Here is a 144,179-nt window from a genome sequence, read left to right as displayed (position 1 = left end):
TTCGCAGAACACAAAATCAAGCGTTCGGCACAGAAGCAGGAGGCCCTGACTGAAAGTGGAGGGAGCTGACGCTGTTACGTAATGCAGGTAGAAAGAGGACTAAAACTATTGTAGATTTTGCGGACATATGATCCGTTTTAGATGGCTATCTTAAAATGGCGGTCAATCTGTACATTTTTCGTAAGGTAGACATTTTTCATTTTTACTTCTCAAGTTTTGGACTTTATTGTCAGTGAATAAAACATCACAAAACTAACATGGAATTACAGAGAACACCAAAAAGTTAAACTATCCAAAGTAATGTTCACCTCAAGACAATCCAGCCAGTGAATTCGTCTTAATATAACATGGGCTCTACATATGAAATATACAGGAGCATTTAGGATAACCGTACGTTGGCCTGCATTGAATGGGAAACGTGTATACATCAGCTATGTTTGGTGCCCGTCATAGCCCTCAAAGACTCTTAGCTATACTGTTTCATAACAATGCTTTTTAACAGTATTCTTTCCATATTTCTTTTGCCTTCAGTAGTGCCCTCGGGCAACGCAGGCTCTTATTGGCTAACATTAGTCTGGCTCCAATTGGCTGCAGTCCTGGCAGAGACCAAGTCAATAATCAGACAGGGATTGAGTAGTAAGCTAAACTCAATGGACACGAGCTGGCAAAAAGTTAAAACGAGGGCCAGCTGGCCCTGGAAAAGGCCCCCTTTGCTGTTGGTTTTATGTTTACAGAGGGGGCTGGTGGGGAGGAGGTACTGAACATGCACCCACAGTGTAAGAGGAACAGGTAAAGTAAAAAGAAATTCCCCTACAGAAGAGATAAACAGGACTTAGCGTAATTATACAGTAGTTGGTACTGCTCCCAAAGTGAAAAAGGCAGAACAAAAAAGGCAGAACTGACCACTAGCAAGCAAGAATTTATAAAGGACACTGCAACCAACAAATGAAATAGCTTTAAACCACAGTATAAGTATACTTGAAAGTATACAACACTTCAAACGTTTACGCCCGACCTAAAAAGGGTGAAAAATGAAAGACTACTACTGAACTAAATGTTATCATGCACTGCATTTTATATGATGCTTTGGGGCAAATTCAGTGCTGGGATGTGAGGCAATGTGCTCCCTCCCTACTTCTGTTTGAAAAGGCTTTCTTGAGCTACTGAGCTGACGAGCTTGTGTTGATGCACCTGCACCCACTGAGTGGTACAAAGATCTGGGAAGACTTTAGACAGCATTTCCAGCACCCGCAAAATGGCTTATTGCTCTCTACTGATGAAGGAATTAATCCAGAAACACATGTCTAGAGTTACACCACACAGGCTGAACCAACAAGGCTGGAAAATTAATGATTACTACTGAAGTAAGTGTTATGATGCACTGCATTTACCATGATGCATTGGGGCAGATTGAGTCATGGGATATGAGACAGTGAGCTCCCACCCTCCTTCTTCCCCTACAGACATGTTCCTTCCCACTCCTTTTGTCTTGCCTCAATAATATCTTAGTTTGGTTTTGACTTTCTTGATAGGGACCTTAGTTTTGCACTTGCCATAACTTCAGCAAGATGAGTCAGCGAACTACATGAGCTGATTCTCCCCTTCCATTCACTTGCTTTTTCCCCAGCCTGTTGGTATGGGTAAAAACTTAAGACCTGGCTTTATGCTCTGGTTAATCATTCATAGATGATCTCCTTTTTCTTGTTTTGGTTTATTTATTAGCAGCAGACTACGCTTTCTTAAGGTAAATGTTCACACTGTGCAACTACCTATTCAATCCTAGCCATTTCTGTGACCCAGAGCTACTTTCTTGCCTAAACGTGTAATTCCTTTCTATCTGGGTCAATCTATCACCCTTCCTTCTTTTTACTCCACCCCACATTCCACCAAGAAGGAGGGAAAGTTACAAAGGCTGGATTAAAAAAGGGTTGCCACTTTGTACATTGACTTCACAAAGGAATTCAGAACAGATAACAAGTTTTTCGTAGGGTGTGTCAGCAATGAGAAGAGAAAAACTGCACAGAGAAGAATGTTATCTAGATGAATCATTCTGAGCATTAAGATGTGCTAAGCTCTAGCCTATACGGCATTAGCCAGGGAGGTTTCTGTGGATGAAATCTGCATAGCAGCTCCATGGATTTCCCTTTATACCTTTGCTAAGCGCTACAGCTTGGATTTGGAAGTGCAAGAAAACATTTTGCTCGCTCTGTCCTCGAAGACTTCCTTGTCTGATCATTCCTTCATATCCCTCCTACAAATGGTCATTGCTTGAAAATCTATTCGCAGGGTAAGAAAACTGCAGGTAGAAATATCTACCAGAGGAAAAAGTTACCTAGCCTTGATAACAATATTTCTCATGGATAATTCTATCTACCTGCAGATTTCTCACGGATCCCACCCTCCCCCCATCTTGAAGAATACATATAGGCCTTTTAATAAGGTTGGATGTTTTCTTTTATTACATACAGCCAACTTAATAGGTTGGAGCAGAGATTAAACAAAGCACAGAGTACAATTATAGTAAAGATTGCATTACATGCACAGCACATAAAGAGTTCATGCATAGCATACTTAAATTAGAGTGATTGAAGTGTGTAGGGCCTTATTCACAATAGTTACACTATTGAGTAGTTTACACTTTTGAGTAAGTTTACTATTTTAAACTAGTCACAAAAAACAAAAGTAAGTTACTACTAAAAAAGCAGCAATAAGTCCTGCACCACACATAGCCAACCACTGGTACTGCAACACGTGCCCATAAAAAATAAGGGATTTAGGGCCATATGTACAAACACTTTTTCCCATAGACATAGAATGGGTAAAAACCTTTGCTACATCTGGCCCTTAGGGACTTAAAAGTATACCACAGGAAAACAAAATGTTAAATGAAATTATTTAGAGTACTGAATAAATATAAATAATATTAAATGTTACAAATATATCTAAAAAATAAAGTATAGTTATCATTTTAATTATTCAGTATGTTAACCTTTTTAAATATACACTAATGCAGCATATTATTTAAAATATGATTTAATTCTATACATCTAATAATTGTTAATGCATAATAAATATACATTTTTTACTTTAGGTGGGATATTTTTTTAATTTAAACTTCAGAAAAATAGTTTATTTAATTTAGTACATTTAACTTTATAAAATATTTAACACAGAATTAGGCTCATAGTGCTTTAACATGTTTTATGTTGTTCTACATTTAAGAAAATATAGAAAATGTTTAATAAACTTTTTTAAAAGTCTTCCAATAGTTGAACGCGTAGAAGGTAAAGAGAACATTTATAAAAAATTGAAACATTTAGTGTACTGCAAAAATGATAATAATAATAATAAATATATATATATATATATATAATATATACATATCACCCACCACCATATTGCAAGTTCTAATATATCCTTAGGAACTAGTAAAACGGCCGGCGGGATATCCGTCACGTTTATGACGGAGTATCACATCCGCCAAGTTCGTAATCAGGCCCTAAGTGTAGACCAAAAGTGTGAGTTTAGACCAATTGTCTAACTTTACTTGTTGTAAAGCAGCACACATAGAAGGTGCAAAAAATGAGGTGAAATAAAGGTATTTCTCCTCGTTGCGCCACTTTTACGAGTAGGAATCTGATGTACTCCCAGGTTTACGAAACCTTATAAATCTGTGAACGCGCCAGATTCCATGGGTGTTGCATGAGAACACCCACAGCTTGCAAGGTGGCTTTACGTGGCCTTGCAAATATGTGCGGGCACTCTGCGCTGCCAGAGCGTCAGAAAAGTGGTGCCACTGGGGCCTTGTAAATATGCCCCAGGAGGTGGCAGACCTTTCCTGAGAGCAAATGCAGCCTCTGCTGCATTATTAATCATGGATTGGAGAAGATTAAAATCCACCCCACCACGCTCCATAGGCCCAGAATTTGTTGCAGACCGTTCATTCTCATCTGAGCTCAGCTCAGACACATTCTTGCATTTGGCCACTCGCTTTCCCACCATCACGCCCTGCTTAGCAAAGAACCATCATGACAGGGAAAGCCAGTGAATATATACAGACAGGCTGCCTGTACTTATCGTGCTCCCCTGTTGCTTATCAAAGGAGACACAAGTCAAACTCCAAGTGCGAAACTGCCACCATCCTAAATTCAGGTTGGGCGGCCCTGCAATTGAGAAAACAAAGTCAGCAAAAGCCTTCAAGGCTAGAAATCACACAGCTCAACAATGTAAAGATGGCAACCGCTACCTCCTAGTCAGAGGATGAGGTAACATGCCAATTAAACGATCGATCGAGTGTGACCATCATGAGTAACAAACTACAATGCCAGTCACTAGAGCAGGCCAGCATTGATTACTACAACTTTAGAGGCACACAAAAAAGTATTTCCTGTGGGGGCCATCTTGAGTGGGGATACATAAATTTTATTTATATGGGTAAATTCTGTGGATAACTGTTAGAAATGGGGTCTCTGGTTGGCAGTGGTTTGCACCCTGTCAAGTAGAGACCCTCACTCTAGTCAGGGTAAGGGAGTCACACAGCTAAAATAACCCCCGCTCACCCCCTTGGTAGCTTGGCACAAGCAGCCAGGCTTATCTCAGAGGCAATGTGTAAAGTATTTGTACACACACACACACACACACACACAGTAACACAGTGAAAACACAAGGACTCCACACCAAAGAGACAATATTTATCTGAACAAAAAAAGACCAAAATGACACAAATCCAACATACACAAGTAAAGACATAACTTTTTAAAGGTTTAAAAGAGACAATCCATAGAAATCAATGGTTATATCCTTTAACACACAGTACCTGGAATGTGTCAAAAAACAAAGATAATGCAGGCTACAAAGAGGTGATGTGCCTGAAAAGCAAGCAATACATCGATTCTTTACTGAGGAGGGAAGGCGATGCGCCAATTCTTTCCACGCAGGTGAGGTGATGCATTGATTCTTTCCTCACAGGTGAGGCGATGCATCAGTTCCTTACTGCGGTGCAGGGCTGATGAGAAAACAACTCCCAGGGATGATACATGGAAAATCCAGATGTGCTGTGTTGATGGATCCATGCTGAAACAGCTGCTGCATCAATTCTTCTGCTGCAAGATTGGCATTGCATCAATTTTTCAGCCACAGGGCAGGCACTGTGTCGATATTTCTGCTACAGCGTGCCAATGCGTAGATTTTCTTCTTTAGGTCACCAGCTTCCACTTTTAAGGGCCCAGGGGCTGAATTTGGCACCACTTGGCAAGTCAGGACTCAGCAGAAGAGTACAGGCACTCGTAGGTGAAGTCTTTGATGTCCCTGAGACCCCTTAATAGGAGACAAGTTCCGTTCAAGCCCTTAGAGCACTGTGGAAAGCAGGGTGTAAAAAGCAGAGTCCAGTCCTTTCACTCTCAGGTCAGAAGCAGCAAGCAGCAGGCCAGCACAGCAAAGCAACAGGCAGATTGGCAGTCCCTCCTACAGCATCCAGCCCTTCTTCCTGGCAAAATGTCCTCAGTCCAGAAGGATTCTAAGGTTGTGGTCTCAAAGGTCCAGCACTTATACTCATCTCTGCCTTTGAAGTAGGCAAGCTCCAAAGGAGAGCCTTGTAGTGCACAAGACCCTGCCCTTTCCTGCCCTGGCCCCAGACCCACTATAGGGGGTTGGAGACTGCTTTGTGTAAGATCAGGCACAGCCTCATTCAGGTGCAAGCGTCAGCTTCACCCACCACTCTAGCCCAGGAAGACCCTTCAGAATATGCAGGGCACACCTCAGCTCCCTTTGTGTGACTGTCTAGAGTGAATTCACAAACAGTCAGACTGTCATCCTGACACAGATGTGTATTCCACTGCCAGGTACCCAATGGGCATGGGGAAAAGCAAGTCCCTGATTGGCTGACCCACTCCTAAAAGGAAAGCTGCGGCCACTATTTTTTTTCTCGGTCAGCCTGTGGTAGGGGATAAAACAGAAGGGGTCAGGATAGACGTTTTAGGACATAAGTGCCCTGGGCATGGCGATTGGGCTGGGGGGCTTGACTCCTGTCTTTACTCAGATAACCTCCTGTTTCCACTACGCGTCCCCCACCTGGTTAGCATCATTTATTTTGACGCTAATCGGTCCTTACTGCCGGCTAGCGTTATTCCTTAAATATGACGCCTGGTTGGCGTCCAGGAATGGCGCTAGCCGGCGGTAAACTTTTTGAAGTGGTGTAAGTAGAAATTAAGAAAAGTGCAATTGTTAATAAGAACTTAGAATGTAAGCCAGATGTTTAGTAGTTACGTGAATAAGAAAACTGAGTAGGCCCTTCTGCGTTGACGCCGTAGAAAATAATAAGTTTCCCAAGGAACTTAATGCAATAAATATACAGAACATGCAGTGGCCAGACAAAATGTCAGGAAAGCACAGAGGAAACACCATAGAGATGAGTATGTGGGCAGGATGCTAAGTCAGGACTAAAAGGACAGTCCCCCAATATTTAAATGAACAAAAAAAAAAAACTGAGTGTACAACGGGTATGTTGTGCAAACATACCATAGAGTTGTGCAAAGATGGGAAATTGTCCCAAGCATACCATGTAACAGGATGGATTACTGAGTCCAAATGATGTCTCTTAGTCAACAGGAAAACGTGGGTCCTGTATGATGAATAGGCTGTATATGCCAACTATCCGAAGTATTAGGAGTTGTATGTGGCAGGGCCCTGATAAGCCCAAACACCTATGGGACAAGAAATAATTAAGACAAAACCACCATGAGCAGAACCCACCACAAACCGTGCACAGAAATCAGCAACATGAAAGGGAAAAATGTCTAACACAAAAGAAAGAATATATATACCAACATGTAGTGTTAAAGTAAGTACAGCTAAGGGAATAGAATTTTAATTCCACTCCATTCAAAGGTTACATAAAAGTAGTAGAGATAAATCCATGTAGATAGATAAATCTATCTACATAGATAGATATATCGATATATATATAAATATATATATGTATAGATCTATATATATAGATCTATATTTTTTTTAGTAGTTGCATGGTTTCCTTGGGGGCCAACATGGCCCCCAGGGAAACCCTACAACTACTAAAAAAAATTATTGCCCCCACAGGGGGTCGCCCAGCCCACGGGCGACCCCCTGTCAAAATATTTATTTTCTTTTTTTTTTTTAATTAACCCCTGGGGCCACCTACCTCGTTGTAAACAAAAAAAATGCACGGGAGGGGGGGCCGCCCATTTTCTAAGGGGGCCGACACCCCCAAGTGAAATCCCTGGTGTCTAATGGTGTTTCCTGGCCCTCGATTGCAGCTGTGCTGTGATCTAGGGCCAGGAAACACATTCAGGAAGGCCTCGTATGAAAGGGGAGGTTATCCCCTTTCATACGAGGCCTTCACGAATGTGGGGAAGGCTGCTTAGGGCCGTTTTCCCCATTGGAGCAGGAAGCGGCCTTCCCCTCCGATGGGTAAAACAACAATGTGACGCGCTGATGTCACAAGTGAAATCCCTGGTGTCTAGTGGTGTTTCCTGGCCCTCGATTGCAGCTGTGCTGTGATCTAGGGCCAGGAAACACATTCAGGAAGGCCTCGTATGAAAGGGGAGGGTATCCCCTTTCATACGAGGCCTTCACGAACGTGGGGAAGGCTGCTTAGGGCTGTTTTCCCCATCGGAGCAGGAAGCGGCCTTCCCCTCCGATGGGTAAAACAACAATGTGACGCGCTGATGTCACAAAGGGGCGGGTGGGGGCGGGGAGAGACACAGAAAAGCTTCCGTGTCTCCTGGGTAGTGGGAAAAAAAAAATCCTCGGGTGCGTTTTGTTACCCCCTCCCTGGTGTCGGCCACTGGTCGTGACCCGCACCAGGGAGATGGTGCGGGCGTCGGCCAGTGGCCGACGCCCGCACTCAACGGGTTTAAAGGGGCTTACATTCTGCCTTCACTTCTGATTTGTTTGTGCACTTGTCACTTTACTTTTCCTCTGTTTCTATTAATTGTAGCATTTTATTTCCTGTTTCCCCTTCTGTGTTTCACTTATCAGTTTCCCGTGGCCCAATAACTCATTTTCATCCGCTTTGAAGGTGGAACATTTTTGTCTTTGCTTAAGTCTGCACAGCTTTTACTGTTTACATTTTGTTATCTTTCCGTGGCTGCACGCACTTAGAGTGCGCTTCTTTACACCATTTATCTCATCCTGTCAGCACGCACTGTTTTTACTTTCTTGCCTCAGACACCTTGGAACACATTTTCTAGTATCACCGCATGTCCGAAATGCTTCTGTTGCTGCAATGAAATATTCTCTGCAAGGTGACATAAAACAAATAACAAATCAGAACATCCTATTCCTTTACAGTTCCATTACGTAGGCCAAGTTTCTCCAGATTGGTCATAAAATGCAGCTGGAAAGATGCAGAGAAACGCAACTGCACTTTGTGCTTTACGTCAGCCAAAAGCCAACTGAGAAGAATATGTCAACCCTTTGTAGAAAGTTTGGGCTTATTGTAACATGGCTGGAGTATCTCTCCTCTGAGATTTTTATGTCCTTTTTAGGTCGAGCGTAGCGTTCGACGTGTTGTATACTTTTAGTACACTTCTAATATGGGTTCAAGCGAATTCAAGCAATTTAGGGGCATATTTATACTCCGTTTGCGCCGGAATTGCGTCGTTTTTTTTAACGCAATTTCTACGCAAAACTAACTCCATATTTATACTTTGGCGTTAGACGCGTCTAGCGCCAAAGTCCATGGAGTTTGCGTCATTTTCTAGCGTGGACACCTACTTTGCGTTAATGAGAAGGTAGGCGTTCACGTCTACAAAATCGACTCTGAGGCATGTGTGTCGGATTTATACTCCCGGGCAAAATTCACGCCCGGGAGTGGGCGGGTCAAAAAAAATTACGTACGGCCACTTTTGCGCCGTTTTTTAGCGCCTGCAAAAGGCAGGCGTTAAGGGACCTGTGGGCTCTGAAGGAGCCCAGAGGTGCCCTCCCATGCCCCCAGGGACACCCCCTGTCACCCTTGCCCACCCCAGGAGGACACACAAGGCTGGAGGGACCCATCCCAGGGACATTAAGGTAAGTTCTGGTAAGTGTTTTTTTTTTTTTTTTTTTGTGGCAAAGGGGGGCCTGATTTGTGCCCCCCTACATGCCACTATGCCCAATGACCATGCCCAGGGGACAGAAGTCCCCTGGGCATGGCCATTGGGCAAGGGGGCATGACTCCTGTCTTTGCTAAGACAGGAGTCATTTCTATGGGGGTTGGGAGAAAAAAAAATGGCGCAAATCGGGTTGAGGCGAAAAAATTGCCTCAACCTGACTTACCCCATTTCTTGACGCCCAAGCTCCATTTTCCCCTACGCCGGCGCTGCCTGGTGTATGTTGTTTTTTTTAACGCACACCAGACGGCGCCGGCGGCTAACGCCGGCTAACGTCATTCAATAAATACGGCGCCCGCATGGCGCTTCAGAATGGCGTTAGCCGGCGCTAATTTTTTTGGCGCAAAACTGCGTTAGCGCAGTTTTGCGTCAAAAAGTATAAATATGGGCCTTAATTTGTTGGTTCCAGTGTCCTTCAAAACTCCTTGCTTGCTAGTGGTCATTTCTGCCTCTTTGTCCTGCCTTTTTCACTTTGGGAGCAGAGCAAAGTACTGTCTTATTACGTCATGTCCTGTTTATCTCTTCTGCCGGGGACTTTTTTTCTTTAGAATTTGCCTGCTGGTCTTACACTGTGGGTGCCTGTTCTTTCCCTCCTCCCCACCAGCTCCTTCAAACAAAACCAACAGCAGAGAGGTTTTTTCCAGTCCCCCTCTTTTATCCTAGCCCCCACCTTTGGCTTGTAATGGAGAGCTTTCATTTCCTCATGGCCTTCAGTGGTAAAAGACCAGCTGCTGTGCTCTGATGGGAGCTGCTTCAAAGGAGCCCTGCTGATTAGTGACAGAAAGTGCCATGTTTGTATGAGTATGATCCCACAAGCCTGCATTTAAATACAGCGAAAATGCAACCTGCAATTAATTTACACAAACTAAATACACTGTAAAAAATGATAAACAGGCACAAAAACGTACAGAAAACACTGCGAGGACAGCTCTGGGCTCCACAAGCCTATAACTGGCATCGCCTCTTTAAGGGGTCCCTTGAAACCGCCCTCGTTTGTATTTTGTCTCTCCTCTTTACTTCATAGCGCTTTAAAGTGTGATACAGTGCAAACTGGCTCGGGTATTGAAGCGCTTTGCAAGAGCACAAGTCACGTGACATTGTTCTTGGCCCTCCGGCTTGTTTTACTTGGGTTCGCTGTAGTGGTCGTTAGAAAAACATGTTAGATTCATCCGCCCTGAGACTCACTGACAAATGGGCGCCTCTGTAGAACCTCTACGACGTTTCTCTCCGCTTTCTGATGAATATACACCGCTTAACACGATCGCACTGTTTTACACAGGTCGGCAGTATAGTAAATTCGAGTAGCTGGCTGCAGTAGTGAGCAATGCTGGTCACTAGATGGCAGCAGATGATTAAAACAAATACATAAATGCTATCCTCCTATATACACACACACCAAGGATTACAAATGTAACGTTAAATCCGCGGCTCTTGCATATGGTGCATCCATCAGCCCGTGAAAGTGATGCTGAAGAGCCATCTGCAGGCCACCGCCGGGACAGCGCCCGCAGTGACGGCCCCCGGCGTGAAGAAGTGCCCACGGTCACTCTCCTTGTGAGAGGTGCGCTGCGCGTCTGCTGGGGCTGGGTTTCTAGCATGCTGCTCTATCTGAATCAGCATATTTTTTCCCACCGTGCTTTTGTGAAGACAACATGTTCACTTGTTGAACTGGAGTATTTACCCGAAAAACACTTTAACCTGCTACATGGGCGCTGTCTCAAAAGATGATGGCGTGCATGGGGCCGTATTTATACTCCGTTTGCGCCGAATTTGCGTCGTTTTTTTCGACGCAAATTCGACGCTAAACTAACGCCAACTAACGCCATATTTATACTATGGCGTTAGAGGCGAATAGCGCCAAAGTTCCCGGAATGTGCGTCATTTTTTAGCGTGAACCCCTTCCTTGCGTTAATGATATGCAAGGGAGGCGTTCCCGTCTAAAAAATGACTCCCAGGCCTTTACGTGGTATTTATACTCCCGGGCAAAAGAGACGCCCGGGAGTGGGCGTGGCTAAAAACGGCGCATTTGCGCCGCTTTTTAACGCCTGGGTCAGGCATGGCGTTAAGGGACAAGTGGGCTCAAAATGAGCCCAGAGTGCCCTCCCCTGCCCCCAGGGACCCCCCCTGCCACCCTTGCCCACCCCAGGAGGACACCCAAGGCTGGAGGGACCCACCCCAGGGACATTCAGGTAAGTATTTTTTTTTTTTTTTTTAATAATTTTTTTTGGCATAGGGGGGCCTGATTTGTGCCCCCCTACATGCCACTATGCCCAATGACCATGCCCAGGGGACAGAAGTCCCCTGGGCATGGCCATTGGGCAAGGGGGCATGACTCCTATCTTTACAATGATAGGAGTCATGTTGATGGGGGATGGGCGTCGAAAATAAATGGCGCAAGTCGGGTTACGACGATTTTTTCGACGTAACCTGACTTGCCCCATTTTAAGACGCCCATGCGCCATTTTCCCCCTACGCCGGCGCTGCCTGGTGTACGTGGTTTTTCTCGCGCACACCAGGCAGCGCCGGTCTGCTTGCGCCGGCTAACGCCATTCAATAAATACGGCGCCCGCATGGCGCTTCAGAATGGCGTTAGCCGGCGCAAAACTTTTTGACGCTAAACTGCGTTAGCGCAGTTTAGCGTCAAAAAGTATAAATATGGGCCTTGGTCTGTCTAGCTTGAAACCAAGCACTGCAAAAATAACGCCAATAACTTGCTTTCATGTAGCGTCGCTGGCACCGGTCACCCGCTGTGCTTCACTACAGCTCAGTTCTTTTTCGGTACCTGCACGCTACACTTTACTGCAATGAACTATCTTTAACAAACCTCCTGTTCATGCACAGCAGTGTTGACGACCTGTTGAGGGTGGAGTGTTATATACACGCTCTGTCTACTGCGGGGGCGGAAAGCAGCCCCCACCCCTGCGGGGCCCCCATTCAGCCGCAGAAGGAAGAATGTTTGTGAAAGCTGGGGGTCCCGGACCCCTTAACAAATTCTGCCAGGGGGTCCCATGTTGAGTGTTACGTGGTCCGTGGGCGTGAGATTGCCAATCGTTTGTCAACAACACTGACGTATTTTCACCAGCTGTTTACTTACTAACCCCTTGACTTCGAAGCACCACCAAATGCACATCAAACGTCAGAGACATTTCTCCCCTGGGCCACAAAATCTCTGTGGTGCGTAGGTGTTCGCAAAGGCAGCCATAAACGACACACAACAGGGGTGGTTCGCGGGGGCACGTGTTTGGGGTGCAATAGTAGTAACCCTTAAGCATTTACAATACCACAGACTGCATTTGAGCATGGGTGTAGCACCAATAGTGCAGCAGGTGCAGTAGTGCCGGGGCCAAGAATTACGAGGGGCCTCTGGGTCCCACTTGTGGCAGTATGTCACTGCTAAACTGTGGTGACCAGCATGCCCCTTGACTGCATGAATACCCGTGGCACCGTTGCCACACCCTTGCTGATGAGTCGTGGCCTCCTGCGACCTATCAAGGAAGGGCTGGGGGGAGGACGGCAGCCTGTAAGACGCTGCGTCACGGCCCTGGAGTAGCCATTTATTAGTGACAGGGGAGCTCTACACCTTATTGCCCCCCCCCCCTCCCCGACAAAGATACGACGACCCTCGTGGGCCAGGGTGGAGAGGGTGTCCCAGCAATCACGGGCTTCCGTAGTGGTTGCGTTACATGGAGCTGATGGCGCAAAATATCGAGGACAAAATATCGAAAATGAAATATCAATAGGTACGTATAGATTTCACGCACCTTCGCAATATGTGTATCTTCAAGGAATGTGTATCAAGGGCTAGGAATAGTAAATCTATATTTCCCTATGTGCACTACTGTCCGATATTCTTGTAGGTCCATATTCTGGGGGGTTCGATATTCAGCAGTACAACCCAGGCTCGCTTTTATCTCATGAACACAGCATTGACAGCGTTTGCAATGGTTTGCAGTAAAGAAGAGGTGGGGATAAAAAGTTACATTTTAATTTGTACCACAGCCCAGAACATGGCGGAAGCAGAGGCTGGGAGCGCCACCGCACAGTGCACATCTGGCATTGATGCCATCGGAATGCACAGTGCACATCTGGCACTGATGGCCCCCTAAGCCTGTGCCATCTGAATACACGAGTGCCGCGCGCACCAGTCTCCAGCCACGAGCCAAGGGCCTGGCGCGCGGCATCTTTCCGTGGCTCGGGCAGTCTTAAGAAACGAGACACGGCTAAAGGTCCACGTGCAGCTCTTGTGAGCCACGGACAGCAGGTTACACTGCCAGCCTGGGAGGCTGGTTTACAGCAGCACGATCCCTTCATAACTCAAGGATGCCCTTCACTGCCCAAGACTGTCTGCAATCAGGGAAAACGTTAGTAAATCATGTCATGCCCTATTTGTAAAGTGTAGTTTGTGCCCCCAGATCGCCCAGAGCTGTCATGAACCGGAGATTCACCCCAGCAAGGAGCAAGTGGCTTAAATGGACACCCAAGCCCGCCCCCCCGGTGCCTCCTCCGGCTCTCTGGAGCTCTGGATGCTCACGCGCTTCCTCACTGCCTGTGGAGGCCTTTCTGGCTTTACTGAGATTATCAGATGATTCCAGGTCACCAACGTTGCAGTCCGCCAATCCTGGGCCTTTCTGTTTTATAAAGGCCCAGGCTTTTTTATAAACGATTGTTTTCAAGCGTGTTAGTTGAATTGGATTAATTGAAGTGAATCAGGACTACAACTCCCAGAATGCATTAACTTCTTAACCAAGAACTGTGTTATTGGTGACATGGAGCTTTAGCCTCCCCCAATCCTCTGAGGGCCGGGGTCCTGAAATGGCATTTGTAACTGCATCCAAGGGCAGCAAGTGCCAGTCTGCACGGCCTTTCAGCAGTGCCACCAGAAGGCGGCCTGAGATGAGAGCCCGGATGGACTCCGGCTGCTTCAAGTGTTTGGTAATGCAGTGAATGTAGTGTCTGTCTGCTCTGTTGGTATCGTTGAAGAATGAGATACTAACACAGAGGGGGTCATTACGACCCTGGCGGAACAAGTCCGCCAGGGCCGTGGGACGCGGTGGCACCGCCGACAGGCCGGCGGTGCCCCGCGGGGCATTCTGACCGCGGCGGCTCAGCCGCGGTCAGAGAAGGGAAACCGGCGGTCTCCCGCCGGTTTCCCGCTGCCCCAAAGGAATCCTCCAAGCCGGCGCAGCATGCTGCGCCGGCATGGGGATTCCGACTCCCCCTCCCGCCATCCAGTTCCTGGCGGTTCTCCCGCCGGGAACCGGATGGCGGGAGGGGGAGTCGCGGGGCCCCTGGGGGCCCCTGCCGTGCCCATGCCTATGGCATGGGCACGGCAGGGGCCCCCGTAAGAGGGCCCCTAAAAGTATTTCAGTGTCTGCAAAGCAGACACTGAAATACGCGACGGGTGCAACTGCACCCGTCGCACCTTCCCACTCCGCCGGCTCTATTACGAGCCGGCGTCATCGTGGGAAGGGAGTTTTCCCCTGGGCTGGCGGGCGGTCTTGTGAAGACCGCCCGCCAGCCCAGGGGAAAACTCGGAATACCCTCCGCGGTCTTACGACCGCGGAGCGGTATTTCGGAGGGGGGAAGCCAGGTGGGCGGCCTCCGCCGCCCGCCAGGCTCGGAATGAGGGCCAGAGTGTCTGCCATATGCAGGCCCAGCTGTCCTTTTCACTTGCCCCCGCACCTCCTCAGCTGTGAGCACTTTAATGCATTGCAGCAAGGGAAGTTCAATGAAAAAGTGCCCAACTGTAACCATCCGCCACGTCCCCGGTGCTGCGGTTTGGCAGTGCAGACTGTTTACCGAGGGGCGGCGCTGCCGCTGCAGTTACCCGGCGTTTAAGACCCATAACCCATGCGCATTTCTTGTTGACTGTGGGTACGTCGGCCAGTGCCTTGATAGGTGATACTTTCTCTTTGGGATAACAGGGTCGAGTTTGAAAAGACGTGAACCAATTTACCCCCAGATAGTGCTTGAAAAGGCAGGTTGTGGAGCGCAGACCGGCTTAATTTATATTTAAAAAGTGCAGGAGCCAAGTTTTTCTCAGGAGGCCACTGGTGGCGCCCTAGAATGATGGGGTTTGGGAATACCGAGGGCGCCTTGACTCCGCACACGCCATGTGCATTCTTCCACCCCCTGCACGCGCTGCTCTGTGTCACCCTCCTGCAGGCTCCTCTCCAGGTCTGCCCTCTCATCCTTTCTCTTTTACTCTCTTACCCTCTTGCTGTTCCTCCATTTTTCTTCCTCTCTTGCTCTGGGTCAGTCTGCTGATGAAAAATTCATTCAGGTCCCCAGAAATGAGTGCCAGTTCCCACCCCTTTAACCACCTGCACAAATTAAGCACAGGCAGTGGTGTCACAAAACTTAAGGGGGCTCCCCTGCAAAGTACCATTCAGGGGGGCCCCTTCCCCCTGAACCTAGTCAGGGTCCTGCGGTCCGTACACAGTGCACTGCGCTGAAGGGGCCCCTTGGAGCTCGGGGGCCCACGCACCGTGGGAGCTGCGGGGGCCTTTGTTACACCACTGAGCACAGCCACAGACCGTCCGTGGATGCCAGCCGCTGCTGCCTCCGACTCGCCATGCGGCACAGCTTGTTTGGAGGGTGTCACCCTCCTTGCACTGTTCTTTCCAAACAAGAAAAGTAGCGGGCAGACTTCAGTGGCATCCATCACCCGTCATCCACAGGTGAGTAGCTAACAATACTGCATGGGTGATGTGGCACCAGGGCCCAGAGGCCAAAAACGCGCCACCAGTACTCCTATTATATCTCTATTTCATTATCTGAACAGAAGATAGGCAGCATCTCCCTTTCTTTCATTAAGACCCATGGTTACCATACTGACCACTTTACTTTTCCAAAACATTTTCACATTCAGGAATTTAATCTGCGTAAGAAAGGTGAATTTCCCCTTCCTGCTAGACTCAGACGGGCGGGGCAGGCCGCTGTCCCCTGATGCGCAGCCCTTGCTACCATGGTCTGATGGACAACGAGGCAGCAGCGTAACCAACAAATACGGTGGCCCTAAAGGTCCCCTTGGCGTTCTGCTGTTTCTATTCCTTGCCCTTTCTAGTTCCTCAGTTGAAAATAGAATATTGTTTTGCAATTGAAAGCAGAGCCAGTTCCTAACTTAAAAAGGTAATCGTGAGGCCTGCCAAAAAAGAAAGGGCAATTCAGGTCCTCAGGTTTGCTAAATTACCTCTCAGTGGAGAAACTGTTGTATGAATGTCGCTCATTGTCGCAGCAGAATGTTGTGTGATGTTGGAAGCATCAATGCATTGTATCTTCAGGTTCAAAGACGGGCATTTAAGTGTGCCAAATGCTTTCATTTCTAAATCTCAAGACATTTACTCATGCATCATCAATTCATATCCTACACATAAAGCAAGTTGTATGTAAAAATGTTCGTGGATTAGCAAAAAACATCTTTTTGGATGGGCCCAGCATGCATAAGATGATGCAGTTTAATCAATCGGAAGCACCTTATTTTAGTTGCAAGTAAAACCAGTGAGTAAAATAAAATAGTTTGGATACAACAGCGTTATTGTAATATCATGAACACAGTGAAGCATTTTCTAGTGAAATCGGCTGCTTTTTTTGCGTCTGCTAAATCCACTGAGATTTGAAGTCTGGGGGACTGGAGCGACTTGTCCACTCTGTATCCCTGCATTTCTTTCTCGGTGGGTGTTTTTTATGGGCGAGCGCATAGCGCTCCGTCCATTCTGTAATCTCTCTTGGGGCTTCAAACCACGCCTAGGTCACACAGTCACTTTCATTGGTTCCCGGGCTTGCCTTTAAAAATCCGCTTGCTTTCATTTGTGAATGGCATGCATACGTCATGCCTTTTCCGGTGTTTAGCCCACCTACACAGCACCGGTAAACTACTGAAACCATTCAAGGCTCGATGTTTTCAGCCCAGGTTTCTGGACTACTTTATATGTTTATTTTTCACACAACGCGATCATGCTGGGGTTTACATAGCACGATCGCACACGGTTTTTCCGTTTTCAATTTCAGCGCGATCGCGCTGCATTTTACATAGCACGATCACGCTGCATTTTACATAGCACGATCACGCTGCATTTTTTTTCTTTCATTTGTGTGGCAAGAAAAGTTCGGTTAGGAGTTTACAGCGCTAATAGCCCTAACTCGAGAAAATAGTTGCATTGAAAATACTTGTTCTACTACAGTTATTGTATCATGGCCGACAACTGGTTATTTCCTTCGGCTCTGAATGTGTGTTTTCACAGATCTCCAGACAGTGCGCTCAGCCCCAGCCCTGTTTGCTAAACACATTCCATGTGGCATAGTGAACTCAAAGGCCACACTGGAGAGTAGATTGTCTTACGTGACTGCAAAGATGACTTGCTCTATCGTGAGTGGAAACTAGCCATGACCAAAAACATTAAATGAGTACAGTGTATGGAATCCAAGAAAGCATAAATCCTTTGCCTCCTACCTCAGAAATCATATTTGTACAAGTTTGGTTTGTATTAAAAAAAAAAAAAACAGAAATGTCAACGTTTCTAGTTTATTAAATAAATCACTTTCACAGATTTTGTAAGTCAGCCTGGTCTTAAAAAATAAAGAGCAACTTAAATGTAAATGAAATTTTACTTTCTGTAAAGCTTTATAACAAAATGCATGCATGCTACCGTATGGTGTTTGCACTGTTGAACTATTTCATGCCATTGTGAATATATTCAGTGTTTCTATGTGGGTAGTGTGTGCATTATTTTAGTAATGGTAGGTGTAATTCAAATGAACCATTGGATAATTTGGACAGATTGGGGAAGGACATGCTGGGGTGTGCAAGGATATTAAAAAGAGTTAGAGTTATTAGCGTTGTAAACACCTAAATGGACTTTTCTTGCTAAGCAGTTGGGGATAAGGGGCAGGAAAGAAAAGGTGATGGGGTGAGAGGTTGGAAAGGAAAGGAAAACAAGTTTTGTACAGAGGGCAGTCCCTCTGTATAAAACTTGAAAGCGCCATGAGTGTGGGAAAATGCCTCTGTTGGCATGGTTACCCCCTAACGGTTTGCCTTTTCTTGATGCTAGTTATGATTGAAAATGTGCTGGGACCCTGCTAACCAGTCCCCAGTACCAGTGTTCTTTCCCTAAACTGTACCTTTGTCTCCACAATCGGCACAGCCCTGGCACACAGATAAGTCTTTTGTAAATGGTACTCCTGGTACCAAGTGCCCTGTGGCTAGGGAAGGTCTCTAAGTGCTGCAGCATCTATTTTGCCGCCTCACTCAGCACAGGCACACTGCCTCACAGCTAGTGGGTGCTGGTGGGGAGAAAAAGACTACGTCGACATGGCACTGCCCACAGAGTGCCATGCCCACAACCCACGGGTCTCACTATTGATTTCAACCTAAAACCTGACACCTACTTTGCACACCGCACACTGCCGCTGATGGTGTATTTTGTGACCCCCCCCCAGTGCTCTACAAAAACCCCCTGGTCTGCTCCCTAAGGACACAGGTACTTACCTACTAGCAGACTGGAACCGGAGCACCCCTGGTCTCCATAGGCACCTATGCTATTGGGGCCCTACTTTGATCTCTGCACCTGACCGGCCCTGTGTTGCTGGTGTTAGGTGTTTTGGGGTTGACTTGAACCCCCACCGATGGGCTGCCTATGCCCCGGAGACTGAACTTGTAAGTTGTGAGAAAACAGGGCTGATTGCAGAGGCCCCCTAACTTTTTGCCCCCATTTTCCACTTTTTGCTGGTGTTTTCCTGACTCTGATGGTGCCCTGGGTACTGCTCACCAGTCCCTGGGCCTTTGCTCTGTGTAAAATGGATATGCAAATTAGGCTAAATATAATTGGCTAAGTCAACCTACCTATAAGTCCCTAATATATGGTAGGGCATGTAGGTTTAGGGACCACAGCATAGGTAGTGCACCCATAGGTGCACCCATAGCTGAGGTGCCCAGTGTAATTTTAAAGGCAGGCCTGCCTTGCTGGCTGCTTTTAAATGAAAGTTATATGCAAATTCGACTTTGGAATTAAAAGTAGTTCCAAAGTCTTAAACTACCTTATTTTTACATATAAGTCACCTCTAAGGTGTGCCCTATGTGCCCCTAGGGCTGGGTGCCATGTAACTATAAGCAGGGACTTTATAAAGATAGTTTTATAAGCCCTGGTGAGGTAAAAACAGCCAAATTCATTTTTCCCTCATTGTAGTAAATGGCCTTCATAGGCTAGAATGGGGAGACTTTATTTTAATTTTTAAAGTCTCCTTAAATGATGCATACCAAGAATTTGGTATCAAATTAATTGTTGTAATAAATCCCACAACTTCCAGTTGTGGGATTTAATATAACTTGTTCAGGTAAAGAGTTTTAAACTTTACCTGAAAAGTTGCCAATTTCAGCCCTGCATTGTTTTTGCTGCTGTGCTCTGATTGACCAGCCTCTAGCAGCTTGGACAAGCTGCCTTGATGAGGTGTGAAGTGGCCTGGCTTTACACAAAGGAATATGCCTGTGGGAAGGAATCTCCCCTCCGCAGATGGTGAGGTAGGAAGAGGGAGGGCTGCCAAACTGGTCTTCAAAGGCAGAGAATGACATTTGGAGCAAACAGCAACACCCCCACATCCTGCAACCACAGACAACTAGGTGCCCCCTTGATTAGATTAGGAGAGGGCAGGAGAGGGGTGTGTTTATGATTTTTAGCCACACCAGTGGGTGGGCTCAGCCAGATGTAACCTCCAAAAATCAGATTCAACCATGATGGGTTTTTAGAGAATGTTGCCTCCTGGGATTGATTTTTGCCACACTTCCCAGGAAGTGGTCATCACAGGGGGAAGGACCCTGCACCTGATTGGAGAACCAGGACCCCCCTGCTTTTCACCCAGGAGCAAGGATAAAACTGGCAGACCTGCACCCACTCCTCAGTTCCCTACCACATCCAACAAGGAAGAACAGAAGAAGAAGGACTGCCCTGCTGGACCCCTGGCCTGCACCTGGAACCTGCACTCAGAAGGACTGCACCAGCTGCACACTTGGGCTTCACCACAAGAAGGACTTTGCCTGGCTTCAACTGGTTTAAGGAGGGACTCCCTGTTTGCTAAAGGTGAAAAATTGCTATCCAGAGTCCCCTGCACCAACTCCTGAAGAAAGCGACCAGCTGACCACTGTCCAGTGGCCAAAAAAGAGTTTGCGCCAGGTGCATTCAGGGAGTTGTAGTCCGCACCCCCCCACGGACCATCAAGGAACGTCTGGACCCTTGGGGTGAGCTGTGGACCCCAAAAGAACCTTAAAAGGACATCTGGGAGAAGCCCCAGAAGTTTAGAGAAGTTTGGAGAACTTTTGAAAAAAAGCTGCATTGAGGGACTGACCCGCCGCAGCAACTCTAGCCGGCTTGCCTCAACTGTGACCCGGCCTGATTTGCTGGTTCGTCCCGGTAAAGAAAATCTCAGAAAAAGAGACTAAGTCAGAAGGTAAAAAGTTGACCGGGACCTCCCATCTAGCGTATCCGAGGAGGGCTCCATGGACGTCGGATCAAGATCCAGGTTTACCCCAGTCGAAGGATTTTCACCTCGAAAAAACAACTAAGTCCGAAGGTAAAAATCTCCACCGAGGATTCCCGCATTGCGTATCCGGAGAAGGGCTCCAGGAGGTCGGATTGGACTGGCAGGTTCGTCCCGCTGAAGAAAATCTTCGAAAAAGAGACTAAGGGGGTCATTACAACATTGGCGGTAAAAGCCGCTTACATCCGTGCAGAAGACCGCCAATACACCGCAGCGGCTGCGGAATTCCGCCACAGCTATTATGACCCACATCTCGAAACCTGACGAAATTCAGTCACCCACACAAGTCCGCCACACCAAAGGTCAGTGTTAAACTGGCGAAAACAAAACCTCCACCTCCACACCAACAGAAACACGCCCATGCTATTATGACCCACGAATCCACGCGGCGGTCTTTCAACCGTGGTATTCCATTGGCGGTACACACCGCCGCGCTCAAAATACACACACATCTCCACAACAATCCCACATTGGACAATTCAAAATACTCACACATGATACACATACAAACTACACTCCCACACACCCAACACAATATAAAACACACACCCACATCACCCACAAACCCCTACGACCAAAAATGAGTCACAAAGGCGACAAAGAGATAGCACAGAATAGACAATCCCACCACACAGAGGCACACAACACCATCACCCACACAACATCCACGCACAAAACACCAGACACCACTACACATCACCACACACATCAACACTCACACCGCCCCACACATCACACACACCACCCCATGTCACGCCAAAGACACTCCCGCTTTTCCGAGGAGGAGCTCCAGGTCATGGTGGAGGAAATCCTACGGGTAGAGCCACAGCTATTTGGCTCACAGGTGCAGCACACATCCATAGCCAGGAAGATGGAGCTATGGTGCAGAATAGTCGACAGGGTCAACACAGTGAGACAGCATCCAAGAAATCAGGAGGACATCAGGAAGAGGTGGAACGACCTACGGGGGAAGGTGCGTTCAGCGGTCTCTAGGCACAACATCGCGATTCAGCGGACCCCCATCTCCTCCCCCACGACTAACAACATGGGAGGAGCAAGTCTTGACCATCATGCATCCTGAGGGCCTCGGAGGAGTCGGTGGAGGAATGGACACTGGTAAGTCTAATCTTAACTATCATATCCCTCCACCCTACCTGCATGCTATTACACACCCCCACCTTCCCCCCTCCCCTATCACCCAAACTCCTCACTAATGTACTAAGAACACAAACCACACATCCCAACAACAAGCCCTGCCTGACACAACTAAGCATGGACACCCATCACGAAAGCATGCTCACTGCACATACCCATGACAACCCCTAACCATCATCACACAAGCCCCCACACAGGAATGCTTGCACTGAGGTACAGGCACACCCACCCATTGCACACCATGAAACACACACATTAAATAATCATGCTCTTATGCCCCTGCAAGATCACGAAGAACCGTCGCCACACCGGAGGGTCCAGACAACTCCACTCCACCCACAGAAGAGGCCCACAGTGACGATAGCAGCTCTGCCCTACTGGATCCAGATGACCAGCCCGGACCATCGTGGGCCTCGGGACAGTCGGTTCCCGTTGCACAGGCACAGCCCAACACTGACCTTCCACCCTCTGGTAATTCCAGCACAGCACCCACCCAGAGGGCCCAAACCTCCGTACCCAGGACAGGTCAATCAGCTGTGTGTCCACCACTACAGGGAACCCAGGCTAACCCACCACCCCAACAACACAGGGACCTGGGGGCAGTGGTAGTGGGCACACGGTCCAGGGGACGGAGGCACAGGAACACAGGGGAACTGGGAGGGCTGCTGTGCGACAGGGGGCGGACAGGCCAAGAGAACCCACTCTCCACGAGGCCCTATCCTCCATCATGGGAGCATACCACCACTCCCAGGAGACGATGGCGACGGTCCTGGTCAAGTTTCAGGAGACCCAGCGCCTGCAGGAGCACCAGCATTTGGGGTTCAGAGAGGAGCTCAGGACCATCAGCTCCACCCTGGGCATCATCGTAGGGGTGCTGAAGGACATACAGCAGACCATGAGGGACACGTGGCACTCCAGGGGGGCCCTAACACTAGCTAGGACGATGAACTGCCCACCACCTCCGCCGGCGCTAGTGGACAGGACGCCCTGCCACAGGACCATCACACAAGCACCCCACCCCCTGCAGACGGACAGCCACCACCCAAGCGGTCCCTGAGATCCAGGAACAGGACAGAGCAAGATGGCAAGACCCCCGCCAGGAAATGAGACCACCCTGATTGTCACCCCACTGTCCCACTTTGTTACCCTGTCCATACTTAAACTGCCCCAGCTCCACTTCCTATGCCCTATGGGCAGTGCACCTGTGAGACTAATAGAATGGACTCTGCCATGGACATTCCCCCACCATCACCCATCACCATTTTGCCACCCCCTCCATTTTTGAGCTCTTAAATAAACACCCTTGAACCACAAAATTATGTTGAGTCAGTCTATGATTTGGTAAAATGTATAATCAATGACAGTGTAAAAATGCGTTTCTAGCTGTAAAGGCAACATACCTATGTCACACATCACAAGTCCTTGAAGGATGCATGCAGATGACACACATTGGTAAGCACACCTGTGAAACCGTAATGTAAAGGAACAACTCAATTACCAAATAATGCAATGAAATTACACACAGGATAGAGGAAGACGTGTGACAGTGAATGTAATGATAAAAATGAAAATGTTCTCACCTGTGTGTCACTGGAAATATTGCTGTATGACTGACTCCCTGTTGTCGTTGTCTTCTTCCTCAGCTTCCTTATCATCAGTGTCCACAGTCTCCACATGCTTCACAGGTGCCATAACACCATCATCTGGACCATCCTCCTGCAGAAAAGGCACCTGACTTCGCAAAGCAAGATTGTGAAGCATCGAGCAGGCGATGATGATCTGGCACACCTTCTTCGGTGAGTAGAATAGGGAACCACCTGTCATATGGAGGCACCTGAACCTGGCCTTCAGGAGGCCGAAGGTGCGTTCGATCACCCTCCTAGTCCGCCCATGGGCCTCATTGTAGCGCTCCTCTGCCCTGGTCCTCGGATTCCTCACTGGGGTCAATAGCCAGGACAGGTTGGGGTAACCAGAGTCCCCTAATAGCCACACACGGTGCCTCTGGAGTTGACCCATCATATCAGGGATGCTGCTATTCCGCAGGATGTAGGCGTCATGCACAAAGCCAGGGAACATAGCATTAACCTGGGAGATGTACTGTTCTGCCAAACAGACCATCTGTACATTTATGGAATGATAACTCTTCCGGTTCCTGTACACCTGTTCACTCCTGGAGGGGGGGAACCAAAGCTACATGGATGCCATCAATAGCACCTATGATGTTGGGGATATGTCCAAGGGCATAGAAGTCACCTTTCACTGTAGACAAATCTTCCACCTCAGGGAAATTGATGTATCTCCTTATGTGTTTCAGCAGGGCAGACAACACTCTGGACAGCACGTTGAAAAACATGGGCTGGGACATCCCTAATGCCATGGCTACTGTTGTCTGAAAAGATCCACTTGCAAGGAAATGGAGCACTGACAGCACCTGCACGTCAGGGGGGATTCCAGTGGGATGGCGGATTGCTGACATCAGGTCTGGCTCCAACTGGGTACATAGTTCCTGGATAGTGGCACGGTCAAACCTGTAGGTGGCGATTACATGTCGTTCCTCCATTGTCAACAGGTCCACCAGCGGTCGGTACACCGGAGGATTACACCATCTTCTAAATTTTCCCAAATGACGGTGCCTAGGAAGGACAACAGCGACCACAGAGTCAACTTTTTTCCAGGTATGTACCCACAGTTACACAGAACACGACACCAAACACAAAAACCTTCCTGTATGTGTGTTGAGTGTAGGCCTAGCTATGTGTGACGCAGAAGTAAATGAAGCCATGTGGGCCCCTGAAATGGCGGCTGCCTGACCTCTAAACTGGGACAATGGGATTGTGGGGTAATTGCGTTGCCGTTGCACACCGTCGCGGTAGGCGGTCGTAGACCGTGGCGCAATGCTGCATTGGTTAACATTGGACCCTATGGGTCCCAGGAGCCAATGAGGAAGTGCGCCGGCGGTGATGATACGCACCGCCGCAGACGTCACCGCCATTTTCTATCAGTTCAATCACTAGATACCTGATCTTCGACAGGAGAGGACCTACACTGCAAGTGCTGCTGTGACCTCGGTCTGGAAGCGACGATGGCTGCTGTGTCTGGGGAAAGGGCCCCTGCCTTCACTGCTCAGGAGTTGGAGAAACTAGTAGACGGGGTCCTCCTCCAGTACACGCTACTCTACGGTCCTCCAGACCAACCGGTTAGTACACAGGTAGCACGTTGTATGGGCTAGGCCTGGGTGGAGAGGGCTGGTTGTAAGAGGGAAGGGGGCAGAGTTCAGGGAACATTAATGCTTGTGAATGAATGTGCCACATGGCTAGGGTAGGGAGGGGGGACACTCACATCGACGGTGCAGTTGGTAATGACTCCTCTTCTTCCCTTGTGCATGTCATGTAGGTCAGCGCCCACCAGAAGAAGCACATTTGGCGTGCCATCGCCAAGGATGTCCGGACCCTGGGGGTCCACCAGAGACGGGACACCCACTGCCATAAAAAAGATGGCAGGACATTCGCCGCTGGAGCAAGAAGACGGCGGAGGCTCAGCTGGGGATGGCCTCCCAACGTGGGAGGGGTGTCCGTCGCACCATGACCCCCTTGATGTTCCGGATCCTGGCCGTGGCCTACCCTGAGTTGGATGGGCGCTTGAGGGCATCACAGCAGACACAAGGGGGTGAGTACACTCTCACTCGGCAGACTTTGCGCGCAATGGAGGGGTCTGGGTGGGGGAGGAGGTCTGTGGGTGTACCTAGGCCAGGCAGAAATACATAGGCTAAGCCCCTCCGTAATGCAGGCCATGTGGCATTCTACTCCACCGCAGTAGAGTGCCAAGTACAGGTATATATGCCCCTGTGGCATCCATGTGTGCAGAAGTCCATCATAGCCATGTAAGCCAGATCCCAGGAATAGCATCTGTAGAGGCCTGGAGCACGGCGTAGTGCAGGGGGCTGCTGTGTCTGTATTGTCCGCCAACGGTAGCGGTATGCCATGCACTCAACCTGTCTTTCTTCTGTCTTCCCCCACCCCTTTTTGTGCTCTCCATGTTCTTTTGTGCATCAGCATCATCAGGCGGAGGTACAGTGGCACCGGAGCACGAGGGAGCTGCATCCCACATGGCCATGGAGGGCCACACCACGGACTCAGAATGCATCAGTGGGACGGAGGGCGAGGGGAGCTTCACGTCGGCCACCGGATAACCAACCAGCTACACGGACTCATCTGCCGATGGTAGCTCCCTTGTGGTGGTGGCACCATCAGTGCGCCCCACTTCTACAGGTACAGCCGCCACCTCCCCTACCAGCACCGCCCTCCCAGTGGCCCCTCAGCGTTCGCCCCTTGACCGCTCACCCAGGAGGTTGGGCATCACCTTCGCCCCAGGCACCACAGGCCCTGCCCCAGTCACCCCTGCTGCCCTCAGTGAGGAGGCCATTGACCTCCTCAGGTCACTCACTGTTGGGCAGTCTACCATTGTGAATGCCATCCAGGGTGTAGAAAGGGAGTTGCAACACGGTAATGCATTCCTGGAGTGCATTCATTCTGGTCAGGCTGTCCTTCAGCGAACCCTGCAATCTCTGGCCTCAGCACTGATGGCAGCCATTGTCCCTGTCTCTAGCCTCCCCCTCCAACCTCCTCCACCCAGACCCAATCCCCTGTACCCCAGCCTATCCCAAGCACACCATCAGACCAGCATGCACACACCTCAACACACGAAAGTAGCTCAGGCAAACATAGGCACCACACAACCCACAGGCACACACACAAGCATCACCCACGTGCAGACACAGCAACATCCACTGCCTCCACTGTGTCTCCCTCCTCGTTGTCTCCCTCCTCCCTCCCAGTCTCGTCTACACTCTCACCTGCATGCACTACATCTACAGGCACCAGGACTAGCCCCACAACACCCAGCACCACACCCCGCTCACCTGCACTCACCACCTCCACTCCCATTTACACTTCCCCTGTGTCCTCTCCCAGTGTGTCTGTGACGCCCCCTCCCAAAAGTACACAAACGCGGGCACCCACACACCCAACATCCACCCACCTCACAATAGCCTCCAGTATCTGCACCTGCACCCAAAACACCTAAAGTGACACCTCCTACAACCACTTCCTCTTCCTCCACTCCCAGACCTCCTCCAACTACCCATCCCAGTGTTCGTCAGAAACTGTCCCTCTGCAAAGTTGACCTTTTTGTTCCCACCCCCCCTCCAATTCATTAGTCCCGTCGTAGCGCCTCAGCCAAAAATCCTCCAGTACCAGTGGTGCCCGTTCAAGGTGTGTGGAGTGCACCGGCCACCAGGGCAGGCAGTGTGACACGGAGCCAAGGCACTGCCAGTCCACCCCCTGTAGAGGCTCTGAAGTTGGAAAGTGGCCGACGGGACCGTGTGAAGACTCCTGGAGGCAAAACAACTCACAGGGGCCCCAGGGGAATTGCAGAGTCAGCTGTGACTCCTCCAAAGGTGGGGAAGGGCCACAAGAAGTCTGCACAAACTGGTGTGAGCATCACGGCGGAGAAGGGCGGCATCCTTCCCTGCGGCCGGACGCCACCGCCAGCACCGTCGTCACTGGTCAGGAGACCACCGCCGGAGTCATTGCCCAGGAGGGCCCAAGTATCGTCACTGATCAGGAGACCACCGCCGGAGTCAGTGCCCAGGAGGGCCCAAGTATCGTCACTGGTCAGGAGACCACCGCCGGAGTCATTGCCCAGGAGGGCCCAAGTATCGTCACTGGTCAGGAGACCACCGCCGGAGTCATTGCCCAGGAGGGCCCAAGTATCGTCACTGGTCAGGAGACCACCGCCGGAGTCAGTGCCCAGGAGGGCCCAAGTATCGTCACTGGTCAGGAGACCACCGCCGGAGTCATTGCCCAGGAGGGCCCAAGTATCGTCACTGGTCAGGAGACCACCGCCGGAGTCAGTGCCCAGGAGGGCCCAAGTATCGTCACTGGTCAGGAGACCACCGCCGGAGTCATTGCCCAGGAGGGCCCAAGTATCGACACTGGTCAGGAGACCACCCCCGGAGTCAGTGCCCAGGAGGGCCCAAGTATCGTCACTGGTCAGGAGACCACCGCCGGAGTCAGTGCCCAGGTGGGCCCAAGTATCGTCACTGGTCATGAGACCACTGCCAGAGTCATTGCCCAGGAGGGCCTCGGCAGCCACAGCCCCGCTGGGCAATGAGGGACCGTGATGCCACACAGCAATGCCCAGTCCAGAGACCGCCATGGCAAAGCACCGGTGAACAGTCCAGAGACCGCCATGGCAAAGCACCGGTGAACAGTCCAGAGACCGCCATGGCAAAGCACCGGTGAACAGTCCAGAGACCGCCATGGCAAAGCACCGCTGAACAGTCCAGAGACCGCCATGGCAAAGCACCGCTGAACAGTCCAGAGACCGCCATGGCAAAGCACCGCTGAACAGTCCAGAGACCGCCATGGCAAAGCAACGCTGAACAGGGCATGCACCGCTGAAGAAGGAAAAGACCGCCACATCAAGCATCGTTATCCCATGTGCAGCTGGAACAGTGACGGGACAGGAACTGTCACGGGGAGACTAATCCAGTCGGGGCACCAGTCCCCCTCCAGAACCAGTGGTGGCTGTTATCTACTTGAGAGACTGTGGTTTGCACTCCCCAGGATGGTACAGTGGGCAAACCACCCACTGTAAAGACTTGAGAGACTGTGGCTTTGCACTCCCCAGGATAATGCAGTGGGCAAACCACCCACTGTAAAGACTTGAGAGACTGTGGCTTTGCACTCCCCAGGATACATCAATGGGCATGGAGCCCCGTCGTGGATCTGGCTTTGCACTCATCCGGCTGAGGTGCCCCCCCTTCCCTTCCCCCTGTGGTGCCTGTTGTATTTTTCTCTGATGCCCCGGCAGTGTTCTCTCCGTTTGTGGACCGGTATCTTGTGTGGGCCTCGCCCATGCATTTTTGGACTAGTGGTTCACGGACATTGATATGTGCTTATCTGCAGTACTTCTCGTAATGTGTATACTTTTGACTGATTTTATAATATATCTGTATATATTTGAGACATGTATATTGAAAGATTACAATGTTTGAACTGATTTTGTTTTGTCTTTGCATTCTTCCAGGGGGGTTGTGGGTTGTTACTGTGATGTTTGTGAATGCATTGGTGTGTGTGTTGTAATGTGCGAGGATGAGGGTGGGGGTGGGGGTGTTGCGTGTGTGTCCCCCTGACTTTTGCCTCCCCCCTCCCCTATGTCGTAGGTGCAGTACTCACCGTTGTCTTCGCTGGCGTTGCTCTTCGTAGATGAGTAGGAATACAAGGGCCGGTAGGATTTGTAATTACGGATCCATGGAGTCCTCCTTCCTCATGGGATGTGTTCAGGTGAGCGTTTTCCAATTGCAAAAACTGTTTCCGCTGTGTTTTTATCCACGGTGAATCCGCCCCGGGAAAGGTGGCGGATTGGCGGGTTGTGATACTATGGGCGGTACATTGTCTCCCGCCTGTCTGTTGGCGGTGACCGCCGCACTGCTTGTCTGTACTGCAGTGGCGGTCGGAGTGTTAAAGTGGCTGTCTTTGTTGGCGCTTTCCGCCATGGTCATAATTCCCTTTTTTTTGTCCGCCGGCCTGTTTGCGGTATTACCGCAGCTTTAACACCGTCTACCAGGGTTGTAATGACCCCCTAAGTGTGAAGGTAAACTTTTAACCGAGGCCTCCCGCGGCCTGTAGCTGAGCAGCGGTCCTTCACGTTCGGCCTTAAACTTTTACTTTGCCCCGGTCGAGGTGCAACCAGATGACCCGATTGGCGCTTTTTATTTCTAGGCGCTAAAAAAATAATAATTCTTTAAAAATTCATATCTCCGGTTCCCCTTATCCGATTTTATTCGTTTTGGTGTCATTTTAAAGATAAAAATATAATCTATTTTTATAAATTGGTTTTGGATTTGTAAACTGTTTCCTGTGTTTTATTTAATTACTGTTTTGTGATATTTGAATGCTTTACACTCTGTCTCCTAAGTTGAGCCTTGACGCTCGTTGCCAAGCTACCAAGGGTTGAGCTGGGTTTAATTTACTGAGACCTAACTGGACCTTAGTGGAGGTTAGTGGCCTATTGCTAAGTGTAGGTACTTACCTGCCCTTACCAATAACCCATTTTCCAACATAAGTGCTTTAGTTACCTGAAAAACTAACTATTACCTACCTCCGCCACAAACTGTTGATTTTTGCAGTGTCCACTTTTAAAATAGCTTATTGCCATTTTTGCCAAAACTGTGTAGATTACTGTTTTATTTCAAAGTTCCATATTTACCCATGCCAAGTACCTTACAATTTATGTACTTCCATGAATTCTGAATCTTGTGTTTCTAAAATAAATTTTAAAAAAATATATTTTTCTATATGAAAAACCTATTGGTCTGGAGTTAAGTCTTTGAGTGTGTGTTCTCATGTATTGCCTGCGTGTGTACAACAAATAATTAACACTGCCCTCTGATAAGCCTACTGCTCGACCACACTACCACACAATAGAGCATTAGTATTATCTAATTTTGCCACTATCACCCTTTAAGGGGAACACTTGGAATCTGTGCACACTATCTGTCACTTTAGGATAGTATATACAGAGCCAACTTCCTACACTGGTGGCAGTGGTGGAATCTAAGACTTTGCATTTGCTGGACTACTCAGCCAATACCTGATCACACAACTAAAATTCCAAAAAATTTCATTAGAAATAAATTTTTGCAATTTGACTATTCTTCTAAATTTTTTAAATTCCTGCTAGGACCTTGTGGATGTCCCTGTTAGCATTTCTTTTTGAGTTTAAAAGTTAAGATTTAAGTACTAGAACTAGTTTTTAGTTTCTTAAAAAGTAATCCCCATTTTTAGAGTCATAATGAGTCAAACAGATGAGATGGTGATGGAACTCAACCTCACTCCTTACCTGCATCTAGGGATGTCAGAGTTAAGGTCTCTCTGTAAAATAAAACAAATACAAACAGGGTCCAACCCTACCAAGGCAAAGCTCCAGGAGCTCTTGGCAGAGTTCACAAGGGACCACCCCTCTGATATGGAGGATCCTCCCTCAGATGGGGAAAGAAGTGAACAGGAGGATGTACTCACCCCTCCTGTCCTAAATAGAGAGGTCAGGGCTCCTAGAACCCTGTCCCCACAAATCATAGTCAGAGAGCCTGGTTCTTCCACAGGTGGGCTTCACACCTACCCCTGCAGGAACTGTAACACCTGGCGGTGAGCCTCAAAGGCTCAAGCCTGGTGTTACAGCACCCCAGGGCACTCCAGATAGTGGAGATGCCCCTACCCCTGAACACAGCCCCCACTTTTGGCAGAAAGTCTGGAGAAGATACTGAGAAAAACAAGGAGGAATCACCCTCCAGTCAGGACAGCCCCTAAGGTGTCCTGAGCTGCGGTGACCTCTTCCTTAGGAAATCCTCCACCTTGTTTTGGAGGACTCCCCCAATAGGAATAGGGATGTGCCCTTCTCCCCTCAGGGAGGAGGCAGAAAGAGGGTGTAGCCACCCTCAAGGACAGTAGCCATTGGCTACTGCCCCCAGACCTAAACACACCCCTAAATTAAGTATTTAGGGGTGACCCTCAACCCAGGAAACCAGATTCCTGATGACCTACAACAAGAAAAATGACTGGTTACCTGAATGCACCGCAGAGATGACTGAGACGACAACTGACTTGGCCCCAGCCCTACCGGCCTGTCTCCAGACTCAAAGAACCTGCACAGTGACGCATCCAGCAGGACCAGAGACCTCTGAGGACTGCCCTGCAACCAAAGGACCAAGAAACTCCTGCGGACAGCAGCTCTGTCCAATACAGCAACAAAGAAACCATCTTTAAAGGGACTCCAGCCTCACTTCAGAAACGTGAGTCCCCAACACTCTGCACCCGATGCCCCCGGCTCGTGTCCAGGAGAACCAACACTGCAGAGAGGACCCCCAGGCGACTCCTACGATGTGGACACCCTGAGATGACCTCCCTGCACCACCACACCGATGCCTGCAGAGAGAATCCAGAGGCTTCCCCTGACTGGGACTGCCCGGTAACAAAGAACCCGAGGCCTGGAATAAGCACTGCACCCGCAGCCCCCAGGCTCGGGAGAAACCAACTACTGGTTCAGGAGTGACTAGCAGGTGGCCTTCATCCTTGCCCAGTTGGTGGCTGGCCCGAGGAGCCCCCCTGTGCGCTGCCTGCATTGCCAGAGTGACCCCCGGGTCTCTCTATTGATTTCAACCTAAAACCTGACACCTACTTTGTACACTGCACACTGCACCCGGCCGCCCCTGTGCCGCTGAGGGTGTATTTTGTGACCCCCCCAGTGCTCTACAAAAACCCCTTGGTCTGCTCCCTAAGGACACAGGTACTTACCTGCTAGCAGACTGGAACCAGAGCACCCCTGGCCTCCATAGGCGCCTATGCTATTGGGGCCCTACTTTGACCTCTGCACCTGACCGGCCCTGTGTTGTTGGTGCTAGGTGTTTTGGGGTTGACGTGAACCCCCAACTGTGGGCTGCCTATGCCCCAGAGACTGAACTTGTAGGTGCTTTAGTTACCTGAAAAACTAACTATTACTTACCTCCCCCAGGAACTGTTGATTTTTGCACTTGTCCACTTTTAAAATAGCTTATTGCCATTTTTTCCAAAACTGTCTGCATTACTGTTTTAATTCAAAGTTCCATATTTACCTATGCCAAGTACCTTATAATTTATGTACTTACTTGAATTCTGAATCTTGTGGTTCTAAAATAAATTAAGAAAATAATATTTTTCTTTATAAAAAAACCCATTGGCCTGGAGTTAAGTCTTTGAGTGTGTGTTCTCGTGTATTGCCTATGTGTGTACAACAAATGCTTAACACTACCCTCTGATAAGCCTACCACTTGACCACACTACCACAAAATAGAGCATTAGTATTATCTAATTTTGCCACTATCAACCTCAAGGGGGAACCCTTGGACTCTGTGCACACTATTTCTCACTTTTATATAGTATACAGAGCCAACTTCCCACAATGAGTGCGACTGAAAAACAAAACAAACAATGACAAGGAAGTTACTTGTCATTGTTTGTTTTGTTTTTCAGCCGCGCTCATGGCGCTTCCAAGTTTCATACAGCGGTAACTCAATCGGCAGCCCCTCTGTATAAAACTTGAAAGCGTCATGAGCGCGGCTGAAAAACAAAACAAATAATGACCAGTAACTGGTAGTTACTTTTCATTGTTTGATTTGTTTTTCAAGCGCGCTCATGGTGCTTTCAAGAATTTTACAGCAGTAACTCGATTTGCAGTCCCGTTATATAAAACTTGAAAGTGGCATGAGCGTGACTGAAGAACAAAACAATGACAAGTAACTGGTAGGTACTTGTCATTGTTTGTTTTGTTTTTCAGTCGCACTCATGGTGCTTTCAAGTTTTATACCGTTTTATACTGAGGGACTGCCGATCGAGTTACCGCTGTATAAAACTTGGAAGCGCCATGAGCATTACTGAAAAACAAAACAAACAATGACAAGTAACTGCAGTTGCTTGTCATTGTTTGTTTTGTTTTTCAGTCACGCTCGTGGTGCTTTCAAATTTCATACAGCAGTAAATCAATCGGCACTTCTGCTGTATAAAACCTGAAAGTGCCATGGAGGCAGGAATTAAACAAAATAGTCCATCCAAACAACAGAAAACAATCCAGGTGTAATTAAACTGTACTTGGCTGGTGCTCCTCAACCAAGAACAGGAAGTGACGTACCGGCTGCCAAACCAGTTAGGAGGCAGCAAACCAAGAGCGACACTGCCTTTAACCTATGGTAAGCGGCAGGCAGGTGTGAGCAAAGTTCTTTACTCATTCCAACAGGTCTTACAGATAGCGCATGTGCGCTGTCTAGGCTCAACCTAAAAACTATTCTTTCCATTTACAGTGCACCTGCAAGATCAAGCATTTAACTTGTGATGATTCCGAGTACTTATTTTAATTTGTGAGACCAACTTAATTTTGCTAGCACAGCTGCATAACACTGATAATTTATGAGCAGCACCTAGCTTCACATGCTGAATTGAGGTTTATATTCTTTCTGTTTTTTGTCCATGTTGTAAATCATAATTTTTTCAGTCTTGACTGAAGGTCGTGATTGTGGCTGAAGCAGAAACACCAGCTACTGCTCCACTTTGTATTATAATGGAAATGTAGATTGTCCTAGTAAATTATGAAGGAAAGTCTTAATTTTATTAAAGACATAGAAGCGAGTATTATGCTTTCTTTTCCTGACGGATTTTTAATCGCCATTCAACAAAAGTGTTAAAACGCGAAAGAAGAAATTAATGCATCATATAGAGCAGGTCAAAAGTAATTCAGTGACCAAGCACAAAAAGGGAAAAACATTCCTTCAATGCAAAGCAATATGATCCGATCATTTGCAAAAAATGATATATTTCAGAGTCAAGCAAACAGGTGATCCAAGTGATGGTGCAGTGTATAAGTCATCAAAGGTGAACAAACATATAAACATATTTATTTACAATATAAAACAATGCATCAAACACTGTGAGAAGGTAGCCTCTTTCTAGCATTGTTTCCCCCACTTTTGGCCTGTTAGTGAGTATATGTCAGGGTGTTTTTACTGTCTTACTGGGATCCTGCCAGCCAGGACCCCAGTGCTCATAGTGAAAACCCTATTTGTCAGTGTGTTTTTTATCTCACTGGGACCCTGCTAGCCAGGACGCCAGTGCTCATAGTTTGTGGCCTGTATGTGTATGCCTGTGTAGTGCCGAACTGTGTCACTGAGGCTCTGCTAACCAGAACCTCAGTGCTTATGCTCTCTCTGCCTTTAAAATTGTCACTATAGGCTAGTGACCATTTTCACCAATTCTAATTGGCACACTGGAACACCCTTATAATTCCCTAGTATATGCTACCTAGGTACCCAGGGTATTAGGGTTGCAGGAGATCCCTATGGATTGCTGTATTTCTTTTGCCACCCATAGGGAGCTCAGACAAATCTTACACAGGACTGCCACTGCAGCCTGAGGGAAATAACTCACACGTTATTTCACAGCCATTTTACACTGCACTTAAGTAACTTATAAGTCACCTATATGTCTAACCCTCACTTAGTGAAGGTTAGGTGCAAAGTTACTAAGTGTGAGTGCACCCTTGCACTAGCAAAGGTGCCCCCACATAGTTTAGGGCAATTTCCCAGGACTTTGTGAGTGCGGTGACACCATTACATGCATGCACTACATATAGGTCAATACCTATATGTAGCTTCACCATGGCAACTCTGAATATGGCCAAGTAACATGTCTAAGATCATGGAATTGTCCCCCCCATGCCAAATCTGGTATTGGGGTGCCAATCCCATGCATCCCCGGGGCTCCACTATAGACCCCAGGTACTGCCAAACCAGCTCTCTGTGGTTTTCTCTGCAGCTACCGCTGCTCCCACCTCGCAGACAGGGTTCTGCCCTCCTGGGGTCTGGGCAGCCCAGTCCCAGGAAGGCAGAACAAAGGATTTCCTCTGTGAGATGGTGTTACCCCCTCTTCCTTTGGAAATAAGTGTTAAATGCTGGGGAGGGGTAGCCTCTCCCAGCCTCTGGAAATGCTTTGAAGGGCACAGATGGTGTCCTCCTTGCATAAGCCAGTGTACACCAGTTTAGGGAACCCCCAGTCCCTGCTCTGACGCAAAAGTAGACAAAGGAAAGGAAAGTGACCATTCCCCTGCCCATTACCACCCTAGGTGTGGTGCCCAAAGCTCCTCCAATGTGTTCCAGACTTCTGCCATCTTGAATCCAGAGGTGTGAGGGCACTTTGGAGGCCTCTGGATGAGCAGTGCCAGCAGGTGAAGTCAGAGACCCCTCCTGATAGGTGCTTACCTCAGTAGGTGGCCAAACCTCCCCTGAGGGCTATTTAGGGTCTCTCCTGTGGGCTTTTCCTCAGATAACGACTTCAAAGAGTTCACCAGAGTTCCTCTGCATCTCCCTCTTCGACGTCTGCCACGGATCGACCGCTGACTGCTCCAGGATGCCTGCAAAACTGCAACAAAGTAGGTAGAAGACTACCAGCGACATTGTAGCGCCTAATCCTGTCAGCTTTCTCAACTGTTTCCTGGTGATACAAGCTTTGGGGGCTGCCTGCCTTCATCCTGCACTGGAAGCCACAAAGAAATCTCCTGTGGGTAGACGGAATCTTCCCCCTACTCCAGCAGGCACCAAACTTCAGCATCTGTGGTACTCTGGGACCCCTCTCATCCTGACGAGCATGGCCCCTGGAACACAGGTGGTGGACCCAAGTGACCCAGACTGTCCAGTGGTTCAACTGTCCAAATTTGGAGGAGGTAGTCCTTTCCTCCCCTCTCCAGACAGTAATCCTGTGCACCGCATGAACTACAGCTGCTAGGTCTTCTGTGCACTTTTCCAAGGAATCCTTCAAGCACAGCCAATCCCAGGTCCCCAGCACTCCGTCCTGCATTGCTAGGCTCCATGATTGGACCTCCGGCTTCGTGGGACCCTCTTTTGTAGTATTGAGACGACTGCTGTGTTCAGTCTTCTTGAACCCATGTTAAAGGACTTCTGCGGGTGCTACCTTCTTGTGCATGGACTCTCTGTGTTGCTGAGGGCCCCAGCTGTCTTCTCTCCCAAGTAGTGACATCCTGGACCTTCCTGGGCCCAGGCAGCACCCTTTTTCCTCTACCGTGACTTTGCAGCTAGCAAGGCTTGTTTGTGGTTTTTCTCCAAAGAAACAACTATGCATCCTCCAGCATTCCATAGGACATCTTCTGGACGAATAAGAAGTTCCTATCACCTTTCGTTGTTGCACACTTTTCAGCTTATTCCATCCAGAGGCAGCCATTTTGCACCTTCATCCAGGGTTTAGTGGGCTCCTGCCCCCCCCGGATACTTTCACGACTCTTGGACTTGGTCTGCTTTCTTTGCAGGTCCTCGGGTCCAGGAATCTGTCTTCAGTGCTTTGCAGTCTGTTGTGGTCTTTGCAGAATCCTCTATCATGAGTTTATTGTGTTTCTGGAGAAATAGTAGTACTTCACTCCTACTTTCCAGGGTCTTGTGGTGGGGTATCTTGGACACCCTTGTCGCATAGGCTCTCATTATTCTAATGAGTCTACTGGTGTGGGAGATTAAGTCTAACCAACTGCAGGTGCCATCTGTCGCTCCAATCCGGGTTTTGCTCCGGCTAACTAACAGTGCCTCATCTGTACCCAAGGATAGTGATGACTGGGCAGCCGAGCGCAAGACATACTTGGCTTCTCAGGGAAGTTGTGGTTACTTAGGTCTCATCCGGTTCCTCATTTACAATTCAGTCTCATATATAAATGACAAACAGAAGCAGTATATGTTTAAAAAATGAATTTAATAAAACGACTGCATCTTAGATAGCAAAGCGTGAGCTTTAATAACCAGGAAGACACAACATGACAGTATTAAAATTGTGACGAGAATAGTGAAGCATAAAAACAACGCTATCATATTGTCATTATAATCGATGGACTAATCCCTACCTAGTTTATGATCGAGCACAGCAAGTTATGCTCTAAATCTGCCCTTCAGGTTCCCCTGGGAAGACATCAGTCCCCATACCTGAGCAAAGGCATGCAGTCTGCATTAGCATCTGTAGCAAAGCATTCAGCAATCAGCATACAGTTGTGGTTCCCTGGCCGGAATCTCCCTCTAACATGTAAGGGACAAGGAAGTGTTTTTATAACAACACAACTGATGTTCTGAGAAAATGGCCCTACATAAGGATGTGTATTTTCTATGAATGTTGGAGATTAAACGTCTTACCACTGCTAACGGTGCTTTTATGATAATTTATTACACATCAGGACTCGTTTTAGGCCAATGAATCTTTTGACCCAGTTGAGAGACACCTTGGGACGAGATAACTAATCAATATGTCAATCAATAGGTCAATAATGTAATCAATATTTATTACCACAATGCATTTCACTTTAGTCAAAGACATTAATCAACTCAGGATACCACCATGACCTTGCAGTCATGAATAACCACACCAGTTTAGTAGAATTTTATGAGGTTTATTCCCTATTGATTACAATTCTAAAAGCAGGTGTGTTAATCTCAAAAGAAAAGCACTCAGTAACATTATCATGATTTGGCAACTCGAATAAGACTTAACCAAAGCAAGGAACACAATTATTAGAACATAACACAGCGTCAACATAGATCACCTTTAGCAGAGTGTCATTAACGCGTCAGTTCAACAAAGCATGGATTCAGTCATTTGTCTATTTGCGTCTGTTTAGTGAACCCCTGTCCTAACCACTGATTAGCATTGGCATGTTGGGCTTCATGCAAAACAATTTAGAACACCAATTTGGAAAACATCTAGCTATGGTCTCTGTCAAAAGTAAGCAGTTGGTACCTAGAAAGGAAAAGCAAACGGACAATCACAATTTCATTGTCATATTGTTACCCTCCAAGGTTTGGGTCAGCACTCAGGTTCGGTCTTCATCTTCAGGACATCAGTTGATTCGCCATCAGTCAGGAACTCAGTTCTCAGGGACAAAGGGGCACTTCCCTCATGAGGAGGTAAAGTGTATATGGGCAATCTAAGGAAGAGGATGGTTTGAATAAAACCAAAATAAGTCACCAAACAGTGACAACGTTTCTGGATCAAATCAATAGCATTTCCCTAACCCATCTAAATGGCTCCCCGTGTCATAGGGTTTTATCCCTTTTTCGTTGTACATTCCCCTAAAACTTGATTGGACAAATGTTGCGCCCCACTATCTTTAGCCAATTAAAAACAGATTATGTCATTAAATCTTTCACCCCGCATTAGTTCTCAAGCAGTTTATTGGTCCATATGATTGACGTTTTCAGAGGTAGCACGTCCGGTATGATTTCATCCTTCTGTAATTCTTTGCACATCTTCGGTCAGTAGCTCCATTGTCTCTACCGGTTTGGGCGACCTTGTACATTATACTAATCTACACTGTTGCCTTTTAGCTCATACATTTCTACAAGCAATATGAATTTCATGAGAACGGATCTACTATGGTTACATTCAGCTTCTAGTTTGAAGGAAAACAAGAGTTCATGTCCTTTTGCGAGTCAGCACACTGCACGTTAGAAAAAAACATTTAATATGAGAGTCGGGCAGCTAGGCCTCGGCTCATGCTAACTAAGGCCTATAAGATTTTTTAGCAAAACTTTAATAACATATTCATTAATAATTAGTATAAAACCATTCTTTAATACAAGAATTCATAAACATTAATTATTTTCATTAGTCTCCGTATACATTGGCGGCCACTCCCCGTGGTCACATTTCAAGCACACGTTTTAGCAAAGCATAGTATTACAGTTTCTATATGGCATTATTATACATTAGTTCATAAACATTTCATGTTACTATAGATTATATAAGCTACGCTCTCTCAGTCCCTCCGCTGATGACGTTCGTCATCACACAAACCTTTCCCTTTCAACCTTTCACTTTAAATTTTTCACTTTGCGCATAATGCGCATTTCAACATCTTGCCCCTTGTGTGAACTTTCCCAAATTTCATTGAACATTTTCTCCATTTCATTTTCTTCATTTCTTTTGTTTCGTTTTGTCCAATTTCTTCTAATTCTTTCATTAATTTTGCATGCTCCCCATAAACCCAATAAACAAATCAAGACAATTAATAGACCCCCTAATATTTTTGCAAGACCCCTGTTCCAAATATTACTAAACCAACTCCCTACTCTGGCAATACCTTTTCCAACTTTCTCCCAAACTCCAGGTTCCTTCAAATCTTTCAAATCTGCACTATCTCTTGTTAGGTTGGTAAGCATACCTCTAATCTTTTTACTATCATCAGGAATGAACGAGCAGCAATGGTGCTCGTTAAGCATCTTACAGACTCCGCCGCTCTTTGCTAAAAGAATGTCTAAAGCAAGCCAGTTTTGAAGAGTCATAGCTCTTTCCGCAGAAAGTTCAGTATCCATCAGGAGTATAGACCCTGTGAAGTTTGTCAGCATGTTATCCACAATAGTAGACAACTTTTGAATCTTTATGGAGTTTAAGATAACCCCTACTGAAGGAATTATTGCTCCAAATATGTTACTAACGACAGCAGCTGCTGTCTCTCGTTTTTGTCTAGCATGTTGTAATTCAGACATTTTAGGTATTTGTTTTAAGTCATCAATCTGGTAAATCTTTGGGAAAACTATCCCCAAATAACATGTCCCATACCATCCCTTAGGAAGACGGTAATAAGCATTAAGTCCACAGATATAATAGATCCCAGGGATCCCTGGATCCTGTCCATTTAACATGAATGTCCACTTACTCTGAACCAAGAAGACATGCCTGCATTCATTCGTTCCCACAAATGAAGTGTAATGCTCAGATTTTGGCCTATATATACAAAGTCTACCTACATGTAATGCATCTATAGCTAATTTGCCCTGTGTCTTTATTGCGGTGTAAGCATAATCATTTGCATATGTGTGTTTTTCTAATCCCTTTTCTAAGCTTTCTTTCAGTGCTTTGCGTCTATCATCAGTGTGGTCTAAAAAGATTTTCTCTACAGGTGTTAATAAGCAGGTCAGATTGTTGCGGTGCGCATAAGCTGTCCCAAATGTCAGTGTCGGCTCAAAGAAATCTCTAACTAATTTTATACTATGCTCCTTAGCTAACTTGTTCAGAAACTCAATCACAGGCACAGAGGAAAACACTATATCTAGATTTGAATAAAAATATTGCACATGTTCCTCATCATAGAATCTCGTTAGTAGCAAACTACAGCTTATCCCATATGTTAAAGGCAGGCTATGGTAAGTGACCCCTTCTTGTACTGACAAAGGAATCTTTGTACGCACATAACAGTTCCTTGCATCCATAGTATCCACATACTCATTCAGTAAGCGATAGAAGACATTAGTGGAAAGTTCCCCCTTTAAATTAGTTCCCTCATGCAAATATTTTGTATCCTGCTCAAACTTTTCCCACGGTGTTAGTGTAGCAGGCTCAGGTTTTGAAGCATTGTTAGTCACTTTCTTATCCAACCATGGCATTCCCTCAATCACACCTACAATTATTATTGCACACACAATACCTAAAATAACACTTAGCCAACCACACACTGTACCCTTTTTGCTACTACCTCTAGTGTAAGCCATGATCTGTAAAGAATCAGATAGCAGAATAACTCAAAACAAACAATCAACTTGAGGAAGATTTAAAAGCTCTTTTTTTTTCAATGCAAAAGTCTCTCTTTCTGTCTCTCTGCATGTATTTACAGCGTTTCACTCATCACAGGACCCTTTTGTCAAATCAGGTAAGCAGCTTGTCATAATCTTTTTGTCACAGTAAATTCAGGTGTTAAGTGTCACATCCGGTAATTTTTAAGTCTCTTTTCACAGCTTTTCAGCTTTCAATTCCAATTTTCACACAGTTTCTTTCTTTGTTTGAATTCAGGTACCGTAGTATTGGCCTGGTACTTCTCGATCAAAACAAAATGCTAAGAATTCTTGTTGCCATTCAGATGCCGTTGCATATGCCCATTCAGGACCTGCGTACCTTCTGTTTGCGACTCTCTTTCTTTTTAATCTACGTTCGCTTTGCAACTCTCCTTCACTAAGATCCTCCCTTCTGGTTGTATCAACTTCTTCCTCTGTTGTCTCACAAGGGACGACTTTATCTCTTGTAGATTGTTTCTTTGGCCAATTATCACATTTATGCGTTTTCTTCCTGCTTGGCCTTTTAGGACGCTGAACAGCACCCTCCTCTTGTGCTATGGTGTTTTCTCTTGACGGACCTTCAATTGGCTCAGGAGGTGTCGGTGTGCTTTGACCTCCCTCTGCTCTTTCCCCCTCGTCTTCTGGGTCTGTAAAAGGTTCAAGCTCTAACCCGTATCCATCTACTTCTGGGAGAACCTCTTCTTGTTGCGGTTTCCCTGCCGCCTCTACTGAGATAGGCTCACCGCCACCTCTCTCGAATTTGTTTACTGATTGAGGGACTAAGCCGTCCTCAGTGGGCTCTCCTGCAGTCTCAGTTCCCCTTTGAATACTTTCCAGCCCTGAGACTTCCTTCTCCTGAGTTGTTGTTTCGGACACTTCAAGTTCCTCATCAGTTGGACATGTCACCTTCTTTGTGTGACTGGCATGTATCCAATTTGGAACTCCTGCCCATTTCACAGCAGTGGTTGTCATCAGTATTACTTGATATGGCCTCCACACACAGGCATCTCAATTAAATCCATTTGCATTTTGCTAAACGTACCTCCAGCTCTCCCGATGTGGCTCAAAGTCACCACAGTCCCTTTTCCTGCATTCATCTGTTGACAATTACCACGGCAATTTCAAGAGGTAACTGAATCGCATGCAACTAGTCCTTAACATTTTCGCCATTTTTCACTGCTGAACCAGAAGAGGTCATGAAACCCCTCTGTGACCACAATTGGCCAAAATCATGTACAATGCCGAATCCGTATCTGCTGTCAGTATAGATAGTGACTTTCAGATTTTCAGCTGCGTGGCATGCCTTAGTAAGGGCAATTAATTCAGCCACTTGTGTTGAATACACTCTTTCAAGCCAGGAGGCTTCTATAATACCGGTGATTGTACACTCAGCATAACCGGCTCTCAGTATTCCGAATGAGTCTCTCAAACATGAACCATCAACAAACATAATGTAATCATTTTCTTCTAACTGTGTATCTTTAATGTCAGGTCTGGGTTTGGTGCATAGTTCTGTTACCTCAAGACAGTCGTGTTCCACTTCCTCCATATTATTAATCTCAGTATTTTCAACAGGAAGTAGAGTTGCCGGGTTCAATACAGTACATCTTTTCAAAGAAACATTGGGTGACCCGAAAATAATTGTCTCATATCGGGTAAGTCAGGCATTTCTCATATCCCGAGTTTTAGTTCGGGTCAACAGAATTTCAACTGAATGGGGAACCATTACTGTCAAGGGATGTCCCATCACTATGCCTTCACACTGTGTGAGGCTCTGACCAACTGCTGCAACTGCGCGCAAACAACCCGGTAAGGCTGCTGCGACTGGGTCCAAAGTAGCTGAAAAATATGCTACTGGGCGGTTTGCACCTCCATGGACCTGTGTTAAGACAGACAAAGAACAAGCATCACGTTCATGACAAAACAGTAGAAAAAGCTTTGTGAAATTAGGCATACCTAAAGGCTGGTGCCCTACACATGCACTCTCTCAATTCCATGAATGACTCTAGCTCTTCCTCGGACAAAATTATGGTATACGGGTCATCCTTAGTTTTCTTGCCTGTCAGCTTTATCAATGGTTTAGAGATAATCTAAAACTTGGGAATCCACTGACGACAGTAGCCCACCATTCCCAAAAACATCCTGACATCTCTCTTTGTTGTCTGGGGGTTCATCTGCAGTATAGCCGTCACCCTTTCCTTTGATATTCTCCTGGACCCTTTCTCAATCAAGTACCCTAAGTACTTCACCTCTTTTTGACAATACTGCAGTTTCTTTGGGGACACTTTATGTCCGTTCTTTCCCAAATGGTTCAGTAAGGCAATTGTGTGATACTTACAGTCGTCTTTTGTCCTGGATGCAATCCGCAAGTCAACATTGTACTGTACCAGAGTTGAACTGAAAGGCAGTTCTAACGACTCCAAGTCCTTTTTCAATATCTGGTTGAAGATGGAAGGTGACTCAGAAAACCCTTGAGGAATTCTGCGCCAACTGTACACCTTGTCCAGGAATTTGAAACTGAAGAGAAATTGGCTGTCCTCATGAAGAGGCACCAAAAAGAACGCTTGAGACAGGTCTATAACTGTGAACCATTCTGCATCACATGGAACCTGAAACATGATTACTGCTGGATTTGGCACTATGGGGCAACATTTTACCACAATCTCGTTTATTTTCCTCAAATCCTGCACAATTCGAACCTTTCCACAAGGCTTTGTCAGACCCATTATTGGTGAATTACATGGGCTGCTCAATACCTCCTTCAGAATTCCTTGCTTTACAAAGTCGGCAATTATCTGTGACACCTGAATAAGGACATCTTGTGCCATGTGGTATTGCGGCAGCTGGGGAAACACTGCATTTGGCTTTACTTGTACTTTAACTTGATTCTACTCCCTTTATCAGTCCCACCTATTTTCCTGTCAGGTCCCACACTTTCTCTGTCACTGTTCCCTGCAACTCAGCTGGCAAGTCAGTTACTGTAAGCACCGGGAATAAGGTTATCAGAGGGTAATCTTCATTTGCGGTCTCTGTTTCTGATTCTGAAAATTGCCCATCATCCCCCTCATCATCACTGTTCGTTTGAACCTCCATTCCCTCATTGGAACAGGTAATTGAACATTTCGTCTTGTGCAGTAAGTCTCCTCCCAGTAAGGACACAGGACTAGAATCGCAGACTACAAACTTATGCAGTCCCTGAAAATTTCCAATCTCAACCTGAACTGGGTCGGTAATCTGGTTTGTCAAGTACTGATTCGCTACTCCTACCATCCTTATGGTACGCCCTAAAAGTGGCAATTTCGGAACCTCAGCACTTCTAACTGTAGAGCGTGTAGCTTCTGTGTTAACCAAGAATGAAACCTTGTGACTCATCACTTTTCCCTCTCCATAGGGTCCCCTCTGATCTACTTCTAGGGTCGCTGCAAGCCTGCACTCCTCACTGTCTGAACTGTCATCCAACCATTCATCATTCATTCCATCCTCACCACGCAATCGAAACTGCTGCACTGTGTTATTTTGACTCATCATTTGGCCTGTGACCTGCTGAGGAAGCATCACTTCTTGCTGTCCCATTGGAGCTAATGCATTTGCTGTCTAGGTACCATGGGAACCTGCTGTTGTACTTGCTGTATTTGTGCTGGTTGAACACGTGGCATTTGTATCTGCTGCATGGGCTGTAACCCCTGCATCTGAACCATATTATTCTGGAAGTTCTGATTTTGAACTCTTAATTTTGGACCTCTCATTTTTTTAAATGTACCGACATCAGTGCTTTGTTGAACGACACCATCATGCACCACATTTGGGCATTCATGCTTCCAATGCCCCACGCCCCTGCACGCGCGACATGGTGACATCATCTTCATCCCCTGCACATCATTCTGAACCACAACAGTATTCAAGTCTGGATCGCGATTCACAAAACCCCGACCTCGGCCTCTCGGTTGCGCCTGAAACACGCCATTCCCTTGCGGTTGCTGCTGTACCATCTGCTGGATTCCAGTCCCCTGCATACCTGCCTGCGCTGCCTTAATCTGCATCACCATCACTTTCTCCTTTAACTTTCTCTGCTTCAGCTCAATCTCATCACTACAGTATTTTGCATACTGCAACACTTCATCAATCGGCTTCGCTTGCCAACAGATCAAATGATTCTTAATCATCTGGCTAACCTCTGGTGTCAGCCCTTCAACAAATCTGAACACAAGATGGTTCTTGTCTTTCGGCTCAATAGTCTCAGTGCCACTGTAATGTTTGAACGCTTTCAACAACCTTTTATAGTAAGCATGGATTGACTCCTTGACCTCCTGTGAGGTCCGGTCGATTTTCTGCCAATCAGTCACTTTCTGCAACACTTTCTGCTTCAAAAACTCAATCACTTTATGATAGTACTTCATCACCTCCTCAGATGGTTCTCCAGTCACCTTATCCCTTGCTGGTTCCTGCGTCGGCCAGTCCACACCTCTCTTGCACTCAAGCCATAAGTCAGGTGGAACAATGATCTCAAACAAGGTATTCAAGTCCTCCCGAGACACTTCGCAAGCTTCACAAACCTGTCTGTCTGCTGATACCACTCTATCACTTTCTCCCTCAACCTGGGATAATCATTTGTGAATGACAGAATGTCTCCCCTGCTGTTTCTCTCATTGGTAGCATCTTTCCCGCCCCAGTGTCCGGTGAAGCTTTGGTCTAATTTGATTCCGGACTGTCACTCTTCTCCTTGTCTCTTTTCTTTGCCCATCTGCCTTCCCACTTTTCTAAGGCTCCCCAGATCTGCGCACTTTGCAGTATTTCTTTAAGAAGCGCTTTTATTCCGGCCGACCTCATGTGATCAAAATCTTTAGAATCGAAGTCTAGTCTGTAGCTCCTTTTCAAATGTTTACTATTCTCAATATCAATATTATATTTGTCTGCCAGGTTCGCCAACCTCTGATGCACCTTGCCCACTTCTTTAGTGATTTTGGGGCACAGATACCTCAATTCTGCTTCTGTGTATGATTCTAATCTGTTTACCCCTATTGTTCCTTCCACTACTTCAGAAGCTTCCACACCCAGCCTTACAAAATTTAAGTAATCATCTCTCTCTGATCTCTCTGCGGTCACTGTAGCAGGTTGTGAAGTTTTGTTATTTCCCAAACACTCATTTAGTTGTTGCACAGAAAAACCTTGCAACAAGATATTTCCTGGCTGCATCAATGGTGTCTGTGACGTATCCGCACTCTTTGTGGGGCTAACACACTTGACCCTACTTGTCTCATTGCCTCGAAAGGAGCCCCAATCGGATTAAGGTCTAACAGAGATCTGAGGTTTTCATCTGTTTGCGCTCTTGGCGATATTGATCGGGGGTTCCTGTGAACCCTCCCCTCATTTTTTTCCTAGGTCCCCACCCCTTGATCACATGTATCAGGTTTACCCTGCACATACAGTGGTACAGGTGGACCAACAGTAATTGGCAATGATATGGCAGCTGGTATCTGACCTAGTCCCAAACCCCGCGGAGCAGTAACTCCCAAAGCTTGGCTCACTGTGGCTGGTGCAGGTACTAATGGAGATCCTGCTGCTTGACTATACCCCGGAATGAGCAGGTGCTGTGGCTGAGGCAGCAATTGCGGAGTTGACTCAATCTGTACTAACCTCGATTTTGGATATATCGGATCAGGCGGCACCATCAGGCTCGTAGTAGTCTCTAGTACTGGGACATCTGGATAGATTCTTTGTATCTGTGGCGGTGGTTGCAACTGTATCTGCATGTCTGGAGCAGTGGGTGCACTGACCCCACTTTGTGTCAAAACCGTATCACTAGTCTGCACTGTATCTGTAACTCCCTTATCCTGCATCTGGTTCCCAGGACCCGCACTAGTGCTCGGGGCATTGTCGCCTACTGCATAAGGTGGCGGGCGATCATGCAACAACTGGTTAAGAAACTCCTCATCGTCTGAGTCGTCTTCCTCTATCCAAGACCTCTTAGTCTCTTTTGGTTTGCTAGAGCTCTTATCTGTCTTACAGGGGGCTTTCTTTCCCTGCATCTCGTCCTCTTGAGTTATTGCTGGAAACAGTTTGAGTCCGTCAACTATTCCTCTTCTCCACATCTTGCTCTCATTGTCCCATCTAGCCTCAGCTAAGGTCTTCTCTGCCCTCTTCATCCTCCTCTCAAATTTCTGATTTCTTTGTTGTATGGCCATTAAATCCCAGACTGCTAATGCCTCATACTGAGCTGGCCTCGGAGGCGGCTTTTGTACACTTAACATCCACCTCAAATTCTCTAAACTTCTTGTATTGAACGTTCTGTGTTCCGGAAACGCCAAACATCCCTCCTTTTCTGTTAGTTTGCGCCACTGTTTCATCCATAAGCAAGGCGCGACTCCCTTTTCCTCCATTACTATATAAGCTGGGGTACCCTCAGGCGGTGTAGGCTCCCCCTCACTCGCCATAATGTATGCGTCTCCTTTCAGAGCGCTTCTAAAAGCCTTGATAAAATTCATCTTTGCGTCTTCTCTTTTGTTTGTATTAAATCAGGAAGTGACTTTAATTCCCAGGACACTCTTCACCCAACTTTCTCAACCTATTGCCTCTCACGGACGGCTGCCAATCCATGCGCACCCCCTCTCGTCAACTGACCTATCCCAGCGCTGCACCACTGATGTCACACTCACACACTGCAGCTGACAAATATTACGGCTTGTCCTCCTCACACTGGATTCACACCAAACGAATGCAAAATTACTGCGAGCACCTTTAACAACAACGACAACTCAAATTTGCCGGTTTACTACAGGAAGGGTACACATTCGCTTTAGAACTTTACAGAGATTTCACTTGAAGCCTCAGCCGCTACTCTCTCCTTCTCAGTTCCAGCATACGCAAGCAGAATTCGACCCGCAAATCCTACTCTCGACTTGTCAATGGTTCGTCCTAGTGCACTATAGAACTTGCCAAATCTCCATCGAAGATTTCACTCACACAATTTGACTCAAACTCGACTTGTCAACCATGCCCAATTGACCTATTAAATCGTACAAATTACAACATAAACCCAAGTGTCTCCTACACTTGTCAATATACTCCGGAGTCTTAGACTGCAACGGGTCCGTACATTAACAACCAACCACGTGGATAATTTTTTAGTACAAAGCGCCACACTCACATGAAGTACGCCGACTTCCCTACTCTCATACTGCGGAGTACGCCCACTCCTGCTAAAACAACATTTCCTGGCCTAAACATACACAAACTTCACAAATCACCTGCAAAATGCATAAGCAGAGCAAGTGCAAATTCTACACCATACATGCTAAAACGCCAAGAACATTCCCAACTCACTTAGGCAGGCTACGAGATCCCGGGAAAGTCATGGGGAATTTAGAAACACATCATATCTCCAATTTGCATTATCTCAGAAAAACAATCTAAACAATAATTCTCCGTCCTAGGGCCCCAAAGGGCCAAACCGTCGCTCTGCTACCAGAACTGCTAACGCGTCCTTTTATGATAATTTATTACACATCAGGACTCGTTTTAGGCCAATGAATCTTTTGACCCAGTTGAGAGACACCTTAGGACGAGATAACTAATCAATATGTCAATAATGTCATCAATATTTATTACAATAATGCATTTCACTTTAGTCAAAGACATTAGTCAACTCAGGAAACCACCATGACCTTGCAGTCATGAATAACCACACCAGTTTAGTGGAATTTTATGAGGTTTATTCCCTATTGATTACAATTCTAAAAGCAGGTGTGTTAATCTCAAAAGCAAAGCACTCAGTAACATTATCATGATTTGGCAACTCGAATAAGACTTAACCAAAGCAAGGAACACAATTATTAGAACATAACACAGCGTCAACATAGATCAACTTTAGCCAAGTGTCATTAACGCGCCAGTTCAACAAAGCATAGATTCAGTCATTTATCTATTTGCGTCTGTTTAGCGAATCCATGTCCTAACCACTGATTAGCATTGGCATGTTGGTCTTCATGCAAAACAATTTAGAACACCAATTTGGAAAACATCTAGCTATGGTCTCTGTCAAAAGTAAGCAGTTGGTACCTAGAAAGGAAAAGCAAATGGACAATCACAATTTCATTGTCATATAGTTACCCTCCAAGGTTTGGGTCAGCACTCAGGTTTGGTCTTCATCTTGAGGACATCAGTTGATTCGCCATCAGTCAGGAACTCAGTTCTCGGGGACAAAGGGGCACTTCCCTCATAAGGAGGTAAAGTGTAAATGGGCAATCTAAGGAAGAGGATGGTTTGAGTAAAACCAAAATAAGTCACCAAACAGAGTGACAAAGTTTCTGGATCAAATCAATTGCATTTCCCTAACCCATCTAAATGGCTCTCCGTGTCATAGGTTTTTATCCCTTTTTCGTTGTACATTCCCCTAAAACTTGATTGGACAAATGTTGCACCCCACTTTCTTTAGCCAATTAAAAACAGATTATGTCATTAAATCTTTCACCCCGCATTAGTTCTCAAGCAGTTTATTAGTCCATATGATTGATGTTTTCAGAGGTAGCACGTCCGTAATGATTTCATGTGCAATGTCTTCTTATAATAATGGACACACCTGGATAGAAGGTCTGTTTCAGCAGCACTATGGCTTAGATTCATCAAGGATTCAATAGATAACACACGTCACCCTGATTTATTTGAACACATGCATGCCATCACTATGAGGGATTTGACTTGGGTGAAGGAGCATTTTCTCTTTACCAGGAGCTCAGAAAGTGAGGTGTTGGAACTCTCAAAACCCAGGTTGCGGTCATATATTATGTCAAAAACCTGTCCATCGCTGGAGCCTTATCTTTTCATAGTTAAGTCAGCAATCACATTATAGGCATTAATAATTTTAGAAATGTATAGAAATCCACGTTTTCTGATTGCAATTCTGCAAAGGAGACGAGGGAGTTTTGAGGTCTCAAAGCCTCCATTATTGAAATGCTAGCTTTGTGCCATTTAACCCCAAAGCCACCACATGCACCAGTTCTGATCCTTTTGTTATGGATCAAGGCATTTCAGTGGGTAGATTTTATCAATTTTTAATAATGACTTAGGAGGATCATGTAAGATATGTTCAGAATGGAGGATTTAAGTGCAGGTAGAGTTTGTATGGTTTACTATGAGATTTCTCACAATTTAGCCATTCGACGGTGGAATGGAAACATCGTTTTGGGGTTAGCGAGCTACTTGTTGTATTAGATATAATGTTTGGTATGAGAAAACGTTCACCATGTTTACACCTCCAATGTCTTGCCGAGACTTAGTTTGCACAGAGATACACACAGCTTCTTCCTTTTCCAAAGGAACTTCAAAATGTATTTGTCAATTAATCTGGAAAATGCATTCAGTAGTTGGATCTGTATGACACTGAGGAGGCTCTTGACCATTATAGTGACCATCCTTTTAATAGTTTCCATTCTACCCCAGTAGCATAAACACTAGGGTGACCAAGAGTCCAGAAAAGCAATAATCTTGCCAGTCAGTATAATATAATTATTAGCGGCTGATTTGTACCTGTCAATTTTGGGCCAAGCTCCTAGGTATTTCAGATAGGAGTGTTGCCAGAACAAGCGAGTGCCCCCTCGATGTCTGGGTATATCAGTGGTTTGCAACGTAAATGTCTGAATTTTCTCTTTTAAGTACGTGTCCAGATCCTGAGCATATTTTTTGTTGATGGAACTGAAGTATCGGCTTCTGTTGTGAATAGCTCGATTTCATTGGACCAATCCTTTAAGCTATAGACCAGATTCCCATATTTGGCGCCAAGTAAGGAGCCATTACTCCTAATAAAGGCCACCAATAGTGGTTCACATGACACACGGAACAGCAGGCGTGAGAGTGAGTATCTCTGTCTTCTAACCTGTCCTTGGCCAAATGCTTCCTCATCATTACATTGGCCTGTGATTGATTGAACATTGCCAAAACCATCCTAGTAGCAAGAACCGTCCCGGCATCCAGTATTATAGCAGTAGAGGGAGTGGGCACTTGGCTTTTAAAATGATGGAGCAAAGCTTCCTTGTGTTGTCTCTAGAGCACCTCTCTAAACGTGTTTACCATGAAGGTATAAGTTTATGTATGACATTTTCCGGTCTACGAGCCAGTATTCTTGCATAAATCTTGCAGTCTACATTAAGACGTCATATCCACTTGCAGCTCAGCTCTTCCGGGGGTAGGGGGGCATGGAGAGTATTTATTTTTCAATTGCAGAGTGTCCGCTGCAGTACCCTGGACTTTGCCTGACGTCAGGACATTTGTGGAAAGGTCCGCAAGGGCAGTGGTCACAATATTGCAGGAGTTTTATAAAAAAATGAGAGGAAACCAATCTGTTTACGGTGCTTTCCATTTGAATGAGGCCAGGATGGCTTTTGTGATTTCCAATACATCAAAGTGCTTTTGCCATTGTTGTTTACCTTCACATAAAACCGATTGAAGGCTCACGTTACACAGGTAAGAGGGATCAACTCTGGTTGGCGGTAGATCCAAGTGAGCACAAAGAATCGCAGTGGGCTTGGAATATTGAACTTACATTATCATCTTTTGTGCTCATAGTGACAGACTTAATATTTCATTTAAGCACCCTACAATTCACACGGCTGGCAAGAACCTTGCACTTTTGTTTATTCACATAAGTGTTCAGTTTGTTGAATTTGATTCCAAATCCTGCCAGTAGTGCTGGAACAATTGTCTGAGTGGGGGGTGCTGGTCTTTGGCGACCACGCGAATAGCATAAGCATTATTGCACTGAAGACAGCAACTTGTTAAAAGAGAAGGCGTTCTAGTTCTTCAAAACCATGTAGATCACAATGAAACACATTAGGAGATACACAGTTGCACAATATTTACCAACAGAAAGTGTGAAACAGAAACATTGTGCAATAACCGAGGTATAAACTTTCAAGGCTAACAAACACGTAAAGTATGCTGTGCCCAGCTGAAAGTTGCATGTCTTCTCCATTATTTTACCCATAATGCCGTCAAGGATTTTGAGTGATTCTTTCAAGTAGTTTAGTCTGTTTTCTACTTTCACCCTTGTGCACTCTGTGGGTTTTTCTCAAAGTCTATTCACAGTGCAAGAATGAAGAAAGGAGGCAGCTTGTTGTCAGAAGAGAGAGGAAGTTGGGCGAGCTCGTGCATTGTTCAGCCAGAGCAGGGCCCAGAGCAATGCCAATTGGCCAATATTCTAAAGACCCGGCTCGTACTTATATGTAACGTCCGATTAAAAAATTGGGGAAATCAGCAAAACATGGTATTATTCCCTTTTTTAAATGAAAACGTAAAATATAAAACTCCAAGTTATTTGATTGTGTTTTAGAACTTTATGAACTGTATTAAGTAACCCTAACTTTTTACAGACTGGAGGGAAAAAAGTAAAAGAAGATTTTAATCACAATATGATTCCAATGACCGCTACAGTCAATGACAGAATTCTAAAACATGAACAAAGGCCCAGTATTATTCTAAGAAGAATATGCAAATAAAGTTGAAATAAAACTTAAAGAATAAAACCTTTCGACAGATATATATTTATTCTTGCAATTAATTGTTCTCCCTGTCTAAAGCGAGCTTGTACCTTTCTCCACGCCCATCAATATAGCCAATTTATCACTGCCTGACATATGTTAAAAGCTCTACCTGCCTCCTGAAAGGCACACAACATTCTTCACTGAAAGGTAATCTAAGAGCCAGAGAACTTGCCTCTCCCAGGTGTCAACACACTGTGATACTATATAAAGTCTTCACACTGGCTTCCATCTGAGCAACCTCATCATATTGAAGACATGAAGGTCATCTGCTGTACCCTTCTGGCTGTAGCCATGCTTTCTGGGATAGGTAAGTTCTCTAACAGGAATTACATTTTTGGTTTAATAACAAGAAGATACCTCAACAATGAAACCCAATCCAACCTGTATCCTGCTGGGCTGGATGACATGTGTGGCCTTGTGTTTTGTAGAATCTGGTATTATGGGTTGAAGTGATAGAGAACTATGGGCCAGATGCAGGAAACGTTTAGCGACTCGCAAACGGCAAAAATTGCCGTTTGCGAGTCGCTAAACGCGTTTCCCTATGCAGAAATGCATATTGTGAGTCGGTACCGACTCGCAATATGCATTTCAGAATCGCAAATAGGAAGGGGTGTTCCCTTCCTATTTGCGATTCGGAGTGGAATGCAATACCATTTGCGACCGCATATGCGGTCGCAAAGGGTATCGCAGTTACCATCCACTTCAAGTGAATGGTAACCCACTCGCAAATCGGAAGGGGTTCCCACGGGACCCCTTCCAGTTTGTGAATGGACTCAAAACATTTTTTTCAGGGCAGGTAGTGGTCCAAGGGACCACTGCCTGCCCTGAAAAAAAAACGAAACTAAAGGTTTCGTTTTATTTTTAAGTGCAGCTCGTTTTCCTTTAAGGAAAACGGGCTACACTTAAAAAAAAAAAAAAAAAACTGCTTTATTGAAAGCAGTCACGAACATGGAGGTCTGCTGACGACAGCAGGCCTCCATGTTTGCGAGTGCCTAGACTCGCTATGGGGCCGCAATTAGCGACCCACCTCATTAATATTAATGAGGTGGGTCATTGCGACCCCATAGCGAGTTGCAGACGGTGTCTGAGACACCGTTCTGCATACCAATTTGCGAGTTGCAAATTGGATTTTTCCTACATCTGGCCCTCTGTCAGAAGCCAGTGTTTATTATTACAGCCTCCCAGGGCTGAATCACCTATTTTATTTATTTACTTATTTTAGCAATTATTAATAGTGTACTACATCACCAGGCGGTATAGTGTTTTACAGAGTTAACTCAATTTCCGTTTCATAATGACGGACATGTAGTTGAAGGGAGAGTCAGAAGCCATAGATAAAAGGGTAGGGTAGAAGAAAAAAAGAAATACAGTAAAATCAAAAGGACCGTCAGACATTTTTCAGATATCAGATATACAAATGGAGTCTGAGCGTTCAGTAGACTGAGTAACAAAGTTCTTTGTTCCACAGAGGGCAGTTGTGAAATTGGCTCTGTCAGTGCTTAATTTGAGTCAGTGGTTCTCGGTGCTCAGCAATTTCATGTAGCTGTCAACTCCAACATTTATGACTGTTTCTCTGCATAAAGTTGAGCACAACATTTCTTTTTTTTACTAATTCAATCTACATTAAAATGTCTAATGACTGCCACCCATGCCCTTTTTATAACTTTTTGGCCTAGAATAGTGTGAATTGTCACACTTTAGGGGTGTAGTGGTTGGTAATTGTGTTGGCAGGGGCAGTCGGTGGTGCAAGCTAAGATAAATTCCTGGCAAAGGCCCTGCACCTTACTTTATTTTTTAATTTATTTTTACAAACTAGGCGCTCGGTTTAGCTAGATGCCAGTTGGGTTTGTGCTCCAGATCTTATAAAGGCGTCCTCTAAGGAAATGAGAGAATGTTTGTTGTTTCCTAAACAGGAGTATTTCCCAGAGAAGAGAGTCTATGCTTAGGAAGAATTGGCAAATTCCACTAGGTTAGATTTTTCTCAGTTGGTAGTCGGGTGCCTCTTTGTGGAGGACTTTGTGTACAATAGAGCCTAGCCGTAAGTTGCTTCTTGCTTCAATGTATAGACACTGCGCAGTGGCACACAGAGAGGTGACGTAGTCAGAATGTTTGATTTCTGAGCCTAAGTAGGTTACCAGTTAAAAAGGAGCTCCCATACAAGAGAGAACTAATGAATTAAAGACCCTTTGAGGAATGAAGGGCTTGAGTCTTTTCAGAAGTCTGAGCTGATGGTGGTCAGTTATTGCTCGAACAGAAACGTGGGCTTGTATGTTGACTTTCTTTCCCGGACTATAGCGCAGAGAGTTTGTGCTGTCAACGAGCTGGTTTGCCATCTAGAGTAATTAGTGAGGTGGGCCATGATTGAACTGAGGGCGATTTATGCAGAGGCCTGATAACATGAAATTCTGTTTCAAGGGGGCTCAGTTTGAGATGATGATCAGTCATCAAAGATAGGATGGTTGTTAGAATTGGGGTTCAGGGAGGAGAGACTGACGTACAGTTGGGTGCCATCTGCGTGAAAGGTATAGGTAATGGAGTGAGTGATGGGTAATGACTGGAGTAATGTGGAACAGAAAGATTATGGGGCAAATTTATTAGGATTTTGCATTGGGGTTATGTCACTTTTGTGGTATTTTCTAAGCAAGGCAAAGCCACTTTGCGTGATTTAGTAAATACAAAGTAGTGCACTGCAGCTCACAGCGCTGCCTTGCGTAACCTTGCGTTGGGAATGCATTTCTTGTGGGGAGCATGGGAGTTCCCATATATCCACCCATGCATTTTAGTGCATTCCCAGATTTACTAAAGCTAGTAAACCTTGGAGCATGTCAAAATGCTATGCTTTCCCCAGTGAGGCATAAGAAGGAATCATATGTTTATTTCTCCTAATTACTTCCACTTTCTTTGTGCGCTGCAAAATGCAAGATGCAAAATGAAAGAGGAATATGTCTCTAAGGATTGATTTTGGAGCAGCACAAAAACAATCATGCCCGCAGTGCAAGCATCCTTGCACTGTGGTGCAATGATGCCTGCTTTGATGTTAGTCACTAAACAAATACAAGAACAACCCAGAATGCCCATGTGAACCTGGGTATAATTATCACAAAATACAAATCCACATGAAACTCACTTACAATCAATTAAAATATTAAAGTGGAAAAATCGAGCAAATAATTCTTAAACGAAGACGAAAATCATCTGTGTAGAATCTTTAAAAAAACTCCACTGAATCCAGTAGTGTTTTTAATGCTTTGAAAGCTGCATCCGCATATAATGGTGAATCATTTTTATAAGTATACTTTAGGAAAATAAACAGAGTGATAGTTGAAACAAGAGATCCCCAAGTGAGTAAAGAGACACCACACAGTTCTGTGACCTTTGGTGTATCTCACAAAGACAGACTCTTATTAACTTATGAAGTATGCTTGTCAGTACATTGATAATTCAAAACATAATCGAAGAGTTCTTGTCCGATTAATCGGATTTGTTTATTGCTTTATGGTGTGGTGTCACTTTTCTCACTTGGGGATCACTTGTTTCAACTTGTTTCAAAGTTAACCATGAGTTAACCAGTAGCAAGATTTTTTGGTATTATATTTAAATAGATTGTAAATGAGTTTCACGTGGATTTGTATTTTGTGATGATGATGCTTTGATGTTATTCTTCACAAAGTGCACCTGCGCTAGGAGAGAGTAGAAATGTGCTGTAGCTCTGTAAATATGGAGCTATTCTGTCCTTTCCCTTTCATGCAACTCAGCACAGCAACTTTGCTTGCTGCCCTCCACTGTGTGAACAGTTAGTAAATGTGTGATGAGGGTGCTTGAATACTGTTATTATGACCTTCGGAGCTTCCCTTTGCAGGCTCTGGCATGACTGCCCAAGAAACCACCCCATGCACTAAAATGCATGAGCGTGCAATGCATTGGAAGCATTAAAAGGTTACTTACAAATAATATTTTTGAACTGTGATTCTGGTAAACGTTACATTATTCAACTACAAGACAGAAATAACACAGCCTTCTGATTGGGGAGTACTTTAGGCGAAGCTGAAAACCCTATTTTCAGCAGTTTCTGAAGAAAAATAATGAATTGCTGTGGTTCTTGAGAGAAAGGAAAGGAGTTCAAAGGTTTGTCGTAGTTCTCCGTCGTAGGGAGGGTACACATTTTGGAGTTTTCAGCTGCATAATGTTTTTGCCCCTGCAGCCTGCTGTCCCCTGGAGACAGTTAAGAGCCGGTGGTGAGCTCGCTTCCGGACGTGATTTGGAGCTAATGCTGTTCACTTAGGACTATGGGCCTGATTCTAACTTTGGAGGACGGTGTTAAACCGTCCCAAAAGTGGCGGATATACCACCTACCGTATTACGAGTCCATTATATCCTATGGAACTCGTAATACGGTAGGTGGTATATCCGCCACTTTTGGGACGGTTTAACACCGTCCTCCAAAGTTAGAATCAGGCCCTATGTGATGTCAAATTTTCTCGGGTGGCAACAGTATCTTTCTTGACACGAAGAAGAAGCCATAACCGGGTCAAGGGGACTGACAGCAAAATGGCATCCGCCAAGTCTATTTGTGATACAGTATGATCAATATGCAGACAGACCCTTATAGCGGATATAAGGGGGGGGTCAGAGGGTTCCTTTAGTGAGCGCCTGTTGATGCGGGGTTCCAGTGAGAGAGTGATATCAGTGGTAGATAAGCATTTTAGGGTCAGTTTGAGACAGTTTTATGGGAATTTAAATTGGGAAGGCTGTTGGATTTTCACCTACCTGGAACTGAGGGTTAAAAAGAAATTTTTAGGGTCGAGTGCGCAAACGCTCTAGCCTGCCGTAATCTCTCTTTGACCACGCCCACCACATGCTCATCAGTTTCGTTGGTTCGTGGGCTTGCCTTTTAACAATTACTTGATTTTATTTGTGAAAGGCATACATACATCATGCATTTTCTGGTGTTTAGCCCCCCTCGAGTGCACCCGTCAACTATGGAAACATACAAGACTCCATGTTTTCAGCATGGTTTCTGAACTACTTTTTTTTCCCTATGCAGCGCGATCTCGCTTCACAGTTGCTGATACATTTGACTGCGATTTAACTTCTGTTTCATTTTGTGTGCTCCTTCACGCTCATGGCGTGGTGCTTTAACTCAGTTCGCTTATGTATAACTGTATTACTTTTCATTTTCATGTGGCAATAAAAGTCCAGTTAGGACTTTACAAAGCTAATAGCTCCAAGTCGAGCAAATCCGAGAGCCATTGCATTGCAAATGCTAGTTTTGATAGGTGTCTTTATGTAGAACCAGAGGGCATATTTACAATGCCTCTGCAGCCTCTGCGGCCAATGCCTCTGCGTCACTTTTCTGACACTCCGGCTGCTCAGTATGCCCGCATATATTTTCAAGGTCAAATAAAGCCACCTTGTGTGGTTTTTCATGCCTTATAAATATGGCTTCTTTTCACGCATGCCTGTGTGAAAGGGGCCTTCCATGGGTGTTGCTTTGGGTGTGCCTACGTGTTGGACTTTTGCTTATGCAGGGTCATCCCCAGTCTTTTTTCGCCTCCTGCCTCCTACTTTTTTCTGACATGTTGCTGTTGGCTTTTCAACTCTGAGCACTTTACCACTGCTAACCAGTGCTAAAGTGCATATGCTCTCCTGTTTAAATTGTATGTAAGTGGTTCATCCATGATTGGCATATTTGAGTTACTAGTAAGTCCCTAGTAAGGTGCACTAGAGGTGCCAGGGCCTGTAAATCAAATGCTACTAGTGGGCCTGCAGCACTGGTTGTGCCACCCACATAAGTAGCTCTGTAATCATGTCTCAGACCTGCCACTGCAGTGTCTGTATGTGTATTTTTACACTGTAAATTCGACTTGGCAAGTGTACCCACTTGCCAGGCCTAAACCTTCCCTTTCCTTACATGTAAGGCACCCCTAAGGTAGGCCCTAGGTAGCCCCAAGGGCAGGGTGCAGTGTATGGATGAGGTAGGACATATAGTAATGTGGTTTATATGTCCTGACAGTGAAATACTGCCAATTTCGTTTTCACTGTTGCAAGGTCTGTCTCTCTCATAGGATAATATGGGGGCTACCTTTAAATATGATTAAAGTGTAGATTCCCCTAGAGAGTAGATGGACATGTGGAGTTTGGGATCCCTGAACTCACAATTTAAAAATACATCTTTTAGTAAAGTTGATTTTAAGATTGTGAGTTTGGAAATGCCACTTTTAGGAAGTGAGCATTTTCTTGCTTAAACCATTCTGTGACTCTGCCTTGTTTGTGGATTCCCTGTCTGGGTCAGTTTGACAGTTGGGTTGTTTTTCACCTCACACCAGACAGTGACACAAAGGGAGCTGGGGTGTAATCTGCATTTCCTGATTAGCCATCTCTGCTAGGAGGGAGGGGTGGAGTGGTCACTCTCATCTGAAAGGACTGTGCCTGCCTCTGACAATGCTGTCTCCAACCCCCTGGTGTGTGTCTGAGGCCTTGCCTGGGCAAGGCAGGATTTCACAAGAAGGTGTGAGTCCCCTTTGAAGGAAGGTGACTTCAAAGACTAAAATGGGTATAAGAAGGGCACCCAAACTTACAAACTTTAGAAACACTTCTGGAACCAAGGGGAACCGCTGCCTGGAGAAGAGCTGATAGCTGAGGAAAACGTGCTGCCCTGCCTGTGACTGTGCTTTGTGGAGCTTTCCTGCAGTGCTGCTTCTGCCAGAGTAAGAGGGCAAAGACTGGACTTTGTGTGCCTTCCATCTTGAAGAAGAAATCTCCAAGGGCTTGATGTAGAGCTTGCCTCCTGTTGTTGAAGTCTCAGGGATAGCAAAGACTTCTTCCTGCCAGCACCTGGAGTCTCTGGAGAGACCCCTACTCTGCTCTGTGGTGCCCTTCCAGTTCCTGGGACCCTGAAAGGAGAGGCTGGCAGCCTAAGGACAAAAATACACGCACCGAGCGCCGTGCGGAGAAAAGATCGACGCGAATCCGATCGCGGCTGAGAAAACGACGCGACGCCGGCTCCGCAGCTGAGAAACGACGCCGCAGGAAACGCGACCGGAGAATCGACGCCCGGAGCAGGAGAAACGACGCGCAGCATCGCTGACGAAGGCTGAGAGATCGCAACCTGCGCCGCAGGACTTTCGGACCGTCGCGTGGCTGGCTTTTTCGACGCGCATCGCCGTGCCGAGTTGTTTTCGACGCATATAACCGTGCAGGGTTATTTTCGACGCACACCGCCCGTGCGGGGTTATTTTTGACGCAAACCAGGTACATTTACACGCTAGCAGCGCTAGTGTGTTGTTACAACTACCTAAAGACTCTTTTTACTTTAAATCTTTAAAAAATCATAACTTGACTTGTGTATGTTGGATTTTTGTCGTTTTGGTCTTGTTTTGTCTAGATAAATATTTCCTATTTTTCTAAACTGGTGTTGTGTCATTTTGTAGTGTTTTCATTAAGTTACTGTGTGTGTTGGTACAAATACTTTACGCCCAGCACTCTGAGGTTAAGCCTACTGCTCTGCCAAGCTACCAAGGGGGTAAGCAGGGGTTAGCTGAGGGTGATTCTCTTTTATCCTAACTAGAGTGAGGGTCCTTGCTTGAACAGGGGGTAACCTGACTGTCAACCAGAGACCCCATTTCTAACATTGGTGACCAGCGGTCGGGATTGGACTTGTATTTGTACTTGACATACAGTAATTAAGTGTACACTACTGTTTTGATCTCAGACCACTACGTGACCACATACTACTTGTTTGGTGATCTTTTGATTTTTCTCTTAAGGACTCTTTTTATTCTACTTCCATGATTTTGCTGATCCCTTGACTGATTCTTTTTACTTCATTGGGAAATTATTTTTTTTCTGCCTTTTGGAACTTTGCACTTGTGACCATCATGTCTCAATCTGGAGATGCAACAGCTGGAGCTGTGTTTAAAATGGAGAAACTGAAGGAGTACTCAGTTGCTCAATTGAAACAGTTCCTTAAAGATCTTGACTGTCCCACTGAGAGCTCCACCAGGGAGGGGGAGCTGCAACAGGCACAGAGGGCCTGGGTGACAATCAAGAAGGCTGGAAGGCACACAGAGGAGGAGAATATGGGGGGGGGAGTGCAGAGGATACACAGTGGTGTAGTGGAGGAACCTGTTACGCCTGGGGGGAGGGTCCCCAGGAGGGATGGCAGGGTGTCACCCAAGGGTCTGACTCCTGAAGAGTTACAGGACAGACAGGCAGAGAGGGAGTTCCAATGGGAGATGAAAAAGCTCAATTGGGAGTTGGAAGAAAGGAGGAGGAACTTAGAGATTAAAAAAATGATTTATGCTTACGAGCTTAAATTGAAAGAGCTGGAAGTCATGAGGGCTGAGTCCAGCTGGAATGGTGGCAGCAACAATTGTATATCCAGTGATGCTGCAGAAGTGCACATGCCCAGAGAGGTGGTGCCCTACTTGAAGGAGGGAGTTAACACACGCCAGGAGGTTCAGGGGTATGAGGTAGCTCCAGTGATGCACAGGGTCCCTGAGGTGGATTGGGGGACTGGCATGGGGAGTCATATTCCTACTGGTGGGAGGGACACTCTACTGACTCTAGGTGAGAGTGACAGGGAGAGGGGTTCCCCCCAGGTAGAAGTCCTGGTTATGGAGTGTGAAAACATCCCAGAAGAGTGTGGGTTGAGTGTCAGGGACAGTCAGGTACTGTCTCACCAGTCTCAGGAGGGTGATGTGGGGTGCTTTTTCAAGGCAGAGTCACTGGATGGTTGGGTGAAGGGTACTTTGGTTAATTCATGTGAGGGGCTGAGTGATGTAATTGCTGGAGAGCATATGTCTAGTCCTTATTTTCCAGAGCTATGCCAACACCGGGTGGAGTGTGAGTTCTCTGACCCCAGGGAGCTTACAATGGAGGCAGACTTCTGGGTGAGTACCAGAGAGTCTGAAGAGGCATTTGGGGGTGCTCCTGAGAGGAGTGGTCTAGGTAGTTCCCAACCAGGTGAGGTAGGGAAGGATTGTAGTGTCCCAGGTAGGTCCCAGTGTAGTGGGATGGGTGAGGGACCCCATGTCCAGTCTCAGAGGAGAGGGAATGGGGATGGGTTGAGGCCCAAGGTGCCCGAGATCCGGTCCCAGGTCCTGGAGGGTTCCCTGCGGGAACACCAGGAGGGGAGCCTAGCCTGTACCATAGGGCCATCTGTTGAGGGAGACCCCACAGTGTCAGGAGAACTTGGGGGGGCGGCTGTAGCCAGCGTCCCACCAGTTCTGGTGTCTGGCAGTACCACTCCTAGTGAGGGGGTGCAGAAGTCCAGACAGAGGGTTGAGAGGGGGTTGCGGACCCCAGTGGAGAACCTGGAGGGTAAGGGGTCAGCTCTGAGAGCAGAGCCCGCCATGAATGACCTTGGTGAGACCATTTCTGGGCTGGGGGGAATCCAGACTCTGTCACATGGGCAGAGGTCAGGAGACCTGCGCCAGCCAGACTCTTGTATGGCCCTTCGGGACAGTGTGTCCCTTGAGGGGGGTAAGTGTGCCCCCCTGGAAGTCCTGGTGTGCCAGGCCATGGTTCAACCGCAGGGTGGTGACTCTGGGTTGAATGATCAGGTTCAGGGGGTAAACTCTGACCTGATGGGGGGTAAGTGTGCTCCCAAAGAAGTCCTGGTGTGCCAGGCAGTGGTTCAACCGCAGGGTGGTGACCCTAGGTTGGATGACCAGGTTCAGAGGGTAAACTCTGACCTGGTAGGGGGTAGGTATGCCCCCCAGGAAGTCCTGGTTTGCCAGGCAGTGATCCAGTCTGTGGGTACAGACCCTGGATTGGGAGGCCAGGTTAAGGGTGTCCCCCCTGACCTGGAGGAAGGGGCTACTGCTAACAGTGCCCCTACCATGTTATCTTCTGGGGGGGCCACTCCTAGTTGGGTGGTTCAGGACCCCAGAAGAGAGGGCAGGGGGAGGGAAGCCTCACCCCTGGCCCTGGTCCAACCTGAAGGTACAGACCCCAGGTTGGAGGATCAGTTGCAGGTTAACATCCCTGCACTGATGGAAGAATTGTGCAGGACTGCTTCTACAAGCACCCTGACAGTTTTTGACTCTGGGGGTGCCGCTTCTGCAGGGAGGGTACAGAGCCCCAGAGGGGAGGACCAGGGTCAGGTTAACATCCCTGACCTGGTGGAAGAGAGAGTGGTCAAAGGGTGCCAGGCACCTGGGGCTACCACCCCCCACTCTCCACAGTCACAGTGGTTAGAGAGGCCTGAGGTCGGGCTCTCATCCCTGACAGTTGTCTGGGGCCACTGTGGCTTGCTGTCCTGGTGGACAGAGTTGCCCTTGGGGGGGGGAGGGCGAGAGTCACACCCCGGGGGTGGAGTGGGCAACACCACTGTGTTGGCCCTGGTGGTACTATCTGCCCATGGCAATTCATCTGTGAGCAAAGTAAAGTTAGGTGCTGCACAGATGGTGTCTGTAGATGTGGAGAAGGGTTCCCCATGGGGTAGCTTAGTGGGCCCTGAGAGTATGGACAGAGGGATCCAACTGGAGTCAGGAAGGCGTAGAACTGGAACATGCCCCTGCTGTTGTGGGCCTGGGTCCCTGTTCTATCGCCCCAATCAGGGAAGTACATCAAGGTATTGATTGTTCTCCCCTGGCTTTAGGCTGGTAGGGGGTCGTGTTGGACTTTTGCTTATGCAGGGTCATCCCCAGTCTTTTTTCGCCTCCTGCCTCCTACTTTTTTCTGACATGTTGCTGTTGGCTTTTCAACTCTGAGCACTTTACCACTGCTAACCAGTGCTAAAGTGCATATGCTCTCCTGTTTAAATTGTATGTAAGTGGTTCATCCATGATTGGCATATTTGAGTTACTAGTAAGTCCCTAGTAAGGTGCACTAGAGGTGCCAGGGCCTGTAAATCAAATGCTACTAGTGGGCCTGCAGCACTGGTTGTGCCACCCACATAAGTAGCTCTGTAATCATGTCTCAGACCTGCCACTGCAGTGTCTGTATGTGTATTTTTACACTGTAAATTCGACTTGGCAAGTGTACCGACTTGCCAGGCCTAAACCTTCCCTTTCCTTACATGTAAGGCACCCCTAAGGTAGGCCCTAGGTAGCCCCAAGGGCAGGGTGCAGTGTATGGATGAGGTAGGACATATAGTAATGTGGTTTATATGTCCTGACAGTGAAATACTGCCAATTTCGTTTTCACTGTTGCAAGGTCTGTCTCTCTCATAGGATAATATGGGGGCTACCTTTAAATATGATTAAAGTGTAGATTCCCCTAGAGAGTAGATGGACATGTGGAGTTTTGGATCCCTGAACTCACAATTTAAAAATACATCTTTTAGTAAAGTTGATTTTAAGATTGTGAGTTTGGAAATGCCACTTTTAGGAAGTGAGCATTTTCTTGCTTAAACCATTCTGTGACTCTGCCTTGTTTGTGGATTCCCTGTCTGGGTCAGTTTGACAGTTGGGTTGTTTTTCACCTCACACCAGACAGTGACACAAAGGGAGCTGGGGTGTAATCTGCATTTCCTGATTAGCCATCTCTGCTAGGAGGGAGGGGTGGAGTGGTCACTCTCATCTGAAAGGACTGTGCCTGCCTCTGACAATGCTGTCTCCAACCCCCTGGTGTGTGTCTGAGGCCTTGCCTGGGCAAGGCAGGATTTCACAAGAAGGTGTGAGTCCCCTTTGAAGGAAGGTGACTTCAAAGACTAAAATGGGTATAAGAAGGGCACCCAAACTTACAAACTTTAGAAACACTTCTGGAACCAAGGGGAACCGCTGCCTGGAGAAGAGCTGATAGCTGAGGAAAACGTGCTGCCCTGCCTGTGACTGTGCTTTGTGGAGCTTTCCTGCAGTGCTGCTTCTGCCAGAGTAAGAGGGCAAAGACTGGACTTTGTGTGCCTTCCATCTTGAAGAAGAAATCTCCAAGGGCTTGATGTAGAGCTTGCCTCCTGTTGTTGAAGTCTCAGGGATAGCAAAGACTTCTTCCTGCCAGCACCTGGAGTCTCTGGAGAGACCCCTACTCTGCTCTGTGGTGCCCTTCCAGTTCCTGGGACCCTGAAAGGAGAGGCTGGCAGCCTAAGGACAAAAATACACGCACCGAGCGCCGTGCGGAGAAAAGATCGACGCGAATCCGATCGCGGCTGAGAAAACGACGCGACGCCGGCTCCGCAGCTGAGAAACGACGCCGCAGGAAACGCGACCGGAGAATCGACGCCCGGAGCAGGAGAAACGACGCGCAGCATCGCTGACGAAGGCTGAGAGATCGCAACCTGCGCCGCAGGACTTTCGGACCGTCGCGTGGCTGGCTTTTTCGACGCGCATCGCCGTGCCGAGTTGTTTTCGACGCATATAACCGTGCAGGGTTATTTTCGACGCACACCGCCCGTGCGGGGTTATTTTTGACGCAAACCAGGTACATTTACACGCTAGCAGCGCTAGTGTGTTGTTACAACTACCTAAAGACTCTTTTTACTTTAAACCTTTAAAAAATCATAACTTGACTTGTGTATGTTGGATTTTTGTCGTTTTGGTCTTGTTTTGTCTAGATAAATATTTCCTATTTTTCTAAACTGGTGTTGTGTCATTTTGTAGTGTTTTCATTAAGTTACTGTGTGTGTTGGTACAAATACTTTACGCCCAGCACTCTGAGGTTAAGCCTACTGCTCTGCCAAGCTACCAAGGGGGTAAGCAGGGGTTAGCTGAGGGTGATTCTCTTTTATCCTAACTAGAGTGAGGGTCCTTGCTTGAACAGGGGGTAACCTGACTGTCAACCAGAGACCCCATTTCTAACACTATGCAACACCCATGGACTCTGATGCGTTCCTAGATTAACAAGGCTAGGAATGCATAAGATTCCTAGGCCACTCCAGGGATGATGTAAAAGTGGCGCAATGAGGAGAAATAATTATTTCTCCTCATTTGTTGCTTACATAGGAGGAAGACACCATTAATGATTGTTTATGTGCAGGAAGGTGTTCCTTTCTGCACATAAACAATCATCCCTGCAACACAGACTCCCTTGCACCACCGCGCTAGGCAGCCAATTGTGCGCCAGCTCAGAGGAAAGTACAGGGATGCGTTGCATTGCTGCAAATACGATGCATCCCTGCACTTTACTAATGATGCAGCATGGTGCAGCAAGCTGACTTGCGGACCACGCTGCGTCAATTTTTTGTAAATATGGGCCCAAGTGTCTTTCACACACTGATTTATGCTGACTCTAGAGTCCGCTCTGTGGCTGAGAGGTCTGGTAGTCAGAATCGAATAGCTAGATTCAAAACTGACCAAGAGATTGCCAATCTTTACCAATTGTTTACATATGAGCCAGATAAGTCAAACCACTTTGGGGTTTAATTGAGAAAAACAATTCTGGGATCCAGATGGTTTTGCTGCCTTTTAAGGCGGACAGTCGAAGTAGATGTGCGCTAGTAGTTAGATCTGCTGACTTTGGAACCAGGATCTAGTTCTGGCCTCAGCTCTTGGCTCAATACCATGTGATTTTGGGCAAATCACAGAATCCCTTTGTGTCTCACATTTTTTAAATGGATATGTGTAATTTCCATTTGATGATCACCATCAAATCATCTCCCATCCCACCATGCTATGCACAGTGTATCATTGCTTCCTAACCAGATTTGCCCTATATAAATACCAGTGCAGCATAAGGTGCTGCTGATAGGTCAAGCAATATGGATGACAAAGGTCAAAGTCATCCAATTTGCAATGAGTGTCCCTGAAAATCCTTAAGAACCCATGAAGTGGCTGTCTTTGTGCTAAAGCCATATTGGTAGTCAGCACTACAGTGATGAATCAGTGGTTTACATTGATGAATTTGAATAGTAGCTCATCATTCAGTGGATGTCCTAGCTTGAAGACTTGAGGTCTGAAATTAGCACATTAAGAGGGAAGGATTGATTTTTTCACAATAGGGCTCATCTGTTTCAGATTTGCCCCCTCCTTTTAGTTTGCATCTACTGCTATAGGAGACTTCCAGTCTAAAATGTTAGCACACTTTTTCGCTGACCAGACATATATACAAACCTAGATGTATGCCTGCCACTCTGGCTTCTGCAATGAAACTTTCAACTCGAAGGGCGACATCCTCTTAGTGAGCAAGAGAGAGCAGTGGACAGTGGCTGTAGGGGATCCCTAGCATCTGGCAAAAAGATTCAGGGCATATGTATAGTTTTTTATGCAAACTGCACTAACGCAGTTATAAGTTTAGCACCTGCTTGTGCCATTCCTGAGCACCAGCCGGGCGCCATATTTATGGAATGGTACAAGCTGGTGCAAAGGGTGGGCTAGAGCAAAACAAAGGGCCTCATTTACAAGCGGCCTGTGCTGCATCTGCATCACCTTTTTAGATGCACTGGCAGCGCAGGCTGCAGGGCCATATTTACAAGGCCTTGCAGAGCCACCTTGCGTGGCTTTTCATGGCCTTCTAAATATGGCCCACTTTCACTCCTTACTCTGTGTAAAAGGGGTGTTCCATGGATGTTGCTGTGGGTGTTCCGACGCAACACCCATAGAATCCGACGCTTTCTCAGATTTACAAGGTTTAGTAAACCTGAGAATGTGTCAATTTCCTACGCCACCAGGGTGGTGCAACTGGGAGAAATAACAATATTTTTCCCTGTTAATTTCTTCTTTCTGTGGCACATATAGAAGGAGGAAAACGTCTCTTATGATTGTTTTTGTCCAGGAAGGTGTTCCTTCCTGCACAAAATCCATCATCTCGCAACACAGGCATGCTTGCATCATGGTCAAGGGTGCCTGTGTTGGTGCGTAGCAGCAATTTGTGCAGCAGCGCAGGCAAATAGGACAGGAATGTGCTGTATCTTTTAGATATGGCACATTCCTGCCCTTTTCTTTTGCACAGAAAAAGGCATGCAAAGTTGGCCTGCGCCAAAGCTTTGTAAATGAGGCCCTAAGTGTCATAGTAGTCAACAGGGGACCTCTTGATGAAACCCTGCACATACGGTGATCATATTTTACTCTAATTGTATCTATAAACATAAATCCACTAAGGAAACTACAAATCTACTGCAATGGTGTCAGTCAAAATACAACAAGATCCAGGGAGCCATGCTGGGTGTTGGCCCCCTATGGGGAGAAGTTACTGACTATATGAAGAATACTCACATACCTCAGCAATGTAACACCTTACTAAAATGAAGTCGACAAGGACAGTGACCTGTAGAAATCAGACAAAATAATACTATTCAAAAATGTTCTTATGCACAATCCATTCCTCTTATGTAAATAGTTCTATCACCCTTTGGGGTTGAGTGCACTTGCCATAGAATTCCAAATAAATAAACAATTTCAGATACCTCTATATTCTTCTTAACAGCTTAGTCTACAACCGGTACAGAAATATTGCAACTGGACATAAATTTTGCACTGTTCTTGGGACATACTCTGAGCTGTATTCAAAGGTTTGTTTTGTGGTTGCAAGAGGAGTAACGATATGATAATCATTTTGGTCTTCCTACAATTAGTAGTTCAACCACAGCTGCTATGCCACATCTTCAACACCAAGACTTAACGTCTGCCAATCTGATATACACCAGTTTACAATGCAAAGGTCATTATCACTACTGCATTTTGTCCAAGGGACTCTTTGTCACCTTCTACTGGGTTGTCCTTTTCTACCGAATACTTAACGTTGCCTGTAATTATCCTGATTCTCAATGCCAGTGTACATAAAACCATAAGAATGTTTGTTTTGTTGATGAGAATTATCATAAAAGGTAATGCAAAGTATAGCACACATAGAATCAATTACAAACACAGTGTAAAGCAAAAAGCACAAATACCAGAAAGATCACTATAATATTGGTTATATTGGAAATCTGATAAACTTAAAACATCTATGTAAGTAGTGTTGAGTGAAAAAGGTGCCCACGTGGTGGATATAATTACAAATAAATGAGATATAGACTGCGCATATCCAAAGGCTGGTACCAGTTTGCAGAAGTGATATAAATTGTAGAAAGGACATCCTTTATCAGGAACAAGGAAGCAAGGTGTCGTTGACAGTGTTTCGCCCCAGTCATAAGTCTAGTGTCAACATCAGGACACAGGTAGTGAAGACTGAGCCCTGCATTGAAAGGACTGCTATTTCATTGGATCTAGGGTCAAGAATGTACAAGCTATTCTGCATGTGGGGATTTGGTAAAAATCTGGAAGCTTGCAGCTGTACAGAGAAAATAAATAGTGGTCAGGCAGGTCCGAAGTCGTGCCAATGCTGCTATAGTTGTTATATGAGAGGCACGCCAAGATTGTGCCCTTGTGACCTCAGTATGCCTGTCATATCATCTGGACATTCCTTCAGATCATCATTGCAGCAGCCTTCTATCTAGATCTATAGGTTTTTACTTTATTCTCTTCTGTATGGTCCAATCGTGTAATATCAGCACCTCCATACCATAAGAAGCCACTTTGAGTTCCAATCTTCTGCCATACCTTGCAGTCGATTGTTTGACATACACGTTACCAATGCCTTTGCTGTCAGTATATCCCCTCTTCCAAGAGCCTGTACTTTAGCAATCCAGGCCTTCTCCAACAAATCCTCTTACCTGGTAGAATGATCCGACACCTGAACCTGTCCGTTGTCTCTTTGCCGCAAAATCTGTGAGTATCCTTGCCACTGCTCCTCAACTCTTCCATTCACTCACCAGTCTCTGAAGCCCCATATCACATCTGTGAACTGAGCCTCTGAATAAATGATGTCTGGTCACTGCACCTGACTCTTCCCATTGAGCTCCACAAAGGCTGCCATTTCCTCTAACATGCTTTTCCATGGCTGCAAATGTCACAGCATCAGCATCAGACAGATCCATGTTTGAACAGGAAGAGTCACTTTGCCCTCCAGGTGCCAGACTTTATTCTTTTGTGTTACATTTCCATGTTACACAGGTGTTTTATACCAGCACAGGAGAGATCCACAAGTGGGCCTTTTTATGCACAGATTCTATCTAGTACTTAATTTGTGCCAGTGGTGTGGGTAGCAGGCATCAGCAATCATTTTTAGGAACTATCATCAGGCATTGACCCAGAGGAAGAGAGAGAATTGCATAAAAAAGAGAAGAAAGAAGAAAGAGAGAGATAGGAAATAAGAGGCAAAGCAAGAAAGAAGGGATAAACAAGAACCTGCAAGAGTGAGACAAAGAGACAGGATGTGTAGGCTGGTAGCATAAGGAGGTCTCAGAGGGAATTAAGGCTATTGAAACTTGGGGACTCATTTACAAGGAATTTGTGCCATGGTCACCTCATTTTCTTTTACGCAATGGTGGCGCAAGAAGTGCTTTACACTGCTCCACAATTACAAACTGACGCATTGGGCCCAATATATCAGTTTATAAAGCCTTGCGTCACATTCTACCCGCACAAGGCATAATGTATACAAGGTAGGAGTTCCCTCAGGAAAAGCCATACATTTCACTGCGTCGTTCCGTGACTTCACTGCGCGAGAATTTAACTCCTGCTCAGAGCTCCACAGGGTTTTCTTGTGACATCCATCAGTTTCTAATAGAAATGCCCTTCAATGGCTCTAGGCTATTTGTAGTAAAAGTGAATTTAGCCTTAGAACGATTGAAAGAGAGCAAAGCCACTGCTTGTTCTTTAGGACTAGCTCCTTCTGCTCGGCAGCTTCCCAAACAAACTTGCCTCTTTTCAGTCTTCAGCAGGGAATGCCACGAGAGGCAATGTCAGTACATACCTCAGCAACAACAGGCTTTCCAGTTTTTTTGAGGTAGGGGGTGGGGAGCATGCCGACAGTGTTAAAGTTTCTAGAGGCAACAATGTACCCAAATCGCAGCAATCCCTCCTGTCACTGCCACAAAATTGCTTGAATTTGTCCGCAGCAGAACACAGTCACCTGGTATGAAGCCAAATCAGCTTCTAGCCCCCCAGGCGGAGCAGCATCACATCTGACCAATGGGTACTTCAGATTGTGAAACACCATTGCTCCCTACACTTCCTGTCACATGCTCCAGATAAGTCACCTGCAGCTCAACACCTACAAGAGGACCACTTGTCCATGCTTTGATTAGGAAATAGAGCTCTCTTGGCCAACAGAGCAATGGTAAGAGTGCTGGCATCAGAGATCAGGGACCGTCTGTTACTCCTGTTTTTTTCTCTGCCCCATCATCGGTTTCTGCCCTATGAACCTCTTTCTCCTGAAGCACAAGTTCATTTTGCTTATACGGGCCCAAGTTCTGTCTGCCCTGGACCCCCAAATCTGGATAGTGGCATTGGATTTTCAGGATGCTTAATTCCACAGCCCCGTCTTTCACTTCCACAAAAGCTACCTGCAGTTTCAGGTAAGCCAAGAGCACTTTCAGTTGACTTTGCTTCCTTTTGGCCTTACCAGCTGACCTCAGTGTTCACAAGGGTGTTTGTTACAGACATTGTGGGCAGGTTGGGAATACCAGCCTTCCCATACCTTGATAATGACTGGCTACTGAAGATGGGCTCCCCTTAAACTGTTTTGAACCACCTCCAGACAACAGCTGACCTGTGGACATCATTGGGCTTTTCCAGCAACATGACAAAGTCGCACCTAACTCATAACCGATGGCTCCACTTTATTGTATCCATCTGGGACACAGTGCTTTCCTGAGCCTTCCCTCCACCTTAGTGAATCCAGGACATTCAGGCTGTGATCCTGATGTTCCAGAATTTGACCTCGGTTGCAATGAGAGTGCTTCTGAGGCTGCTTGGCCTCTTGGCTCACCGCATCCTGCTGGAGATGGTACATATGATCTCTCATCCTATGGACAACAGCGGCATACCTGCTGAAAATGGTTACGTCCCTCCACACTGGACAATCTATCATCTTGCTGGCCTTCAATGGCCTATCCAAGGAAGAAGAATGGCTCCATCACATTGATCCAAAAAGGGACCTCAGTTTTTACATTAATTGGACCAGAGGCCACCAATTGAACGATCAACTGTTTGTGGGTTTCTCTGGTGCAAAAATGGGGAAATCAGTGCAAAAGAGAATTATTTCTCCAAGGACTGTTCTATGCATTACAGTCTGCTATGGGCTAGTCATGAAACAGCCCTCAGAAGACTTGTGCAGTCACTTCACCAGAGCAAAGGCTTCTATCACTGCACTAGCATGTGTTGTGCCAGCCTTGGAAATCTGTCAGGCTGCTATGTGGATGTGCCTCCGTACATTCACAAAGTACTATTGACTGGTTTGATGGGCACCTCGCCCAATCTGTCCTGCAGAATTTCCTGGTCTGAGTAATTCCTTAGAGCCACCACCTGGGAAAATACTGATTTGGTATTTATTTAGAAGGTGGGGAACCTGTGGTTCAGAAGAACATGTTGCTCCCCTTTAGTAATCCCTTTTCTGGTAGAGACTTGATATAACTGTAAATCCTTCACTGACCCACCCACCTCGCCGTTCTATGGAAAGGGCTCATACAATCCATTAATATGATTCCAAGCTAGAGATCTGCATACTGCCATATTTTGTTTTCTATGGGCTCCACATCTGATGGCACAGATATCTGAAAGAAACTGAAGTCAGTGCAAGAAGGTGTTACAGATATAGCGTCCAGAAATCACATTTGGGGCAGGGTTGAATTCAGCATGGAGCCCCACAACACCATGTAGTGACACACAAGGGAATTGCTATTAATAATCTCCCCAACCAGTCTGGTGCTTGGGAGAAATTCCAAAGGTGAGAAATGTGATGTGATATCGAGTCTCTACCAGAAAAGGAGTTACCGAAGGCGTGCAATTTGTTCTTCTTTGCAAAATAAATCCTGATTCCACTTAGCAAAGTTCTGGCTGTGGTATTATAATTTCTGGCTGAATTCTATTGTGCTTTACTTGAATTTGCATCCAATCTGATTGAGCACACTGCAACAATCCGCATGAAGGTACAGTTCAAGCTGACATTAGTTGCAGCGAGGCCAACGAGCTCTGGTGGTGAAGTAGGTTATAGGTAGCTACAGACAGTGTAGAATCATTTGATTACCCTTCACTCCCTACACGCATAGAGAAATTGACAGGTTTTACTAATTCCACATTTCCACAGATACTTTTCGACCACACCCCCGTAGGTGAATTTCACACATATCTCCTTGAAGACATAGGAGCTGAACTGGCATACATGCATATGTCTCATACCGTGTGTGTCTCTTTCGTTTTTTCAGCACACTCGTCTTTGCACTGCTTCACATGCACTGAGCCGGCGAGCCCCGTGGGGTGTCTGACAAGCACCACGTGCAACGAAAAAGAGACCTTCTGTAAAACAAACATCACTATTTCAGCAGGTAAGGACAAATAGAAGTGTGTGTTGCCTATGACTTCAGACATGCATCGATGGATGTGGAGTCCCAGAAACAACTGGCATATGATAAATGACGTCACATACACTTTGATCCCCACAATGGCATAAAAAGACCACCCTTTCTGCTATCCATTGACCCTTATCAGCTTCCATTCTGTTGCTGAAGTAAGGCAAGAGGACAGAGCAACAGAAAATAGATATCGGGTCTAATTCACGAAGGCACACTTAGACCAAAAGTCTAAGGCCCATATTTATGAGAACCTAGTGCCATTCCAATGCCACATTAGTGTAATTTTTTTTTTATGCCAAAGTGGTGTGGGAAAGCCAAAAACTCTATGCTATATTTACAAAGTGGGACGATGCTTGCACTGCACCACTTTGTAACCCCTTGTGCCACATTATGCCTGCGCCAGGCATAATGTATGCATGGGGAGCATTCCTGCACTGGGAGGTACGAAAAAATGGCACAAAGACTTCAAATTTATCTGCATTTTTAACGCCTGCTAGAAGCAGACATTAAAATTAAAAAGGCTCCAATTGTTTTCAATGGGCCTATGGGTGCTTTGCAGGATTAGCATCAATTTTTTCTTTGACGCTAATACTGCAAAGCACTGGACTAATGTAAACATTTAGAATGCTAGTCCCCCTGACTACTGCCATGGTGTGTTGTTTTTTAAATATGAAGCACACATGGTGGCATTAGTGGGTCTAATGGGTGCAAGAAAAGTGGTGCTGCAGAAGTCTAAACTTTTAGACTAAGTTTAGACTTTTGGCCTAAATTTAGACTTTTGGTCTAAAGTTACCTTTGTGAATTAGGCCCATTACTTTTACAGTCCTGTCTACTTCTTGTTCCTGCCATTTCCACCTTCAGGGCCCATGAGGCAAGGGGTAGCCAGTGGCTACCTCTAACTGACATCCATAGATCTATCTTTTTAAGGAATGTAAAATACTGCCCCTGAACAAAGTTAGAAAATGGTAAACATTCTCCTAAGACAAGATCTTAAGTCTAAAACGTACTAGATCCTGGTGTACTCTCAGAGGCTGACTGCCGTGCCTTTATCTTGTCTCAAATGTTCTTGGGATAAAATAAATTGAAAAAAGTGGCTACATTAGAGGTATGTATAAACGTGAGGGTTACATTAACCTTTGACTTAAACTGGTACATTTGAGTGTGGGAAGTTGGATTCTGCCCCATGACACCCTTAAGTTTTTTTTTTTTCGCTTTTGGACTTTTGGTTGTTGGACTCCTGCTGTCCTGTAGGATTCCTAATAAATTGACACCTACTGAAATGCTCTATGAAAAATGGATTCCAGTTGTATCTTTCCATTGCTGATCATTTAAACTAAGGTATTTGCTGTGAAGCTCAGATAAGGGGTTTTAGGAAAGTTGGGGGGTGTGGCCTGACACTGCAAGATGGTGGACTGAACTGAGAAGAGCTCCGCCACCTGACTCACAACTTAGGGAAATAATGCAGCTCCATAGGAGCCGAATGTTGGGGAGAACGATGGCGCAGAGTGGCCAAGACTCAGGGAGCTTGCGAAGCATCCTGAAATGGCTGGGGGTCCTCTCTGAGAGTGGCACTGCCCGCAGTGGACTGTCGGGTCTGCCACGTGCTATGATGCGAGGAGAGAGAGGCGGCCTGTGTGCGGTACACTGAGAGGGCATATCAACCGCAATGAGGAGGGGGGCTGCAGAGAGTCCTGCGAGGGGTACATCCCCGTCTTACACGAGCTCCTTACCTGACCTGGCGTCTGCTGAATTGGGGTGCTCCCCATACATGACCATTGAGGGGAGCGGTGGAGCTGAGTGCCTGAGGTGCGGGGGCCCTGGAAGACCACATAGAGCATGAGCCGAGAGAAGGCTTGGATGCGGCGTGGTAGGGGGGCCTGCGGGGGACTCGCCTACTGCCTCCCTTGCTGTCTTTAAGCTCCTTGGAACCGTGGTCCCGCAACATGCAGGAGAGGAGGCAGGAATGACTGGGGAACGCAGAGCTGTGGTGAGGAGGAGGGGGGACCACGGGGAGACTTGAGAAAGCGGCATCTCCTCCACACACTGATCATTTATCTATCCTCCTGGCAGTCCCTGCGGTCTCCATAGCACCCAGAGGAGGTGGACGGAGAGACGTCGCCTTGGAGGAGGGCCCCCCAACTCCCCTGCTGGTTCTGAACTACGGGGAATGTGGAGCACCCACTACTAAGCCACAGGTCTCCCAGATGAGGAAGGACAGACTGCACCACTGCATGAGATATGGGTGAGGTGAGGATGGCACTGGAGGTACTTACGGAGACCCCCTGGTATGGCATAACATTGAGATAAAGTGGAAAACTGGCCATGAGGGGCACAAGTAATGCAGGCAGAGAGGAGTAGGATATTGCAGTACTACATGGACAGATTGTCTGTTTGCATGCTGGGATGTTAAAGTAGGAACAGACAACAACAGGCAATGCATCACTATCAAGCTGTTTCGCTGGTGGTGAGGTGCTGTTGTAGAGGAGCTGTGCCCCAACCACATGATTGGCGTTATGGGGAAGAGAGTAGGTTCCAGTGAAGGTGCTTCAGAGCTTTTTGGAGACGAGGAGTGTAGAGGTGGATCTGGCCGTCACCCTTCATGATGATAAATTGGACAGAATCCTAGAAGCCATAGCGACCACTCTCCAAGACTTGTGCAATAGAATGGATGCGGTGTCAGTGGAGGTAGGCTTGCTGTGGGAAGACCTGAGGAAACTATCCACAAGAGTGGCAAACACAGAGCGAGCTAAAAGAGTACTACCATTGCTAACAAAAATGGAGGAGAAAGTTAGCTCCCTCGCTGGTAAGATCAGAGAATTTGAGCACTGGGTGGAGGTTTCGTAAGGACGATCCCGCCAGAACAATATTCGAATAGTGGGATTCCCAGAAGGGGCAGAAGGACTAGACCCCATAGCATTTTTTGAGACCTGGCTGGCTCAAACCGTGGGAACAAAAGCATTGTCTCCACATTAAATTGTAGAACGAGCACATAGAGTTCCAACCCACAGACCGCCACCAGGAACGCCACCCAGACTGGTGCTGATCTGCCTTCTTAATTATAGGGATAAAGAAGAACAGAAGGCATGCACAGCACCATCGCTTCAATATGAAAACTCACACATCTACTTGTTTCCGGATTACACAGCTGCTGTTCAGCGACAGCGGGCTTCCTTTGTGGGAGTAAAGAAGCGCCTACACTAGGAAGGACTAACGTACTACTTGCTGTTCCCAGCCAGACTCAAGGTACTAGCCAATGGCACCAGCATCTTCTTTACGGAAACTACGGATGCTTGGGACTGGGTGGAACAGCGCCCGTATGAGGTTTCCAAGTCTTCATCCCCGAATGCACACCCAAACCGGCCGCAGAGAGGGAAGTGTAACAGGAAAAAAAAACAAGAGCCTGGAATGGACAGAGTGAAAGGGGAGCCTACCCCAGCCCAGACGAGACTAGAGCAGAAACAGGTATTGACCGCTGCACAGCATTATGGATGGATGAAGGTCTGAAAATATTGCAGATAAGAAAGAAGCAGCACACTGAATCGGAGTTGGAGGCCTTGGCCAGTGAAACTCTATCTGATGCACTGCCAGAGGTAACCCCGCAAATAGTGGAAATGCTACTCTAGGAATACATTGACTAACAATGCAGGAACCGGAGGCAGGATTGCTCCCCGTAATCTGTTGGGTCACGGGCGCTGCTGTCAAAGATTGCTAGTATTGCCTGTTTAAACTATGAAGCTGTATTAAGTTACTCAATATGATATTGTGAATCAGGTGGCGCACACGCTGAAAAACATGCACACACTGTGCTGTGGGCCCACTTACCCCCTGACCTGCTACCGAGCGCCCACAGTTCACACTGCTGGCCAAAATGGAGGCCCTATTGTTTGGGATTATATGTGTTTGAGCATACCTAATTGTTCAGGGTAGCCCTGGCATGGGAGTTCTGAGGATCAGTTCAAATCGAAATCAAGTTCAAGGAAGATGCATGAGCACAACTGACTGCAAAGCACTGAAGATGGATTCCTGGACCTGAGGACTTGTAAAGGAAGGGGACCAAGTCCAAGAGTCACGGATGTGTCCGGGGGGCAGGAGCCCACTAACCCCCGGATGAAGGTGCAAAATGGCTGCCTCCGGGTGGAAGAAGCTGCAGATTCTGCAACAACGGAAGGTGCCAAGAACTTTTCCTTTGCACAGAAGATGTCCTATGGAATACTGGAGTTGTTTCTTTGAAGAAGGACCGCAAACAAGCCTTGCTAGCTGCAAAGATCGCGGTTGAAGAACAAGGGTGCTGCCCGGGCCCAGGAAGGACCCGGAAGTCGCCACTTGGAAGAGGAGACGGAGGGGGCTCTCAGCAACATAGAGAGACCATGCACAAGAAGGCAGCACCCGCAGAAGTACTTGAACATGGGTTCAAGAAAACTGAGCAAGCCGGTTGTCTCAACACTACAAAGAAGGGTCCCACGAAGCCGGTGGTCAACTCAGCGAGTTGAGCAATATAGGACGGAGTGATGGGGACCTGGGCTGTGCTGTGCATGAAGGATTCCTTGTAAAAGTGCACAGAAGCCGTAGCAGCTGCAGTTCACGCAGTATACAGGATTACTGTCTGGTGAGGGGAGGCAAGGACTTACCTCTGGCAAATGTGGAAAGATGGACCACTGGACTGTCTGGGTCACTTGGATCCACCACCTGTGTTCCAGGGACTGCACTTGTCAAGATAAGAGGGGACTGGTGAAGCTGAAGTTTGGTGCCTGCGTTAGCAGGGGGAAGACTCCGTCAACCCACTGGAGATTCTTGGCTTCCAGGGCACAGTGAAGGCAGACAGCCCCCAGAGCATGCACCACCAGGAAACAGTCGAGAAAACCGGCAGGATTAGGTGCTACAATGTCGCTGGTAGTCTTCTTGATACTTTGTTGCAGTTTTGTAGGCGTCCTGGAGAAGTCAGCGGTCGATCCTTGGCAGAAGTCAAAGAGGGAGATGCAGAGGAACTCTGGTGAATTCTTGCATGCCTTTATCTGAGGAAAAGCCCACAGGAGAGACCCTAAATAGCCCTCAGAGGAGGATTGGCCACCTAGTCAGGTGAGCACATATCAGGAGGGGTCTCTGACGTCACATGCTGGCACTGGCACTCAGACGCCTTCATTGTGCTCTCACACCTCTGGATTGAAGATGGCAGAGGTCTGGGACACACTGGAAGAGCTCTGGGCACCATCCCTGGGGTGGTGATGGACAGGGGAATACTCACTCCCCTTTCCTTTGTCCAATTTTGCACCAGAGCAGGGACTGGGGGTTCCCTGAACTGAGGTAGACTGGCTTAGGCAAGGAGGGCAACATCTGTGCCCTTCAAAGCATTTTCAGAGGCTGGGGGAGGCTACTCCTCCCCAGCACGTAACACCTATTTCCAAAGGGAGAGGGTGTATCACCCTCTCTCAGAGGAAATTCTTTGTTCTGCCTTCCTGGGACTGGGCTGCCCTGACCCCAGGAGGGTAGAAGCCTGTCTGTGGGTTGGCAGTAGTGGTAGCTGCAGAGAAAACCCCAGAGAGATGAGACGTATTTTTATATTCAGAAGCCTCAGGACACAAGCTACGCTGTGTAAAATTATACGCACGACTTATTAGATTCCTGTCAAGAGGGCATGGCTTAGGCTGACTGTGATGAATAGCTGCTGAAAGTGCAAACAGGAGTCCGATTCCGACATTCCTATGTTTTTGGAGCAGACCCAAGATCACATATTTTAAATAGTAAAGCTCTTGAAAATGATTTTCTGGTTTGAACCCACAAGTTGTGTCGACCACTGTTATATTGTGCTGGTGCCCGAGGACCACTACAGGGCTATGAGTGGTTACCGTTGTAAAGAAGAAAAAAAACGCAGTGAGATCGCACTATGTAAAATGCAGCGCGATCGCACTGCGTGGAAGATAAACAGATGTCTGGACCTCAGGCTGAAAACATCGAGCCTCGTGGGATTTTAGTAGTTACTGGTGCTGTGTAGGTGGGCTAAACACCGGAAAAGGCATGATATATGCATGCCTTTCACAAATGAAAGCAAGCAGATTTTAAAAGGCAAGCCTACGAACCAATGTAAGTGACTGACGTGACATGGGCGTGGTTTGAAGCCCAAAGAGAGATTACAGAATGGACTGAGCACTTTGCGCTCGCCCATAAAAATGGGGGTAACATGCCAAGAAAGATGGTACTTAACTACACAACCCCCCCCACCCACCAAATGAGTTACAATAAGGCTAACCTTGCCCAGATGAGTCTTCATTGTCTAAGTGGAAATATCTGGAGAGACCATCTGCATTGGAGTGGGTACTCCCAGGTCTATGTTCCACTGTAAAGTCCATACCCTGTAGGGAAATGGACCACCTCAACAATTTAGGATTTTCACCTTTCATTTGTTTAAGCCATAATAGTGGTTTGTGGTCTGTTTGAACAATGAAGTGAGTCCCAAACAAGTTGGGTCTCAGCTTCTTCAGGGCCCAGACCACAGCAAAGGCCTCCCTCTCTATGGCAGACCAATGCTTTTCTCTAGAGGTCAACCTCCTGCTGATAAAAGCAACAGGTTGATCCTGGTCCTCTGAATTAAGTTGTGATAGTACAGCCCCTACCTCTAATTCAGAAGCATCTGTTTGGACAATTATTTTTTTCGAGTAGTTTGGGCTCTTCAAGACTGGTGCAGAGCACATTGCCTGCTTAAGCTCCTCAAAAGCTTTTGTGACAGCTAGCTGTCCATAATACCTTTTTAGGCATTTTCTTTCTGGTGAGGTTATTAAGGGGGCAACACTGGAGCCATATTTCTTAATGAACCTCCTGTAATACCCAGTGAGACCTAAGAATACTCTGACCTGGGTCTAAGTAGTAGGGGGAGCCCAGTCCATAATGGTCTGAATCTTCCCCTGTAGTGGTTCAATCTGTTCCCCACCTACCAGGTGGCTCAGATAAACCACTTTCCCCTGCCCTATCTGCCTTTTGCATAGCCTCCAAAACTTTCCAGAGGTGGACCAGGTGTTCATCCCAGGTGCAGCTAAAGACAGCAATAACATCTGAGTATGCTGCACTGAAAGCTTCCAAACCTTGGGGGACTGTATTCACCAGCCTCTGAAAAGTGGCAGATGCATTTTTCAAGCCAAAGGGCATACCTTTGAATTGATAATGCCCCCCTATGGTTGAAGATGCAATTTTTGGTTTAGCATCCTCTGGATATTTGATCTGCCAATAACCTGCAGTCAAATCAAAGGTGCTTAGATACTTGGCAGATGCCAGTGTATCTATTAGCTCATCTGCTTTGGGTATAAGTGAGCATCTGTTTTGGTTACTGTATTGAGACCCGTATAGGCCACACAAAACCGCATTTCTCTCTTTCCATCTTTACTATGCAGTTTGGGGACAAGCACCACTGGGCTGGCTTAGGGGCTATCAGAAGACTCAATAACTCCAAGGCCTAACATTATCTGAACTTTTGTTTTTACACAAACTCTGACATCATCAGGTTGCTTGTAAATTTTACTTTTGATGGGTAAAACTGTCTCCAGTGTCAACTGTATGTTCACACCAAGTAGTTGTCCCAAGTGTGAGTGAGAAGAGTTCAGAAAACTGACTTAGGAGATTTTTACAGTCTTCCTTCTGCTCAGTATTGTAAGGCAGTCTGCAAGAACCACTCCTTCCACTAAGCCATAAGCTTCAGTGTTGGAGAAGAGGTCAGGGAGAGGATCACTCTCTTCCTCCTGCCCCTCATCTGTTGCCATGATCAGGGTTAAGTCAGCCCTGTCATAGTAAGGTTTTAGGCGGTTGACATGAAGCACCCTAAGGGGGCTTCAGGCAGTGCCCCGGTTCTTGGGAGCATAAATGACTTTGTTTTCTCACTGCTGGATCTTCTTTTGCACATTCATCCTGGTAAGCAGGGGCTCCTGTTCTCCCTGGACTCCTCAGTACTTCTTGGACTTGGTCCCCTTCTTCCAAGAAGACAGATGCAGGTTCCTGGTTGGTGCAGAGGATGTTGCACGCTGGATGAATGATTGCAGTCCGATTTATGTCACTGGATTCCACCAACATGCCTTGGCTCATGCAAAACTCACAGTTAGTGGAAAAATGGCACTGCCCAGGAGGAGGAGGGACCTGGTGGCCTCTACCAAGGACGAGGAGATAGAGGTGACTCTCATCATCTCAGAAAGCCCTCAGAAGACCAGACAGCATGCACAGGAGTCCCACAGCACGGTGACAAAGGAGGTGCAAATGGAGTCCCAGGCAGCACTACACAAAGGGATTCCACGCCACCGGAGAACCACTCAGGAAGCTGTGCGTCACAGGGTGGAGTGCTGGGGACCTGAGCTGTGCTGTGTATGAAGAACTTCTTGGAAGATCGCACACAAGCCTTGGCAACTGCAAGTCACGCTGTGCACGAGGGTACTGTCTTGCGTGTGAAGGCAAGCTCTTCCCTTCACCAAAGTTGGACAGCTGGGCATTGGGACTGTCAGGGTCACTTTAGTCAACCATATGTGTTGCTGGATCCACGCTCGTCCTCTGGAGAGGGGACCCACACCACCGGTCATCGCTGCAGAGAGGCGCCTGCTGAAGGTCTTCAGGTACAGGAATCCATGGTTGGTGTCTTGCAGTCTCTTCTGGTTCTTGCATAATCTTCTATCACAACGTCTTGTGTGTTTCAGGAAACATACTGTGATTTACTCCGGTTTTCCTGGATTCTGGGGTGAGTTCTATTACTTACCTTTGGTGTTTTCTGACACTGCCAGCACTCCTCTACACTTGTCTAATTGGGAAACCTACTCTTGCATTTTACAGTTTTAGTATATGGTTTGTGTTCCCCTCGAAGCCCATTGCAACCTATTGTGATTGTCACTATTTGCACTGTTTTCTGACTGTTTTTAGAGATATTTCTGCATTCTAGTGTATATACTGTGTATATTACTTACCTCCTAAGGAAGTATAGTCTCTGTGGTATTTTTGGCATTGTGTCACTAAAAATAAAGTACCTTTTAGTTTTGTAACACTGTGTGATTTCTTTCATATGTTTGAGTGTTGTGTGACTACAGTGGTATTGCATGAGCTTTGCATGTCTCCTAGATAAGCCTTGGCTGCTCATCCACAGCTACCTCTAGAGAACCTGGCTTCTAGACACTGCCTACACTTCACTAAGAGGGGATTACTGGACCTGGTATAAGGTGTAAGTACCATAGGTACCCACCTCATACCAGACTAGCTTCCGACACCTGCCCACTAAATTTACTTGTGATGGACCTTAAGTTTGGCCACTGCAAACCCTACTTTCCATTTACTCTGGCCAGCCTTCTCTATGGCCCTAGGAAGTAAGGGCCGGCAGAGAAATAGCTACATCAATGGCCACCCAATTTATATGGGTGGACATATAGTCAAATTTTAATGTTCCTTACCGTCAGGTTTTACCTAGCAATAGGGAACAGTAAAATCATTATAATGCCCCCTCTATAACAGAACAACACTCCTCAAGTTGGAGGAGCATTATAGCTTTTACTTTGGGCTTTTTTTTTTAGACAAACATTTTATTGTTTTGAACCATATAACTACCACAATTGGTACAGAAGTACATAGCAAAAAAGTTGGTTATGTAAAACATAGCTGTGAGAAAAGGTCTCTTTTGTCATGGTTAACCCCCACTTTTTGCCTGGTATTAGATGTAGTCTCAAACTTGTTAGTGCCCAGGGCCCCTGTTAATGAGATTCCCTGGGCCAGTTCTCTTTCCCCAAAACTGTTGTGATGGATTGGCACAATTGGCAACACCTTTAGCTGCCACTATAATTCCCTAGTGAATGGTAGTTAGGTGCCCAGGGCATCGGGTACTAAAGGTAAGTCCGTGTGGGCTGCAGCACAGATAGTGCCATCCTCTCAGGCCATGCATCCAAAAGCACCCAGCACTGGCATTGCAGGCTGAGTGGTCTAATACAAATCTAAAAGAAAAACTTGACAAGGCACACATTCTGTGTCCCCTGTCCACTACACATTGCATGCACTATAGATAAGTCACCCCTCTGGCAGATCTTCCAGCACCAAGGCAGGGTGCACTATATTACATGTGTTTGCATAAATGCATGAGCAATATCCCCCTGTTGCGGCCTTGCCAAACCTGGAACATAGTAAGTGAACAGGGCAGCCATTTTTATACATGTGCCAGACACTGGCCAGTATGAGTTTTACAATTACATGATGGCTACTCTGAACCCTGGGTTGTTTGGTATCCAACAACTCAGAATGATAAATCCAAACTGGTACCAGTATTGAATTCTATACAAAATGTATGCCCCCTGCAAAAGCTAATTACCCTTGCATGGTTCCTGGTCGGTCACAAGCAACCTACCGCCACCAGACAAGATTCTGGAACCCTGGGGTGAGAGTCCCTGGGTACCAGAACAAAGCCCTTCCTGGGTGGAGGTGCAAAAACCCCCTCCCTCAGGAATGTGCACTGCCCTGTTAGCGAGCTTCAAAGGGCTTGCCGCCATTGAACGTCCATTTCATTTTACTCCATCTTGCATGGAAGGAAACTAGCCAATCAGATGTGGGGAAGTGACCTCTGCCCACAGGAAGTGGTTGCTTAGTGGGTGTAGTCATCCAACGGAAGATGACCCATTGGTCACTGCCAGGGACTCCCCTAAATGCCCACTAAATACAGTATTCATTGGGCATCTGTAGGAAAATGGCTCCTTGTTGCAGTTATCCCCCCACTTTTTGCCTGATATTGATGTTGACTTGACTGAGAAGTGTGCTGGGACCCTGCTAACCATGCCCCAGCACCAGGGTTGTTTCACTAAAAATGTACCAATGTTTCCACAATTGGCCCACCCCTGGCACACAGATAAGTCCCTTGGAAAAGGTACCAGTGGTACCAAGGGCCCTGTAACCAGGGAGGGTCCTTAAGAGCTGCAGCATGTGTTGTGCCACCCTGAGGGACCTAACACATGCACACTGCCATTTCAGATTGTGCGTGTTGGTGGGGAAAAAAAGGCAAAGTCGATATGGCATCCCCCTCAGGGTGCCTTGCCCACAAAACACTGCCTGTGGCATAGATAATTCACCCCTCTAGCAGGCCTTAAAGCCCTAAGGCAGGGTGCACTATACCACAGGTGAGAGCATAGCTGCATGAGCAATATGCCCCTACAGTGTCTAAGTCCATTCTTAGCAATACAATGATGGACAGAATGTTGAAACTTTTCAAACACTCACCCCCAGTCACAAATTTGGGTTTAATCCATCGTTCTTTTGCACACCAGGCCACCCAAGTTTGGACCCAACCATATTCAAATCAGTCTTCACCCTGTTCTCCATGGAAACAGTCCAGCCCGAACTGCCAAGCCAGGTCCTCTCTGGACCGGGAACAAGCATCCTGGGAACGGTTTCAGGGTATCACGCTTTCTTAGCCAGGCTAGCATGAATCCAGTGGCACAGTGAGCAAGGGACCCACGTCTGGGTATACCCTTCCCACTTACAGCAACTTTAGCAACACAAAAAGATGATGGACGGAATGTTGAAACTTTTCAAACAGTCATCCCCAGTCACAGATCTAGGATTAATCCATTGTTCTTTTACTCACCAAGCCACCCCAGTTTGGACCCAGCCATATGCAAATCAGTCCAGTCCAAACTGCCAGGCCAGGTCCTCTCTGGAATGGAAACAAACATCCTGGGACTGGTTTCAAGATATCACCCTTCATCAGCCAGTCTAGCTTGAATCCAGTAGCAAGGTGAGCAAGAGACCCACGTCTGGGCATAGCCTTCCCACTTAGGGCAACTTTAGCTACACAAAAGGATGATGGACGGAATGTTGAAACTTTTCAAAAACTCACCCCCAGTCACAGATCTGGGTTTAATCCATTGTTCTTTTGTTCGCCATGCCACCCCAGTTTGGGCCTAGCCATATGCAAATCAGTCTTGACCCTGTTCCCCATGGGAACAGTCCAGCCTGAACTGCCAGGCCAGGTCCTCTCTGGACCGGAAACAAGCATCCTGGGACCAGTTTCAGGGTATCACACTTCATCAGCCAGGCTAGCTTGAATCCAGTGGCACAATGAGCAAGGGACACACGTCTGAGCATACCCTTCCCACTTAGGGCACCTTTAGCAAAAACAAATGCTTAACACTACCCTCTGATAAGCCTAACTGCTCGACTACACTACCACAAATAGAGCATTAGTATTATCTATTATTGCCTGTGTCAAGCTTCTTGGGGAACCCCTGGACTCTGTGCACACTAGATCACCACATTTTGATACAGTATATACAGAGCCAGCTTCCCACAGCATCCTTAGACCAAGAAATAAGATTTCAAGGACAAAAGAATACCAGCAACAAAGAAGACCCAAGGCTCGAGAACTGAAGTCCTGCTACATCAAGAAAACGTTGCCATACCCTGCCTGCTGCACCCAAGACTTTACAATCGCCACTGAGGAGTTGCCTGGACATTGGGCAGACTCTACAAACCCCCAGAGGACCTTAGAAAATAACCAAAGATCTCCCTCCAGAGTGAAGGCATCACTCTACTGCAACAAGGAACCAAAGACCCAGTGAAGGGCATTTCAATGAACGTCTACTGACCAAGGAACCGGACACCACAGATTGCCCAAACTCCACCCAAAGGACTGTAAGGACAAACCCTGCAGCTATGCCAAGTTTGGCAGCACTGCGCCCTCCAGTGGCCAAAGCGTGCAATAGCCCTTGGTACTGGTCACCTCACGTCGGACACTAAGAATGACAATCCATTACAGACTGTAAAAGGACCGGGAGGAATCCCCAGTCGAAGGATTTCAGAAACCACTACGACCTCCCACCAGCGTGCCCCAGCTAACCTCCAAGTGACCCTCAACACGACCTATCTCCTGCTTCCAAGGGCACCTTTGTGCACTGCTCCTGACGCACCATTTCGCTCTACACCTGACAGCCCTGTGCCCTGCACAGAAGATCCAAGTGTACCCTAAGGGTCCCCCACCCCTTGTAATCTTGACACTATATGAAAGTAGGTAATGCAAGCTGGGGATGCCCACTCTTCCTGTCCTTTGTGTGGTTCACTGTTGTGCTCCCGCCAAAAGTAGGGGTTTGCAACGGAGGCTACCATCTGGTGCTAGCAGCAGGCTTAGGGATTGAGTTTCAAGGGCGGATTGCTTCAATCTAGTACTGATTTTCCAGCAGCCCCAAGTCCTTCTCCCATGCCTCCCTTACTCCCACCATTGGGTCTAGCATGTTACTCAGTAGCATGCAATATATTTGTGAGAGTTTTTGGCAGTGGATGTTAGTATAAAGCATTTTACCCTCCAAGGAGGAGGAGTCAGGAATTTCCACTACAGTCTGTATGTAGGAAAGGACTGCATGTCAGAGATAGAGGTACTGGAAGAACTGGTTCCAATGCAATTCAAAGTCTGATTGTAAGTCTTGGAAGGACTTCAATGATTCACTGCACATCACATCCACCAGCACAGAGATGCCAATAATGTCCCAACCAGAAAAAAACACGAATTGCCACAACCTGCAGGAAACGGTACTCCTCCATAGTGGGGTCTCCATAGTGAGCTTGCCTGCCCAGTCCAAGGAACTCAGTATATCCAACCACATTGATAGCACAACTCTTATGACATTGGGCAGGATGGTCTGGCTTGTGCCTCCATAGAGCAGGTGTGGGAGATTGTTGCGGCCCATGACCCAGCCCTTGGCAGCATTTGCTGGATTATTGAACCCCTCAAACTACCAGTCATTTAGGATGAGGTGGTGTGCTGCCTGGAAGTAACAGGGCATATCTGGGGTAGCCAACCTGCCTTCATTGGCCAGAATTATGCTGCTGTAGCAAGTCCATCAAGCTGTGTCTGCAAGTTGGACTGTATGTTCGAGCCCTGTCTGAATTTATAAACATGCTCATATGTTTGAAGCCCATTGGTAGTACCCATAGCCCAGGTGACCACGGCATGAGGAGCAGTCAGGGGGCAATAGGAAAGATGGAGGACTTTGCCTCACTGATGCTGAGACCAGAATGGGACCCAAAAATCTGGAGAATCTCGCGAGCTCTAGATCCCGACTCATCTGAGTCATCCAAGAACAACAGGACATCATCTATGTAGAGATATTCTATTGCTTACCTCTGGAGACCACTGGAATCTGTGCATCTGGTCATCTACTTGTATACAAGCCACTAAAGGCTCAGTAGTTAAGGCAAGCAACAAAGGGTAGAGAGGGCATCCCTGTTGAGTGCCCGCTTGATTTAAAACCATTCGGAAATGACCCCCCGGACCTGCACCCTTGCCCTGAGAATAATGTTGAGTATTGGCACTGATCTGATAAACCATGGGTTGAAGCCACAGCTGTGCAGGAGTGCGAACAGATAGTCCTAATCGACCAAGTCAAAAGCCTTCCTAAAGTAAACCATAAGCAGGGCTTGATGACCGGGCAAACTGCCACTTAGCGCCACAACGTTGTGTACTCTACAGATGTTATGCCATGTGGCCTGCCGAGGCATGAACCCGGATTGGTCAGAATAGACAAGATATGAAATAACTCCTGAAAGCCGATTGGCTAACATCTTGGCCCAGAATTTTACTTCAGAATCCAGAAGAGAAATTGGCCAGTATTCTTCACATTTGGTACCATTCTGGCCTGGTTCCAGGATCACCACTATTTTGGGTGCTCTGAGATTACAAGGCAGCATGCCCAGTTTAAGGGCCTTCGTTAAAGGTAGTCAGTAGTTGAGGACCCCCGAGTGGCCAATGTAAAGGCCACTACTCAGGCAGGAAGTTGTTAGGTCTGGGATCCTTGCCCGCTTGAAGCTGCCCAAGGGCAGCCCTGTGCTCCTCGCGGGAGACCTCTGCCTCCAAAGACCTGCAGTCCTCATGGGACAAGCTCAGAATCGTAATGTCGGCCACATATTGGTGAAGATCATCTGGGGGTCTTGCAGGATCAGAGCCATAGAAGTCGCCACTGTATGACAAAGATGTGGCAGCTTTGTCCTTGCTGCCTGTTATTGGGAGCCATCAGCAACCTCAAGGTGTACCACTGGGGCCCGCAGCATGAGGAGTTCACAGCCAGTGTAGTATTTTGCTTGCTTCGTCATCCCACTGGTTTATGAGACTGTGCATGGCCAGCCAAACCTCCTGAGCCTCCTGCATGTTTCTGTTTGAGCACAGTTTGAGCATGGAGAGAGTTGCAGAGGAGATCGTCCTCCTTTTTAGCAATTAAATGACATTTAAGGTGTGGCACCGATGCCTCTGTCATCAACCCTCCGCCAAGTGACCCCTACAGAACCTGATAATGTTGCTTCGGAGAGTGGTTGAACCCTAGTTCTCTTTTAGGAACCACTGACACATCTGAGAGAAAGAACTCCTCCCCCTAAAGACACCATCAGCTCAGGTGCCAGCCTGCGGCGGACTTGGGGGGGGGGGGCAACCTACATCCATCGCCATCTGTGAATTATCGGCGAGGCCCTGCACCAGTACGCAAACATCGAGGACTCAGTGGCCCTCCCGACAGAGCAAGAAGAAATAATCCAAGTATGGAAAGGGTATGGAAAGGACTGATGGATCCCAGAAGGTACATCCCCCACTCTGTTGGGTGGTGTGCCATCCACCCCTCTATCACAAACAGGTTATGTAGGATTGTAGACAACCGAGCTGGGCTCTGTCCCACAGCAGTAGGTATGGAAGAGCTGTCTAAACCTGTCACACACTCCATTAAGGTCACCTCCCAGGAGCTATAGGGCATCAGGCAACTTGCCAAATAGCCTGCCCAGCTTTTCTAGGAATTCAACAGGGAGGGGGGGAGATGATTATATGCAGATAATAGAGATTGGGAAAGAAAGCAAAGCCCCAGGCACTGCAACGTAACAGCCTAATTTGTCATGCCACAGCCTGGACACCACCAGGGAGGTATCATTATGGACCACCATGACCACAGCCAGTGACCCGCTGCAGAATCTGGAGTGGTAGGCCTGCAAAAGTCCACATCAGGCCAGGAGTGGGCAGTTATTGCCCAGGAGATGGGTTTCCTGGAACAGAAGAATATCTGAGCCAAACCTGAAGGACGCCCTGATCACCACTCAATGTTTCAACCTATCTAGCATACCATTCACATTCCATTATTGCCACTAATTGGGTTAAAAGGAACGTTTGCCACCCACTGACTCCACCTCTAGGATATGCAGTGATGTAGATTTTAAATGGAGGGCACAGAACATTTAGTAACTGGGAGTGGACTGTCAACAGATCACAGTTTGCTCTGCAGAGGTATTTACTTTCAACAACTCAGAGTTCATAAAGCCAAAAATGAGCAAACGCTTCCACTGCTACTTCCCATGATAGGCTGGCCTCTATCGGATTCAGAATGGACCCATCTAGATTTTCCCAGGCCTAATTTCAAATCTGTGCTCTAAACTTCCTAGATCATTCTAACAGCCATACCAAGCATGTCCATTGCTACTTGAGGAAGCATCAGCATTCAGAGTGCAAACAGCAGACTACTTGTGCCAAAATGCACTGTTTATTAATTGTGCTGGGTGAACACTGTTGGTCTGGACAGCGGTAAAGACAAAACCCACAGACGATTTGACAAAGAGATGCTGCCAGCACATCATCTGCTCTAGGAGTATGGCATTGGAGAAGGGGTAAAAGAGCTTACAGAGGAACGTAAGGTAATGTTGTGAAAGATTCTTCTTTACCTGCACATCTGATCCATGGGATCAAATTACGACAGAATCAATAACAGATGTTCTTTCTGAAAAGGGTTGCCAATGGCATATGTAGTTCTATATGTAGGCTTTTCTATTTTTATTTTCCACTTGTTGTGAATTCCAGTGTAATTTCTTCAGTGTTTTCCATTTTTTGCAAAATTGTAAATATCAGTGGTAATCAGTGTTTGCTTTTTCCAGTGTTTATAAATAAAGAATTTTGCTTTTATTTCATTCCTTCACTTGTTCATTCCTACACTAAGGTTTTTACTATGTTCCGGCTTCCCACTTTGTACCTTATAAGTTTTCCTGGAATTTGCTCTTTCTTGTAACTTTTTATTACTTATCTCCCTTTTTGCCTGTATCATTTTTCAGCACTTAAACTCCTCTTACCTCAAGGCCAGCCACACTCCATGTCAAGGATGTGCATGGATGGAGAATCAATTACACTTACTTAAGATTTGATAGCACCATTTAACATAGCTGCCTACTGATCAATTCTTTAGACAAATGACAAAGGACCTGACTTAGAACTTGGCCGTCACCCATATATAGATGTTACAATTGGACAAGCAGTGTCCTGCCAGCAGTTTGCTGACGGAGGGAGGACATGGCCAGACTCAATGGACATCAGACAATGGCAGTGGGTATGGAACACACACGCAATACCGTTCACATATGTATCCTTGTGCATCACAGCCAACACAACTGCACATCCATCTACACACATCATGGCAGCAACCACCACACAACAACATGCAGCTGAATGTTGCATGCAGCAACACAACACACAACACAACAGACACAAAAACATCCATGCCATATGCAAGTGGCACACATACTGACACAACAACATCACCCACTCCACCTCCCTCCACCTCATCCAGCCAATCGCATTGCACACACACATACTGACTCTCACACACAACTAAAAGCACAACATGACAGGTACAGGTCCCCTTGCAATGTGCACACTTTGGCACAGTTGGTAAGTGTGACTGTACTGTCATATGGCAGGTCAAAACATCTATGCAAATATTTATCCCATTGGCCCTAGGACGAATGCACAATAAGCAGAATTTCAGCATTGCAGAGACCGCCCCATCATCCATCGTGGAGGTGGTCCCCACAAACTCTTCCCAGGTCCTCTCAATCACCGGGCAATTCCACACCATGTGGAGGAATCCCACATGCAGTGCCTTGGGCACATTGAAGGAGCCGTTGCGTATATATGTGCGATGCGTCATGGAATGAAATACACTTTGTGGAAATAATTAAACTGTGTAAAGTGAAATCATAGATTGCGTGACACCCCGTTAACCTGCTGTATGGCTTGGGACCATTGTCTGTGAATGGTATTCTCAGGTCCAGTATTCAATGCTCATGAACCCTGGTGTCCAGTCTGTAGTGATGGGTCATCAAAGCAGTGAAGAGTGCCATTATGAGTCTGCGCACACCTCTGTGGGATAAAGTTGTATGTAGCAGTATTGCTGTGGCCTGGTCAGTAATGCCACACCCGGTGTACGTGGCAACCACTAGGTACCCCGCATTTTATGTCAGCAAGTATCCACCAGGATGTGGTAGGCATCCCTAAGTTCCTGGAAGGACAAGAATGTTCCCTCCCAAAAAGGTCCCCAATGTGTTCTATTCCAGAGACCCTATAGCTTGGTGTCTCATGATTCCGGTAAATCCCCTGACGAACTGCTGTGTGCCAAAAAGGAAGTAATGGTGAATATAGTGGTCAGGCCCCATTACTGCAAAATTATTTCTGCACTGTCTTTATCTGGTGCGTCACTTGTAGGAGCTGCAGCTCAGGGAAGGACAACCAGGTGTATATATGCATCCCATCAAGGATATGGTATTTGGCGGCCAACCCAACAATTGCACTGGCCATTGTAATTCAGCTGCCTTGTGATAGAGCTCGTAATCATGGGAGTCCCTCTTCATGCATTGGTCTGTAGAGCTTAACGAGTGCTAACCAGTGTCTGCCTGTACCCCAGGTCAGCTTCACTAGTAGCTTAAATCTGCAAAAAAGTATGCAGGAAGCACAGAGAGCAAAGCCGCAAAAAAGTACAAGCGGGGAAGAATAAGCATCTTAGAAATTGGGAGAGAACTCACTATAACATGGTTTTTAAGGTGCCATATGTCGTGCAACCTGCCACTAGCCAGCCAACCCTGGAAATGCTAGGTCGTTTTGTGACAGCCAGCTCCTGCAAGTGGAGGGCGTACACTGGTCCTTAGCAAGGTCTGGTACGCAAATTAAATCCACACCTTCTTTAGTGGAAGTGGCCATGCCCCTCACTTTCCAAGTCATCAGGTTATTCTGTGGTATCAGTGCTTGTGGGGATGTAGCCATTAGGTGTGTGTACGCCTGGGTCACCATGTGCGCCTCTCTCCTGCAGTGTCCCCCGACTTGAAGCTCTTCACCTCCCCCCCAAGGAATATATGTGTGTGATGGCACCTGTGGTGGCTAGGCTAGTGTAAAGGTGCAATTCCAACAATATATAACCCCCATCCAACCCCTCCATCTGAGCACTGCCCAGTGCCCAGCCATAGCAAAAGCAACAGATGCACCATAAGCATACGTGGCATAAACATATAAATCAAGTCCAGTATGGTAATCTGGTTTGCATACAATTTGTGTTCCATGGCAGCCGGCCCACTACAATACACTGGGTGTCCATATCTGACTCGATACACCCACACCCAACCCATCCAGTGTTCACCTCAACTACCAAACCATGCACGGGCTAACCAACCAGACAATCCTGAGTTACTTAAAGCAAGTCTTCCACCAGCTCTGGACTACGGCATTCCCCACCAGGAAAATCCAGAGTGTTGTTCGTGTCCAACCCAATAGTGGAGGCATGGTCTGGTTGTATAACCACAAACTGGTTACGGCTCTGGTGTAACTCCTCTGCCACTGTTCGTACCCATTTACTGGCTGCCTAGTCAGTAGCAGAACGGTGTTGCAGCCTCCAGAAGTGGCAGCGGTTGGATCTCGGGGTCAACCAGTGATTGGTTGGCTGTTCAGCCGCTAGCTGTATCGCTAGGCCCTTTGCATGTAGCCATGTCCAGACGTTCTTGAGAGTTGATAAGAAGCAGGTATCCTCCCCTTTATTACTATGAAATGTACAGGTAAGAGAAGCGTGCATTTCAATCCAGGACTCCATAGCTGTTGCTTCAAATATGGATAGAAGATGTGATGCTGTTGCACTTCAACAGTGAAGTCAAGATATGCATTGATAGTAGTCAAATTGCCTGGGGCCCTTCTTCTTGAAAAGTTGGAGGATCAAGACCCTGCCCCTAAAGACTCTTTTTAATTTAAAAATTCAAAACTTTGCTTGTGTATGTTGGATTTCTGTTTTTTTGGTCTTGTTTGATTTAGATAAATACTTGCTAATTTTCTAAACTATTGCGGTGTCCATTTTGTAGCGTTTTCACTGTGCTACTGTGTGTGTTGGTACAGATAGTTTAGACATTGTCTTTGGGATAAGCCTGACTGCTTGTGCCAAACTAACAAGGGGTGAACAGAGGTTATCCTAGGTGTGTATCTCCATTACCCTGACTAGAGTGAGGGTCCCTGCTTGGACAGAGTGCAAACTGGCTGCCAACCAGAGGCCCCATTTCTAACCAGCAAGTTGTGTTGTGAAAATGAATTTAATCTATTTTGGACATTATTCTTAGAACATTTCTAATACTGCAAAGATTGTTGCATTACACCAGGGAGTGATCCTGCTACGGAACAAGAAGAACTCTCAGAGTAAATAAATTACACATGATACACACGACCTGCGTAAGCTATTTTAAGTTCCAAAAATAGTATAAGATTTGCTTAGAAAGGGGCCACAGAATAATAATGCCTATTAACTACTTTTTGCTGTGGCACAAAGGTCAAGCAGCTGATAATTGCTAATTTGTATGTTGCTAAATTTGAAAAAAAACACAGAGACTGACTGCCAAAAACATACATAAGTCGTTACGTTACACTGATTGATTGATGATGTGCGATTTATTTGGCATGAATCATCTGCCAAATTCAACCATGAATAGTTCAATAATCAAGATAACATTTTAAAGTTCTCCCCTGAGAATAGCAATAATTTGATTATTTTTTGGATTTGAGAATCAAGGATGATGATGGGTTCTTATTTTTGAGACTCTTTACTAAACCTTGTAGAAATACTTTGTTGAAATGCAGAAGGCACCACCTGAGAAATTTGAAGGACAACCTTCCTTTTGGTCAATGTCTAAAAATCAGGCATATTAGTACAAAAAAGGAAGACTACTTTGCAGAGGTTAATGTTTTGATGTCCAAATTAGTACTGAGGGTTAATCACACAGATTGGTTAAAAGATCACTCAAAAGAGCTTGGTATGATCGGGACGCATTACTAACGTTAAGGAAGTAAATCCATCATCCAGACTAACATGTGTGACTACCTATGACACTGAATCTGATAGAATGAGGAAGATCAATCTCAAAAATTGGCATTTGCTAGCTACAGCTCAGAAAAAGAGTGAGAAACCCTCCTTTGTTTTCAAAAGAGGGAGTAACAAATGATTGTCTGATCATGCTTATGTAGAATCTGAACCTATGTCCCTTAGAAATCTTTGGTGTCTTTCCCCTGTTCTTGGTCATTTTCCGTGTGGTGATTGTACAGCTTGTTCAACTGTGAATTATGTGTCATTAATAAAAGGGTTTGACATTTGAAGCATTTTTCAAATTGTGGAACCAAGAAAGTGATCTATTGTATTAAATGTTCATGTGCACTGCACTATATTGGTAAAAATACTCAAGAGGTACGCAAACGTATCATACAACATCAATTCCGGATATGTTGCAATTTTGACAATGCTCCCTTAGTGGATTATTACAGACAGCATGGGCACACATGAAATGATTCATCTTGTTGTAAATGCTCCAAAAGGAGACATAGGTGGTCTTTGCAACTTAAAAGTTTGCGGTGTGCCTTGTTTACTGGTTATGCACTTGTGTGCTCTCAGTCACTAAAATTTGGTGACCAGGTTGCACAAGTGGTGTTTTATTGTGGGCAAGCGGTACACTTTCCCACAATCCTTTAGTATATTGGTTTAGTTTTGTTTTAATATTTATTTAGGTGTATCATCAACAGTGAGGCCCTCATTACGAGTTTGGCAGTCTTTTCGGAAGACCACCATGGGGGTGGCCACCAAAAGACCACCAGTGATGGCGGTATTCTGACCGCCATATTACAAGTCACATACTGAAGATCGCCAAAAAACAGTCACAAATCCGAGACCGCCAGGCCGACCAAGTGTGGTAGAGAGGCGTTCCAACCACCAGCACCAGAACCAGCACCAGCATGCTGACAACATCCCGCCCTCCATATTATGATCCACAAATCCGCACAATGGTCATTGCACGGCAGAAAACTATTGATGGTGCGAACTGCCGTGCTCAAATTACCACCGCCACCAGAACCCAACACCACATTGGACAGTATGAACACCCCATACCTGACACACATACCCACACCCACTACTATAAAACACACCCACACACAACCCACAATACTTTGAAACTACAATCACAGACAGAGGAGCCACAAACCAATCACCTACCACTTGTACTCCATAGGCACATATACACTACACATGCATCACACATCACACGACTGCACCATCAACACCATCGACACACCACAACTGCGCACATACATCATAACACACCAGCACACAAAACAAAGCATTCCACTCTTGCCCAAGACACCCCCTCCCCCAAACCTCATCACAACCATCATGTTCCCTCAAAAAACACCTACAATTCACAGACGAAGAGTTGAGATTCACAGTAGCTGAAATCGTCAGGGTAGCACATGTTGGGAGCAGACATCCAGCAAACATCCATAGCCGGAAAATGGAGTTATGGCAGAGGATAGTTGGCAGGGTCAACTCAGTGGGCACCCATCCACTCACAAGGGAGGACATCAGGAAGGTGGGGAAGGTGCGTTCCATGGCCTCACGACATCAGAATGCCATCAACAAGACTGGCGGTGGACCCCCACCTCCTCCCCCAGATTTCACATCGTGGGAGGAGAGGGTCTTGTCTTGAACATCATGCATCCAGAGGGCCTGACTGGACTGGACTGGACTCTGGGAAGTCAACAACACTCCCCTGGCACCAACGACTTCTATACAGCATCCGTCCCCACCACCCTATCACTGCCTAATTTACCCCATCTCACACTTCTGCCCCCCAATCATCTAATGCCCCTTTCTTACATGCCACCCCACCCCACGCCACCGCCACTAGCCCCACACAGTCCCTACCTTGTACACGGATAACACTCAAAATGGCAAGCACCACAACTCCCACAATGCATTACACCCTACACATGAAAAGCGTGCAATTCCCACTTAACAGTGATACACCTGCCCATCAAACTAAAGCACCAACTACACTAACTGGATGTGCAGACTCCTTACTTCTACATGGCAGTGACAGCAATGCTATCCACCATCCACAACTTACAAGGGTACATGGAACCAATGTCACAATCCATGTCCCACAGACAATACCTGCAGTGCTGCTTCTGTCATTGCCATCACTGGGAAGCAAGTCAAGCCACTGCATGCACCAGACTATAAAACAAAGAAGTACACCTCCTCCACAATGTACCTCCCCCCTCTCTATCCACAGGTACCCTTGCTACTACCACCCTGCAGAGGATGCCAGAGACAGCCAGCCCTCAACAGGATGAAGGCCCCAGTGGATGTCTGGACTATGATGACTTACCTGGCCTATCTGGGACAACTGGTCAGTCCACCACCCCCATCCCCACCCTGACCACATCTGAGTCCCCAACCCAAGTGGCAACAACAGCACAGCCAACCCCTCATCCCCAAACCTGTGTACCAAGGACTGGTCAATCACCAGTGTGCCCCTCAGTACAGAGACCAGAGTCAACCGCTCACACCCAAGATGATGAAGTTCCTGGTGTAACTAGGAGTGTGCACACTGTGCTTGTGCACAGGCACAGGGGTCCCAGGGCAGGTGGAGGGCACCTGTGGCCAAGGGATGGGGACCGCAAATGAAACAACTGGCTAGGTGGCCACCACCCAGGTCCTGGGAGCATACTAGGAATCCTAGAAAAAGATAGGCCATATCCTCTCAATCTTGCAGGAGAACCAGAGGCTGCAGAGAAGAAAGCCATTCCACCACGGCCTCCATTGCAGGGGTGCTCAAACTTACTACAATCCTGCGTGCGTCCTCCACCCACCAGCAGGCCCCTTCCACTAGCCACATACCAACTGAGCCATCCACTTCTGCTGCAGCTAGTGAAATGGAGGCTCTGCCAGAGGTTCCTCCAGGCCACTAACACCCCTCCCTCTGTGGCTGATTAACCCCCACATAAAAGAGGGTGTCTAACCAGATATCCTGCAGGACCTGATGCCAAGACCAAAACCACTGCCAGTAAATTCGCCGGAACATTCTCCCTTGTGTGCTACTTACACACCCTGTTGACTGTCCACTGTCATATCTCCATTTTCCCATGGCCCTTGACCTGTACCACCTGCAGCTGGGCAAACGGCTCTGATGATTATAGCCACCATTACCCCACTCTTCACCCATTACACTTGTGTATCACAATAAACAGAACTGAGCACAACTACTGCTTACCTGTCTTTATTGTAACATGGAAGTCGCTGTACAAAATGTCATTATAGTTAACACATTGACCATTAAAATTTGGAAGATGGACAGAAGAGGGTGCAAGGTGCTGGGAGTATGACAGTAGAACAGACATATAGTGAAATCTTGTGCCAAGGGAGCCACCAGTCAAGCACCACCAAACAGACCTGCAAAGAGACCAAGACAGGGACAACCATCACAAGCGGAGTCAATGTTGCACAACCAACACAAATGCCGTACATTGTCGAGCTCACTAGTGCGAACGCACAAGTGGAATGTAAACACATATTACCATGACAGACCAACATGTTCCAAACATGCGTTCCCAATGGTACTTCCTTCACAGCTGACGTTACTCCACTATAGGCAAGTCCCATTGCCAGTAAAACTAATGTTCCACAAGCGTCCATTGTGTACAGTGAATATAGGTAGCAATACTGTTAACCACTATAAGTGTGGCAGTCAAATTCCAGTTGACAGAGCAGTACAGGGAACATACAACATGCCCAAGTCATTGCAGATGTGATGTCATACTACATCATCGCAATAACAGCTCTGACATCAAAGCAGTAACTCCTCTCCTGATGGCCAACATGTTGTCCCCCAAACCCACACGGTGGGATAGCTGTACTTGCCACCTGCACTGATGGCAAACAGCAGGAGGAGCAATGTCATAAGGCAGACAGAAGTACAGTATACATACAACAGAATAAACACATACCTGTATGTCATAGGAAATATTGTTGGATCAACGCTGTTCTAGTGTCAGTTGATTCCTCATCATCAGCCTCCTCATCACTATCTATGCCACCATCATGATCCACTGGTCCAGCTGCCACCTCCTCAACATCCAGTAATGGGATGCGACATCTCAGGGCTAGATTGTGTAGTATGCAGCAGGCAACAACTATCTGACAGACCTTAAATGGTCTGTAGAGCAGGGCACCTCCTGAGACATGTAGACAACGGAATCTGGCCTTCAGTGGCCCAAGGGTCCTCTTAATGACACGCCTCGTCCTGCTGTGGTCCTCATTGAAATGGTTTTCCCCATCTATTGTTTGGTGTCTCACTGGTGTCAGCCGCCACGGCAGGTTCAAATAGCCAGAGACACCTGTGTGCACAAAGATTTGACACATCACAATACTGGTAGTGACAGGGGGCAGTATGCAAAGAGAGGTGAGATAACAGATGCACACATACAATTGCAGACATACCAATGAGCCAGGCCCTCTCTCTCTGTAGTTGTGCCATCATATGTGGGACATTGCTGTTCCTCAAAATGTAGGAGTCATGCACAGAACCAGAAAACTTAGCCATCACTTAGGAGAAATACTGGTCAGCGAGACACACCACTTGGACATTTATGGAGTAAAAGTTTTTCCTGTTCCTGTACACTTGTTCATTGGCCCCGGGAGGTACCAAAGCAATCTGGGTGCCCTCTATGGCCTCTATCACATGAGGGATCTGTGCCTTATCATAAAAGTCTGCTTTAACAGTGGTCACATCCACACATTGAGGGGACCTGAAGTAGCTGTCCAGATGTTTGAGTAAAGCACACAGTACATCCTTGAACACATGACTGAACATGGTCTGTGACATCCTTGCTGCTAAGCCCACTGGAACTAGCCTGAGGCAAGGAAGTGTAGCACTGACCACACCTGCACTGTAGGAGGTATCGCATAGGGATGATGTATGGCAGACAAGAGATCTAGCTCCAACTGGTTACACAGTTCCATGATGGTCTGACGGTTCAGACGATAGTTCTATATGATGTATCTTTCTTCCAGGGTAGCAAGATTGACATGGTCCTGTACACAGGTGCATGTCTCATTCTCACCATTGCACGGAATCTAGGAATTGGAGAGAGGAATAGGCATGAGTTGATGTCGTCAGTTCACAAGCCACCAAACACAATACACATAGCATCACAAGAGTAGTGTGGACATAACGCTGAAGTACACTGAATCCATATTGCCATGTTAAGTAACCCTGTCTGCCATTATTGATGACATTTCCATACCCAGACAGACAGTTTGCCAGACATGATGCATTTGACACTCCCATGTTACAACATCCTATCTCCACACGTAATGAGTTGTATGTCCAATTTGAACACATTGATATGGTTACCCCGTCTAAGAGGCAGCAAGTGACTGCACATGTAGTGCCATAGTTATCTGTACAACCATAACACTATGCAAGAATATCAAATGTGTGTACCATGTTGACATGTGTGTACATAGGTCATCTGTGCACATCTCACTAAAATCATCCATGACACATCTATCATTCACCTACAATACACAACATAAATGTAAAATGCCAGCTGCCCATCCTGCAAGCACAGGACAGTTGGAAGTGACCTAATTCCGCCGACATTTGTCATCATGGCAACTTATCATTGGCTAACATTGTTGCCTATGGGAGACTGGGGCCAACGATGATCACCGCCGGCAGTAACGGTCATGTGTATGTGGACATGACCGCCATTTTTTGTTGCATGGCTCACTTGACTCCTGACAATCGTGCAAACAAGACCTCCACTGCATGTGCTGCTGTGTTCTGACTTTGGAAGCCAATATGCCACATCCTGCAGGAGATAGGGCCCCAGCCTTCAAACAGGAGGAGCTGGAAAAGCTAGTAGACGGGCTCCTACCTCTGTATAGACAGTTGTATGGTGCACCAGAGCAGCAGGTGAGTCAAATGTTCCTGTCCTATCTGCTTGTGATGTGCGTGGGTGTGAAAGGCATTGTGATGACGCACACTGAGTGGATGCATGCAGATGGCAAATGATTTGGTCCGTTAGTGGTGTACTTGCATGTTTGTGTGGGCATGAGATGTGTCTGATGTGTGGAGTCCACTGCTGTTGTTTTAATGCCACCCTACATGAATTTCTCCTTCTGTCTGTGTAACCTATGCAGATCAGCGCCCATCAGAAGTAGGGGATTTGGCGTGCCAGAGCCAAGCAAGTGTGGATCCTGGAGGTCCATGCCCAGTGGAACACCCACTGCAGAATGTGGTGGAAGGACCTGAGACACTGGGCCCAGAAGACTGCTGAGGCCCAGTTGGGGACGTCCTCACAATGAGGGAGGGGTGCCCATTGAACACTGGCCCGCCCCCCCACCAATGACCTGCATTTTGGCGTTGGCCTACCCTGAGGTGGATGGGTGCTTGAGGGCAGGACAACAGCCACAAGGGGGTGAGTACACACTCACAACTGGCTAATGGTACGCATGTATGGGTTTGGGTAGCCTACTAGTGGGAAGATGTGGTGTAGATTATTGGTACTTGCACATTGGTGAGTTCTCAATCATCTGCCTCATACTGTATGTGAAGATGGCTGCAGAGGGGCTAGATATTACTGTACACATTGTAAAAGTATGTCATGGCATACAACATTCCTATGCAGGAATCGAATGAGTAAGGAGTACAGGGTATGTCTATGTAATTGTACATGGTAGTGTGGCAAGTACTGTGCTACTGTGGATTATAGGACCCTTCATGAAGTCAAAGTGTGCCATATGTTTCCACATCAGTAGGTTTTCACTACATAGCTTCAGTTTGTCCTATGATTTCAGACAGATGTGCATGTGCAGATGTACGTGTCAGTTCAAAGGCATGCAATGGCAAGTCACACAGATTTTGAGGTTGTTACTCTGTGTGAATGATGGGTAGGTATTGACTCGTTGAACCTTTTATTTCACTCCCACCCTCCCTCCCTTTCCTCCTCTGTCTTTGTGTGCATCAGCATCATCAGGTGAAGGAGAAGGGGCACCGGTGAGTGGGGAAGCTGCAGCCCATGGGACCCAAGAGGCTGAGACCAGCAGAGCAGAGGGGACCAGTGGGATAGAGGGTGAGGAAATTGCCACAGGGGGGCTGGATCAACAGCATCATCTATGGATTTCTTCTCTAATAGATGCTCCCTAGTGGTGGCGGACTCATCTGGGACCAGCCCAGCGCCATCCTTGTCTGCTGCCCCCTTACCAGCACTGCCCTCCCTGTAGCTGCCCGCCCATTTGCCCGTGCCCACTCACCCACTAGGGTGAGCGTCTCCTTCCCCACAGGCATCTCTGCCCCTGTCCAGTTAGCCCTGCTGCCCTCAATGAGGAGGCTATTGACCTCCGCAGGTCCATCTCTGTGGGATAGTCAACCATCATGAATGCCACCCCGGGACTAGCAACACATATGCAGCAGACATATGCCTACCTGGAAGGCATTCATGGTACCCTGACTGGCCTGCACAGATCCTTTCAGGCTCTGGCCTCCTTCATCTTCTGTTCTCCCTCCTACTACCTGTGCCCAACCCCACACCCCTCTCCCCACACCCATCCAAAGCACACAGTCAGACCATCATTCATCCACCTCAACAGACATTGTTCGCAAAGACAAACACAGGCACCACAAGTCCCACCATTGCCATGCACACAGACAACAGACAAATGCAGACACAACAATATCCACTCCCTCCACAGACACCCCCACCACCTTCTCCCTCACAGACACTACACCCCTCAAACCCGCTATCACCACATCAACACTCCTAGATCCAGCCACCAGTCCCTTCATGCCTACCATCACCACAATAGCAGACACCCATGAATCCACCCCATACACCACATGTGCACTCACCAAGACTACCAACACCCCCACATCCAGTACATCTACCTTATCTGTGCACCCCACCCAAACAGGCATTCGCAGATTACCCTGACATCTCCCTGCATCTCCTCCTCCCCCTCCCAATACACCTAAACTCCCGCACACATCCACCCAACAGACTTCCAGTACACACATGACATCCACCCACGCACCCACACCCAAGGCACATACACATACACACCTTCAAGCACTCCCTCTCCCTCCACTTCCAAACATTTTTCCCATGACCTCCTTTGTGTTCCCCCAAAAATATTTTTGTATAGGTTTGCACTCTTCCCTCCCACTGACCCAGTCCCTGTTTTCCCCAAGTGCCCTGCTACCCTCCCCAGATCCGGTCCTTCCACCTCCCAGTCCTCCAGTGGCCCTCCTGGTACTGCCCATGTCCCTACCACGCATAAAACATGGACCCCTACAAAAGCTAGGGAGGGCACTCCAAAAGCCAAAACCAAGGGCCCACCAACTAAGGCAAAGTCAAAGTCCAAACCCTCCCCTCGCCTAAACCAAAGGACCCTCCTTCCAAACCCAAGCCTCGATCTCCACTGAGGTGCGTGCTTGCCCCTTTGATGCCCCTGCCATGTGGAGGACACTTTTCAGTCAGGAGTCAAGTTGGGGTGAGAGACATTGCCCATTGTGCCAGGGGCACAGAGGACTATTGGACTGGCCAGTAGGCCCATTTTGTATATAGTTGTACTGTATATACATCTATTTATATATTTCAATATATCTGCTCCACTTCACTGTTGGTGTCAATGGTTACAAACGTGTCCTGGCTTCCTTCCACATGTATGTGTTGTACATGTGCGATTTGGTGTGTGTCTTCTGTGTATGTGAGTTGAGTGTGTGAGTTGCGTTATGGACTTGTTGTGATGTGTTGTATTATTGGTGTGTGGCATTGTGTTGTAGTGGTGTGTGTGTTGTGATGCATCTGTGATGTACTTTGTGTTTTGAGTGGACATCGCGTATGTTCAGACAAGTTGTTTGGCAGTGTCAATGTTTATATTGGTTCTGTGCTGTTGTTACATGTTGCTGCCAGTATGTGTTTGTAGAGATATGCGGTGTGGCTCTCTACCAACGCATTTGTGTGATTACGATGGTGTTGTCATTGTGTGACTCAGTGGTGTTGTGTGTAGATGTGTTTGACAATGGTGGTGGTGTGTGTGTGCGGTGTGGTGTGTGTAAGGCATGTGCATGTTGGCCATGGTGTGTGTTTTTTGTGTTTGGGTGTGTGTATGTGTGTTGTATGGGTGTATGTTTGTGTGTGAGGGCGCGTTTTGCCGTGCTGGGGTTCTGTGTTGTGTGCTAATGGCCGTCCCTCCAGTGTGTGCTAGTGGGGCGTACTTAAGGTTGTTGTCTTTCTCACTGGTTCTGAAATAGTATGGCTAGCAGACGCAGTGGGAAGGCTTCAAGTTCAGGTTCCATAGTATCTGCAGACGTGTCTGTGTTCCTGGAGGTGAGTGTCTCCTTTTCTGTTGTTCATTTCTGCCATGCTTTTTGTGGCAGTGTAACCGCCCCGAAATCCTGGTGGTGTGCAACCTCGTAATATGGTTGGTGGCAACATGTCTCCGCTGGCCTGAAGATGCCGCCGCCGTCCGCGGGCGTCCGTCCGCACTGGCAGTACTGGCGGGAACACCGCCATGCTCATGATATGGTAGACTTCTCTGTCGGGCCATTGGCGGTGCAACTGCCATTGCCACCATGGCAGTCATCCATGCACCGCCAGCATTGCCACTTTTAGCCAGCTGATGGCTGGCAGTGCTGGTGGTCTTAATCCTCCAAGCAGTGCTGCCCTGGGGATTACGACTCCCATGTCCGCAAGCTTTTATATGGCGGTTCCACTACCATGCAAAAGCTAGCAGAGACAGGGTACCGGGGGCCAAGTACATGGGCAGTGCAGGGGCCCCCATGGACAACCTTTCACACTTTTCACTGCCTGATTTAGAAGCAGTGGAAAGAACCACGGGTGCTGTCACACGTGACACACCGCAACATTGCCACCAGCTCGATTATGACCTGGCGTCAATATTGTGGTAGGTTTCCCGCTGGGCCATTGGGAAACTCATAATAGGGCCAGCGGGCGGAAGATCAGAGTGGCGGTCTTCTGACCCCAAGAGATTGGCATGCGGCCTCCGCCACCCGCCAAACTCATAATGAGGCCCTGAGTCCTGATGATGGCCTCTCAGACTGGTTGGCCACTTTTGACACTGAAACGTCGACATTTTCTCCTCCTTGAACACATAGGTCAATTATACTTCTGCTATGTCCTTGACATTTTGATGAGAGATTCCTGGGACTATGATTGATGTGATGAATGCACATTTTCAGCTAAGAGGAGTTTGTGCCTCCACACGATCCCTGGATTTGGACCTATTATGAACTGATTGTCATTGGATCCTGTGTATGAGGATGTGAGTGTTGAATATCAGAACTTTGATTTCATTTATGCTCTCCATTAGCTTGATGTTTGATATCTATAATCTAATACATTAATGGTTGTATACCAATACACTTTGGGGGTCATTACAACATTGGCGGTGAAAGGCGCTTACCGCCGTGCAGAAGACCGCCAATACACCGCCGCGGCCGCGGAATCCCGCCACAGCTATTATGACACACATCTCGGAATCCGCCGAAATTCAGACACCCACACAACTCCGCCACACCAAAGGTCAGTGTTAAACTGGTGAAAACAAATCCTCCACCTCCACGCCAACAGAAACACGCCCATGCTATTACGACCCACGAATCCATGCAGCGGTCTTTCAACCGCGGTATTCCATTGGCGGTACACACCTCCGCGCTCAAAATACACACACATCTCCAAAACACCTCCACATTGGACAATTCCAAATACACACAGCTGATACACATACAAACAACACTCCCACACACCCATTACAATATAAAACACACAGCCACATCACCCACAACCCCTACGACCAGAAATTTAGACGAAGGCCAGAGAGACAGCACAACAAAGACAACCCCACCATACAGAGGCACACAACACCATCACCCACACAACATCCACGCACAAAACACCACACACCACTACACCTCACCACACACATCAACACTCACACCGCCCCACACATCACACACACCACCCCATGGCACGCCAAAGACACCCCCGCTTTTCCGAGGAGGGGCTCCAGGTCATGGTGGAGGAAATTGTCCGGGTAGAGCCACAGCTATTTGGCTCACAGGTGCAGCACACATCCATAGCCAGGAAGATGGAGCTATGGCGAAGAATAGTGGACAGGGTCAACGCTGTGGGACAGCAGCCAAGAAATCGGGAGGACATCAGGAAGAGGTGGAACGACCTACAGGGGAAGGTGCGTTCAACGGTCTCTAGGCACAACATCGCAGTTCAGCGAACTGGCGGCGGACCCCCACCTCCTCCCCCACAACTAGCAACATGGGAGGAGCAAGTCTTGACCATCATGCATCCTGAGGGCCTCGGAGGAGTCGGTGGAGGAATTGACACTGGTAAGTCAAATCTTAACTATCATATCCCCCACCCTACCTGCATGCTATCACACACCCCCACCCTCACACCCTCCCCTTTCACCCCAGCTCCTCACTAATGTACTAATAACACAAACTACACATCCCAACACCAAGCCCTGCATGACACAACTAAGCATGGACACCCATCACCAAAGCATGGCCACTGCACATACCCATAACAACCCCCTAACCATCATCACACAAGCCCCCACACAGGAATGCTTACACTGGGGTACACAAACACCCACCCACTGCACACCATCACACACACACATGCAATAATCATTCTCTTATGCCCCTGCAGGATCACAAAGGACCGTCATCACACCGGAGGGTCCAGACAACTCCACTCCACCCACAGAAGAGGCCCACAGTGACGATAGCAGCTCTGCCCTACTGGAGCCTGATGACCAGCCCGGACCATCGTGGGCCTCGGGACAGTCGGTTCCCCCTGCACAGGCACAGCCCAACACTGACCTTCCACCCTCTGGTAACACCAGCACAGCACCCACCCAGCGGGCCCAAACCTCCGTACCCAGGACACGTCAATCAGCGGTGTGTCCACCACTACAGGGAACCCAGGATAACCCACCACCCCAACAACAACAGGGACCTGGGGGCAGTGGTAGTGGGCACACGGTCCAGGCACAGGACACAGGGGAACTGGGAGGGCTGTTGTGCGACAGGGGGCAGACAGGCCAAGGGAACCTACTCTCCTCGAGGCCCTATCCTCCATCATGGGAGCATACCACCACTCCCAGGAGACGATGGCGACGGTCATGGTCAAGTTTCAGGAGACGCGCCTGCAGGAGGACCAGTATTTGGGGTTCAGGGAGGAGCTCAGGACCATCAGCTCCGCCTTGGGCACCATCGTAGGGCAGACCATGAGGGACACCGTGGCACTCCAAGGGGCCCCTGACACTAGCATGGACGATGAACTGCCCACCACCTCCGCCGGCGCTAGTGGACAGGACGCCCCGCCACAGGACCACCACACCAGCACCCCACCCCCTGCAGACGGACAACCATCTCGCAAGCGGTCCCTGAGAGCCAGGAACAGGACAGAGCAAGATGGCAAGACCCCCACCAGGAAATGAGACCACCTTGATTGTCCCCCCACTGTCCCACTTTGTTACTCTGTCCATACTTAAACTGCCCCAGCTCCACTTCCTATGCCCATTTGGGCAGTGCACCTGTGAGACTAATAGACTGGACTCTGCCATGGACATTCCTCCGCCATCACCCATCACCATTTTACAACCCCCCCCCATTTTTTAGCTCTTCAATAAACACCCTTGAAACACAAAACAATCTGGAGTCAGTCTATGATTTGGTAAAATGTAATATCTATGACAGTGTCAAAATGCGATGTTAGATGTAAAGGCAACATACCAATGTCACACATCACAAGTCCTTGAAGGATGCAAGCAGATGACACATGTTGGTAACAACACCTGTGAAACCGTAATGGAAAGAAACAACTCAGTTACCAAATAATCCCATCAAATTCCACACAGGATAGAGGAGGACGTGTGACAGTGAATGTAATGGTAAAAATGAAAATATTCTCACCTGTGTGTCAATGTAAATATTGCTGTATGACTGACTCCCTGTTGTCGTTGTCTTCTTCCTCAGCTTCCTCCTCATCACTGTCCACAGGCTCCACTGGCTCCACAGCTGCCACAACACCGTCATCTAGACCATCCTCCTGCAGAAAAGGCACCTGGCGTCGCAAAGCAAGATTGTGAAGCATCGAGCAGGCGATGATGATCTGGCACACCTTCTTCGGTGAGTAGAATAGGGATCCACATGTCATATGGAGGCACCTGAACCTGGCCTTAAGTAGGCCAAAGGTGCGTTCGATCACCCTCCTAGTCCGCCCATGGGCCTCATTGTAGCGTTCCTCTGCCCTGGTCCTGGGATTCCTCACTGGGGTCAATAGCAAGGACAGGTCGGGGTAACCAGAGTCCCCTAATAGCCGCACACGGTGCCTCTGGAGCTGACCCATCATATCAGGGATGCTGCTATTCCGCAGGATGTAGGCATCATGCACTGAGCCAGGGAACATAGCATTAACCTGGGAGATGTACTAGTCTGCCAAACATACCATCTGTACATTCATGGAATGATAACTCTTCCTGTTCCTGTACACCTGTTCACTCCTGTGGGGGGGGCCCAGAGCTACATGGGTCCCATCAATGGCACCTATGACGTTGGGAATATGTCCAAGGGCATAGAAGTTACCTTTCACTGTAGCCAAATCTTCCACCTCAGGGAAAATTATGTATCTCCTTACGTGTTTCAGCAGGGCAGACAACACTCTGGACAATACGTTGGAAAACATAGGCTGGGACATCCCTGATGCCATGGCCACTGTTGTCTGAAATGACCCACTTGCAAGGAAATGGAGCACTGACAGCACCTGCACGTCAGGGAGGATTCCAGTGGGGTGGCGGATTGGTGACATCAGGTCTGGCTCCAACTGGGTACATAGTTCCTGGATTGTGGCACAGTCAAACCTGTAGGTGACGAGTAAATGTCACTCCTCCATTGTCAACAGGCCCACCAGCAGTCGGTACACCGGAGGATTCCGCCATCTTCTCAAATGTCCCAGCTGACGGCGCCGAGGAAGGACAAGAGCGACAATCAAGTCAATTTCTTTCAAGGTATGTACCCACAGTTACACAGAAGGCGACACCAAACACAAAACCCTTCCTGTATGTGTGTTGAGTGTAGGCCTAGCTATGTGTGACGCAGAAGTAAATGAAGCCATGTGGGCCCCTGAAATGGCGGCTGCTTGACCTCTAAACTGGGACAATGGGATTGTGGCGTAACTGCGTTGGCGTTGCACACCGTCGCGGTAGGCGGTCGTACACCGCGGCACAATGCTACATTGGTTAACATAGGACCCTATGGGTCCCAGGAGCCAATGAACAGGTGTGCCGGCGGTGATGATACGCACCACCGCGGATGTCACCGCCGCGGACGTCACCGCCATTTTCAATCTGTTCAATCACTAGATACCTGATCTTCGACAGGAGAGGACCTACACTGCAAGTGCTGCTGTGACCTCGGTCTGGAAGAGACAATGGCTGCTGCGTCTGGGGAAAGGGCCCCTGCCTTCACTGCTCAGGAGTTGGAGAAACTGGTAGACGGGGTCCTCCCCCAGTACACGCTACTCTACAGTCCTCCAGACCAACAGGTTAGTACACAGGGAGCACGTTGTATGGGCTAGGCCTGGGTGGAGAGGGCTGGTTGTAAGAGGGAAGGGGGCAGAGCTCAGGGAACATTAATGCATGTGAATGAATGGCCCACATGGCTAGAGTAGGGAGGGGGGCCACTCACATCGACGGTCTAGTTGGTAATGACTTCTTGTCTTCCCTTGTGCATGTCATGTAGGTCAGCACCCACCAGAAGAAGGACATTTGGCGTGCCATCGCCAAGGACGTACGGACCCTGGGGGTCCACCAGAGACGGGGCACCCACTGCCGGAAAAGATGGGAGGCCATTCGCCGCTGGAGCAAGAAGACGGCGGAGGCTCAGCTGAGGATGACCTCCCAACGTGGGAGGGGTGCATGTCGCACCATGACCCCCCTGATGTTCAGGATCCTTGTGTTGGCATACCCGGAGTTGGATGGGCGCTTGAGGGCATCACAGCAGACACAAGGGGGTGAGTACACTCTCAATCTGTGGACTTTGCGTGCAGTGGAGGGGTCTGGGTGGGGGAGGAGGCCTGTGGGTGTACCCAGGCCAGGCAGAAAAACTTAGACTAGCCCCTCCCTAATGCAGGCCATGTGGCACTCCACCCCACCGCAGTAGAGTGCAAAGTACAGCTATACATACCCCTGTGGCATCCATGTGTGCAGATGAACCCCATTGCTATGTAGGCCAGATCCCAGAAATTGCATCCTCAGAGGCCAGGAGCACGGCGTAGTGCAGGGGGCTGCTGTGTCTGTATTGTCCGCCATCGGTAGAGGTATGCCATGCACTCAACCTGTCTATCTTCTGTCCCCCCCCCCCCTTTTTGTGGTCTCCCTGTTCTTTTGTGCATCAGCATCATCAGCATCATCAGGCGGAGGTACAGTGGCACCGGAGCACGAGGGAACTGCATCCCACATGGCCATGGAGGACCACACCATGGACTCAGAATGCACCAGTGGGACGGAGGGCGAGGGGAGCTTCACGTCGGCCACCGGATCACCAAGCAGCGACACGGACTCGTCCTTCGATGTGAGCTCCCTTGTGGTGGCGCCACCATCTGTGCGCCCCACTTCTACAGGTACAGCCGCCACCTCCCCTACCAGCACCGTCCTCCCAGCAGCCCCTCAGCGTTCTCCCCATGCCCGCTCACCCAGGAGGGTGGGCATCACCTTCGCCCCAGGCACCGCAGGCCCTGCCCCAGTCACCCGTGCTGCCGTCAGTGAGGAGGCCATTGACCTCCTCAGGTCCCTCACTGTTGGGCAGTCTACCATTGTGAATGCCATCCAGGGTGTAGGATGGGAGTTGCAACACGGTAATGCATTCCTGGAGGGCATTCATTCTGGTCAGGCTGTCCTTCAGCGAACCCTGCAATCTCTGGCCTCAGCACTGATGGCAGCTATTGTCCCTGTGTCTAGCCTCCCCCCTCCAACCTCCTCCACCCAGACCCAATCCCCTGTACCCCAGCCCATCCCAAGCACACCTACAGACCAGCATGCACACAAGTCAACACACAAGGGAAGCTCAGGCACACATAGGCACCACACAACCCACAGGCACACACACAAGCATCACACACATGCAGACACAGTAACATCCACTGCCTCCACTGTGTCCCCCTCCTCCTCTTCTCCCTCCTCCCTCCCAGTGTCGTCTACACTCTCACCTGCATGCACTACATCTACAGGCACCAGGACTCGCACCAGAACACACAGCACCACACCCCGCTCACCTGCACTCACCACCTCCACTCCCATTTACACGTCCCCTGTGTCCTCTCCCAGTGTGTCTGTGACGCCCCCTCCCAAAGTACACAAACGCGGGCACCCACACACCCAACATCCATCCACCTCACAACAGCCTCCAGTACCTGCACCTACACCCAAAACACCTAAAGTGACACCTTCTACAACCACCTCCTCTTCCTCCACTCCCAGGCCCCCTCAAACTACCCATCACAGTGTTCGTCAGAAACTGTCCCTCTGTAAAGTTGACCGTTTTGCCCCCACCCCCCCTCCAGTTCATCAGTCCCGTCGTAGCACCTCAGCCAACAAGCCTCAGTGGTGCCTGTTCAAGGTGTGTGGAGTGCACCGACCACCAGGGCAGGCAGTATGACGCGGAGCCAAGGCACTGGCAGCCCACCCCCTGTAAAGGCCCTGAAATTGGAAAGTGGCCGACGGGACCCTGTGAAGACTCCTGGAGGCAAAACAACTCACAGGGGTCCCAGGGGGATTGCAGAGTCAGCTGTGACTCCTCCAAAGGTGGGGAAGGGCCAGGGGAAGTCTGCACAGCCTGTTGTGAGCATCACGGCGGAGAAGGTCGACATCCTTCCCGACGGTCGGGACGCCACCGCCAGCACCGTCGTCACTGGTCCGGAGACCACCGCCAGAGTCATTGCCCAGGAGGGCCCAAGTATCGTCACTGGTCCGGAGACCACCGCTAGAGTCATTGCCCAGGAGGGCCCAAGTATCGTCACTGGTCAGGAGACCACCGCCAGAGTCAGTGCCCAGGAGGGCCCAAGTATCATCACTGGTCAGGAGACCACCGCCGGAGTCAGTGCCCAGGAGGGCCCCGGCTGCCACAGCCCCGCTGGGCAATGAGGGAACGTCATGCCACACACCAATGCCCAGTCTAGGGAACGTCATGCCACACACCACTGCCCAGTCCAGGGAACGTCATGCCACACACCAATGCCCGTTCCAGAACCGCCATGGCAAAGCACCACTGAACAGCCCTGAACCGCCATGGCAAAGCACCGCTGAACAGTCCTGAACCGCCATAGCAAAGCACCGCTGAACAGTCCAGAGACCGCCATGGCAAAGCACCGCTGAACAGTCCAGAGATCACCATGGCAAAGCACCGCTGAACAGTCCTGAAGCGCCATGGCAAAGCACCACTGAACAGTCCAGAGACCACCATGGCAAAGCACCGCTGAACAGTCCTGAACCGCCATGGCAAAGCACCGCTGAACAGTCCAGAGACCGCCATGGCAAAGCACTGCTGAACAGTCCAGAGATCGCCATGGCAAAGCACCGCTGAACAGGGCATGCACCGGGGAAGAATGAAAAGACCGCCACATCAAGCATCGTCATCCCATGTGCAGCTGGGACAGTGACGGGACAGGAACTTTCACAGGGAGACTAATCCAGTCTGGGCACCAGTCCCCCTCCAGAGCCAGTGGAGGCTGTTATCTACTTGTGAAACTGTGGCTTTACACTCCCCAGGATGGTACAGTGGGCAACCCACCCACTGTAGAGACTTGAGAGACTGTGGCTTTGCACTCCCTAGGATGGAACAGTGGGCAAACCAACCACTGTAGAGACCTGAGAGACTGTGGTTTTGTACTCCCCAGGATGGTACAGTGGGCAAACCACCCACTGTAGAGACTTCAGAGACTGTGGCTTTGCACTCCCCAGGATGGTACAGTGGGCAAACCACCCACTGTAGAGACTTGAGAGACTGTGGCTTTGCACTCCCCAGGATACATCAATGGGCATGGAGCCCCGTCGTGGATCTGGCTTTGCACTCATCCGGCTGAGGTGCCCCCCCTTCCCTTCCCCCTGAAGTGCCTGTAGTATTTCTATCTGATGCCCCGGCAGTGTTCTCTCCGAATGTGGACAGGTATCTTTTGTGGGCCTCGCCCATGCATTTTTGGACCAGTGCTGCACGGACATTGATATGTGCATATCTGCACTACTTCTCGTAATGTATATATTTTTAATGATTTTATAATATATCTGTATATTTTTTAAACATGTATATTGATACATTACAATGTTTGAACTGATTTCCTTTTGTCTTTGCATTCTTCCGGGGGAATTGTGGGTTGTTACTGTGATTTTTGTAAATGCATTGGTGTGTGTGTTGAAATATGTGAGGGTGGGGGTGTTTCGTGTGTGTCCCCCTAACTTTTGCCTCCCCCCCTCCCCTATGTCGCAGGTGCAGTACTCACCGTTGTCTTCTCCCGCGCCGGCGTTGCTCTTCATAGATGAGTAGGAATACAAGGGCCGGTAGAATGTGTAATTCCGGCTCCATGGAGTCCTCCTTCCTTGTGGGATGTGTTCAGGTGAGCGTTTTCCCATTGCAGTAACTGTTTCCGCTGTGTTTTTATCCACGGTGAATCCGCCCCGGAAAAGGTGGCGGATTGGTAGGTTGTGATACTATGGGCGGTACATTGTCTTCCGCCTGTCTGTTGGCGGTGACCACTGTGCTGTTTGTCTGTACCGCCGTGGCAGGCGGTGTGTTAAAGTGGCTGCCTTTGTTGGCGGTTTCCGCCAGGGTCATAATTCCCTTTTTTTGTCCGCCGGCCTGTTTGCGGTATTGCCGCACCTTTAACACCGTCCGCCAGGGTTGTAATGACCCCCTTTGTGCTTTGTTTGCAGTTGGATTGCAATACCAACATTTAAAGAAATTTTTAATAATTCCTTCAGCAACACCTTATTATTTGCAATTATCCTACCCAGTTCCTTGGAGAGTATAGGGTTGCTCTGTTTTTGTAAGCTGCAGGCCCACTAGTAGCATTTGATTTACAGACCCTGGGCACACATAGTGCACTTTTCAAGGGGCCTACTAGTAAATCAAATATGCCAATATTGGATAAATCAATCACTAATACATTTTAGACAGGAAGCATTTGCATTTTAGCAGTGTTTAGCAGTGTTAAAATGCATAGAGTCCTGAAGCCAACAAAAACAGTGCTGCAAAAATAGGAGGAAGAAGGCAAAGAGTTTGGGGATAACCCAGCAAAAAGGGCCAGGTCCAACAACACATAAATATGATTCTTGCAGTTTCTCCAATATGTTTAGGGACATGTGTAGCATTAGTGGTCAACAGTGGACAGTTAACTAGTTCAATACACTGGTGAAGGGTGGACATTGGACAACTCCAATGTGTATAAACATGAGCACCCACAATGTTACTCCCAGTCTACCTAAAGCCCTCTATCTGGCTGGAGTAAAACTGTGCCTGCTATGGGGAGAATGGAAATAATATTTTTTTATTATTTATGTGCCATTGACAAGGTAGTATGTTTCCCAAGCAGAGGATGTTGTTACATTCACTAAGTCCACTGGTATTAAAAATGTACAATCAAATGACTAAGGTAGCTACTGTGGGTGGTGTTTTTGTTCGCAATTCTGCCGTATTGCATCATTATTTTGCACCAAAAGTATGTATTGGCATTACCAGGTACATCTTTTAAACACAAGTCAATTGACAAATATGGTACTGAGGTAAAACCTCTGGCAATTGATTGTAAATTCAGCACCTTGCATTGCTGCTTAATTAAGGGTCACAAAATGTTCTGATATACAGGATCTCTTATGGGTAAATGGTGTTCTGTCTTAGAGGATGTATTGGCCATCCTACATAAGGAGGAAATATCTTGAAGGTGTGCTAGTGCCTTAAAATTGGATGTCAAAGTTGGTGAGGTTGTCAGTAAAATGAAATGCACAATGATGTGTACACCCAACATAAAGTATATCAAAGGAAAAAAGGAATACTATCATAGTATCAGGTAATATTTGACTTATAGAAAAACATGTCCATCAGGAAAGCAAATACGCAGTGCATGTGGTGTTGTTGGCCATTTTACTAAAAGGGTGATGAAAAAATTAATTAAGTGTGTGAGGGCTCAAAAAAAAAGAAATAGTATGTCAGACGATGACAGAACTGGTATGAGTAAGAATGTTATGAGCTTGAGAGGCAATTTTGTCTTAAATATGGAATACAGTGACAGATGCAAACACAAATCAGAGTTCTAGATGACTATTGGTGGTATCATCCTAAACACTTTAGCTGACTCCGGGTCTCCCTACACTATTATTAAGCATGAGGTTTGAAGGGATAAATTTGTTGGTAAGGTAGGCAACACATTTGAAATATAAATTCAATCTAAAGGTAATTGGAGCTGAGATGATGGATATGCTTGGTTTTAGATTATTGAACTTCAAAATTAAGGACAGGCAAACATATCGGAAATTGTATTTTGAGTAATTTACACTTTTGAGTAAGTTTACATTTTGGCTATTCAGAAGTAATTTTACTCCAAAAATGTAACGTACACATCACCACCAAATTAAAGGGCATGTGGCTATACACCATTAGGTATTTTACACTTTTGAATAAGTATACTTTTTAGCTATTCACAAAACCTGAGTATAAGTTACATGTTTGGAGTAGCGTTACACTCATATTTTGTGAATAACCAAAAAGTATTCAACTTACTCAAATGTGTGCATTACTCTAAAGTGTACATAACCTTTGCAAATCAGGTCCAAATTTAGATCCTAATAGCAAGGATCATGTTTTGGTAATTGACCAGGTGGTCACCATAAGTAATGCAATGTTGCAAAAATTTCTCAACATTTTTAGCAGGTCTATAGGGAAATTGTGTGGGTTTCAACACATGATTTCCCACTTTTTAACTTAATAGCAATATTATCATTGACAGGTTTCCCTATCTAAAAGTAATGAAATGATAACCTTGGGTAGTGATGCCAAGAGGCTTTCTATGATGAATGTAACCTCTGCCTTTCTCTTGTTATTATTTCATTTCATTGTATCAGATTTCTCTTATTTTTATTATTATTATTACTATTTAGAATTTTATAGAACACAACTATTATTCAAAGGGATTTCTGGTGCTAAAGATTTCAAGTACAAAGAAAAGCATGACCCTGGGAACCTATAGAATGAAGAGTCAAGATCTTAGAGCCTTACCAAACTGTAATAAATTGGGACCACAGCAAAGGATTATTGGGAGAATTTTCCATAACCAAGCAGGCTGGACTGAGAATGCTCTGCCTCCCATTTGAGTGACTTTAAACTTTAGTATGTTCATCAACCTTGCATCGGCAGATCATAGTTATCTGCAAGGGTTGTAGTGAGAAAATTTGCTTTGAAGATAAATAGGTTGGGTCCAATGGAAGGCTCTGCATACAAATAGAAATAATTAAAAAGAAATCCTCTTAGGAAGCAGGGGTCAATGTAATCTGTAATAAGCGCAGCAGACACAGAGGATCTGTAAGGAAGAGACAGATATAGTCTAGCAGTCGCTGTCTGAATTGAGGACGAGCGTTTCAGAATGTGGTTTGGAACACCGACTGCCTCAAAATACCGTAGTCCAGTCTGCTTGGGATTTTGACCTGACCAATTTGAGGACTTTAATGTTGTGGCAAGAGTGGAAGTATTTTACACCATAATGTTAAAAGTGAAAAGCAGGTAGAAGACAATTCATTAGCCGGAGCAGCGAAGGAAAAGCCCGCATCTGATTGGAAACCGAAATTCCTGACTGCTGATGCAATTTCAGATTAGTTTCCTCAGGCCAGTGGCAGAAGAAACTGACCTAGGTACTCCACCTGTAGAGCAGCAGATTACCTCAGTTTTATTATCATTAAATTTGAGTGGTTTCTGAGTACATAAGTCAGTTATGCTGTGCATACAGTTATGAAATGCCTTAAAAGATCCTGGGAGGGGATGATACAATGAGATGATAAACTATGTACCGTTCACATAATTCATGAAAATTATGCCCGGACTATGGCTCGGTATGGCCAGTGGTTTTAAGATTAGATTAAACAACATGGGGCTCAGGGAAGAACCTTGAGGAACCCCAAACCTGCAGGACCTACACTCAGGATGCAAAGGAGTGCATTGCCCTTGCCACTGAAGGTTGAAAGCCTGACTGAGCTGGATCAAGTAACAGGTTTTTCTCCAGATGATCTGAGATTATTCTGTTAACATGATTTTCCACAATTTATTCTGGGAAAGGTAGCAGAGATATTGATCTGATGTAGGCTTCCTCAAAAGAGGGATGACTAAGGCTTTTTCCGTTTGCATAGCACCTACCCGGTAGCCAAAGAAAGATTGCAGATTGAATGTAGTGGGTCTGCTAGTGGCTACACCTTTGGTGCTAATCATGAAAAGTGCAACAAGAGCGTAAAAATTGATGATGCTATTGTCCCTAACCTGCGCCATGGTGCGCCGTATGTTAAATAGGGTGCACACATTGTGGCATTAGGGGAGCACAAGAAAAGTGGCGCAACATGCAATGTAGTGCCACTTTTCTAAAATCTGGGCCACAGTCTCTAAAATATGATATTTACTTTACAAATCAAGGAAATTTTATTCACCCCAAAAAGACATAAAACACTGGGCTAGGGAAAATCAGCAAAATAAATAAAACTGGGATCATGAAAGTGACAGGACTGCTAGTGGGACTGGACTGAGCTCGACATGTCACCTCCCCTACCGAAGAGTGAAGCCTTCTGCTGGTGTTCGAGCAACAGGAGAAGGAAGAGCAGTGCAGGCATCAGTGGGGTTGCATTTCTTTTTATGCATATGACTAAAACCCACAGATGGAGCAACAGCGCTTTAAGTTTAAAGGATTATGCAAGTGGGTGGAACAGATCATTTGAACATAGCACATGGACACAGGTCAAAAGACAAATAGTGACATATTTATAATAGGCTTGCTCTGCTGGAATTTCACTTTTTTTGATGCTTCGAGAGTGCAAGCCTCTTAACCATATCTATGAGGCCACGCAAAGCCACTAGTTACGCCATCACCCAGACTATGTACTACTATTTTTGGATTAGGTATGAATTCTTCTGGCTGTATCTCATTGCCCTTACTGCTGGTGATCTATATTATTTTGTGGCTTTAATTGCCATGGAAAGTTTCCTTAATTCTTAACGTAAATGCAATAAACTATGGGGCATATTAAAGAGGTCCTAATGCCATTCCATCACCACATTACCATAATTTTTTACGCTAATGTGGCGTTAGAAGCTGAAAAAGCTGCACCATATTTAAAAAGTGGTGCAATGCATGCATTGCTGCACTTTGTAACCCTTTGTGTTACATTATGCCTGCTCCCGGCATAATGTATGCAAACAGGGCATTTCCGCATTACGGGGGGGGGGCAAAAAAATGGTGCAAGGAAATCTAAGAGACTTCGGCACTTTTAATGCTTGCTCAAAGGGGGCATACCATTATTTTTAATAGCCCACTATGTAGCACCACAATTTTGGTGCTACTCCTACAGAGTACATCAATAGCGTCCAAAAGAATTATGCTATTGCCCACTACCCTGCGCCATGGTGTGCCGTATTTTAAATACGGCGCACACATGGTGGTGGTAGGGGGGCACTAAAGGGTGCATGGAAAGTGGTGCTTACTGGCTGCAGCAGCACTTTCTTTAAATATGCCCCTTAGTCTTTTTCTTAACGATTTTTCTCACTGCGACAAAGTCACCAATCCGATCCAACCTCCCTGGAGCCCTCTTCGGATACTTGGTAACTCTTTGTGCTATATAATGCCTGTGCCAGGCATAATATATGCAAAGGGGCATTCCCCTGTTAGGGGGGCAAAGAAATGGCACAGGTAAATTTTAAGAGTTTTAATTGCACCATTTTTTGGGCACTTTTATTGCCTCCTCATGAAAGGCGTTAAAAGGAGGCTTCCATTGGTTACAATGGGCCTCTGGTTGCTTTGCAGGATTAGCGTCAGAATTTTTTATGCTAATCCTGCAAAGCTCCGGACTAGCATCAAAAATTCTGATGCTAGTCCCCTGTCTACCGACATGGTGCACCATATTTTATGTATGGCTCACACATGGTGGTGTTAGGGGGGCGCTAAGATTTTCTTAAATACGCCCCAATGTTTAAATAAAAGAATTGGAGATAACACTTTGTGTTGCTATACTGTACTTTGCCTCATGAGGGCATGCTTTGGGTAATACTTTGACATTCCAATGCTGCCACCCATGGATTTTAATTGAAAGCCATTTCAACAAAGATTTCCAGACTTGGCTTTGCCTAAAAAAATAACACCTCATGGTGACTATAGTTAGGTAGGAGAAATATGTAGTTTTCCTAATATTTCACTAATTGTTTTTGTGCTGCACTGTATAGCACACATCAAATGTGTGAAATGCATTTAAGTGTGTCTAGGCATAGGAATTTGTTCTCGAATACTTCCTGTACTAAACCTATGTGAGGCACTACCTCTGCACAAAGGTGTCAAAAGGTGTGTGCATGGCACTAGGCAGCCTATTTGTGCATCAGCACAGAGGAAGACAGCAGCCGGAGACCATAATTAGTAACAATTGCTCTGTGCTGCTCTTTTCCCCTAGATTAACTTGTTGCAGCAACTTTGGTTGCTCCATTTTTAGGTCACACGCGCAAGTGCTTTGACCTGTTCTAAGTATTGTGGGCTTTTAAGCAGGCCCACCGCACGCCCACTGCACGCCCATCAATTTCACTCGTTCGTGGGCTTGCCTTTCAAAAATCCTTCGTTCTAGTTGGTAAATGCTTTACGTATGTCTTTCCTTGGGGCAGCTTTGTTACCGCCTTGGACACCAGCCCTGTTACATGGATAATTGCACATTTGTTGATACGTTTGTCTGCGAGCGAGCGTGTTTTTCCTTTTGTGTCTCTCCTTTGTGCTCATGCTCATGGCAGCTGTGATGCTTTGAATCGGCTTGCTTATGTCAACTGTTTTCATTTTCAATTTATGTGGCAAGAAAAGTCCTGTTAGGAATGTACAATGCCTATAGCTCTAACTCCAGCAAACTCGAGACCAATTGTATTGCAAACGCTTGTTTAATAAACCTACTGCCTCTGGGTTACAAACAAGACCAGCATTGCTTGAAAAGTAAGGAGAGACATCAATGAGTAAAAATAAAATAAAGAAGGTAAGAAGGCACATTTAACAGACAAATAGTTTCACTTGCTAACTCACGCTATAGAATAGAGACAGAGAAATTATACTTATTTTCATTAAAAATTATTTTCTTTTTTTAAAAGGATTTCTGGTAACCAGCAAGAAGTGCGCATCTACCTGTTCACAAGTCAACGCCCCTGGTGTTTTGATCAAGTGTTGCAAAAGTTCTTTATGTAACATTCTGCCCACCAATGTGCTTGGGTACAAGAAGATTATGGCCTAAACCAGGAGGACTTGTTATGCACCGACTCGAAGCTGAGCATACGAGGTAAGGAGAACACTGCAGCCTCTTCTCTCCTCTGAACTTTTAGGGGCCTCTTCATGAAGGTAAATCTTGTGTACATCTATTCCTGCACCTTGGTGCAAGTCTCCTCTGGTCACACAGGGCTCATATCAAGGCGAAAATATGAAATCTACTTATACAAACTGCATGGGCACAGATTTATTACCATTTATAATTCATGAAATCTTCCAGAACTATGCCCCCAAAGCTTCAATAGTCACAGAATTTTGGAATACCCCCTTAAATCTTTTGAGATTTGTTTGGGTAGTACCGAGGCAAATGGCCGACCAGGAGAAAGACATTGAATAGAGGTTAGGCAGCAAGAGGTGGTTTTCTCTTGTACCTCTATATACCCAGTCATTTTAGCTGATGACAACGTTTCCCTTAGCTCCTTCCTTGGAAGTTTTTATGAGGGATGACAAGCATAGCAGTTGCAAAAGTGAAAAATTCAGAAGGCCTTCCCTACAAGCAATACATGTATTGGTATTACATATATGTGTATCATAGCCATTCTTAATGGCTGACAGTAGTTTAGGGGACAGAAACACCCGTCTGCCAAACTCCTGATGGGGTTGTCGCCGCCGTGCTCACAACCTCTCCACCGGCCCCATTACAACATTGCCACTGGGCTGACTGGTGGAAACCAAGGTTTCTGCCAGTCAGCCCAGTGGGAAAGATGCAGCAGCACAATGCACCCTCACGCAGTGGGCACCAGCAGCCATTTTGTGGGTGCTGGGCAGGGAGACTCCTGCACAGCCCATACCGCATTCCAATGGCAGATTTGCACTTTACAATTACCAATAAAATAGTATAACATAATGTTAATATAAGTAAAGACAAATAGTCTCATCACAAGTTTGGCAGTCCCACAGCAGGGACATTGCAATAGAGCATTTCCGTTGGTCAGACTGGCATGAACAGTTAAAGGAGCCAAGTGCTATCTCCTAACACAGAGGGGGCCGACTAGCACCCTCGGAATGCCCACTGTCTGCTTCACTACCAGCCTTTCCATGTCTGTGAAACCTCCATTGCAAAGGCTGCTTGTGAGGGGAGTTATAATCATCCAGGAGGGGCTGAATTCAGTGCTGCCCTGGCTAAGTACAACTCTGACCACCGTCATGCCATTAGGAACCATGTTCTTGGAAGGGAAGGTGGTCCCCTGGTGCCCGCCAGGGTCATACTTAGGCGGTCAGCCTACCCAGAGTGTGGCAGTCCAACCGTCATTGCAAGTGTGGCGGTCCTTGGTCTGCCAAACTCGTAATGAGGTGCAACATTGTAAGCATGGTGTTAGTACCTAGATGGAGAAGTCAGTGTTCTCTTAATGTTGCCAGCTTGTCTGTATCTGGAGGTGCAGTCTCCAAGCTCTCTTGGTCTATGGATGGAAGGCCCCCAGGAAGCTGGAGCCTCTCTCCATTGAAAAAGATTAGATAAACTGCCATTGATCCTAAACATTGTGGACATTGCCAAATCACTTGTCATTTACAGGTATATCCTGTCGTGCTGGGTTCAGTCAAATATTGGAGCTTCAAATAGCATCTATCTGACCAATGTTTATAATCAGAAAGCAAAGTGGTATAATTTTCTATTCAAAACTTCTATTGAAACCTTGGGAGTGCGTGGAAGGGTGTAGAATATTTTTGGGTAATTTATGTGCAGTCTGTGGAAATCTTTTCCCTTTGCTTAATTCATAATAAATCATGATTGTTGAAACTGTGTATGGTTATGTATTGTATTAGAATAGAAGCTCTAAATATACACAGATTAAAAAATAATCTAAAAAAGCTCTGTGATTTTGATGAATGCAAATGCATGTTTATGCTTTACACATATGCATGCCAAAGTATGTAGATAACACATATCTACAAAGGTTGCTCTATATGGGGGTTTATGCCTCTTTGTATGATAATACATGAGAATACGTAAAGATAATTATCTGCCAGATACCTATATCAATGCATATTAGTCTTCACACTTTCTAAATGGATATAACCATATATTTAGTTACATGAGAAATATAGTTTAGCAGGGCAATCACTTATATCTGGCTATGTAGACAAGGTTGTCTATTTGTATTTTGGTATGTAAATGAGTTTATGCTTCCCTTTATAGGGATATACCCATATCAATAAAAGTAAAAAAGAAAGTCTCTGTATATTCATGCGCAAAATACATGTGTATATCTAACCATGTCCAATTTTATCCATAAATATTACAATATCTATCTATCTATCTATCTATCTATCTATCTATCTATCTATCTATCTATCCATCCATACCTTAGACGGAGATATGATGCCATGATTTTCTATTTTCTCTATATATGTTTGTATACATTTAATACACGTATATATTAATTATATATAGTGTGTGTGTAAAAAGCCTTCAACGTCTTCCCTTCCTTTTATAAGTCAGTCATCATCTTGATAAAGGGAGATACACTATCTCATAGCAAATTGAAAACCATGAATACTGGCCAAGTGGCCTTTCATTTCTGGCTAGAATGAACAAACATCTTCTCCCATAACATCTAACCAATATGAATGCAGGAGTTTACAGGTTCCATGTGTTTGCAATGTAAACTTTCCATATCCAGCTGTACCTGTAGCCATGTTATTTCCAATCGCAATGTGCTCTAGTCCCCCATATAAAAAGTGCAAATAAATAAAAATGAAAACATAAAAACAGGTCAGTGGCAGATTCTAATAACCATACATCCTGCTTATTCTACACAGTTGGTACACTATGAGATAAGAATAATTCTGACATAACACTTTTAAACAAAGAAAGGCAAGAAAAACATATCAAGCAAGGCTGCGGTAATAATCAGAAGATATAGTCAAAATGTTCCCACACTAGACTCCAGTTTCCACAATTGTATCTCTGTATCTCTGCCCCTCGGAGAGACATCAATCCTGTCAATTCCGGAAAAGGAGAGTGTATCAGGGTTTTGGTTATGTTTGGTTTGCCAGTGCCTTGCTATTGAAATAAAGTATGTAAATAAGTATTAAAATGGAAATATACATTTCACATAAAAAAATATATATATCGTCCCCCAGTGGGCCTCCAGTTCTTAAAGTGCAGGGTGTACCTGCTCTGGTGCTAGAAGACCATTACTACCGTACGAGTCTAATATGAAATAAAAACACTGTCAGGCGGACACTCAAGTCCTAAAGTGCATGTGTGCCAAAACATTTAAACTGTCAATTAGTTTAATATTATTAAGACACAGAGAGCCTCCATTGTTATTTAGTGCCATGGAAAGGAGCAGAGGCCTATGTCTTTCGGTCTTAAGTGGTTGTACCAGTCAAAGCACGCTCCACTCCCTATAGGGATCTCACTGATTGGGTGATGAGTTTTTGATTATTAGAATAAAGGCAGCTGAGGACTGCATGTCTGCATTTGCAAACCCCTAATTGTACTCATAATGGGCGCAGAAGACTGCGACGATCCCTCAGAGTGCTGTTGCATAAGCAGAACATGTGAGACACAGTTTTGGGCACTAGCCTGCAGAGCCAACAAATCTCATCTTTTACGGGCCGATGCCATGGGCTCTCGTGTTTGCCCACTGGGAGGGCCCCTTGTAGCCGGGTGTCGGAAACCCCGGCTACATACGATACCGATCTCCAGTCCGGCAAATGCCCCGGGTGTCCCACGGAAGAGGAAATCGCAGAAGCAGGAAACCCATATATCCAGGTTTCCAAAGACATGAAAAGAGAAGTAAAACAACGCGCTCGCATCGCCGGAACAGAGGAAGACTAGGAGGAGAAGGAGGCCAGATCGGAGGAGGAGGAGAGCGCGACGGGAGACAACGCGAACACAGAGGGAGGAGAGGACGCAGGAAAAAGCATTCTGGATGCCGGGGAAGAAGAACCCCACAAAGGAAGACTCTTGAGCTCCAGAGGCGATACCACAGAGGGACAAGGTGGTCCCGAAAGGCAGCAGCTCCGCCACGTCATTGGAGGGGCGTGCCTCCAGCAGGTACGGTCCTGCCTGAAGAATAGAATAAGGGCTATAGTGGGAAGGGAAGAGGGTGGAAAGTGCGAGTAGAGGGAGGTTGGGAAGGGATATTTGGGAAAGAAAACACCAGCATGAGGGGAGCACTAATCACTTAATACGGAGCGAAGGTCGTTCTATTAGTGAAAGAAAGGAGTTTTGGGTTCCACCGAGGTGCAAACAGGACGGGACCCTGTGAACTACACCCCTCCTTTTTTTTTCATTTTTCACTCGGGTCTGGAGTCCTACACCAGACCATCACCACTCACTCTATCTCTCTCTCTCTCTCTCTCTCTCTCTCTCTCTCTCTCTCTCTCTTCTCTCTCTCTCTCTCTCTCTCTCTCTCTCTCTCTCTCTCTCTCTCTCTCTCTCTCTCTCCACACCCTCTCCCCTCACTAAAATCATCCAAATAAACCCGCCAGACTTGCGACTTACCTACCTTTTGTTCCTTTTTCCAGTCGACCTGACGACACCACTACCGGGAGAGATATCACCAACCACCAGGAACCCTGAGGAAGAAGAGAACAAAGGAAGTCACCAACACATAACGATAAAAGACAGTGACTGTTACGAAGGCACCTGTACTCTAAAATAAAACCACTCATAGTCAATCACCCACCTGAGTGTCTCATTAATCCCTATCGCTATACCCACTGCCACACCCCTAAACGATAAAGCAAGTACTTACTCTTAATGCTGTAGTTTAAGACTCATCCCAGATATGGCTGAGGGACTAGGTTCTTATAGCTGTTTAAGACTAGCCAGGCGTAATGCCTTTTCTCAAGTGTTGTCTTGTCTTCAATTTCCGATAGGTGTTTTGTTACTTTTTTGTTAAGGATTAAAATAGCTTGTGGTTGAGCTCCGAAAACCTTAAACGCTTCACACCTAGCTGCTTTTTTGAGGTATCAAGATATTTTCGAGCCGGCGAATGGGCCTTCATTGTTATTTCCTCCCATATGTTGCGATTTATGGTGTTTCCAGCTGCACTTCTCATTTTATGAGAGCAGTTAATATAGGCTACATGCCTTACAAGAGACTGTTTATGTAGGCCGGACTCCAGCCTTATCTGTGCTGGCGAGGTGTAACTTGGAAGCATGAACATTTGCCTGTATATGCTTGATATGATATCATCCAAGATCTTAGAGTCTCTACCACAGAGGACAACACTTCTATAGGCTAGCATGGGGACCACCATAGTACTGGCTACTTCCAACAGTGGGCTGAGCGTATATTTTGTTCAATTTTGCAGGCAGCGTTCGAAGCCCCAAGGAGAGTACAGTCCCTTTCTGTCATATTTCTTCTTTATGTTTGGAAAAGGAGCCATGACAGTCAAACAAGAAACCCAGGTATTCATAAGTAGCGTTTTCTTCAAGCTTTTTCCCACTTAATCCCCAGGTTGCGATCCCCTTCATGATCAAGATTTTAGCAGTTTTATTATTAATTTTTAGCCCATTCTTAAGGGAGTAATCTTCCTTGGCTTTCAAGAGACATCGCATGCCTACCTTAGTTTTACTGAGTAGTACGACGTCATCAGCATATAAGAGGTTCGACGGTTGCATCGTCCCCAGTTGTGGTGCATGGGAGTTGATGAAGAAAGTGTTTTTGAGAAGTCGGCCAGGAAAAGGTTGAATAGAGTTGAGGCCAGAACACAGCCTTGTTTTAGGCCTCTAGTCGTTGGGATCCTTCTGGTGAGGTTTGATCCATTGCCCAGTTTGAGCCTGACCCATGTACTAGAGTACAGGTTCTCAATGGCTTTCAAGAGTTGCTGGGGCATTTGCCAGCTGTTGAGTTTCCCCCAAAGCCTCTTTTGAGTGATACTATCAAATGCTGCTTTAAAGTCTATAAAACAGAGATATAGTGGAAGATTTGCAGCCATTGAAGAGTCAAGTGTGTGAGATAATGCCATGATGTTGGCTTCCGTGCCTGTATTACTACTAAACCCAGTTTGGTTTGGGGGAATTATAGATTTTCGGCCAGCCCAGTAAATGAGATGTTCAAGGAGGACCCCAGGAAAAATATTTTGTTTAGTTGTCGATCAGCGTAATCAGTCGGTAGTTTCTAGGGTCTGATTTATCCCCACTTTTGTGTATTGGTGAGATGATGGATCCCCTCCAAGATTTTGGTATTCATTCTCCAGCCAGGACTTGGTTGAAAAGGGGGATCAAAGCTTCTGCCCACTTGGGTGGGTCTGATTTATAGATGGCTCGAGGGACCCCATTTGGACCGGGTTCCCCGTCTTTCTTCCTCTCACTATTTGTCATTGGGTTTCTGCTGGAGTGACATCGTATTCACTAACCTCACTCCTGTCTTTGTGAGGGTGTAAGTCATTGGATTGGGTGAGCCAACCTAAAACTCTGGTGGGAGCGTAGTCCTTTTCACTTTTGTTTGATGAAAATGATCTTTCAAGAAGGACGCCAGTCAGCCTTCAGGAAGCTTGATTCAAATTTAGGGTCATGTGGATTAATTAGGGCCTTTACCATGTTCCAGAATTTACTTTCATTTTTGTGTTTCATGTCCCAGATGAGTTTGGCCCAGAATTTATAAGTATGTTGCCTCTTTATTCCCCAAACAGCCTGCTTTAAGTTTTGTTTTGCTTATCTCAGGTTGGTGTTTTTCTGGAACCCGACAAACTATCCGAAGTGCTTTGTTGACATTCGTCTTTAGCCTGTTTTAGGCTGTGTGACGCATGCAGCTTCTATGTGACAAGTGGGATTGTGCTCCTAGTAGTTTTGACGTTCTTGTCAAATTGCTGGGTGCCTTGCTACTGGTAACTATTGCCACAATGATTAATGGCCCTGAGTTGTTCTAATACCCTTTTCTTCTACCTATTGTAGGCCACAACGACCTTTCAGGAATTAACATAATTGTCACTGCTGCATGAAGTGAAGCTCCTAATATTAACAATCTTTCCAGTTGATAATTTTTTAGTTTTTTCTATTGGTATTCTATGTACCAAAGTGTCTCTGATTGGTTTAGGCATATTCTATGGCCCATAGAGAAACTATACAATAATTGTAAAAATATGTCTGTAATAAATGTATAGATATATGTGTGTGTGTGTGTGTGTGTGTGTAAAAAAAACCTCAACATCTTCCCTTCACTCTCTAACCCCTCCCAATTCTTTCTGTCTACTATCAACTCCCAAACATGGTTTCCAGAATCTTAATTTTTTTTTTGATCCGATTTATTTCAATAACAGGCACACGTCCACCACTCCCACTAACGTCTCCAGCCAGTGATGGACAGGAAGGATGCAGCTTGTGCTGAGTTGAAGAAATGAGTGAGGCAGTGAAGACTGTAGGAAGTAGAGACAGAAGTCAGGTGTTAACTGAAAGATAGGCGTAGAGGACAGGTGCCTAATGCAAGTAACTCTGATTTGAGTTACCCCGGCCTCTCTCAGGCCTATTCCTGAGAGGTCCCAAGTTTCTGATTCTACTGGGCTTTAATGAACAAATCTGCCTCCAGCAGTAAAATAGCTGCAGGATGAGAGTGGGTGCCTAGGGTAATTACTGCCTCATGTAAATGCCAACATTATAGAGTTTAAGCAGCATTTGGGGGCAGGGGGTGGCTGGGGTGTCACAACCCTCTAATAAAGAAGTTGGGTGCAGGTGCTTTAAGTAGGGCGCTGTGAGATGTTTGTCGGATTTCCCTTGATATTTTTACACACACACACAGACAAAAACACTGACAAACACACTTGTCTCAGATTATTTACAAAATATTGAGTTTTAAGTACCCTTAACAATCCTCTCTCCTCTACCTTTCTACTGCTCCATAAAACCCCCTTCAGAGAAGCGCGTTATAAACAGAACATGTTTGAGCGTAATTCACACGCAAATGCAATGAACATATCAGACCGAGGACCCAGCACGAAGGGTTGTATGTCACCACCTAAAATACAACAGGGTTCATATACCACTATGTAGAGTCTACTACATTGAAATGAACCCCTCTGAGATTACCACTGCAGGGGTCACCACTCCTAATGTTACTACTAATGTGATTACTAAATCTGAGATTACCAGTGCAAAGATTACCTCTGCTGAGATTACCATCTTTGAAATTACCAGTGCAGCGATTACCACTGCTGAGATTACCACTGCTGTGATTACTATTTTTGAGATTACCACTGCAGGGATTACCACTGCTGAATTACCACTACTGTGATTACTACCTCTGAGATTACCCTTGCAGGGATTACCACTGCTGAGATTACCTCTACTGTGATTACTACCTCTGAGATTACCACTGCAGGGATTACCACTGCCGAATTACCACTACTGTGATTACTACCTCTGAGAGTACAACTGCAGGGATTACCACTGCTGAGATTACCACTGCTGAGATTACCACTGTTGAAATTATCACTGCAGGGATTACCACTGCTGAGCCTATCACTACTTCAATTACTACCTTTGAGATTACCACTACTGTGATTACTACCTTTGAGATTACCACTACTGTGATTACCACTACTGTGATTACTACCACTGAGGTTACCACTGTAGGGATTACCACTGTTGAGATTACCACTTCTGAGATTACCACTACATTGAGTAAAATAGATTCAAGAATAAGTGCACTGACCCAATGCTAACCTACACCTTAAGATTACACCTTACTTTATAACTACCCACCACCCTATCTTTATGGCCATACAGCGCCCTCTCCTTAACCCAGTGGTTATATTACGCTGGGCGTGCCAGTGGGCCCACCAGTACATATTTTGGAGGACCAGGACTCTTCTACTGTGTCCCATGGTGGTCCTATTGGTCTTTACAATGCATGGCTCTTCCCTGTCCATCAGACTCACCCAGGCCTAGGCATAGACATGACTGTAGCATTCTCAAGTGCCATGGACACCGAGAGCTTCATTTTCCTGCATCCATTCTTATGTTAAACCATTCTGTGCCCAGGCAAAGATGTGCTTTCATTTTCATACAATAATATTTTGTACCCTGTAACAAGTCCAGCATTCCAGGATTTGTATTGAGTATTTCCTTGTTCTTTGTCCATGTACACAGGCATGATATCAGTTTTAGGTGGACCCGCCCCTTTGATATTTTAGTAGATGCTGCTTTGTTTCACTCCTTTCCTTTTTATTCGGTAGAACACTAAAAATGTGTCCTGTGCTAGACCTTCTGCTTCATGAAGGGAGTTTGGGAAAAGGCAGCTGCGTTTACTTCTTCACTTCCTGTCTCTCTGCAGTTCTAAATTGCCGTGCCCCTCACTCACAGTAACTCACATTCTCTCACTTACTCATCCTCACTCCCACTCAGGGGCGCAGCTTCAGGGGGTATTTGGGGCGTTACACCCCCACTAATAAATGTATATTCTGATGAATTGTTGGATACAGGTGCTCTCAGGTGGGTATGGAGAGTAGCTCACCTGGGATTTATGCTCAAGCACACTGACAAAGCACACACACTCTCTCTCATCTCTGTTTTGAAAGCCCAATTTTTTTTAATTATTTTACAAAATATTATGTTCCTCTCACTTATTAATCATGCCAATCGGCACTGCTCTCTCTTTCCATTGCTGCTTAAGCCACTCTCATGCGATCTGCTTGTCGTATGCTGTATTTTAACAATATATGCCAACCCGGGAGGGCTCCTGTAGGGGCAAAGCTGTGTGGCGGGGGCAAAAAAGAATTCAGTGATTCTTGGAATTTGCATGAATTGGTAGGATGGAAAATGAAATGCAAACATACGTTTGATGAACGATGCGCCATGCGAAACTGCATGTTATTATCTGTCTGAACAACATATTATCCTTTAGTGAATTTTCATGGACATTTTACCGTAAAACCTGCTTTGTTACCACTATATTTGAAAGACCTCTTGGGGAGGGATAGTCATGCATAGCACACAATATAAAATTATTAGAATGTTTCAATAGCGCACATACATAAACAAAGTACAAAAAAGCTTTGCTCTCAAATTCACCATTTTAACCACGCCTTTGTCAAGCCCAGGAGTTTGGTTGGTTCGTGGGCCGGCCTTTTAAAATCTGCTTGCTTTTATTAGTGAAAGGCATGCATATGTCATGCCTTTTCCGGTGTTTAGCCCTCCTTGAGCGCACCGGCCAACTATGAAAACATACGAAGCTCCATGTTTTCCACATGGTTTCTGCACTATTTTTTCTCTCCATTTGTAGGCAGTAGTAGAGCGCTTTGCATAAGATCGACTCTGTTATATGGATATTTGCACTTTTTTCAGGTTACATGGATAGTTGCACTTTTGTAGATACCTTTCACTGTTTCCTTTTGAGTGTTTGCTTTGTGCTCATGGTGGCCGTAGGCTCGCTTATGTAAAACGGTTTTACTTTTCAGTTTATGTGGCAAGAAAAGTCCGGTTAGGAGTTTACAGCGCTAATAGCTTTAACTCGAGTAAACGCGAGACCCATTGCATTGCAAATGCTTGTTTAAATTATGAGGGAAGAGGGTCTCGCAAATAAAGATGGATCTGGAACGCATTTGCGTTTCACCACCGCCATCAGGAGATGAGCAGTGACAAGCAATGCCTCACAATAGTGTAAGGTCATGGTCTAACACAATGATGTAAAACAATATCGTGTGCACCGATGGAGGTCATTTAGAGGTCGCAGCTGCGACCCCTGGCTCTGCCTTTGCCAACACTGGCCTCAGAGGTGGCAAATTCAGTGGCAGGAACACAGGAAGCTCATCCTCAGATGTTCGGTTCAAGCCATTAATCAATGTCCGATGTGGAAACATATTTTCATAGCACTCACCAGAGGAGCCAACTGACATATGTGTTTGTGTTTTTAGAGTCTCCATGTGAGTTAGAAAACTGTGAAGAAGAAATTATCAGGAACAAGTTAGGGGAGAGAACAAGTCTAGTTCGACTTCGTGAAAGCTATGGATATTGCTAGCTGCATAAAAAGTCCAATCTCGTACATGGAGGAAATGTCCTCGCAGCATATAGCGCCAACAGTTGAGACTGTTTAATATAGGAACAAAATACAATGGGAAATTACAATGCCAGGGCAGAAAAAATCCAACAATGACAAGAATGTTACAGACTTGATAATAAAGCTCATATTGAGAACCTGCAGAAAAAAGGCCTGTCTAGCAGGAGTGAAACAAACATTTTTAGAGGTTTCTCTCAAAGCTGAGAAACTAAAGCTAGTGATGAGACGTGTTGTGGGTGGATTCTGAAAGCCTACACGGAAGTACAAACACATGGCAATACAATGTTGCCATGAGTGTGAATACATTAGATGTGAGAAGATCTTTTTGTCGAAGTGAAGTTTCTTGTGAGAAGGATGGCTGACTCAAGGTCGTTTTTCACTTTGAATGATATTAGTAGTTGGAAAACTTGAATGCGGCGCTATGTAATCTGGCCAGTGTATGTTGCAAAAATCCCTTTGAGGTTTTGGGCGAATATGATATGCGAAGGAAAATATGGTTTCTGTTTGTTGGGATTGGGATAGTTTGAACAAAGACATTTGGGAACTGTATTAGACCATAAGAATCATGAGTAAGTAGTCTTGAGAAAATAATGAATGGCTGGATGTTTAGTGGACATTCGAGTACAAACGTTCTCACAGGTATTCTCAGCCAAGGTATGAAAACCTAGGGGTTTACTCATTGCATTCAGCTAAAAAGCGGTGCAAACGTAGTTTATTATCCCTTTATGGTGAAAGGGTTGCAGCTTCTCCTTCTCCTGGAGGAGCCGCCCCTAGTGAAAGAGCCCCATCTCGAAAGTTGCCGCGGTTTAAGGTGCTTTCTAAAGGTGAGAAATTTGGAGGTCAACTGAAGGAGGTTGGGCGCTCCAGTGGGCCACACCCATGGCCGAAAGGACCTATCACCAAACCTTGGCTTCTTCCATACAGATTATTATCCAAAACCTCAAATGTCTCTACTGGTTAAAGCAGATACATCACTAGTTGCTGAGTTACAATGCGTTAAATGAAAAGAGATGAACAGTACCATATCCACGAAGACATGTACGCCCTCCGAGGGCCCACTTTAGGCTGCGATGCTCCAATGCACCATACGACAGGTTTATGCATTGCATAAGGAATTGTTTTTGTATTAGAATGGCACCCTTCTAGTATAAAATCTATCCTTTTACATGTTTTCTGTGTGCTATACAATGCAGCAGGCATGCAAATTAGGAACATTTCTTCTTGGTAGGACTACCTCTAGGAGATGTCAGAGGTTGGTGAAAATTCCTGTCTATGAATGTTTGTAGATAGTTTTTTTTTTTATCAAAACCAATGGGTGTTTGCCTGGAAACACCCATGTACCGCCCATGGAACTCCAGTTTGATGCAAAATAATGCAAAGCAATGCGTATCATTACTTTGGGAAACTGCAACGCAAATCCTGATTTGCGTTGGATAGTAAATCCCAGCATAATACTTTCCTTCAGGTTTGCTTTACAAAAGTAACGGAAACCCAGTGCAAAGCATTAGTAAGTTGGAACTACGGGGCATATTTAACAAAAGTGGCGCTGCACACAGTGCAGCGCCACTTTTCTTGAGCTTCTTAGCGCCCCCAACACCACTATGTGTGCGCTATATTTAAAATACGGTGCACCATGGTGGTAGTTAGGGGACTAGCATCAGAATTTTTTACGCTAGTCCGGTGCTTTGCTCTGAGCAAGCGTTAAAAGCGCTGAACAAAATGAGGCTAAGAAATCTCTTCGATTTCTTTGCGCCATTTTTTCGCCCCCCCCTTACGGGGAACGCGTCCTTTGCATACATTATGCCTGGTACAGGCATAATGTAACGCAAAGGTTTACAGAGTGGCGCAATGCATTCATTGCACCACTTTGGAAATATGGCACAGGGATTTTGGCCTTGTTGGGCCACATTAGCGTAAATAAAATTATTCTAATGTGGCGCAAGGAGGCGCTAGGGGCTCTTAACTATGCCCCTTCAAGTTTATAATTTGTAAATCATGTTGCCCATCGTTGAAGCCTTGTTTTTAAAATTAGGAAACAAAATGGCTCCAGAGGGCTATTTTAAGGGTATGTAAACAATTACAAACAACTAGCTATTCTCTTTGCATAAGGACAAGCTGATAGTAGAAGATGATCAATATTTGGGACATACACCAGAAAATGGCAGGAGAAAACACAATACGTCTGGCCCTCTAAAAAATTTATATTTCTTTGAAATCCTAAATAGTCATTGTCTGTTCTACTAAATGTCCTTGTCTCATTTCTCTTTAGGATGAGCTCAATAGCAGGTTTTTGCAACGTCCTGTTTCCTCACCCTAGACCATGGATGACTACAGATATCTGAAGTGTATCCTGATTGACCTTGAAAGAAAATAGTATACTTCCAAAGGAAATTAATAAAAATGCATATAAATAACTATTAGCTTTGAAATGCGTTAATAAAGTGTTTATTTGACTCTTGTGTTTTTCACTTTTATGCAGGGTTGCTTACATGTCACTTTCAATCAGTTTTTTGTAGAGTGCAGCTACTCACCCGTGAGGGTCTCAAGGCGCTGGGGGGGAGGAGAGAGGCCTCATTTGAAGAGCCATGTCTTGAGGTCCTTCCTGAAGATGGTGAGCAACGGGCTTCGACTGAGTTGCAGGGGGAGGTTGTTCCAGCTCTTTGCTGAAATGTAGGTGAAGAATCGTCCTCCGCCAGTGGTTTTGCGGATACGAGGGGTGGTGGCCAGGGCCATCTGGGTGGAGCAGAGGGATCTGGCAGGGGTGTGTAAGGAGACACGGTGATTCAAGTAGGCTGGCCCTGCGTTGTGTATGGCATTGTACATGTGGGTGAGTAGCTTGAAAGTGATTTGCTTCTCGACTGGTAGCCAGTGGAGGGTCCTCAGGTGTTGGGAGATGTGCTCTCCGCGAGGGAAGTCCAGAATGAGTCTGGCGGCGAAGTTCTGGATGAGTTGTAGTGTTTTGATGGTCCTAGTTGAGGTGCCGGCGCAGAGGGTGTTGCTGTAGTCAAGCTTGCTAGTGACTAAGGGTTGTGTCACTGTCCTGCGACAGTTTGCTGGTATCCATCTGAAGATCTTTCGAAGTTTGCAGAGTGTGTGTCATCAGGAGGAGACGACTGAGTTTACCTGGCGGGTCATAGATTGGGAGGAGTGACACATTCAAGAGTTAGAACAGGACCATTAGGCCCAGATTTAACAGGGCCTAGCGCCATTCCAACACCATATTAGTGTCATTTTTTTACACTAATGTGGCATTGGAAGGCCAAAAAGCAGCACTATATTTACAAAGTGATGCAATGCTTGCATTGTGCCACTTTGTAACCCTTTGCGCCACATTATGCCTGCACCAGGCACTATGTATGCAAGGGGGATGTTCCGGTGCTAGGGGGCCAAAAAAATGTCCCAAAGAAATCTAAGAGATTTCTTTGTGTCATTTGTATTGGCATTTTTAATGCCTGCTAAGAGCGGGCATTAAACAGAGGCTCCCATTGTTTTCAATGGGCCTCTGTGTACTTTGCAGGATTAGCATCAAAATTTCGGACCCTAATCCTGGGAAGAACCGGACTAGCGTAAAAAATGATGACGTTAATACCCCTAACTACCGCCATAGTGCGCCGTATTTTAAATATGGCGCACACCTGGTGGTGTTAGGGGGGCACTAAAGGATGCAAATAAAGTGGCGCTGCACTAGATGCAGCGCCATTTTTCATAAATCTGCACCTATGTCAATGCTTTACCATCCTTTAATTAGCAAGTTGTAGAGTACGAAACTCACCAATTACACAGGGGAGAAGCCAACAGCAACTGAACTCCTTGAAATTCCTCAGAACATTATACAAGCCATGATAATTGAGTGGCCCATACCAGAGATTAACCACAACAGCCATGTTGTGTGAAGTTTTGGAACTGTGTTTGAGGTGGAGCGTATGCACGCTGCTAGATGAAGTCACCTGACGCACATGCTGCTAAAAGGCCAAACGTGTGGAGTTGGCAGCTGTATCAACTTCATGGTTTGCCTGCAAGCCATGTCACTACAATGGTAGAGGGACAAAACTGAGGAGACCACATATTTGAGCACAACTGACAAATCCCATTAATGAACAGGTGCAAGATTTATTTTAGCTGGGGGCCACATATGACTAGGAGAAGGATGTTTGGCATTTAGGAAGCATTGTGCAGTTTCTTAACAATAATAATCTGTTGGCCTCTATTTGTGTGGCACATACAGTTGTGTCTGTGGTGAAGGACTGTTGTTGCAGGGTTCTTTAGCAGTGTGAGGGCAGGGCCACACCCCAGTTTTTCTCATACAGTTGCTACTGCAGCTGTCACCGATGTTTGCAATGTACAGCTAATCAGAAGCAGGAATTTGCATGATGCCCTATACTACTCTATCCACTTTAATGTGAGTGATGTATTGTAGGGGAGATATTGCTAAAAATGTTTGAATGTGGGCCAATAACTCCCTATAACTCACCCCTCCCAAAAATAACCCTTACAAAAAACCTTGTGTGAAGTGTCCAGTAGACAGTATGCTTAAACAAGCATTGTCAAAGCCAGTCGGTCTTACCTTTAGGATCTATAGGCCCATATTTCTGAAATATGAAGCACAACTGCGCTAGCCATCAGAGACTAAAACAGCCTCAGTTGTCTCCCTAACTAGACCAACCCCCACTACATTACCAAAAGTGAGCCCAGCTACACCCTTTGTTTGGCTATTTGTAGAGTTTTTCCCACCACCACTGCTATTACTATGGGCACTACTGAAAGCAGTGGGGGTTGTGGTGGTAGGAGGCTTGGTGTTTCTCTTGGGACAAGTGGGGTCACTTGCTGTAGGGAAATGCCTCCCTTGGCATGGTTACCCCCTAACATTTTGCCTTTTGTTGATGCTAGTTATGATTGAAAGTGTGCTGAGATTCTGCTAACCAGGACCCAGCACCAGTGTTCTTTCCCTAAACTGTACCTTTGTTCCCACAATTGGCACAGCCCCTGCACACAGATAAGTCCCTTGTAACTGGTACCCCTTGTACCAAGGGCCCTGCAGCCAGGGAAGGTCTCTAAGGGCTGCAGCATGTATTATGCCACCCTGGGGACCCCTAACTCAGCACATGCACACTGCCTCACAGCTTGTGTGTGCTGGTGGGGAGAAAATGACTAAGTCAACATGGCATCCCCTCAGAGTGCCATGCCCTTAACCCACTTCCAGTGGCATAGGTAAGTCACCCCTCTAGCAGGCCTTACAGTCCTAAGGCAGGGTGCACTATACCACATGTGAGGGCATAGTTGCATGAGCACTATGCCCCTACAGTGTCTTAGCCAAACCTTAGACATTGTAAGTGCAGAGTAGCCAAAAGGGTATATGGTCTGGGAGTCTGTCAATTATGAACTCCACAGTTCCATAATGGCTACACTGAAATCTGGGAAGTTTGGTATCAAACTTCTCAGCACAATAAATCTACACTGATGCCAGTGTGGAAATTATTGGAAAATGCACACAGAGGACATCTTAGAGATGCCCCCTGTATACCAGTCCAAACACCAGTGTTAGGCTGACCAGTTCCTGCCAGCCTGCCACAACCAGACGGGTTTCTGGCCACATGTGGTGAGTGCTTTTATCACTCTGTGGCCAGGAACAAAGTCTGCACTGGGTGGATGTGCTTCTCACCTCCCCCTGCAGGGACTGTAACACCTGGCAGTGAGCCTCAAAGGCTCATGCCTGTTGTTACAGAGCCTCAGGGCATCCACGCTAGTGTAGATGCCCGCCCCTCCGGACACAGCCCCCACTTTTGGCGGCAAGTTCGGAGGAGATAAGGAAAAAAACAAGGAGAAGTCACCCACCAGTCAGGACAGCTCCTAAGGTGTCCTGAGCTGAGGTAACCCCTGCCTTAATAAATCCTCTATCTTGGTTTTGGAGGATTCCCTCAATAGGAATAGGGATGTAGCCCCCTCCCCTCAAGGAGGAGGCACAAAGAGGGTGTAGCCACCCTCCAGGACAGTAGCCATTGCCTACTGCCCCCCAGACCTAAACACCCCCCTAAATTGAGAATTTAGGGATGACCCTGAACTCAGGAAATCAGATTCCTGACAACCTGAACAAGAAGGTCTGCTGACCTGAAAATCGCGCAGAGAAAAAGGAGGCGACAATTGCTTTGGCCCCAGCCCTACTGGCCTGTCTCCAGATTCAAAGAACCTGCAACAGCGATGCATCTAACGGGCCCAGCGATCTCTGCCGGCTCAGGGGACTGCCCTGCAACCCAAAGGACCAAGGAACTACAGTGGACAGCGGCTCTGTCCAAAACAACCAAGAAGAAACCATCTTTAAATGGACTTCCACCTTACTCCTGAAGCGTGAGTCCCCAACACTCTGCATCTGACACCCCCGGCTCGTGTCCAGAGAAACCGACACTGCAGCAAGGACCCCCAGGCCACTCCCGCGATGTGTCCACCCCGAGACGACCTCCCTGCACCCCCATGGAGATGCCTGCAGAGAGAATCCAGAGGATCCCCTGATCACAGCTGCCTGGTAACAAAGAACCCGAAGCCTGGAAGAAGCACTGCACCCGCAGCCCCAGGACTAAGAGGAACCAACTACCGGTGCAGGAGTGACCAGCAGGCGGCCCTCCTTCTTGCCCAGTTGGTGGCTGACCCGAGAAGCCCCCCGTGCCCTGCATGCATCGCCACAGTGACCCCCGGGTCCCTCCATTGCTTTCAACGCAAAACCCAACACCTACTGTGCACACTGTACCCGGCTGCCCCTGTGCCACTGAGGGTGTGTTTTGTGTGCTTGTGTGTGTCCCCGCCAGTGCTCTACAAATGCCCCCTTGGTCTGCACCCCGAGGACGCAGGTACTTACCTACTAGCGGACTGGAACTGGAGCACCCCTGTTCTGCATAGCACCTATGTGTTTTGGGCCCTCCTTTAACCTCTGCACTTGACTGGCCCTGTGTTGCTCGTGCGGTGTCTTTGGGGTTGCCTTGAACCTCCAACAGTGGCCTGCCTATGTCCAGGAGATTGACTGTGTAAGTGCTTTACTTACCTGAAAAAGTAACGTTTACTTACCTCCCCCAGGAGCTGTTGATTTTTCAACTGTCTCCACTTTTAAAATAGCTATTTGCCATTTTTACTAAAACTGTGTGTACTACTATTTTAAATCAAAGTTCTATACTTTCCTGTGTGAAGTACCTTGCAATTTATGTACTTACCAAAAATTTGAATCTTGTGGTTCTAAAAATAAATTAAGAAACAATATTTTTTTAAATATAAAAACGTATTGGCCTTGAGTTAAGTCTTTGAGTGTGTGTTCCTCATTTATTGCTTGTGTGTCCAACAAATGCTTAACACTACCCTCTGATAAGCCTAATGCTCGACCACACTACCACAAAATAGAGCATTAGTATTATCTAATTTTACCACTATCAACCTCTAAGGGGAACCCTTGGACTCTGTGCACACTATCTCTCACTTTGAGATAGTATATACAGAGCCAACTTCCTACATTGGTGGATCAACGGTGGGGTCTAAGACTTTACATTTGCTGGATTACTCAGCCAATACCTTATCACACAACGAAATGTCAAAAATTGTCATTAGAAATTGATTTGTGCAATTTGACTATTTTTCTAACTGTTTAAAAGTTCTGCTAGGGCCTTGTGTAAGTCCCTGTTAGCATTTCCTTTAGAGTTTAAATGTTTGTAAAAGTTAGGATTTAAGTTCTAGAAGTAGTTTTTAGATTCTTAAAAAGTAATCTTAAATTTTAGAGTGATAATGAGTCACACAGATCAGACAGTGATGGTACTCAACTTCACACCTTACCTGCATCTATGGATGTCAGAGTTAAGGTCTCTCTGTAAGACAAAAAAGATAAAGACTGGGTCCAACCCTACCAAGGCAAAGCTTCAGGAGCTCTTGGGAGAGCTCACAAGAGACCACCCCTCTGAGATGGAGGATACTGCTTCAGATGGGGAAATTAGTGAACAGGAGGAAGAACTCCCCCCTCCTGTCCTAAATAGGGAAGACAGGGTTCCTAGAACCCCGACTCCAAAAATCATAGTCAGAGAACCTGGTTCTTCCACAGGGGAGTTCAGTGCCTCTGTGAGCATTGAGGACAGCCTCAATGAAGAGGACATCCTGTTAGCTAGGATGGCCAAGAGATTGGCTTTCGAGAAGCAGCTCCTAGCCATAGAAAGGGAAAGAAAAGAGGTGGTTTTAAGTCCCATAAATTGTGGCAGGAACATAAATAGGGTCAGAGAGAATACTGACATCCCAAATATCCACAAAGGGATTGTAACTAAATATGAAGATGCTGATGACATCACCAAATGGTTCACAGCTTTTGAGAGGGCTTGTGCAACCAGAAAAGTAAGCAGATCTCACTGGGGAGCTATCCTTTGGGAAATGGTCACTGGAAAGTGTAGAGATAGACTCCTCACACTCTCTGTTAAAGATGCAGAATCCTATGACCTCATGAAGGCTACCCTGATTGAGGGCTTTGGATTCTCAACTGAGGAGTACAGGAATTGGTTCAGGGGGGCTCATAAATCCTTGAGCCAGACCTCGGTTGATTTTATTGACTTCTTAGTTAAAACATTAGATGGCTCGATAACTGGCAGTGGTGTAAGTGATTATGATGGGCTGTATAATTTATTTATGAAAGAACATCTGTTAAGTAATTGTTTCAATGACAAATTGCACCAACATCTGGTAGACCTAGGTCTATTTTCTCCCCTAGAATTGGGAAAGAAGACAGACCACTGGGTCAAGACTAGGGTGACCAAGATTTCCACAGGGAGTGACCAAAAGAAAGGGGTCCCAAAGCCTCCCCAGGGGAAGGGCAGTGAGATATCCAAGGACAAAAGTAAAGAGTCTTCTACAGGGCCCCAAAAACCTGCTCAGGGGGGGTAGGCCCGAGCCTCTTCACAGTCCACAAATGGGTATAAGGGTAAAACCTTTGATCCCAAGAAGGCCTGGTGTCACAACTGTAGACAGCATGGACACCAAACTGGAGACAAGGCCTGTCCAAAGAAAAGCCCCACAAGAACTACTCCAGTTAGCACTGGAATAGCCAGTCTCCTGCTGGGATCAACAGTGTGCCCAGAGCAAATCAGGGTCTACACTGAAGCTACACTAGTCCCTGAGAGTGGGGTAGATTTAGCCACACTTGCTGCCTGGCCCCCTAACATGCAAAAATACAGGCAGCAGCTCTTGATAAATGGGAATAGAGTAGAAGCCCTGAGGGATACAGGCGCCAGTGTCACTATGGTGACAGGCAAACTGGTTTCCCAAGGACAGTACCTGGCTGGACAGACATATCCAGTCACCAATGCTGACAAACAAACTAAAGTCTATCCCATGGCAATGGTGACTTTAGAATGAGGAGGGGTCACTGGCCTGAAACAGGTGGTAGTCTCCTCTGCAATTCCAGTAGAATATCTGCTAGGGAATGATCTGCAGTCCTCGGCATGGGCTGTGGTAGAGCTCAAGACCCATGCAGCCATGCTGGGCATCCCTGAACTGGTGTGTGTCAAGACAAGAGCACAGAGCAGAACACAGGGTGAAAAAGAAGTGTTGGAGTCTGAAATAATGGCCCAACCTTCCAAGAGGAAAGGAAAGAAGACTGGGGAACCAGCTTCTGCACAGCAAAAGAAGCAGAAGCTCTCTTCTCAGGAAGAGGTTCTATCCCCTGAGGAAACTGAGTCCATGGAGCTGGAACCTTATCAGGTTGAGCTCTTGGGCCCAGAGGGACCCTCAAGGGAACAGCTGTGTAAGGGACAAATGAGTTGTCCCACTCTTGAAGGCCTAAGACAGCAAGCAGCTGAGGAAGAAAAAGACAATGTCAGTGGAACCCACAGGGTCTATTGGGAAGATGGACTCCTTTACACTGAGGCAAGAGACCCCAAACCTGGTGCCACTAGGAGAGTGGTAGTGCCTCAGGAGTTTAAGGAGTTCATTCTGACCTTAGCCCATGATATTCCCCTTGCTGGGCATTTGGGACAAACCAAAACTTGGGAGAGATTAGTCAACCATTTCTACTGGCCCAATATGTCCCAGAAGGTTAAGATGTTTTGTACCTCCTGTGTCACCTGTCAAGCCATTGGGAAGACAGGTGGCCATCCAAAAGCCCCCCTCATTCTACTTCCAGTGGTGGGGGTCCCCTTTGAGAGAGTGGGAGTGGGCATAGTGGGTCCACTTCAATCTCCCACAGCATCAGGGAACCAATATATTCTGGTAGTAGTGGCTCAAGCTACCAATTACCCTGAGGCAATTCCCCATAGGTCCACTACTGCTCCTGCAGTAGCTAAAGCACTCATAGGTATTTGTACCAGAGTGGGATTTCCTAAGGAGGTGGTTTCAGACAGAGGTACCAACTTCATGTCAGCGTACCTGAAACACATGTGGAATGAGTGTGGGGTGACTTACAAGTTCCCCACACCATACATTCCATACACCAGTGGTCTTGTAGAAGGGTTTAACAAGACATTGAAGGGCATGATCATGGGGCTCCCTGAAAAACTCAAAAGGAGATGGGATGTTCTCTTGCCATGCCTGCTTTTCGCCAACAGGGAGGTACCACAGAAGGGAGTAGGGGTTTCCCCCTTTGAGCTTCTGTTTGGCCATCCTGTAAGGGGACCACTGGCACTTGTAAAAGAAGGCTGGGAAAGACTTCTCCATGAGCCTAAACAAGATGTAGTGGACTATGTGCTAGGCCTCCACTCTAGGATGGTAGAGTACATGGAAAAGGCAAGCAAAAACCTTGAGGCCAGCCAACAACTCCATAAGTTGTGGTATGACCAAAAGGCTGCTATGGTTGAGTTTCAGCCAGGGCAGAAAGTCTAGGTTCTGGAGCCTGTGGCTCCCAGGGCACTGCAAGACAGATGGAGTGGTAGGAAAGAAGAGTCAGGTCACCTACCTGGTGGACCTGGGCACTAGCAGGATCCCAAAGAGGGTAATTCATGTTAACCGCCTTAAACTCTATCATGACAGGGCAGATGTAAACATGTTAATGGTTACTGATGAGGATCAGGAAGCTGAGAGGGAACCTCTCTCTGACCACCTCTCCAATGACCCCAAAGATGGCTCATTAGATGGAGTTGTCTACTCAGACACCCTCTCTGGCCACCAGCAAGCTGACTGCAAGAAGGTCCTCCAGCAGTTTGCTGAGATTTTTTCCTTGAACCCTGGTCAGGCACACCTGTGTACCCATGAGGGGGACACAAGAGACAGTTTACCTGTCAAGAATAAAATAGTCAGACAGTCTGACCAAGTCAAAGAAAGTATCAAAGTGGAAGTCCACAAGATGCTGGAGTTGGGAGTGATAGAGCACTCAGACAGTACCTGGGCTAGCCCAGAAGTCTTGGTCCCCAAACCTCACACCAAAGATGGAAAGGGATAGATGAGATTTTGTGTGGACTACAGAGGGATCAACTCTGTCACCAAGACAGATACTCACCCCATCCCAAGGGCAGATGAGCTCATTGCCAAATTAGGTGCAGCCAAATTCTTAAGAACCTTTGACTTGACAGCAGGGTACTGGCAAATCAAAATGGCACCTGGAGCAAAAGAAAAGACAGCATTCTCTACACCTGATGGGCATTATCAGTTTACTGTGATGCCCTTTGGCTTAAAGAATGCTCCTGCCACCTTCCAAAGGTTGGTGAATCAAGTCCTTGCTGGCTTGGAGTCCTTTAGTGCAGCATATCCAGATGATATTGCTGTCTTTAGCTCCAACTGGTAGGATCACCTGGTCTACCTGAAGAAGGTTCTGCAGGCCCTGAAAGCAGCAGGCCTCTCTATCAAGGCATATAAATGTCAGTTAGGGTAGGGTACTGTGGTTTACTTGGGACACCTTGTAGGTGAAGGCCAAGCTCAGCCACTTCAACCCAAGATCCAGATTATTCTGGACTGGGAAGCTCCAAAAACCCAGACTCAAGTCAGGGCATTCCTCTGGTTGACTGGGTACTTTAGGAGGTTTGTGAAAGGATATGGATCCACAGTGACACCCCTCATAGAACCTACCTCCAAGAAAATGCCCGGAAAAGTTAACTGGACCTTGGACTGCCAAAAGGCCTTTGACACCCTGAAAGAAGCTATGTGTTCAGCACTAGTTTTGAAGGCTCCATATTATTCAAAGCAGTTCATTGTGCAGACTGATGCCTGTGAGCATGGGTTAGGAGCAGTCCTGTCCCAAACCAATGATGATAGCCTTGACCAGCCTGTTGCTTTTATTAGCAGGAGGTTACTCCTCAGGGAGCACTGTTGGAGTGCCATTGAGAGGATGGCCTTTTCTGTGGTTTGGTCCCTGAATAAGTTGATACCGTACCTGCTTGCTACTCACTTCACAATTCAAACTGACCATAGACCTCTCAGATGGCTGATGCAAATGAAAGGAGAAAACCCTAAACTGTTGATGTGGTCCATATCCCTACAGGGAATGGACTTTGTAGTGGAACACAGACCTGGGACTGCCCATGCCAATGCTGATGGCCTTTCCAGTTTCTTCCACTTAAAAAAACATGAAGACTCTTTTAGGAAAGGTTAGTCTCATCCTCTCATTTGGGGGGAGAGTTGTGTATGGAAATGCCTCCCTTGGCATGGTTACCCCCTAACGTTTTGCCTTTTGTTGATGCTAGTTATGACTGAAAGTGTGCTGGGATCCTGCTAACCAGGCCCCAGCACCAGTGTTCTATACCTAAACTGTACCTTTGTTCCCACAATTGGCACAGCCCTGGCACACAGATAAGTCCTTTGTAACTGGTACGCCTGGTACCAAGGGCCCTGCATCCAGGGAAGGTCTCTAAGGGCTGCAGCATGTATTATGCCACCCTGGGTACCCCTCACTCAGCACATGCACACTGCCTCACAGCGTATGTGTTCTGGTGGGGAGAAAATGACTAAGTCGACATGGCACTCCCCTCAGAGTGCCATGCCCCCAACCCACTGCCTGTGGTATAGGTAAGTCACCCCTCTAGCAGGCCTTACAGCCCTAAGGCAGGGTGCACTATACCACAGGTGGGGTCATAGTTGCATGAGCACTATGCCCCTACAGTAGCTAAGCCAAACCTTAGACAGTGTAAGTGCAGGGTAGCCATAAAGAGTATATGGTCTGGGAGTCTGTCAATTACAAACTCCACAGTTCCATAATGGCTGGACTGAAATCTGCAAAGTTTGGTATCAAACTTCTCAGCACAATAAATCCACACTAATGCCAGTGTGGGATTTATTGAAAAATGCACAGAGAGGGTATCTTAGAGATGCCCCCTGTATACCACTCCAAACACCAGTATTAGGCTGACCAGTTCCTGCCAGCCTGCCACAACCAGACAGGTTTCTGGCCACATGGGGTGAGTGCCCTTGTCACTCTGTGGCCAGGAACAAAGCCTGCACTGGGTGGAAGTGCTTCTCAGCTCCCCCTGCAGGAACTGTAACACCTGGTGGTGAGCCTCAAAGGCTCATGCCTGTTGTTACAGAGCCCCAGGGCATCCCCTCTGGACACAGCCCCCACTTTTGGCAGCAGATTCAGAGGAGATAATGGTAAAAACAAGTAGGAGTCACCCACCAGTCAGGACAGCCCCTAAGGTGTCCTGAGCTGAGGTGACCCCTGCCTTAAGAAATCCTCCATCTTGGTTTTGGAGGATTCCCCCAATAGGACTAGGGGTGTACACCCCTCCCCTCAGGGAGGAGGCACAAAGAGGGTGTAGGCACCCTTCAGGACAGTAGCCATTGGCTACTGCTCCCAGACCTAAACACCCC

At 46.7% G+C, this 144,179-nt stretch overlaps 1 protein-coding gene across 2 annotated transcripts; it reads left to right on the top strand.

The window, feature by feature from the left end:
• Positions 1 to 52,640: 52,640 nt before the first annotated feature.
• LOC138274915 (ly6/PLAUR domain-containing protein 2-like) lies at positions 52,641 to 132,892 on the top strand. Of its 2 annotated transcripts, none has more exons than XM_069219036.1 (4): positions 52,641 to 52,824; positions 72,643 to 72,762; positions 119,317 to 119,501; positions 132,709 to 132,892. In XM_069219036.1, the coding sequence occupies exons 1-3, from the start codon at positions 52,773 to 52,775 to the stop codon at positions 119,454 to 119,456; spliced, it is 312 nt and encodes a 103-aa protein (XP_069075137.1). In that variant the 5' UTR covers positions 52,641 to 52,772; the 3' UTR covers positions 119,457 to 119,501; positions 132,709 to 132,892. The 2 variants fall into 2 exon arrangements, with proteins under 2 accessions (XP_069075137.1, XP_069075145.1); XM_069219044.1 differs by lacking the exon at positions 132,709 to 132,892 and adding an exon at positions 123,968 to 124,125.
• The last annotated feature ends 11,287 nt before the right edge of the window (positions 132,893 to 144,179 follow it).

This window comes from Pleurodeles waltl, chromosome 2_2 (assembly GCF_031143425.1).
Source record: "Pleurodeles waltl isolate 20211129_DDA chromosome 2_2, aPleWal1.hap1.20221129, whole genome shotgun sequence".
In the NCBI taxonomy this organism is placed as follows: Eukaryota; Metazoa; Chordata; class Amphibia; order Caudata; family Salamandridae; genus Pleurodeles; species Pleurodeles waltl.
Note: the sequence above shows the minus strand (reverse complement) of the source record. Positions and strands in the feature narration are given on the sequence as shown.

What these genes read in the sequence shown, in the direction of transcription:
- LOC138274915 (XM_069219036.1), top strand. Translation starts at nt 52,773, where the DNA reads ATGAAGGTCATCTGCTGTACCCTTCTGGCTGTAGCCATGCTTTCTGGG. An exon ending in AGCCATGCTTTCTGGGATAG is followed by an intron (nt 52,825 to 72,642) that starts GTAAGTTCTCTA and finishes TCGTTTTTTCAG; the next exon opens with CACACTCGTCTTTGCACTGC. An exon ending in AAACATCACTATTTCAGCAG is followed by an intron (nt 72,763 to 119,316) that starts GTAAGGACAAAT and finishes TTTTTTTAAAAG; the next exon opens with GATTTCTGGTAACCAGCAAG.